This window comes from Panthera tigris, chromosome B1, assembly GCF_018350195.1.
Source record: "Panthera tigris isolate Pti1 chromosome B1, P.tigris_Pti1_mat1.1, whole genome shotgun sequence".
Taxonomy (NCBI): Eukaryota; Metazoa; Chordata; class Mammalia; order Carnivora; family Felidae; genus Panthera; species Panthera tigris.
In genome coordinates, this window is record NC_056663.1 from 26,083,844 (window position 1) to 26,227,493 (window position 143,650).

At 44.1% G+C, this 143,650-nt stretch overlaps 3 protein-coding genes, 1 long non-coding RNA gene, 2 other non-coding genes and 1 pseudogene across 9 annotated transcripts; 3 read left to right on the forward strand and 4 right to left on the reverse strand.

Annotated features, from left to right (window-relative positions):
* Window positions 1-21,357: 21,357 nt before the first annotated feature.
* TRNAM-CAU lies at window positions 21,358-21,430 on the reverse strand. The gene has a single exon. It is a non-coding gene; the product is annotated as a tRNA-Met (tRNA).
* A 16,923-nt stretch (window positions 21,431-38,353) lies between these two features.
* LOC102960112 lies at window positions 38,354-40,199 on the reverse strand (annotated as a pseudogene).
* A 94-nt stretch (window positions 40,200-40,293) lies between these two features.
* Window positions 40,294-47,910, forward strand: LOC122237857. 2 transcript variants are annotated; one of them, XR_006216550.1, is made up of 5 exons: window positions 40,294-40,328; window positions 41,430-41,668; window positions 45,016-45,127; window positions 47,571-47,689; window positions 47,787-47,910. It is a non-coding gene; the product is annotated as an uncharacterized LOC122237857 (long non-coding RNA). The 2 variants fall into 2 exon arrangements; XR_006216549.1 differs by lacking the exon at window positions 40,294-40,328 and adding an exon at window positions 41,094-41,260.
* Window positions 47,911-57,073: 9,163 nt separating this feature from the next.
* Window positions 57,074-58,550, forward strand: CLDN23 (claudin 23). Its single transcript, XM_042983108.1, has one exon. The coding sequence runs from the start codon at window positions 57,595-57,597 to the stop codon at window positions 58,468-58,470; it is 876 nt and encodes a 291-aa protein (XP_042839042.1). The 5' UTR covers window positions 57,074-57,594; the 3' UTR covers window positions 58,471-58,550.
* Window positions 58,551-66,486: 7,936 nt separating this feature from the next.
* LOC122238058 (prolow-density lipoprotein receptor-related protein 1-like) lies at window positions 66,487-82,700 on the reverse strand. Its single transcript, XM_042984717.1, has 15 exons — window positions 82,385-82,700; window positions 81,983-82,167; window positions 80,307-80,493; window positions 79,514-79,732; window positions 78,936-79,119; window positions 77,304-77,505; window positions 77,053-77,217; window positions 76,676-76,876; window positions 74,671-75,220; window positions 74,133-74,258; window positions 72,919-73,029; window positions 71,389-71,625; window positions 69,051-69,528; window positions 67,342-67,450; window positions 66,487-66,626 (listed from the first exon to the last, which is right to left on the reverse strand). Exons 1-15 carry the CDS (start codon window positions 82,548-82,550, stop codon window positions 66,600-66,602), a joined length of 3,147 nt encoding a protein of 1,048 aa, XP_042840651.1. The 5' UTR covers window positions 82,551-82,700; the 3' UTR covers window positions 66,487-66,599.
* A 3,483-nt stretch (window positions 82,701-86,183) lies between these two features.
* LOC102959817 (low-density lipoprotein receptor-related protein 8-like) lies at window positions 86,184-110,553 on the reverse strand. 3 transcript variants are annotated; one of them, XM_042983106.1, is made up of 16 exons: window positions 107,583-107,989; window positions 105,797-105,916; window positions 105,113-105,352; window positions 104,126-104,239; window positions 102,775-102,894; window positions 101,522-101,647; window positions 100,741-100,944; window positions 99,877-100,045; window positions 99,412-99,580; window positions 98,025-98,250; window positions 97,093-97,218; window positions 95,021-95,245; window positions 89,328-89,639; window positions 88,538-88,707; window positions 87,072-87,266; window positions 86,184-86,284 (listed from the first exon to the last, which is right to left on the reverse strand). In XM_042983106.1, exons 1-16 carry the CDS (start codon window positions 107,848-107,850, stop codon window positions 86,267-86,269), a joined length of 2,802 nt encoding a protein of 933 aa, XP_042839040.1. In that variant the 5' UTR covers window positions 107,851-107,989; the 3' UTR covers window positions 86,184-86,266. The 3 variants fall into 3 exon arrangements, with proteins under 3 accessions (XP_042839040.1, XP_042839041.1, XP_042839039.1); XM_042983107.1 differs by lacking the exon at window positions 86,184-86,284 and adding an exon at window positions 110,457-110,553 and having other exon boundaries at window positions 86,966-87,266; window positions 107,583-107,696; XM_042983105.1 differs by lacking the exon at window positions 86,184-86,284 and having other exon boundaries at window positions 86,966-87,266.
* A 10,409-nt stretch (window positions 110,554-120,962) lies between these two features.
* LOC122238183 lies at window positions 120,963-121,068 on the forward strand. The gene has a single exon (XR_006217145.1). It is a non-coding gene; the product is annotated as a U6 spliceosomal RNA (small nuclear RNA).
* The last annotated feature ends 22,582 nt before the right edge of the window (window positions 121,069-143,650 follow it).

Genomic DNA, 143,650 nt, shown 5'->3' on the forward strand with positions numbered 1-143,650 from the left:
AGGTACTGATTTCTGGAGACAGAGAAAGGGTGAACCTCGGCTTTGCTCAAGCTGCCCTTTTCCATATTTAATATGGCAAAATCTTGGTTTCACTTACGGGGAAAAAGTGGTTATGTTTCCATCATTCCTCCCTAAACCATCTTCAATGGCTTCTCCTCTGACATCCCTGGAATGTTAAGTTCTCCAAGTTCCCTCATCCAGACCTCTTTTCTTTTGACTGTCTCATTTTAGTTGGCCTTATCTGTTCCCAGGAAATCAGTTACCTCATGGACAGCTCATGTACCAATGTAGTTCCTCCCCAGAACAGGAGACCCATCTATTGACTTTGCCAAGTCACTCCTAGATCAGATGATCTACCAGAGTTTAGGTTGGTTTTATGGTATGCTAAAGGTTGTGTCATCTAGCCCCTGTCTTGTATAAGAGGAATAACCTTTCATTTATGAACTTTGGCACACAATGGAATGGGCCTTTCATAACTATTTATTGAATGAGCGAATGAGCTAGATAAGAAATGAGGGACCTAGGCTGATAGTGGTTAATGATCATGTCTTTATATGTATATCGTGCTTTGATATAGTGTAATTTGAAATGGACTGTCCTTCAGACACATAAATATCACTGCTCCAGTATTAAATGCATTTCTTTCCATCCCCATACTGGGGATGAATTTGTAGTGAGTGATCTACCATTACTCTTTTGTCTGGTCCTCCTTGTAAAACGAATGGTACATACTAGTGGACCAATAGTAGAAGCTTCTACCTCCATTCTTCCTCCTTCTCAAGGTCTCCTTACACCTCGTACCCTCACCGTCCTTACACACACCAATTCAGTGGGGGACAGCGTAGCCTGGTAACGAAGCCGAATGCAATTAACTGTGTCATAATGAGGGTTGAAATCAGGACCTCATGTGTATAACACTTGTAACCAGTTGAAGACATGATGAACCTTTGTGTTTATAAGAGTTAGCTAAATTTCCATCTTTACATTATCTACAATAGCCAAACTATGGTAACAGTCCAAGTGTCCAGCGACTAATGAATGGATAAAGAAAATGTGGAATATTACTCGGACATCAAAATGAATGAAAACTTGCCATTTGCAATGACGTGGATGGAGCTAGGGAGTGTATTGCTAAGTGAAGTAAGTCAGAGAAAGACAAATACCATATGATTTCACTCATACGTGGAATTTAAGAAACAAAACAGAGGACGGGGCACCTGGGTGGCTCACTCGGTTGAGCATCTGACTTGAGCTCAGGTCATGATCTCGTGGTTTGTTTTTGTGAGTTCGAGCCTGACATCAGTCTGTCAGCCTGTCAGTGCAGAGCCTGATTCAGATCCTCTGTCCCCCTCTCTCTGCCCCTCCTCTACTTGTGTTGTCCCCCCAAATAAGTAAATATTTAAAAAAATTTTAAATGAAATATAATTAAAAAAAATAAAACAAATGAGCAAAGGGAAAAAGAGGGGGGGGGAGAGGCAAACCAAGAAACAGACTCTTAACTATAGAGAACAAACTGATGGTTACAGAGGGGAGGCGGGTAAAGGAATGGAAAAATGGAGAATATTGGTGGCTCCCAGGGGCTGGGAGTGGGGGAAATCGGGAGATTTGGTCAAAGGTAAAAACTTTCAGTTGGAAGTTGACTAAATTCCGGAGATCTAATGTACAAAGTGATGACTATAGCTAACAATGCTTATTTTATACTTGAAAGTTGTTAAAGAGTTTTGATCTGAAATGTTTTCACCAATTAAATAATGGGAACAATGTGAAAAAAATGTTCAGCTTTAATGAGCATGCTTTGGGAAAGGGCCCTAAGAACTGACAGGTAAATACTCTTAACTTTTTACTTAGGGCCAAATTTCTGAGCTTTATACTCACTATCAGTTGTAAGGAAAATCTTAAAATATCACTGCAATCCCCTTAATTTCCTAAATGTATATATCGTATATCAGATGGGAGAGAAGAGAAGAGAACGTAACAGAACTGAAGCACGCATGCAATGTTTGCATCTTCTGCCTCAGAAGTCTGTGTCTCTTTTGGCCCAAATTACTTTTAGAAAATATTAGCTCCCTGTAGTCAGCTTAAAGCCTTCCTGGAATGTCACGGCTAAAAACGAATCAAATTCCTGGCTAATTTCCTCCAAGACAAGACAATACAAGATGATATTACACTGCTTGCTTCTGCCTGGAGCCCCTCCTATCTAAAAATAAATAAGCGCATTGAACATGAAAGAAATCCTAAGCCTTTAAAGAAATCTTGATTTTACTGGTTACATGAAACTCTTGTGTGCGTATGATCATTGGCTATATTTGTCCTCACTTTGTCCTGGTTGTAGGCGCTTCTAGGCATACCAAAGAGACGTCTCGCTTAAATTACCAAGGTTTGGTGCTTTTAGGAGACATGGGATTAGGAACAAGGCGCCTCCGCCAGACTCTCCCTGCTCCCTCCGAGCGTGCTCGCAACCTCCAGACAAGCCGTCTACTCCGAATGAATTTCAAGTATTTGAGAAACTAAGATGGGTGGATCGCCATCTCTTCACTGTTCTGTCGCTCAAGCCTTGATTGTGAGGCTTGCCTTTTTTTCCACTCTATTTTTCGCGATTTTATAAAAACAGAGAAAACATTTTCTGTGTGTTTATACACATTTCTGTAGTTATATTTATTATTCAATTAGTTGGTAACCCATTTTGGAAAGCAAGTTGGTAAATGTGTCAAAAGTCCTAAAGGGTTCATAGCTTTACTCCCCAGTGAATGAATTCATGCATGGGAATCTTTCCTAAAGAAAGCACGCTAAAATTGTAGGATTAAAGCATGCTACACAAAACTTTATCACAGCATTATACTGTTGAAAAGGACCCAAATGTTCAACAGGAGGGTGCTAATTAAATAAAGCATGATCATATTTACAAAGGGTTTTTAATAATATTGGCAAATGTCTGTTAGTCTATTAACTTGAAGCTGGATACAAAATTATATTTTCTAAATAATCATAATATACACAGTCCTGGCACATAATAAGCATTTCATAAATATTTATGAAATGAATAAAGGAATGAATCACAATTATGTTAAACAGAAAAGATTCTTGCGTAGAAAAAGAGACTGAAGCAATATTTATATGTTGATATGATTATCTCTAAATGATGGAGCTAGGCATGATTCTTTTTCTGTATTTTTTTTTTATGTTTATTTTTGAGACAGAGAGAGACAGAGCATGAGTAGGGGAGGGGCAGAGAGAGAGAGAGGGAGACACAGAATCCGAAGCAGGCTCCAGGCTCTGAGCTGTCAGCACATAGCCTGATGTGGGGCTCAAACCCACGAACTCTGAGATCATGACCTGAGCCGAAGTCAGACGCTTAACCAACTGAGCCACCCAGGTGCCCCTTTTTTTCTGTATTTTAAAGTTATTGCAATGTTTAAAAAAGTTATTGTAATTAATGCCTAATATTTCCATAACCAGGAAACATAAAATTTATTTTGTAAAAGAAATATGTTCAGGAGAGTTTAACACACAAGAGAAATTCAACTGTATATTCAGGCTTTCATTGTTTAGTAACTTTTTAAAAATATGGACTGTAACTTTTCCATCTAAGGTAGTATTTCAGATACTAGTTGAGAAATGTCATACATGATGTGACATCATTTGTTACCTATCATCATAATTAAACTACCCTTTATCGAGTACCTCGTTTATCTCAGGTGCCAAGATAACGTTTTGTACCATTGGTGTGTGGGTCTCAGCCTATTGATAGTGATGCTCTCAGCCTGACACACTGCCCTGGGCCCCTACCACTTGTAGCAGTCCCGACAGACCTTTCGGACCAGAGCCAGGGTTGTGACTGGATTGTCTCTGGTGGTTCTTACCGTGATCACAAGACAACCTTGGCAATAACCATCAGGGAACTTGGAAGAACAAGATTTGTTACACGCAGCTCCTGGAGGGCACATGGCACACCCAAGGGCCACAAAACGAGGTCATGGGTGGAAGGGAACGTAGACCGACACTCTGCCTTCAGCAGGGCCAGTGGTGAGGTGCCTAGGGTTTCACTCTTTATTTGTGAATTTAAAAAATAAGAGCCGGAATTAGGGAATGGGGAGAAGTGGAGGTCCCTCAGGTGGCCAGGTACCCAGGTCACCCAGGGCTTTCTAACAGGGGTTCTTCAGGGTTGAGGGGATGGTTCTGGTTAATTATCTACATGTTTTGCTAGTTGCCGGGTAGACAATATGTTTATTCAGGGTGGGTGTCTTGGAAATGGATGCCGGGGCAACCAAATTTGCACTACAGTCATTTAATTTAATTTTAGTTTTATTGTATTCATTTGACACGTTTTTTGAGCACCTGCTAAATACGGGACACTGGTTTAAGCACAGGAATATAAGGATGAATAGCAAAGAGTCTTTACCATGAAGGAAGCTATAAGGAGATTTGAACTTATGCAAGGACAGTAGTGTTATAGGTGCTGACAGACACTTGTGGGGGGCACAAAGGAGGGGTGATCACATCCAGGTCAGAGGTGAGGGTCACAGGAAGGGCTGACTGAACTGTAACTGTGGGATTAAAGCAAAGGCCCTTCTGCCTGACCCCCCAAGGCGGAGGGAGAGAAGGCAAGTCTGGGACACAGGTCAAGGCTAGCAGAGGAAGGGCCTGGCTCCCCCTCCAGAAACCACTGGTCAGGAAATGGGTTTCTCCAGCATCCCAAAGTTCCCTCATGCAGACATTCTAGACATTTTCCATTTTGTAATACATATGTTTTTGTATTTTCATGTCATCTCACCAGCAACATGCTTTTTTACAATCTTTGCTTCTCTTCTAGTAATCCTCTAAGTTTCATATTCTTTTTTATTATTAATGTTTGTTTATTTATTTGGGAGAGACAAGACAAGCTGGGGAGGAGCAGAGAGAGAGAGAGAGAGAGAGAGAGAAAGAGAAGGAGACACAGAATCTGAAGCGGGCTCCAGGCTCTGAACTGTCAGCACAGAGCCCGACATGGGGCTCGAACTCACTAACTGTGAGATCATGACCTGAGCCGAAGTCAGACGCTTAAGCCACTGAGCCACCCAGGTGTCTGCTTCAATGCATATTCTTAAATGGCTATAAAACACCTGATCTTTTTGAGGTAAAACTGGCCCACAGAAACTTCAGGCCCCTATTAGATATTTAATTAAACCAAATGGCTTCCTTAAGTTAAGGGCCTAGGAGAGAGAAGGGTGGAAGACAGTGTTTCTGCAGATTCTCTCCAACACTAGAGGTTAGCAGACTGTCACAGCTTCTTGAGACCAGAGTTTCTACTGACTACAAAATGTCTCTAGCACTCATCATAGACTCATGCTCACTTACTAGTGATGAAACAACACTACCTAACATTTTTTAAAGAATTATCTGAATGCCAGGCACTCTTCAAAATTCTTTACCCAAATTGCCTCCATTAACCATTATGCCAACCCCGCAAGGCAGAAAGGTCTTTCTAATCCTCATTTTACTGATGGCTAATTGTGAAAATTCCATTCGTGTTAACTGTTTTCATTAGCCGTTTGCTATCTGCAGTAAACAAAACCAGACATCCTATAACAGGCAGCTTCTAAAGAAGTGATTCCATTGCAAGTAAGCTCCAATCTTCTCTGTAAACATTATGGATTCTCCTCAGATTATCAGGATGCATTAGCACCTACACATGGCAAATATAACAGAGCTTAGACTAGGGACAAATTAATATTGCATCTTTATATACTTATAAGATATTCTGCCTCCAGTGCACTGTAATCAAAATACTGTTACAGTGATCTATCTTTAAAGGACATAGTTCTAAGGAAGTGACTTGAATTTGTTTAAATAAGTGAAAGAGGAGGTAGAGGGCTTTCCAGAGGGTTCCCACACTCCTGTGTACATGAATTTTACCTGGAGGCCATCCAGTAACTAACTCTGGGCTGTTTTCAGGAACTGCCAGGTACACAGAGTCCGGGGATCTCCTTCTCTTCCTATTAACTTGACTATAATGGTTTCCAGGATGAATAAACAAACTCAGAATTTAGCACAGGAAGCAGCTATCATATCATAAATTATTATACCCGCAACTTTATCATCTAAATAGATAATGTATCCAAGTCAAGTATTTCTATGGGATGGATTTTAATAGTTCTAGCAGAATGGAATTTTTACATTCTGTCCTTGTCTTCAGAGTATTATAAACCCTTGAGACCTCCTCCAGTTTTTCCTTCAGATAGATGAAAAAATAGTACAGCTCTAAGGATGAGTAAACCTTATCCAGTCAAGTGCAAGTTCAACAGCCAGATGGGAAACTGAGTTCCGGACTGTAAGAGTCAGGCTGCTATGGAATGAACGGCTGATCAGCTTTGCTTCTTCCTTTGCTTCTTCCTTCCTTCTTCCATGCTTCAAGGAAGAATGTCTCCAATGTCTCCTAATTGACAAAGGAGAATCAGAATCCCTTACTCCCAGAGCAGTGTCTCTCTGTGATACCACACAAACTCGTGGGAGACGGAACATGGAAAGGGGGTGTGGAGTCTTCAAACCTGGGCCTGAGAAGAGCTTCAAAACAGTTATCTATTCAAAACCAGAAGCCATTTTGATGGCCAAGTGGAAAACAAAAAGATACTGTTCTTATTTTTTTGTTTTTTACAAGGTATATGTTCTTTTTAAAAAATTTTTTTTAATGTTTTTATTTTATTTTTGAGAGAGAGAGAGAGCATGAGTAGGGGAACGGCAGAGAGAGAGGGAGACACAGAATCTGAAGCAGGCTCCAGGCTCTGAGCTGTCAGCACAGAGCCCAACGTGGGGCTCGAACCCACGAACCGTGAGATCATAACCTGAACTGAAGTCGGACACTTAACCGACTGAGCCACCCAGGTGCCCCCACAGGGTATGTGTTCTTGAAGAATGGATAAAGAATAATAAAACCCACATGTGTCAGTGAGGGCTTCTTCTCTCACCTTTATACACAAGAAAGTCTTTAAAAATGTGTCTACCATACCATATCAATAAAAACCAAAAATGTCCAATAAAATCTATTTGAGAAATCCTAATGGAACTTTGAAAACATCAGGGTACCTGCGTGGCTCAGTTGGTTAAACATGACTCTTGATTTCGGCTCACTTCTTGATCTCACAGTTCATGAGATGGAGCCCCGAGTAGGGCTCTGCGTTGACAGCGTGGATCCTGCCTGATATTCTTTCCCTCTCTCTCTCTCTCTCTCTGTGCCCCCCCCCACCGACTCTCACAATAAATAAACTTTAAAAAAAAAAGAATATTAAAAACATCTTTCTGATTATAATTCCATTTAGTAGGCCCACCTTGAATACCAGGCTGATACATTTGCTAGCCAGTAACTCATCAATAAAATAATGACCACAAAATTTAAGCTGTCCTTTGAAATAGGAGCTGGGTGCCTCTTCATATCCTAAAGGATTTGTTGGCTGATCAGTTAAGAAAATTGTAGTCAATTCTCCTCAGACTTTTTCACTAAACCAGTAAAATGAAGAAAAGTAAATTGAGATTAAAATAAGGCAGTTATTTTCTCATCTATTCACCTTGAGAAGGGATATTTGCCATGTATGTGCCCCTCACAGTGAACTTTTATTGAGTGACTATGGGCAGGAGATAGCTGGCCTAAGGCCATTAGATGAATCATGTCAAGGCCCAGTGTGGGAAAGAGCTGGCCAACCAAGTAGTGACGAGAGACAGAACAAAGACGCCATGATGGAGGCAAATGGCAGAGACAGTCTTGTTCCACAGTGAGCTATGGGGCTTCAGGGTTTCTCCATGAGGAAGTATAAAGTGGCTTGTGGGACTTACGTGGCCTGAGAGAGTTTAGGTCCGCTTCCTAGCACCACAGGAAGGGAAAACAAGATCCAAGTCTGGAACTCACTGTCCCACAATGGCTGTAACTTTTATGGCACCTACAGGTTGTGAATTTGAGAAAGGAAATGGCTAAACTCCCTCATCAGGAAATGTAAAGGGGCACTTGCTAGTATGTATTTTATAATAAAATAGGTAGCTATTAGAAGTGGAGGAGAGTCCTTAATATATCCTCCTGAGATGTACAATAATGTATCTCCAACTGAGAAGGCACTTTGAGGCCAAAAAATGAAGCAAGGCACTCCATACCATTAACAGAGTCTTATTCAGTATAACTTACTGTCAGGTGGACAGAAGATCTATGGCAGCTGCTTCTCCACCCCACCAGGACCTCAAGGCACAGCTTTTATGGAGCAAGGGGCATGGTGGTAAGGTCACGGCGTAGTTATCTAAAGTGGCACTGTCTGTGCATCAGTCCTCTCTGGTTACCTCAAGTGGGGCCTTCTGTGCACCACTTTCGGGAAAATCAGAAAAAGCCTTCCCATATTCCAGTCAGGGCATACACTAACCTCCTTGAGGCTTGGAATACGTGGCCCTGAGGGAGGTCACTGCACGGGCAAGAACAAGATGAGGGACCAAAGATGGAGTCAGTGTAGTCAGCACTCCTATGGTAGCGCTTAAGTGAGACTTTACCTTGTGCTATGTATAATCCTAAACTCTTTCTACGCATTATTTTATTTAGCCCCCATTGTAATCCTACAAGGTAGGTATTATTGTCATTTCCATTGCTGGGCCACAGAGATGTTAATTTACATATCACGATTGGTATGGTCTTCCTCAAAATCTGCTCTCTAGGCCCTCCTGCTGCTGTGCATATTATTAATAATAACGATTACCTAACACGATTAAAATTATAGTGTCACAAAGTATCTTATATAACCAAAAGGCTTCTAAGCCTCTGCATACCTCTATTTTAAGTAACATTAAATAAAAGGATATTCTAATATAATCAGAAAAGTCGGGTAATCTTCAGAGCTTCCTAATAATGGAATTTGAATGATGGTCAAACTACTAATAATATGTTAAACTATCCAGAGGAAGAAGTCAAAGATTGGGATGTGATTTACTCTTTCCTTGGACAGCCAAGGTAATCTGACAAAACAAAACCATCCAAACTACAAGTCAAGAGGCTTGACAAGCTCTTCCTGGCTTCTCTGAAATACAATTCTGGCAGCAACTTTTGAAAGGACATCAATTCAAATACATAAACAGAAGGACGTGGATTATTACAAAGAGGACAACCCTGAGCTCAGAGAGTTCCTATTTACATCTCAAATAACCAAAAAGTTGTGATCACTCTTTAAAAGTGTATGCACTGTGGGCCCTTCATTTCTCTTTTCAGGTCCCTCTTTGGGAGCAAATAGCAAGGGGACCGGACCTGGTGCAGAGTGTGCGAGAGGGATTCCTGGTGAAAGGGACAATGACATGAAGGCTGAAGGCAAGACCTTGCAGGTTAGAAGCTTCCATCCTGAGGTGTGACTGGAGGTTAGTGTTTGAGAAAGGGTGTGGAGAGTGGAGGGAGAGGTAGCTGTAGGGGAACTTTATCCCCAGGGCAAGAGGAAGCTATTGGAAGGTTTCAGCAAATGTTAAGTGTATCCATTATTTTTCTCAGGCTTGGTTCAAAGGAGTCATGAAATCATGTTTGAAAAGTACATTTGCAGCCTTTAAAAAGGAGTATGAAGGAGTGGTGCCTGGGTGGCTCAGTTGGTTGAGCGACCAACTTCAACTCAGGTCATGATCTCACAGCTTGTGAGTTCGAGCCCCACGTTAGGCTCTGTGCTGACGGCTCAGATCCTGGATTCTGTGTCTCCCTCTCTCTCTGCCTTAACCCACTCGCATTCTGTCTCTGTCTCTCTTCAAAAATAAATAAACATTAAAAAAAATTTTTTTTAAGGAGTATGAAGGCAATACAAGGTGTTTATATTTCTTACTTGAGATGGTAAGTGCAAAACATCATCCATAAAGTCTTCAGGAAAGACACCCATGATTTCCTTTTAATTGTGAAAGGGTTCCTAGACAATTTCCTCAGGGCAAATCCCAAGAAACCCTAGTCACAGATCAAAAATCCACATGGCAAATCTCTACACATTTATAAACGGCTCTGGTAGAACTACACTTCCAAACACGCTTTTGTCACTTTCTCTGTAAAGTGACAAAACCATCACCTGCCTGTGAATTAATTCTTCTGGAACACCTCGAGTCTACCCAGGTAACCACCGAGGGTTCACAAACCACCCTCAGTGACTGGCTTCCGAGGCACACAGCAAGCAAGGAACCACAGCCCTGATCCATGTAGCCCTGTAACCAGGTAAAGCTGTAGCAACGACAAAGCACTTGAGAGAAAAGTGGAAAATCCACGGTTGTTAAAGGCAGAAGACTAAAAACCCCAGTCCAGGACCCAATGGGTCATGCCACAACGTGCTTAGGTAATCACTACTCTGACAACAAGGACACACAATAGGTACACACGAATCTTCATCTTTCTTTATCCCTTCCTAGCCTCAGGACAATGATGGATGATTATGATCATCCCTCTCTGGAACTTATAATCATGATGCCTATTCATCCATTCACCAAATTTTATTGAGTTTCTGCTCTGTTCTGGGCACTGTGTTGGGCACCAGAAAAGAGAAATTAATAAAACCTAATCCCTGCCTTTGAGCTGCTCACAGTGAGACAGAAGAAGTAGGCAGGTTTAAAATACATAGGTATTTGTAATATAGAGTCAGGCCTAACATGCGTTGGAATATACAAGGTTTTATTTGAAACTATGAGATGTATGTTATCCCCAGAACCAGGGTCAGAATGGAAAATAAACAGGAATTCCCAGCTGCAAGTTCTTACCAAACAATCCCTTTTACCCAGGACAACAGTTAATCTCTAATAGGAAAACAGGAAGCATCCTATTCAAAATCCTGGCTGAAGGATGCAGGCTGAATATTCATTAGGATGGGGGGGGAGGGGAGGGGAGCAGGAGTGAAAACACAGCAGGAAGCCAGGAACACCCAGGGCAGGAGAATTTCTCCAACTGGTGAGATGTGTTTCCTAGACAGCCTCCCGGAGGAGGAGGGATGTTGAAATTTTCCTCTCGTGAAACTAAATACAACAATGTACCCAGTTTAGATAATAAAATGTTCTGTGGTTCTTGATATGGTCAGTTCACAGACTCTATATACATGTTCACATGGAGGCATGCGACAGTGAAAGCATCATTTGCTTTCTGTACTCTCACCTGAAGTGAGGTTAAAGGAGCACAGACGCCATAGGAAGTAATTACGATGTAGTCGGCCAGGGAAACTAACAAAAAAGAGTACGCTCTCTTCCAGCTCGTTCTGGTGCTGAAATTAATCTGCTGCTCTCCTGCTTCTGATAAATGCCATCCTTGGGCTCGGCTGAAAGGTTGGTGGACAAGGAAAGCTAGAAGGAGACTGCCAGAGAGGGGTCACGTATATACAGTAGTGCTGTAAACCCAGGACAATGACATAGCTCTAGAGGAGAAGGAATGGCTGTTTCTCTCTACTCTCCACAAAAGGAAGGAAGAAATGCATATCGGCAGCATAATTAAGAGTCAGCCGCCTTTTCTGAATTGAGACATCATCCCTGAATGCAGCTCCTCAAAGGGACAGCTAGGGAATTTAAAGGTGACCTAAAAAGAGGGTTTGATTATAAGACCTGAAAAATACTTGCTGGCAATATTTAAGTGGAAGCTGGATGCCTTTGGCTGCGCCGCATAAAGGAAATCAATGTTCTCTATTAGCTAAATTTGAGGTCATTTGCGTTTGCTTTCCCAGCCCCTGAGAATGTAGAAAATCAGACAGCCCAATTCTTTCGGAGTGAGTCACACGCAGCCTTCTCACCTTCCTTCTCCCCTCCCTCCCCCCCTCCCTCCCCTTGCCCACTCCACCTCCAGCCTGCACCCTCTAACTCTTAAAAACACACAAAGCCTGGCAGGATCAGCCCTTTGTGTTCAGGCTCTTTTTCCCACATCTTCCTTGGGGGAACGGGCTGGAGCAAGGGTAGCACGCTGACTCCCACACACTGCCACTCTGACACCAGAGGCTCTTCTGTGCGTGCAGAGAATACTCGGCTCCAGTAAGGGGGTGGGGGGTAGCTAGGGGGCAAATGGCACTACATACTCTAAAGTCACCTCCCCTTAAAACAGATGAAACCTTAAGGCGGTTAAAAAGGAGTCACTGGGAGAAAGGCAGCCTGCTGGAGAGAAGGACGTGGTGGGGTGTTCAGTAAGGTGGGCAAGGCTGGAAGACGGAGTCATTGATTCAGTTTGATTCCATTCGATTTGAATGGAGAATACATGTCTTCAGGTTTGTGGTCTGCATTTCTTTCAAGTTGCCCCAGCTCCTCTCCTCCCTACCATTCTTCCTGACTCCCCCCACCACACACACACACACACACACACACACACACACACACACACACACACACATCCTTCCTAAAGAGTGGAGGAAGTCTTTGGGAGGAAAGATCCAGTAGTCACCAACCCTTATAGCCAGGCGTTCTCTCCCCCAGAAAATGAACATAGGGGTGACATGTTTGCAAAACAACTTGAGATTTGGCTCTCCCCCAATCCTTCCCATGGTTTACTTCTTCAAGTCAGAACTCCACCTCAGAGCTCCCGAGAGGAGCTGCCATCTCTCCCCGTCTTTGCGTGACCTCGGCAGGAGACACCAGAATGTTCCCTGGGTACAGTGCTGCCTCAGAAATCTGAACTGCTCTCTCTCCATACCTCAGACACAGCCGTTTGCGCTGCTTGGTGACTTTGCCCTTTATGAAGCACTGCCATATACTTTATTCCCTTAGAACCCTCTGGAACATGGTGTGGTTTGTCATCCCATGTAGAGAGGAGACCCAGGGGCATGAATGCATCTTGCCGGAGGTTGTACCCCTCGTGAGAGAGAGCTGGAGCTCCCAACTGTGTCTATTACTTGCAGCTCATTTGTAGGGATGTGGATGTTTAATCCCTCATGACTGGGCACTGAAAAATGAGATTCTGATACAGATATTTGCCCAAGAATTTGGGAACCCAGGCAGTTCCCCAGTCAGAGTGAAAAATCCCCCCCACTTTTAATTTAAACGTTAAATTATTTATTCAGTTCGATTCCATTCGATTTGATTGGAAAATACATGTTTTTTAAATAATTTATTTTATTTTATTTTTTTTAATGTTTATTTATTTTTTAGACAGAGAGAGACAGAGCATGAACGGGGGAGGGTCAGAGAGAGGGAGACACAGAATCAGAAACAGGCTCCAGGCCCTGAGCTGTCAGCACAGAGCCCGATGCGGGGCTCGAACTCACAGACTGCGAGATCATGACCTGAGCCGAAGTCGGACGCTTAACCGCCTGAGCCACCCAGGCGCCCCTTAAATGATTTAAATAATTTAAAACATTTAAATAATTTAAAACATTCTTTGGCATTGCATAGCATGAAAACAAGTACTTTGGGGTCCACACCCTTCTCTATTGGCAGATTTTACATAAAGGGGTCCTTCAACATTCTTGTGAGACTTGGCTCAGCATTACTCTTCAACACTCCCGGATTTGCTACTCATTTGTACTCCATCGCCAAGAACAGGGCATCCCAAAGGCCCAAACCCTAAGGTGGCACGGAGCACTGAATGGGAGGTTAACAGTAGGCAGACAATTAGCATGTCGCCACAGTTAACTTTTCCCAGGTTCGTTGTTGTTTTTTTCCCCAAGGGTTTCACCAGAAAGCAATTTCAAATAAATCGTTTCATCTCTCTCGGATATAGTTTCTCCATCTATAAAATAGGCATGACCTGGCTGGCCTTTCTGTAAAAAGCAGAAGTGTAAGGAAGGCCAGGAGGTCTTCCAAGGTCAGAAGGCTCCTCAGTGGCGGTGAGTGCGTTTGTGTCCTAGAGCTGTCCCTATGAAAGACCACAAGCTGAGTGGCTTAAGCAATAGAAATGTATTGTTTTACAGTTCTCTAGGCTAGAATTAGAGACCCAGGTAGAGACCATGCTCCCTCTGACGGCACTAGGGAAGGATCTGTTCCAGGCTTCTCTAGTTCCTTGGCTTGTGGCAACATCACTCCAGTCTTCGCGCAGTGTTCCGTGTGTGTGTGTGTGTGTGTGTGTGTGTGTGTGTGTGTGTGTGTGTGCCTGTCTCTTCGCATGGCATCCTTTTTATAAGGACACGGGTCATCCTGGATGAGAAGCAGGCCCTACCCTAGGGGGACCTCATCTTAACCAATTACGTCTGCAAGGACCCTGTTTTCCAAATAAGGTCCCATTCTGAGGTGCTGGGGATCAGGACTTCCACGTATGAATTTGAGGGGGATACAATTCAATCCATAACCGTAAGCAATCGTATAGCTGACCGTGGAGGGCAGTCCTGTATTTACATGCCCACGTCTGTTATCAGTAATGCTGATCAGTAATTCACGTTCAGTATTCAGGGAAGAAAAAAACCGACAACTCGCACCGGCACATAGCTTGTACGTACGTGGAGTTCGAGAACTGCTGTCCAGTTGCAAGTAACCCGGGGAAGTGACCAAATGCCGTGTGTGGCCTTACATGACAGTCGGCTTTGCCGGCTGGTGGCCGCAGCAGTGGGAGGGCAGAGTGTGACACCACGAGGTTTGCAGGGTCACGACGAGAATGTTACACAAAGCTTCTGAGGACTCCGGCAGATGGCCTTAGCTCCCTGCCTTTGCCCTGCTCAGGGGCTGCCCCTCAGCCCGACGGTGCCCTTCAGACAGATTCCAGGAGGCTGACTCACCTAACACCCAAGCACGCACACTGAAATGCCAGTGTTTCATTTCTGCTGAAGGTTATTTCTTTCCAGTAACAAAAATGCTCCAATTCCTGTCAAAGGCCCAGAAGCTTAACATCCTAACATTAATCAGAAGGAGGCTGAATGAGCTTGGAGTGAAGGCAGGTGAGACCATGGAGTGAGGCATTATCCTCACCTGGCCCACCATGGTCAAGGCCTTTCCGGTGGGGGACCCAGGTTGGGGGGGCCTCTCTCCCCTGGACATTCTGGGGGAGCACTGCCACGCCCTGGTTCATGCCGTCCTTTCTCCGCACCCCAGGCTGGCGGCTCCCTTCTGTTCACATGGTCTGGCTCCACAGAGGCTGCAGGGGAGTCTTGTGAGGGTTCATCCAAATGTCCCCAAGGGAGCCGAGGGAGGGAAGGGGGAATGGTGGGCATTTCTAGTCTCCACGGATTAAATGGAGAAAACTCCCAAGCGCTCCCCACCTTCTCCAGCCCCCAGTAATCTCAGGTTCTTTCAGGAAATCTATGGGCCATGCTCCTGAGGATGAACACAGCTGCCTGGGAGCTGTGGATCCAGGATCCGGGCAGGTCAGAGGTCAGAGCAACTCTAGGGACCGCCTGAAATAAGGGTACAGCAGTTCAGATGCACTCTCTTCTCCCCTCCTAACACACACACACTTTCTCAATCTCTCTGTCTCTTTCTCTTCTGGACTCCAAAGAAGACCGGCAGTATGAGCTGCCCTCTGTTGCAAAGCTGAGCTGCTGGAGCCCCCTATGTGTAATGCAGCGCTAAGCCCATTCTCCTAGAATTTTCTGCCTGCCAGGATTTGGAAGAACATCAAGAATTAATGTGGTAATTCTACTCCTAAGAACATACTTAAAATAATTCCGCATACCCACACTACACGTGCGTGCGCGCGCGCACACACACACACACACACACACGTGTTCATTGGAGCCTTTCCTTTTTAAATTTTTTAACATTTATTTATTTTCAAGAGACAGAGAGTGAACACAAGCGGGGGAGGGGCAGAGACACAGGGAGACACAGAATCCGAAGCAGCCTCCAGGCTCTGAGCTGTCAGCACAGAGCCTGATGCGGGGCTCGAACCCACTAGCTGTGAGATGGTAACCTGAGCTGAAGTCGGATGCTTAACCGACTGAGCCACCCAGGTGCCCCAAGGAGCCTTTCTTTATAGTAGAAAAAATTAAAAAGCTAAGTGCTGGGGCACCTGGGTGGCTCAGTCGGTTGAGCGTCCGGCTTCAACTCAGGTCACCATCTCTCAGTCTGTGAGTTCCAGCCCCGCGTCGGGCTGTGTGCTGACAGCTCAGAGCCTGGATCTTGTTTCGGATTCTGTGTCTCCCTCTCTCTCTGCTCCTCCCCTGCTCATGCTCTCTCTCTCTCTCAAAAATAAATAAACATTAAAAAAAAAAGCCTCAGTGCTAGCATTAGGAAATGATTTTAAAATGTACGTTTTATCCATACAAGGAAATACAATTCAGCTGATTTTAAAACATATTCTTTTTTTTAATGTGTATTTATTTATTTTGAAAGAGAGAGAGGGAGAGAATCCCAAGCAGGCTCCTTGCTGTCAGTGCAGAGTTTGATGTGGGCCTCAGTCTCGTGAACCATGAGATCATGACCTGAGCTGAAATCAGGAGTCAGATGCTTAACCGATTGAGCCCCCCAGGCACCCCTTACAAACATATCCTTGCAGATGTTGCAATGTCTTTGGAAAATGCCCACAAAATAATTACTAAAAGAAAAAAAGTAGGCTATGAGTCTATATGAAAATAACATTCTCCAAAAAGTTGGTGGTATTTATCCTTCAGTTTTAGTAGATGAATATTTTAGTTTCCTTCTTTAGGCTTTTCTGTATTTTCTAGCTTTTCAATAATGCGAATGTGTTATATTTATAAACAGGGGAAAAAAAGTGCCAATAATGGAAAGTATAAGAAAGAGCCCACGTTTCATTCTTTTCCTTACATCTTCCGCCTGGACCCTAGGCCTCTTGTGCAGGAATTTCTGCATTTCTTCTACCTCTGGCCACCTAAGAAGTAAACGGTGCTGAATCTGATACCTAGCCCAGGCCAGCCCCGCTTGTCTTCACTAAGAGAAGTCTCTGGCTAAATTCCTCTCCTCATCTCTCCTCCCACTACCCTTGACTCCCAACACAGAGAATCCTCCCAAACGCGGCAAACAGCACCCTGGTCTTTTCACCATGGCCCTGCGTGGTTCAGTTTGTCCTAGCCAGAGTTAAGTTTCACCAGAGAGAACAAGCAAAGGAGGGAGACAGAGACAGGGAGAGACCGACAGACAGAGACAGAGAGAAAGGGGGTGGGGGACAGAAATAGACTGATCTGGCATTCTGCCTTCCCGGATGGAATTTGTCCAATCCAGGCAGGATGGATGAGGAACACAGACCCATTCCTTCCCACGTGTTTGGAACCCTGGCCCCGAGCCCTGAGCTGAGCATTCCATTTATCCTCTTTGTGGGCTGAACTGATGAAATTGCTTTAGCTGAAGGAAGTGGTATGGATTTACTGATGTATCAGATCTGCAGGATGCATCCATCATACAGACCTTCGGGTCGGCTCGAATCGTGAGACAGGTACGCATTCAGCAGGCAAACGCTAGCGTGGTGCTCATGCCTCCAGGCCAACAGGGTGAAGGGAGACCCCCATCGGTGCACGTGGGTCGGGTCAGCGGGCTGGTGGGCTGGGCCGCTCCCCTTCCTAGATGTATGGTGGGTGGGTTGACAATGCCCACGAGGTCCCCCAGTTGGAGAGAGGGAAGTCTGGTCACTGGGACCCATCTTCCCATCTGGCCACCACTGTGAGATGAGGTGGGGAGGGGGGGCAGCTGGGGACTGGAGGCTCTGGGGAGAGCTTCAGGGTCCTCAGGACAGTGTGAGACTGAGACTCGTTAAAGTGAACCAACCCAAAGGTAGTTCTTTGTACTCTTCTTCCCTTTCTCCCCAAACCCTGTGCTCCCCTCCCTGCCTTTCCTCCCACAGACAATAAACCATTTAACAGAGAAGGTGGCTTTGTTTCCTCTCTCGCCTGTTCTGATACATCTTAGGCTGAAATGCCACAGGGCCCATCTCTGATGAAAATTAATATTAAACTGCTCTCACTCCCAGCACCAGCCTCTCCTCCGGACCTGAGAAGTCAGCACCCCCCGCCCCTGCAGAGGCTCTCCAATTCCCCGTTCTCACGCCCCCACCATGGCTGCCTTCCTCCCTTGCCTACCTCCCTTCCCAGACAGACGCAATGTGTTAACGTGTCCCCACCTGAGACAAAGAAAGGAGGCTTTGTTATACCTGCGTGATCCTAAATATTATCATCATTTAATTACTGCCATTCTCCCAAGCCAACTTCTTGGCAGCGGGCGCTCCTTTAGTTAAGTAGGCTTTTCATTTTCCCAGGGAGGCCGCATCAGAGGTGATTTGTGAATGGAAACTAATTTGGGGTGTTGCTGCTGGTATAAAGAGGGGACTCCAGGGTAACGGAGCCTTAAAAGACAAATCAGGGAAAGGTTAAGCATTCCCTTCAGGCACAGATCATCTTTTGGAAAGGGCCGCCACATGCAGATTCAGTGTCCTGGGCACAAACCAGTGGACTGTGTTATTAACTGGCCCAGATTCAATTCTTCTTCTTTTTTCTTTCTTTCCTTCTTTCTTTCCTTCCTTTTTTTCCTTCTTTCCTTCTTTCTTTCCTTCTTTCTTTCTTTCCTTTTGTCTTTCTTCTTTCCTTCTTTCTTTCCTTCTTTTTCTTTCTTTCTTTCTTTCTTTCCTTTTGTCTTCCTTCCTTCCTTCCTTCCTTTCTTTCCTTCCTTCCTTCCTTCCTTTCTTTCCTTCTTTCCTTCTTTCTTTCTTTCCTTCTTTTTTTCTTCCTTCCTTTCTTTCCTACTTTCTTCTTTCTTTCTTTCTTTCTTTCTTTCTTTCTTTCTTTCTTTCTTTCTTTCCTTCCTTCCTTCCTTCCTTCCTTCCTTCCTTCCTTCCTTCCTTCAACACAAGGAGAGCTGGGTCACATTCATTATGCCTTCGGTTGCTCGGAATTGTTCTCCTGGTTGTGTGCTCAGGCAAAAAGGACAACTTGACTTCAGTCTTCTGGTATGTGAATCAGCCAGGAGTGTCTGCTTGACCCTAAAAGGTGTCAGAAGCTTTCAGATTCTAAAACGGGCGCTTGATCTGCAAAAAGTACAAAGTATTCCGTACCTGACTTGATGACCCTGGCCAGCTCCCAGCCTTTGGAAATGGGAACCCAGGTTTGCCGCAAGTGTTAATGTAACAGTAGGAACTCGGATTCCGCTCGCACTGCCTGGACATTCCTAACTTTATTTGGTTAGGTCATAATGCTGCTGTTTCCTCATGATGTTCTCCTAGAACATCTCTGATTATGGGTTGCTCTAATGCTCCCAGCTGGAGCCATTCTTGCCCTCATTTTTGGCCACCTAGGCTGGGAAGAAAACCAGCCCAATCAGGTCAGTGAGATCATTGACCATCCCTGATGTCGGAGGACTGGAGTTAACGCCCGAGTGCCCAGCTTTTCTTTCTCTGTCCTACTCCTTTTTTATTATTGCTATTATTGAGATATAAGTGACATATACCATTGTGGAAATTTAAGGTGTACAACATCCTGGCTTTACACATTTATATACTGCAATATGATTACCACCATAGCATTAACTATACCTCCATATATCACATTCTCTTTTGTGGTGAGAACAGTTAAGATCTAGTGTCTTAGCAACTTTGAAGTTTATAATATAGTACTGATTACTGTAACCTCCATGCCATGCATTAGATCTCCAGTAACTATTTATCTACTAAATGCGGGTTTATATCCTTAAGTGACATCCCTCCCAGCCCCAGCCCCTGCTGACCACCATTCTATTCTCTATTTTTACCAAGTTTACCTTTTGAAAATTCCACATATAAGTGATATAATCCAGTATTTGTCTTTCTCTGGCTGACTTATCTTAGCATGATACCCTCAGGGCCCATCCATGCTGGGGCAAATGGTAGCATTTCCTGCTCTCTCATGACTGAATAATATTCCGCTCTGTATATTCCAGTGGAATACTTACAAGCAGGGTCAGGGGAAAGTGGTCAAATTGAACTTGGGGAAAACTCTGTAGACAGAATGACAATGTGGCCCAAAAAGTTAAAAAAAAAAAAAAAGAGGGAAAAAGAAAGTGCGCATCACCTTGATGACAAAACATTTTTTTTTATTTTTTAAAAAGATGAGCAGCTCATCTGTTATCTCACTATTTCTATCTCCTTAAAAGATCTATATCAGGATCATCTGTCATATGCATTTTTTCTGTTTCCAGACTGAAAGTGACCATTCTTTGTAAATATCTGTGGAAATAACTATGGAAAAGTGTTCCTTTGGAACCTGTTCAGGTGGAGCTGTGGGGTGTAGGGTACACATGGAAAGAAATGTAGGACGAGTCAAGAAGAGGGTTTAGGAGCGTGTAGGGACATTACCAGAAACGGCACCCCAAGAGGCCCTGGGGAGGAAGGTGAAATGACAGGTTTTGGGGCTCGTGCTTAGAGAATTGCCCCCACTTGGAGTCCTTAATGTTTATTTATTTCACCTTGGCATTGCCTTCTTTGTTCTGGTACTGAAACCACCGTGTGGTGGAGGGGACTCTTCACACACTGCCTGGCAAGGGATCATGCACGTTTGTGTTCAGTGAAACCTTCTGATGCCAGTGTGCCTGTGTCAGTGAGCAGGTGCTTCGCAGGGATCCTACAGTGTCTGGGTCATCATTCTCTTTTTTTTTTTAATTAAAAAAATCTTTTTAATGTTTATTTTTGAGAGGCACAGAGTGCAAGTGGAGGAGGGGCAGAGACAGAGGGAGACACAGAATCTGAAGCAGGCTCCAGGCTCTGAGCTGTCAGCACAGAGAACCTGGTGCGGGGCTCCAACTCAAGAGCCCTGAGATCATGACGTGAGCCGAAGTCAGACGCTTAACTGACTGAGCCACGCAGGCACCCATCATTCTCTTTTGGAAGAGACTTGCAGCTCCTGGACAGCGATGCCACACCCTGTCATCTCTGGACAGTGCAGGTGATGCTTTTCTAAGAGAAAAATCCACCAGTGAGCACACACCTCTGTAGTCCCTCTCCTTACATTAAGAGCATCAATTATTGGACTGTTTACTCCTTGCCAAAATATGGGATAAGATTCTTCCATTTACTGTAATATATCAATATCTTTTAATATGTTCAATCAACCTTGCCAGTTAGGTGTTATTATTCCCATTTCACAAATAAGGAATGAGCCCTTAAAAGTTAAAAAAAAAACCCAAAACCAAACCTTTGTCCCAGGTCACTGGTAAGAAGTGGCAGACCTGAGATTTCGAGCTGTTCTTCTAAGCTCAAGGCTCCCACTTTTCTTTGTTTTCCCACTGCTGGGCTTGATCCCAGGACCCTGGCATCGTGATCTGAGCTGAAATCAAGAGTCGGACACTCAATTGACTGAACCGCCCCCATGCCCCTTCTTTCATTCTCAGGAAAGTGGACAACTTCCTTTTGGGGATGGCTTGTGTTCCTTTTATTATGAATGAGATTGAATGGTCTGCCTGTGGACATAGGCAGTTACCCTTCCCTCTGTGGGGGGCATCCCTGTATCTGCTTGGCCACGTACAGGGCCTCTAAGCACCTTTGCTGAAAGTTTTCATTATTTTCTTGAAATACCCCTTTATAGCACAGCAAAACAGCTGTGCCCTCTCTGAGGCTCGAACTCAGGACCTTCAGATTATGAGACTGACGCGCTGCCCACTGCGCTAAGAGGGCTACAGTGCAATTTCTCAGCATGAGTAATGATGCCTCCTGAAGTGGTAAGCTCCTTAAAGAGAAAGGTGTCAGCTCATCTTCGTAGGTCAAGCCAATGATCGAGTGGATTTGGAATAGCATCAAAAATGTTCTTTTCCCACATCTCCTCCCACAGCAGTAGATTCCTAAGTAATCTAGAAGGTAACTCAGCAAATGATACATGTACTTTGGAAAAATGAAAAGACCTCATTATGTTCATTGTAGCCCATAAGCAGAGGAACCAAAATGTATTAGGCTTGTCTAAAAGAAGGGGTGTATAAGCCTATAGATATTAACAAAAATTAAGTACTTGTCAACTTTGGCACCAGAATCCCTTCTTCCTTGGGTATCGAAAGCTTTTTCATTCTGTAAAAACCAGAGTCAAGGTGCTAGACAGTGGAGTTCAGAAATTATCAAACAAAACTTCTGACTGAAACTAGAGCAATGAGCATACCTACCTGTGGCCGCTCGTCCGAAGCCTCATGATATAACAGTGAAAGGATTTTGAAAGACATAAGTGCAGAGCCCCCGGGGGGCTTAGTTAAGCGTCCAGCTCTTAGTTTTAGCTTTCAGCTCAGGTCAAGGTCTCGTGGTTTCTTTCTTTTTTTTTTTTTTTATAATTTTTTTTTAATGTTTATTTATTTTTGAGACAGAGACAGAGCATGAATGGGGGAGGGTCAGAGAGAGAGGGAGACACAGAATCTGAAACAGGCTCCAGGCTCAGAGCCATCAGCACAGAGCCTGACGCGGGGCTTGAACTCACGAACCGCAAGATCATGACCTGAGCCAAAGTCGGATGCCTAACCGACTGAGCCACCCAGGCGCCCCAAGGTCTCGTGGTTTCATAGGTTCGAGCTCTGGGTCAGGCTCTGCTGCCAGCGCAGAGCCTGCTTGGGGTCCTGTCTCTCCCACTCTCTCTGCCCCTCCCCCACTCACGCTGTCTGTCTCTCCCAAAATAAATAAACTTAAAAAAAAAAATGACGTAAGTGCAAAAGACAAAGGGAGAGGAGAGAGGACAAATAGCAACAAATCTGGAAGCTGGAAAGCAATGTCATGGAAACCCTGTCTTTGTGGAACCTCCCAGAAACTCAAGAGCTGGTGGCTCCAGATACTTCTGAAAGTAGAGGTGAAGATGGAGCTAAAGACAGAAAATCGGTCTAGTTAGTTTGCTGAAAAATGAGTGAGACCCTTAGGTGGCCTCCCTAAATCCAAGCACCAGGCATATTCTCCTGCCCTCACCGGGAGATGCCTGGAGGTGTCTTCTCTAAAAGGTAAAACAGAAGAAGGTCTCTGGACAAGAAACATCATGTCCACTGAAGGTGGGGAGCCACACTGAAAATGGGGCCACATACCAATGTCCCATGTAAAGCTTCTCTAGCCTTTCCCCTAGTTGGCTCCCAAAATACTGGGAGTCGGGATTGGACCTCAGCCTGAAAGTTCACTGTGTGTGGAGTATGACCAGCTCCAGAGAAGGAGGGCAAAACTAAGGGTACTAGCATCAGGAGTCTCCTCCAAGAAAATAGTGCAGCAAGATCATCCTACAAGGAAGACCACCCGTGAACACAGTGCTCTAGCAAACAGCTGTTTAGTACCTCATGCATAAACATGAGCAGAATGCAGGGATCACTAGACATTTGAGGAAATCATATAAAATAAAATACAAAGACTTAAACAAATCTGTATTTTTTAAACTTTTTTAATGTTTATTTATTTTTGAGAGACAGAGCACAAGCTGGGAAGGGGCAGAGAGAGAGGGAGACACAGAATTCCAAGCAGGCTCCAGGTTCTGAGCTGTCAGCACAGAGCCTGACATGAGGCTCGAACTCACAAACCATGAGATCATGGCCTGAGCGGAAGTCAGACACTTAACCAACTGAGCCACCCAGGCATCCCACACACCTGTATTTTAATTTTTTTTTTAATGTTTATTTATTTTTGAGACCGAGAGAGACAGAGCATGAACAGGGGAGGGTCAGAGAGAGGGAGACACAGAATCTGAAACAGGCTCCAGGCTCTGAGCTGTCAGCACAGAGCCTGACGCGGGGCTCGAACTCATGGACCGCGAGATCATGACCTGAGCCGAAGTCGGCCGCTTAACCGACTGAACCACCCAGGCGCCCCTTAAAGGAACTTAGAGGAAGCAAAGTTTAGATGGGGGTAAGAAAAAAGTATTTAATTTATATGAATATTCTCAGAGAGATAAGACAATATATTGGATCCATAAAGAAAGAATGGATGATATACAAAATGAGCATTTGGGACACATAATTGATTTCATTCATATAATAGTTACATAAGGCAATGAGACTGAATAATTATTACTGTGTATTGTGATGAATCTCACAAACATGATGTTGAATAAAAGAATCCAGACACACAAAAAAGTATATATTCTGTGATTCCACCTATATAATGTTCACCAAAAAAGTCTACAGTGATAAAAGCCAGCATGATGGTTACTCTTTAGAGAGAAGGTGTGGAGAAAGTCTTTTCAGTTTCTAATACAAAAATAAAAATAAAACAGGTTTTATACAAAGGATGGGGAATCACATTGATACTGAATTTCTAAACAGCAACTGCAAGGTAGAAGATAATAAAGCGATGCCCTCAAATTTCTGAGGGAAAGTGACCTCCGTATCCTGCTAAGTTATCAATTAATTGTGAAGTCACACTAAAGATATTTTCGAACATACAAGGTCTTTAAAGATTTACCTTCCTTTTACCTTTTTTCAGACAAGCAACCAGAAGCTCTCAGAAGCTAGATACACCAGAAATATGCCCAGGAAAAGGGATACAAGAGATCCAGGAAATAGATGCACCAATGGAAGAAAGAAGCAATGGTAAGTCCCAAGATGGCAGCCAAGAAGAAGTTTAAGGTGACAGGTATGCAGCAAGCCTAGAGAGCTAGCATACAGTGATGTCCTCATGATTAACTGACAGAATATAGAGGGGGAAGATTTACACAATTAGGGAAAGTTTAAGATTAAATATATGTATGTTAGATATGTACTATTGTATATATATTTATTAATTGTTTATGTATATTGTAACTAATATATTATGCACATTATGGAACAAAGTATAAATCAGACCGGATGAAAGAAAAATGAATATACATAAGAATTCTCTTATTTTCTTACCTCACCCTAGTCAGGATCTGACACCACCCACTGCACCCTTCACAGGAGGGATAACTTTCTTGTATTGGTTGATCAGATTAGCTGGGGGAGATGGGACCTTGAAGAAATAGGTCACGAGAAAGGTCAACATTGACAACTGGGAGAGAAGATCAAACACTGGTAGAGTCTTGCCGGGCACCACAAGCGGGGTTCTGGGTGGCCCCCACCAGCAAAAGGAGATCACCGTCCTTCATTGCCTGATAGCCAGCGTCTTGGCTGGTTGCACCATATATTTGCTTTGTGTGTGTGTGTGTGTGTGTGTGTGTGTGTGTGTGTGTGTGTGTGTCTTTCAGGCAGCAGGCAAAATCTGTCCTTTTGACTCCATCTTGAGTGGAATTCCTCTCAAAAGGTGTGGCTTGAGCATCAGAGAATCATAAACTCTTGGAAAAAGCAATTGCCTTTAAGACCATCTCAGTTACAGATCTCAGTTTACTGGTGAGAATAATTTATACTTCAGAATCTTGCTTACGTCTAGTTCTAAATCCACTTAACATAGCTACATTTTATGAATGCCCAAATGAAGGTACGAAAAGCAAATAGAAAGAATTTTTTTTTAATTTTTAAGTAATCTCTACACCTAACGTGGGGCTGGAATTTACAATCCTGAGATTAAGAGTCACATGCTCTACCAACTGAGCCAGACAGGTGCCCCGCATATATGAAGAAATCTGCTGTGTGTTTAATTTCTTGTCCTAATTGTCTCTCACTGCCTACCCATGCCACCAACTCTCCTGTTTGCCACTGTCCAGGATACAAGATTTCTCCTATCCATGAGTCTGCAGTTCCTATATAGGCTCTGGGCCGGAGCTGGGTGGGTTCTTCAGAAAACATCCTCTGAAATATGTCTGAAGAGCTTCACAGAGTCTTTGTTATCTAGTAAATAGGCCAAAAATCTGACTGCAGGCACGTTTTCCTTTTTTGTTCCATCAAAGGAAAATAGAGATGAAGACTTTTTATAAGTGCTTATGTCTCATTAGGATATTTTTAAAGTAAATAGCTTTAGTTATAAATGTTACAGGCAATCTGCCTAAAACAGAGGTATATTTAAGTGGCTAGATTTAATAAATTCCAGTTTACAAATTGAACTCATTGACCATAATTGCTTGCAACAGTTGGCCCTAAACAAAGAGATTAGCATAATTGCGATTGCAACTCCTATTAGCATTTATAAATATGATTAGAGCCAAGCATTGGGCTGAGTTGGAAAGATTCCACTGAAATTTCTCTCATGAAGACATGAGAAGCACATGTTCTCCACCAGGAGGCAGCATCATGATTAGGGGATGGGTCGGTTTGTGACCTTTAACCTCTCCATTTCCCACTTTCTCATCAGCAAAACACTGTGATTATTCAGTATGCACTGGAAAAGAGTACTGGTTGAGAAATTCCACTCAAGATGGAGTCAAAAGGACAGATTTTTGCCTGCTGCCTGAAAGACACACACACACACACACACACACACATACACACACACACAGACAAAAAGCAAATATATGGCGCAACCAGCCAAGATGCTGGCTATCAGGCAATGGAGGACGGTGATCTCTGAAAGACAGGAAATGCATTCAGAGAGCTCTGCTATTGCCCCAGCTTACTACCTTGAGAGAGCTTCTAAGCTGCAGCCTAGGAGGGGGAGCCTAAAGGAAGGCAGAGCCTGATGGATTCCTGGAGATGAAAAGATGCAGACGAGAATCCAGGGAGACCAGGCAGCTAGAACATACAGAATACCAGACAGGAGACCGTGGCACCAAGAGAGAATGCTGGAGATCTGGAGGGGGTCCCCTCGAAGATTCAGCAGAGTTCTCACCATTACACACATGCGAACATACTACCCGATGCCAGAGGAAGAAAGAATATGATAGGATCAGGTAAAGGCACATGGCATCCCCAAAGGGCCAAGAACATAGCCTGTTCCCGCAGTCGGCCGAGAAAAAAATCAGACGTTTCAGGACACTGGGCAGAGTACCCCTGAAGGTTGTGCCTCAGTAGTGAGAAATATTTAGACCCCGACCAAACACTGACTCAGATCCACCTCATAAATCAGAAAGTAGATCTGAAGAGCTCAAACTGTTTCTAAGTAATTTAATGGCATCCCAGAACAAAGCTCAAGAAGGGCTATAGGAAAACAAAATATCTCGCATCCAAAGAAAGTAATAACACAATGGCTGGCATCCAATCAAAAACTGCCAGACATTCAAAGTATAAGGAAAATGTAACCCATAATGGGAATAATCCATCAAAACTGACACAGAACTGACATAGATATTAGATTAGCTATTAGACAAGAATATTAAAACAGTTATTATAACTGTGATTCAGATATTAACAAGGTTAAGTACAGACATAAAGAATGTTTTCAGAAAAGCACACCCAAATTGAACTACAGATGAAAACTGCAATATCTGAAATGACGAACTGATGGAATTAATAGATAAAACATTGCATAAGAAGACATTAGTAAGCTTGGAAACATGGCAATAGAAACTATGCAAAATAAAACCCAAAACGAAAAAAATCTGAAAAAAAAATTAAGGGTATCAAGTGGCTTAAGGTATGTGTAATTGGAGTTGCCAAAGGAAAGCAGAGAGAAAGAGAGATGATGGGACAAATATTTGAAGAAATAAGACCAAAAATATTCTCGATCAAATTAAACTTGTGAACCAATGTCTTTATTCCTATTTTTTGCCATCTTTTGGATTGATTTTTTGTATGTGTGCTTCCTGTATCTTGGTGTCTTGTCTTTTTTCATATGGGTAGAGGTTTTTGTAGTTCTTCATTTGTCAGGTAATTTTGTTTCTCATCCTGAACGTTTTAAGTATTATGCTATGAGGTGATCTTATTGATTGATATCTGCTAGTTTGACAATACTTAGAATTCCGGGCTCCTCCCCAATGTGCCTGCTGACTTATTTTTCAGAGTTCCCAAATAGCTGTTCTTGTATTCTGTCCAGGTTTTATAGTTGAGTTTAGTAGTAAATAAAGGGAGATGTGTGTTAATTTCACATGATCCATAGACTTCTATAATAGGCCCCAAGATTCCTAACCCAATGTAGATGCCCTTTATAATCTCCCCCGCCCCTTAACTATGAGCAGGATTCATAAATATGATGGAATATCACTCCCATGAGTAATATTTTATGATTTTTTGAATTTTGGTGTAGTCCCATAATTCTTTGTATTTCTTTTTTAAGTAAACTCTGGGCCCAACATGGGGCTTGAACTCACAACCCCAAGATCAAGAGTCACATGCTCTACTGACTGAGCTATCCAGGGTCTCAGATTATGTTACTTTATGGCAGTAGGGATCTTGCAAATGTAATTAAGGTCCCTAATCAGTTGACTTTAAATGAATCAAAAGAGACAATTAGATCAGGATGTTCCTGATCTAATTAGAAGAGCACTTAAAAGTTGTCAAAGAGATTCAAAGCCAGATAGATTCTCTGGCTAACCTTGAAGATGCAGGTAGAATGTGGCTGAATTCTGCAGCTGCAAGGATATGAATTCTGCCAACAGCCATATGAACTTGAAAGAAGACTTCAAGCCTCAGATGAGACCTCAACCCCAGCCGAAACTTTAAGTGCAGTCTTGTGAGACCCTGAACAGAGAACTCAGTTGAGCCCTGCTTGGATTTGTGACTTACAGAAACTGTGACACAGTCCATAGTTTGCTTTAAGCCTCTGTGTTTGCCATCATTGTTACACTGCAAATATCTAATATACTTTCTCTTACCGGGAACAGCATTGGAAACGAAGTGTAGGTACAAATGTTATTCTAAAAGTGCTGATTATTTCTCAATATGTTTGTTTGTTTGTTTGTTTTTTTTAACAAAGCTCTTTGTTGGATTTTCCTTCCTCTGAATTCCCGGTATAGTATTAGAGGGATATCTCTACATTTCAGCTCTTTCTGGCAGAGTTCTATGTAGCAACTCATCTCTGTGCAATCATAAGCTGCTTTATTACTTTTGTTTCCTTGGCACCTCTCGGTTCATCAAGTTCACTGAGTTTTAGGCAAGAAAAGTTAATCTTACTGTATGACTTTATTAATTATTACATGAATCACCCAACAGGGACAAATAGCGAACCTGGTATAATTAGTAACCTAGAAGAAGTAACCGTTTATAGCCACCCATCAGATAGGCCAAGTGAAAGTCACCATGAACTGACAGGTTCCCCCACTCCCCAAATTCGACAGTTGTCAAAAGAAAGCATGATCTCCTGGTGAGAGATGAGTCATGTCATACCCATCTAATCCACATATGGGGACATGGGACACATAGAAGCAAGAGAGCCTATCTTCTGAGAAAAACCAAAAAACGAAAAACCTCTACTCACATATTTGGAAAACACTAAATACAAACAAGCCCCTCTTAGAGATTCACAACACTTAATAAAGTCAATCCAGGTTTGTACAGTAAAGAAACCTATTTAAATTGGTTTATGCCAGAATTTCCCAAACTTATTAGCTATGTATCCTGTCCAGGTTTTATAGTTGAGTTCGCTGGGGGGCAAACGGGTGCGTGTTTAATTCCCATGGCAGACAGAATCATTTCTTTGGCACACCTATTAATCCCTAGAAATTCAAACTTTTTTGCACGGGAAATGTGGATCTACAGATTTAGTTTAATTGTGTGTTTATTTATCCTGTCCCCTCTTTCTGATGATATTCCACACTAGGCCAAGTGTTGATAACATGTGAATTGATGAGAAAAATTCCCAGCATAACTACTCTCAAATAGAAATTGCCGCCCCAACCTCACCTCAAGCTAATGTAAAGCACTAAATGCTCCTGAGATAAAACACATCCTCTGTGACTCAGAAATTTCAGGCATCACTGATCAGTTGTGACTTTCACACCAAATTCAACAGACATTGGTTCAGCACCTACTTTGTGCTAGGCTCAGTGCATTTACTGGCATGCCAGCAGCACGTTGGCTTTGCAAGTTCACAGAAGATGTAGCCATAACTCAGCCCCCAGAGGCTTTCCCCAGAGGGGAAAGAAAATGAGCAGCCAGGCTTGAAGGTGACATTCAGCCCCAGTACAGAGAACCTCAAGCAAGATAGTGGGGTGAGAGTTGCCCTGACTGCCCAAACAGGGCCCTGGATGGGACTGGATGGGATAGAGAACTCATGCCCAAAGAGCAAAGCCAACTTACGGCAGATACTAGGTTACACCAACCCCTGAAGGAAATTTCTTCAAATTAAGAGGGGGAAAAAAAAAGAATAGGAAAGAGAGAATGGAAAGAATAAATTACTTCCCATTTTGCATTGATTCCAAGATGCGCATTTTTTTCATACATTAACATCTCTACAGCTTGACATTGGAATGTATCTTCTGATCCAAAACATCTTACAATTGCTGTCCTCCGGTGTCAACGTGACTTGCATGTGCCAACTCGTTCACAGCTGTTGCTGTTGTCATCACGTCGGTGGGATTATGTGTATTGTTGGTACTACATGTGCAGGGCTTAATTGCCGTGTAAAATGTCTTCAGAAAGATTACACCACGATTCGGTCCCGAAAGGAAAACTTACGAGGCGACAGAGCAGTGAGGCATATGTTTGTTATTTGTGAAGTGAATGTTCATTACAGAAGAAATGCTTGCAGTTCCGTTATTTCTTACAAAACCAACCGAGTGCTTTACATTTGCTTCGGAGACTGTGGTCCACGATCGAGCAGCATCACCTGGGAGGTCGTTAGAAATGCCGAATCTTTGGCTCTACCCTAAACCTACTGAATCGGGAGCTGGGTTTTAGCAAAATCCCCAGGTGACTGCGCGTCAGAGTTTGAGAACTGCTTTAAAGGACATAATGTGAAGCTAAATTACACTGAATTATTGAGATGCATGCAAAGCAATGCTCGTCGAAAGCCAAGCAGCACAGCTGAAGACGGGGAGACTGTCAGGTGGTGCAGAATCGATGAAAGAAATTTCAACACGAGAGGCCCATGTGACCATTTCGCTCACAGGCAGGGCTGTCATGACACAGTGTCACAGCCTCGGCAGTTTTTTTTCTCTCTTTGGGGTACATAAAGGAATGATATGACTTAAAATGGAGGGCATTTTAGATTCGATTAAAGGTGGCAAAGAATGCTTTTCCAGGGCCATGCAAGAAATTAACATAAAGGGGCGGCTCAGTCAGTCAAGCCTCCGACTCTTGACTTCGGCTCAGGTCATGATCTTGCGGTTCGCAGACAGTGCAGAGCCTGCTTGGGATTCTCTCTCTCTCCTTCTCTTTCTGCCCCTCCCCCCTCTCAAAATAAATGAAAATAAACTTAAAAAAAATTTTTTTTAATTTAAAATAAAGGCATTGCCCTCAGTGAGGGGGAACTAGCAGTCAGCAGAACAGGGATAATGGAGCTGGAAATCTGAGAGAATTAAGGACACCAAGAAACTTTTAAGCCCCCTGAACCTGGCTCGGGGAAGGGAGGGCCTGAGGTCCCTGGGGTGCTGCTGGGCATGAGCCATCCTGTCTGCACGCGGCTGTAGCTGTGGGCTCCAGGGCTGCGAAGGACCCTCCAACCAATGACAAAAATGACATTTGACACCTTAGCCTTTCAAGTAATTTTTATATCCACTAGTTTGTATTTTTTCTTTAATAGCTGGTAGTGTGTTTTATCATCTCACCGAGTCTCACAGCAATCCCTGGGGAGATGTGGCATGAGCTGGAATTCTGAAGTTTGGGGTGATACTGTCCTTTCCATGGCAGAGATGAGGAAAATGGGTCCACAATTGCCCTGCTGGTAAATAGCAGAACTGGGATTAGAACCTCAGGCTTCTGACTATACTTTGAAAACTCTAACAGGTGGGGTGCCTGGGTGGCTCAGTTGGTTAAACCTCTGACTCTTGACTTTGGCTCAGGTCATGATCTCGTGGTTTGTGAGGTCGAGCCCTGCATCGGGCTCTGCTCTGACACCTCAGAGCCTGCATGGGCTTCTCTCTCTCTCTCTGCCCCTCCCCTGTTCGTGCTCTCAAAATAAAGAAATAAAACTTAAAAAAAAAATTCTAACAGGAAAACAGGTATTATTAGCATTTTGTGCAAGGAAAAAACAGGTCTCCAAAAGTTCAAGGGACTCGCCCACGCATGGCACTGTGACAGTGTGGGGACTACAGCCTAGTTATCCTGGCATCTAACTCGCTGCTCTTTCTTCTGTTCCTGACTCCTTGGCAAAAGCTGCTTAGTTATTAGTGATTTGAAGAGCTTTCTGTTATGGCTGTAAAGTAAATCGCTTAGCGGCTATGTTAACTTTACTGAAGACAATAGGTATGATTTGAAAATACTGAGGGTAGTCACCAGGGAGGTGTGTCACTCACGGGGACCTTTGAAAGCACTTAGTGCCAGGAGTGTTGTGGGTGCAGAGTCTGCACCTGCCACATCTTTGATCCCCTGCAGCTTCTATATGGTTTTTGTTTTTAATTTTTGAGAGAGAGAGCATGAGCAGGGTTGGAGCAGAGAGAGAGAGAGAGAGAGAGGGAGACAGACAGACAGAGGAGCCGAAGCAGGCTCTCTGCTGATAGCAGGGAGCCCAATGTGGGGCTTGAACTCACGAACTACGAGATAAGACGGGAGCCAAAGTCGGATGCTTAACTGACTAAGCCACCTGGCGTATGTATGTATGTATGTATGTATTTGCCTATGGAGGTCCAGTCGCTCTGGAGCCATCTTTTCAAAAGGCTACTTGTAGATCTTCTATTGATACTGCACTTTTGTTGAAAATCAGTGGGGTATATTCGTGTGTATCAGTTTCTGCATTCTCTCTCCTCTTGCAGTGATCTATACGTCTATCCACTGCCCTTACTACAGTTTTGCTTACTGTAGCTATCAAGCGTGTCTCAAATTTAGGTAGGTTGATTCCTCCCACTTTATCCTTTTTCAAAGTTGTTTTCAATATTTTCATTCCTTTTCTGTGTGAATTTTAGAATAATTTTGTCATCTACAAAAGTATCTTGCTAGGAGTTTGTTAGGAATTATGTCGAACCTGTAAGTCAATTTGGAGATATACACACCTTTACCAAATTCCATCTTCCAATTTGTGAACACAGTATATCTCTCCATTTATTTCTACCTTCTTTGCCTTTTTATTAGTACCTGTTGCTTTTCACATACAAGTCTTGTACATATTTTGCTAGATTTCTACCTGTTTTTCTGTCTCTCTCTCTCCCTCCCTTTTAGCAAATGGTAAAGTAGTGTGTACTTTAGCAAGTAGTGTGTTTTTAATGTCAGTGCCCCCTTGTCCATCTTTAGTACACAGAGATAAAATTGCTTTTTGTATTGTGATCTTATATCTTGTAGCCTTGCTAAGTACACTCATAAGTTTTAGGAGTATTTTTTAGATGTGGGGAGATTTTCTATGCGAGATGTTCTAGCACCACGTTGAGTAAGTCATGAAAGTGAACATTCTTGCTTCATTGTTTCTTTCCTTCTGATTTCCCAAGTTCTATCGTTTTGTCATTTCTTTCATGTTTGGAGAACTTCCTTCAGCCATTCTCTGAGGGTAAGTCTGAATTTATTTTACAAAAATCAAAGCAGAGGTATAGTCCTTTCTTTACGTATTGTCTGTAGCTCCTTCACCACTCTAGTGGCACAGTTGAGTAATTGGAGGCAATGTTTGTCGAACCCTCTTCCACTCCGTGCATTGGCCCAGATTGCAGACTTTGAGGGCCTCTGTGCAAGGCATTCCATTTCTTCACAGAAATACTCCATGCCCCTAACACTTCTTCCATTCCCACATTTGCCAAGCCGGAAAGTTTCTTGCAACTCCCCGAACACCCCCTATCTTGGAATGGAGGAAGAGAGAGATTACTGCACAATCTTTGCTCAGGTAACCTCACTTCCTGCATCCTGGGGGTCATGCCCGGGCCTCAAAGAGCGCACTCGCTAATCCCCTCTGCGGTGGGCTGACAACTGGTTTCCCAAAGATGTCAGGTCCTCATCTCTGGAACCCACAAAGGTCACCTTATTTGGCAAGTCTTTGCAGATGTGATTAAGGACCATGAGATGGAGAGATCTCATGGAGGGATTATCTGGGTGGGCCCTACATACAAACACACATTTCCGTATTAGAGAGAGGCAGAGAGAGAGTCTGCACACAGAGGAGAAAAAGGCAATGTGACCCTGAGGCAGAGTGGCCTGGAGTGGTGTTGCCACCAGCCAAAGAATGGAGAACAGCCCTGCCAGATTTCAGGCTTCCAGCTTTCAGACTGTAAGGCAATAAACCTCTGTGGTAATTGGTTGTGGCCGGTACAGGGGATTAATAAACCCTTCTATGACTTATCTATGCAGAGACTATAGATTACGTTTTTAATGTAAATTGATCTGTTGTCAGCTCAATGAATGAGAGGAGGCAGTCACTGATGTTTCTCCCCGCCATTTTTTTTTTTTTTTTTTTTTTTTTTTTTTTACCAACACTCTACTTCCAGGGTGCAATAGGGAAGTATAGGAAGCTAACACATTCTATGGCACCTTATCCTGAGAGGTTAGTAGGGTTTGTTCTCATTTTTACAGGCAGGGTAGTGGTGGCTCAGAGTTTAAGTCACTTAAGTAACAAAAGTGACGAGGCCCCTGAAAGACTTGCGCTGGTATTTAGACCCCGATCTCAAGCCATGTCTCAAGGACGACACTCTGTCCCTTTTAAGGAAGCGCACATCGATATAGGCACAATTGGTACATCACTGCCCATTTTCTTCATCCGTCTCCTCTCCTCCCCAATTTTGTGACAAAAGACTGCATCTTGGTACAGTGCGTTTTACTCCCTGAGATTTGCCGACACCTGCTGACAAATGGAAGAATAGCATAGGGTAAAGAAGGTTTTGTGAAAAGGCGACCGAGCAGCTGTGCAAAGCCAGAGGCCAGAGGTGGACGTAAACTTCACCGAAGAAGACAATGAAGATAAAAGCAGAGAGCACTAGAAAAGTCACCAGGAGCTCTGAGCCCGCCCACTGGTCTCAGGCCAAGCAGTTAGAGCCACAGGACTCCCAGTTGTGCCAGATAAACACTGTATTACCTGTGGGATGGTCTGACGCGAAGTCTCGGGGTTTCTGTGTCCTGGGCAGCATGGAATAGATGATTAGTTTCTTGCAAGACAAGTACTAAACTCACTGAGTAACCCTGGGCAAATTACTGCAGTCCCTTGCCTCTGCTTTCCTGTAGCACGCATATGAGACACATTCTAGAGTTATCCTAACTAAATTCTTAATGATACAAGGCACGTTTAGATTAAGAACAACCATAGACATAAACACACAAACACCACCCCATTTACATTTGGGTCTAAAGACAACCACTATGTCTGGCTTTTAAGACAATGAAATACCACTTCACTCCATTAGGTGGAGCCAAAAGATCAGTCGAAGCATATCTTGGGCCTTGACAAGTATTTTCCAGCAACAATCATATTTGGTGGGATCAGTGAACAAGGTTTTACGAAGCCCATATCCATCCTCATTTGTAGGCGCCCCACATCGATCATCCTTTTAGGCATAACTTTCGCCTCCACCAAGTCACCCCCTGTATATAGATGGGAGTGCGGACCACCCACGCCTTGCCTCCCTCCTGGTTATTCTCACCAAGTACATCTCTCTCTAATCTCATCCCTAAAATTGACAAATCATGGTATCAAAATACCAAAATATTCCACCTCGTAGATGCTACTTCTACCTCAACCGTGGTGACCTAACAGAGTCAGTCACTCAATCAAGGAAAGAAACTAATGTTTCTTGAGTACCTGCTGTATTTCAGGCATTTTCACATGCCATCCACAGATGAACGGATAAGCAAAATGAGCTATATGCATACAGTGGAATACTATTCATAAAAAGGAATGAAATTGTGATAAGTGCTACAGCATGGGTGAACCTTGCAAACGTTATGTTCCGTGAAATAAGCTAGACACAGAGAACGAATATTATACGACTTCACTTATAGGAGGTACCTGGAATAGGCAACCTCATAGAGACAGGAAGTAGAAGAGAGGTAACCTGGGATCGGGGTGGGGGGAATTATTGTTTAATTGGTACAGAGTTGTGGCAGGATGATGAGAACTCTGGAGAGAGAGCGGTTGAACAACACTGCGAATGTACTTAATGCCCCTGAATTGTACACTTATGAATGGTTAAAATGATCAATATCATATTATGTATATTAAACACATGTATATATTTACACAATTTTTAAAAATGTCTGTTTATGTGCCTACCTCACCTACTAGATTACACCTTCCCAAAGGACCAGATTTCACTCATTTTGAGATCCTCACCCCCTAGCCTAGACCCTAACACGTGGAGACCACAATAAAGGGCAGCAAAATAAAAATATACAAAGAGAAGTCAGAGGTTTTAAGTTTATTCCCCCAAAATAAAGGATAGGAGGAGACAAATCTACTGAATGCTTACTGTTTATCGGCATTTTAAAAGTTTCACTCATCCCACACAAGTGTCATGAGCATGTCCTCTGTGTGTCATGTAGAATATGGATTTCTCTGTCCGTTCTGTGGATTGGAAACATACCATCGTCACACTGTCACATAAAGAGAGAAGTGCCAGGTATAGTGTCAGATGGGGCTGTGTTCTGAGAAGAGGGTGAAATGAGGTAATGGAAAGCGTTGAAATGGGGTGGAAGGTCCTTCCTGCCAGGCACGTCAGGACAGTCTCTGAGCAGGAACCATCGAAGACCTACATCGTGAGGAGAGAGCACACGACAGTCTCGGGGAGAGAGTTCCTGGCAGAGAAGAGAAGTGCAGAGGTGCTAAGGAAGGAAGAAGCATGACATGCGAGGGAGACAGACAGGTGGCCACTGAAGCTGGGTCTGGATGGATGAGGAGGAAATGTTAAAGATTCAGGTGGAGACCAAGACGGGTGCCGGGTCGTGTCAGAACTACAGGCCAGGCCAAGGACTTCGTATTCCATTCTGGCGGCAGTAAGAGCTACTGGGAGGCTTCAAGCAGGAGAGTGACGTCATCTGATTCTCGCTTTCTGTGTGGATAATGGACTCTCGGGTGACCAGCCACCAGGCAGACACCAGGTGGAGTCATGATGGTGTTTGGCATTACAGTTTTAGCCACGGAGATGATGGGAAGTGGTTGGATTCAAGATACATTCTGGAAGCAACCCTGATACAACTTGGATGGGTCGGACATGGAAAGGGACAGAATGGAGTCCAGGATGGCTTCTAGGTTCTTTCCCCAGCAACTCGATGGAAGGGACACCAATGGAGTCAGAAGAGGAAGACTCGTGGAGGGCGATGAAGACTGGCAGAGGTTCAGTGGGGCTCTGGGTTATGTTAAGGTTGAAGTATCCTATTGACCTCCGGGTGGACGTGGCCACATGTAATTCCCAGGGTAAGGCGACGGACCAAGAGTCGTTGGCATATGCGTGAGATGACCTGATGGCCTAGGCAGGGAGGGGAGGACAGGAGAAGGCTGTCCCCGAGCGGGGGCCTGGAGTACTTCTCCCACTTAGAAGTCCACAAGGAGAAGAAAACTACAGAGACACGAAAAAGGACTGTGCAGTGAGGGGAATTCCAGACAACTGTGAAGTCCTAGAAGCCTGGAGAAACATGTTGTCAGAAGGGCAGAGCGCTCAGCTGGGAAATGTTGCTCTGAGGACAGAAGGCTGAGCATGAGGTAGCAGATGGAAGTCACTGGTGAACTTCATGGGGGCTGTGCCTGCAGAATTCCAGGGACAGAGAACTGACTGGAATAGGGTGGGAAAGGACCCGGGTGAGAGCGCAGGTGCGGTGGCAACTCTTTTGAGACTTACCCTGGTAGGAGGCCAAGTCCTGGGCCAGTCTCTGAAAGGAGAGGTGGGTGGGATCAGAGGACGAAAAAAAGATGGTGGTGTGTACCGGTCTAGCACAGTTGCCATCGTGTAGTGCATATATCCGTAATGCCGATGTCATTGTCTTCGTTTAATGCATGAGAAAACTCAAAGCAGGAAAGTTTATTTCCCACCCGCCAAAATTTTTTTTTAATTGTTTATTTTTGACACACACAGAGAGAGAAAGAGCATGAGCGGGCTCATGCCCCAGGAGGGGCAGAGAGACAGGGAGACACAGAATCAAAAGCAGGCTCCAGGCTCTGAGCTGTCAGCACAGAACCCAACGCGGGGCTCGAACTCACAGATCGTGAGATTATGACCTGAGCCGAAGTCAGACACTCAACCAACTGAGCCACCCAGGCGCCCCTACCCACCAAAATTTTTAAATGAACAAACAGCAAATGCTAGTATTATACAAGACCCAAATTATTTCCTCTAGATCCAGTCACCTCCCATCAAAATACAAAAAAAACAAAGGTTAAGTACCTTTGTTTTCCTGTTTAGCACAATGACACGGTTGAATGCCAAGCAGTGTAAATGGCTGTATTTTTTATATTCCTGTTATTTGTTGACGAGGAACCATTCATTAAATACAGAAAGGTTTTTGTCACATTTTAATCACTATCCCTTGTTTGGTTTACAAGCTGGCAGTCCCCCCCCCCCCCCCCCCCAGCTTTACCTCTCAAATCTTTTATAGGAAACAACACAAGTTTTTAAGGCATCAGAAATTTCTTGTTGAAGTCCACCTGGGTGGCTCAGCCGGTTACGCATCTGACTCTTGATCTCAGCTCAGGTCTTGATCTCAGGGTCATGGGTTCAAGCCCCACACTGGGCTCCATTGCTGTTTTAATTCGTAAAAGTAGTGATCTTCATTCCACTCAAGATTTCAAGGCTCACACAGTCAAATGTTGCCTTAAGAGTTATTTATTCGTGTGTTTATATAGCAGCCTCTGTATAGCAGGTAAGGTATTAGATGCAGCAGGAGGTAGACACAAGTTCACGGTGCTCCTGCAGAATTGGGAAGGAGGTGCCTCAGGAGCACCTCTGAGAACGAGCCAGAGAGTCTGCCAAGGCTTCAGTGGCACAGTTCGGAACACCTCCTTCCCAGAGAGCCGTGGATCACGTCCACCGCTCCCAAAGGCTAAGCCCAAAAACTTCCTGTTGGCATTTGCACCACATAAAGCACCCGGTACTTCTGGCATCATCTGCTTGCTGGGCTATGAGATCCAGCTGGCTTTCTAGGGGACTGGAAACTTTTATTTTACGATCCCCATTATAGATCTCAACTCTGCCAGCTATTTCCTCAGGCAGGGCAGCCGCCTGATCAATGTGGACATCAACATCTTTTTCTGGCAGTGATTTTGTACATAGGAATCGCTTTCTGCACCGCGGCCTTTACCGGAGGGAAATCCTGTTTCCTGCAGCGAACGATCATTCGGAGCGCCGACAATTGGTACAAACCTGGAGGACTGGGCCGTCCAGGATCACCCGGTGCCTGGTTGTATCCTTTACCACTTTGCCGAGTCTCTGTTTTGCTCCATTCAGCAGGTCTGTAATTAGGTCACCTCTCACTCTGAGGACTTTGAGCCTAGCTTGATTCATTAAATTAGACATTGGAATTTTCGTCTGCTGCTCAGTCTGCTTTTCTTTCTTCTCACAGTAGTCCATCCTTTTCAGTCTTTGGGTTTGCGCAAGACGACCTTTCTCAATGTTGAGCTCTTCCTTTGCATCAATTTCTTCTGCTTTCTCATCAGCTTCTTGTTCAATAAAAGCCATCACATGCTTAATCTGCTTCTGCACATCAGCATCACTGAGGGCCACTGGCTGGAGAAGAGGTTAGAAGGAGGCGGTGGAAGGAAGGGCTAAATGGTTTTAATTTTGGATAACAAACGTAATCGGTCCTTCTTGGGAAAACGCCACAAACTGTCAGTGCTGGAATGCCACCTGACCGTGGCTCCCAGATGGGGTCCCTCTCTGATGCTGTCCTCTGGTCGGTGCACAGCCCCGATTGCTCCATTCAACCTGCTAGCATGCGTCTCGGTCATATTCAGCAGAGATAGGGTGTGATTGCCAGGAGTCACTTTCCACAACTGCCACTCAGAGACCGATTTCAACCCACGTCCATTTTGCCAACTCCATCCAAAGCAGCATACAGAGGGCCGGGTTGGTTGGCAATGTGTTTCTGAGGCATTCCCGTGCTGCTCTGGCACCCTGGGGACTTTCTCACTCCCCTGCTCCTTTCTCTGCCTCTGCTCTATCCTGAAGTGTTTTTCTTCCAGCTCAAGTCAAATGGTTGACATTTATAAAGATTCTAGGAGGGATACCCTACATAATTCAGGGCCAACAATGGATGAAATAAATCCCTTGTGTCTTGGTGGGGGATCTGATGCCCAGCGGTAGAGCAGACAGAACGGGCCCCCACAAGAAGGCAGGCTTCAGAGGCAACCTTAGATTTCTTCGCAAACAAGAAATTCTGCTTCCAAGTGGACTGGAAACGTGATTGATTATTGCTATGGGTTGAATTGTGTCCCCCCCTCACCCGACAAAAAAAGATATGTTGAAGTCTTAACCCTCAGTATCTCAAAATGTGACCTTCTTTAAAAATGGGTCCTTGCAGGTGTAATTAACTGCGTTAAGATGAAGTCATACCAGAGAAGGATTGGCCCTTAATGCAATATGACCGGTGCCCTTATAAAAGGTGGGAAATTTGTGCACGTACACACAGGGAGAAAGCCACGTGATGATGGACGTAGAGACTGGAGTCATGCTGTCAGAAGCCGAGGAACACCTGGGGCCACCAGAAGCTGGAAGATGCAAGGAAGGATCCTTCCCTCTGCTTCAGAGAAGGCACAGCCCTGCCAACACATTGACTGCAGACTTCTGGCCTCCAGAACTGTGAGAGAATAGATTTCTGTTGTTTTAAGCCGCCCAGTTTGTGGTACTTTGTCACAGCAGCCATAGGAAACTAATGTAAGAGGTAACTGAAAATTAACAAATTCCAAATGCCAACATTACACAAGAGCACTACAAGAAATAAAAAAGCTGTGGGGACAGCAGGGAGACCTGCATGGCTCAGTAGATTAAGCATCCAGCTTCAGCTCAGGTCATGATTTCATGGCTCATGAGTTCGAGTCCCAGGGCTCTGTGCTGACAGCTCAGAGCCTCGAGCCTGTTTTAGATTCTGTGTCTCCCTCGCTCTCCGCTCCTCCCCCACTCACGCTGTGTCTCTCTCTGTCTCTGAAAAATGAATAAACCTTAAAAATAATTTTTTAAAAAATCTGGGGGGTAGGGGGTGTTCATAAGCTAGCGTCACGCTATCCTTGTATTTCTTATTCTAGGGAAATGTTAAGAATATACTACTTTGCCACTTTTCTTCACTGGGCCTATTTACCAATTCAGATGGGAAAATGGACTTTTGCAGTTGTGGGGTCACCTGAGCCTTTGCTCCAAACTCTGGGAACCAAAAAGGACTCGTGTAGAGTCTGAGGGGCTTTGGTTTTCCTAAGAAATAAAACTTGAGCTAAACCGAACCATACAACAGATCAAGTCTGACACGCTTATAAAGAACATGGCTCTCTATCACGGCATAAAATTGCTGAATGACAAACTCAAGCCGTGATTTTTCTCAGTGGATTTTTTCACTTTGTCTTGCAGGTGGGTGATGGGTGACGGTGGCAGAACAGGTTCTACAGAAATGTCTGGCATCCCTTGTTCCCAAGCTTTGAAGCCTCTGCCAAATACATAGAGACGTCACATTTAACATCCTGTTACAAAGGCGTAGAATGAGTGGGTGTGAGCTAAGGATTTTGCGCCGGACTGGCACACGGGTAGGCACCCGAAAATGGGAGCCATTGTTCTTTCTTCATGAAAGATATATAATCTCAATTTTATAAGAGGCAGAATCGTTGCCGAAATTCACCAAACTCTTTAACCGTGCCTATAATCTGCAATTCTACTGCCTGAATAATAAAGTTTTGGTGTATCTCTTTGTTTCAGGGATCAACGAATGGGGATGAAAATGCTATCAATCTGAGCTCCCAATGCTTCAAGGAGACACCTAAAGAAGAGGAGAGTTAAGTTTTTCTGTCCCACTGCCTCCCAGAGGTGGTAATTGACCAACCCTGCAGAACACAGATGGGAAAGATGTCCCATACTCTTACCCTCTAAATGGAAGATTGGAAAAGAATATCGAGAGAGGGAAAAGAAGTGGATACATACGAGCTATGGGTGTAAAGGTAAAAACAGAGCATGGGAGATAGGAAAACTGACAGCTCTATACTCTTCAAAATACATACATATATATATATATATATATATATATATATTAGCTTATATATATATAGCTTATATATATATATAGCTTATATATATATAGCTTATATATATATATATAGCTATATATATATATAGCTTATATATATATAGCTTATATATATATAGTTTATATATATATATTTATATATAGTTTATACATATATATAGCTTATATATATATAGTTTATATATTTATATATATATATATATATATATATATATATATATATATATATAGTTATGTTAGTCACTTTTATCTTCAAGTGAATTGACCTGATATTTTGTTCCATTTCACTTTAAATTTTAGGGGCGCCTGGGTGGCTCAGTCGGTTGAGCGACCGACTTCAGCTCAGGTCACGATCTCACAGCTCGTGAGTTCGAGCCCTGTGCCGGGCTCTGTGCTGACAGCTTAGAGCCCGGAGCCTGCTTCTGATTCTGTGTCTCCCTCTCTTTCTGCCCCTAACCCACTCACATTCTGTCTCTGTCTCTCTCAAAAATAAATAAACATTAAAAAAACTGTGTAATTTTATTGTTGTATACAGAAAGCAACACTAAAAATCTAGGGGACTATAAGTTGACAGCGAGATCACCCGAACGGGTGAAGGAAAGTCTGAAGAGGTTGGCAGACCTAAGGGGTACTGAGCTGGCTGGAACCAAAGGCATCACACCTCAGCCTGATCCCTGTCAGATCTCTGAGTCATCTATAGAATCTTTTTCTTTTTTAATTCATTTTTTAAAAATTTTAACTCCAATACACTTAACCTACAGTGTTATATTAGTTTCAGGTGTAAAATGCAGGCTCCAAGAATTCTCTACGTGACTCTCTGCTCATCTGGGAGGTGTACCCTGAATCCCTTTCACTTATTTCGTCTCTTTTTTCTTTGCTTGTTTTGTTTCTTAAATTCTGCCTGTGAGTGAAGTCATATGGTATTTGTCTTTCTCTGACTGATTATTTCACCTGGCATTTTACTCTCTGGCTCCATCCACGTTATTGCGAGTGGCAAGGTTTCATTCTTTCTTATGGTTGAATAATATTCCCTTACGTATATATGCCACCTCGTCTTTATCCATTCATTTATCAGTGGTCACTTGGGCTGCTTCCGTAATTTGGGTCTTGTAAATAATGTTGCTATAAACACAGGGGTGTGTGTAGTCTTTTGAATTAGTGTTGTTGTATTTTTTGCTCAATACCCAGCAATGCAATACTGGATTGTTGGGTACCTCTATTTTTTAACATTTTGAGAAATCTCCATACCATTTTCCACAGCGGCTGCACCAGTTTGCATTCCCAACAAGAGTGCAAGAGGGTTCTTTTTTCTCCACGTCCTCACCAACACTTGGTTTTTCTTTGTGTTTTTTATTTTATTATTTTTTTAATGTTTATTTTTGAGAGAGAGAGAGCGAGAGAACAGAGAAGGGGCAGAGAGAGAGGGAAACACAGAATCTGGAGCAGGCTCCGGGCTCTGAGCTGTCAGCACAGAGCCCAACACGGGGCTCGAACCCACCAACCTCGAGATCGTGACCTGAGTTGTAGTTGGACGCTTAACCGACTGAGCCACCCAGGCGCCTCCATATTTTTTTATTTTAGCCATTCTGACAGGTGTGAGGTAATAGCTCACTGTAGTTTGGCTTGCATTTCCCTAATGATGAATGATGTTGAGCACATAGAATCTTTTTTTTTTTAACCTCCAAAGTCTCCAAAGGCAAATTTACCCACACCCACATCTCGAGCCCTGACCGTCTTCCTTCACCAACACCCCAGCGTCGAGTCCCCATCTTAACTCTTGGACGTGGCTTTCACAATTCACCCAGACACCAGGCTAAGCACCACCCTCACCCTTCCCCCACCACGTTAATTTTGCTTTTCTCTTCTCCAGTACGATCACTTCTGTCCAAGTCTGACACCTATCACCTGCAGCATTACAAAATCAGCCTCCTAGCCAGTCTCCCTGCTGTGTTCCCTCGGTCCTGCTGGAGAGATGGCTCAAAACCAAGTCAGGCATTCCCTTTCCAGCCGCGGTACTTTTCTTGCCTGCAGAATGAAGACTACGCCCCTCAGATGGCACCTTCTTCCAGAACACACCTTAGCTGCTGCTGCTCATGAGATCACACGTGCACACATTTACACCAACACACATTCACTGATTCTCAAGAACCACTCCATGGTCTTGGGCCTGCCCGTTCCTCTGCCTGACACCCTTTCCCCTTTCCCTGCCCGAAGTCTCATCTTCCAAGGACCGGTTCACTGTGTGTCCTCTCACTGGCTTCCCTCAGGCCACCCCCTGCCCCCTCCCATCTAGGAAGGGGGCTCACGGCCCTGCGTGACAGGTAGGCATTGTTCCTCCTTAGGACCCCACGCGGTACCAGACAGATTCAGTGTGTGCGCCTTGGGATGGCGGTGGCCTGGGGTGGATTATGCCACTAAAGAAAGTCCAAGAAACAAGAGAACATCGTTTTCAAGTGACAAGCATGGAAGCAAACTAAATGAATAAGGAAAGAGTCACTGAAATGAGAAGAAAGAAGTATGTGGGACAATGGGCACATACGTTCAGCTCACCAAATGAGACGAGATGATGTCACGTCCTTCGTTGTTTTCAAGTGGCTTGACATGACATTCTGTCCAATTTGACTTTAAGCACTGGAATAGTACAACATATCCTTTAAAAAAAAAGAGAGAGAGAGCCATTTATTTCCATATTCGCCAGGAACTGGTAATTGGTCCGGTGCTCAGAAAAGAACCTGATTCCCTTGATACAGCCAACAGTTCAACTTCTGAATGAGGATGTGGGTTGAGTAAAAATAAAAACAATGTTTGATACATTTTTTCCTTTTTATCTGCAGGAATAAACAGATTAGCTAGACTATAGATTGGAATTTTAAAACTCCCGGGAAACACATTTCCTTAGTTACATATCTAGACAATGAGAAACCCTTGACACTGGGCCACATTCCAAACAGTGATGTTCAGATGCACTGCAAGGAAGTTCAAGGGCATGCTTTGATGACAAAGAGGAATGTGCTGAAGCAGATAGGGGGCGAATTTATAAGGTTCTCCTCTTCTGCCCGGAAGGAAATCCATCTGTTCATTTCCCAAGGGCACATCATCTCCAAAAGTCATGCTGGGAATTATGTTCACCTGTCCCTTAGGACAAAGTTAATCAGCAGTGAAATTTATGTCTTATTGAAGAGAGAACAGGAGAAAAGAGACCAAGTGTAAATCCTGAACCTCTAACAAAATATTACAAGAGTTGTCCTTTTAACTTTACAGGCCCTGGCTGGAACTTTTTGCCAAAAGGATGGTGGAGAGGTAGCTGCAAGTAGGATTCTTTGGGGGAAGTCAATCCAAAGTGGGTTGGAAGAACGAGGCCCGCAACAAGCAGGTAATAGCCCCAGTTTGTTCTCATCTCTCTCTATCCATGCCCTGGGCAATCCCTTCCCACACTCACTCTGGCCTTGGCCGTGTGACTTGACAAAAGCGAGCAGAGACTTGCAGAGTACTGGTGCATTAGAGCGGCCCCCTCTTGCTGCCGGAACCCCAGAACCACACACAAAGTGCCCCCCGCAGCCTCCCAGATGCCGAGAGACCCTAAGGACAGGCCAGGCTGTGTGGACACCTCAGCTGCCCCAACAGCCCCCAGCCCCCATGTCAGAGGGTAAGGCCAGCAGAAGCGTCACCCAGCCAAGCCACAGAATGAAGAGAAATAATAAGTTATTGTTGTAAGCCATGGATTCTTGATATACTCTTTATGCAGCCAAGGCCCACTGGTTCAGTACTTTCAGTCTTGAAGATAGAAATCATGCTGTACGTAAGTGCGGGTTAGTCATAATTCAATTATATGTGAATGGAAAACACATTGTCAAATTCTCTAAAGTCTACAAATGGATTTTAAAGTAGCCAAATCTCTCACCAGGATGTCGTTTCTTACCAATGTCCTCTCTTACTTTTTACCTGCCTTATCATACAGTTCAAAATTCAAATACTTTATAGGTCTCCCTTAAGGAACTTCCTCTTCTCCTAACCATTTATAGATAAGAACTCTTGCCTCCAGGAGGTGAGTTTTATTGTCCCCACGATAAGCAACGTTTTACAGGCGATGTGACTAACAAGTGGCCCAGCTGGGGCTTCCAAATCCTGTGTCATTGCTACCCCTGGGAATCTTCCATCTGACCAATCCCCCAGTCAGCCCCCTCTCAAAGGGATCAGCGCGTGTTCCCCCAGCCAAAGTGGGGGCACCTTTTCCAATTAATTAAGACTGTTATTTACCGCACAGCCAGAAGCCATTCGGAATATCGTGATGAGTATTGTTCATGAATTGCACTCTAGTAAAATCAAATGCCCAAGAAATTTTAAATACATTTAAATCAAAACACAAACAACATGTGGCTGGGGTTTGATAATAGCATAGGGCATCAACTGACCATCTTTCTAACGATCATGCAGAAAGATTCCAATTCTGATGGGGTCATTTTCTTTTGATTCACTGCCTTCTTCATTCTACCGACTGTATTTTATGTATCCGCAACAAAGTGCTATTCCAATTTAGAATTTACATTTGTAGTCTCCAATTATATAGCAACATTCTACTTTAGAAATGCTCAATTACATTTTCAGTGACCAAGAAAAAATATTTTTATTATTATTTTTAAATTAAAAAAAAAAACCATTTATTCATTTTAGAGAGATCTTGAGCAGGGAGAGGCAGAGACAGAAGGAGACACAGAATCTGAAGCAGGCTCTAGGCTCTGAGCTGTCAACACAGAGCCCAACGTGGGGCTCAAACCTTCGAGCCATGAGATTGTGACCTGAGCCAAAGTCAGACACTTAACCTACTGAGCCACCCAGGTGCCCTGAGAAAAAATATTTTTAATCAGCTTTAGAGTTCTGTATCAAAATTAGCCTGAACCAACTTCTAAGATTTTTTATGTAACTCCTTCTGCAAAACTAACTGAATTTTAAAAGTGTCTAGGTTTTCAACACTTGCATTTGACTTACAGAATGACTAACTCAAGTCTAAAGACAAATGGAGGAGGGGCTAAGGATTTGGGTTATTGTTAATGCTACATTGGTTTGTGGACTGGACACACTTTTTTTTAAATGTTTATTTTTGAGAGAGAGAGAGAGAGTGTGAGCAGGGGAGGGGCAGAGAGAGAAGGAGACACAGAATCCGAAGCAGGCTCCAGGCTCTGAGCTGTCAGCCCGGAGCCCGACACGGGGCTCGAACTCATGAGCGGCAAGATCATGACCCTAACTGAAGTCGGACGCTCAACCGACTGAGCCACCCAGGATCCCCTAAACACACTTGTTTTAATGCCACTGCCTCGTGTTGGCTCTTGACCTTATATTCCGTAGCTGGAATTAGAGAGATAGATATACCTAGAGAACTAGATGCACCTAAATACTGCCTTTTGTTTCGAGTCACTACCACGTCATCACTGTGAGCACACTACTTCCTCTCTGCTACGCTCTGGAGACTTACAGGTTCCCTTCTTTATTATATTTTCAAAATGCTAGGGAAGGAGTATCATGGGGTTCAATCTCTACGATCACCCAGATACAGATGAATCTAGTCTCATCGATGTTAATAAAAAATACTATTTTAAACTGCCTAGTATATGTTACATATATTATGAAGGTTCGTTAACTCATTCATCTTTATAACACTCTGGTTGAGTAGGAACTAATCGCTCCATTTTATACTTGGAGAAAAAAGTGAAGACCCTGAGAGCCGAATGTGCCCCAAGGTAAACAAAGCATGGCCAAGCCAGGCTTACACTCACGTCTGTTCAGTGTCAGAGCTGGCACTGACTGTCTTCACTCTATAGGTCTGAAAGTCGCTTCTCCTCTCCACACCTCTGAATCCACATCAGGAAAATAAGAAGATTGGAGCCCACCTTCTCATGGCCCTTCCAGCCCCAACAAGTGTTTCTTTGGACACACCATGGTAGGCTCGTCCATTTCCCCCTTGTTGGGTTTTGTCCGGGTCAAGAACCGAAGTGTACCTGCTCTGTTGTTAACATGATGTGTTGTTATTGATCCAGGTGAACCGAAAAGCTGATAAAATGCCTGACCGATGGCATCCAACTTCACAGACAACTGACAAGTTTTACAAGTTTAACAGGTTCTGTTTTGAATGGCTTCTACAAGATGGAGGTGGAGGAGAATGTTGGCCTGATGAGAAAATGAACTTTTTCTCAAAAGCTCATGCTCAGAAATTGTTCTATGTTACGGCGTTCATTTTCTAGCTCCTGGGCTGACCAAATCCCATGCAACCCAGAGGGGAGCAATACACATTTCTGCACCTTTCTCAACGATGTGCATGTGAAATCACTATCCACATGTCACTGATACATAACCTCTCTGTTCCTCATACTCAAGTTGCCTCAGTGGAATTCACCCCATCTCCGTCTGTTGATGTGAAACATAACTGTGAAAAGGAGCAAGATAGGACACAGAACTTTCCAGGGCGGTCTAGAGTGTTTTCTCCTTTTAGCAATGAGTGGCAGAGAACAGAAATACAGACGAGAGTTTGCCAAATTTATTAACTTTTACTTTATGCATATAAATTAAATCCTATGGAATGGGGCAACAGTTCCTTTTAAAGCACTATAGCTTTGATATCTTTAGGCTAAAACTTCCCCTTGAATCTAGGGGCGCCTGGGTGGCTCGGTCGGTTGAGCTTCCAACTTCGGCTTAGGTCATGATCTCACGGTTTGTGGGTCTAAGCCCCACGTCGGGCTCTGTGCTGACACTTCGGAGCCTGGAGCTTGCTTCAGATTCTGTGTCTCCTTCTCTCTCTGCCCCTCCCCTGCTCACACTCTGCCTCTCTGTCTCTCAAAAATGAATAAATGTTAAAAAAAAGATTTTTAAAAAAAATTTTTAAAAACTTCCCCTTTAATTTAAACTTCCTAATTGAAGCTTAATGCCTAGCAGTATACAGTTTTTGCCTGTTACTGGGTTTAAGGGATTTCCCACACGTATTTAGACATAAAATAATATGGTAAACAAAACATTGAGTCATTCATAGACTTGTACTATCTGCTTAGCAGCCATAAGAAAGTGTATTCAGACATCCAGGAAGAAAAAGAGAGAATGTGTTTCTTACTATTTGTAAGCATACAACATTGACTACAGTTACAGCCATGATATTATTAAAAATGACCTTCCAAAAGAAGAAATAATGTAAAAATAGGAAAATGGGATATAAGGTCATCTGTTTACCAATCTACACTATAGTTACCAAATATATTCTGGAAGTTCAAAGTGAAGTTCGAATGTAAATTTTGAGGCTCATGACTGATTTAAGTGTTGAATTTTGCCCTTGCTGTTTGTCACTATGTAAAGAGTGCTTCTATATCATGCATAAACATGAAAAACACTTGGAAATATAGAAAAATAGCACCCAATTCTCTTCCTGAAATAAGTGCATATCATTTCTTGTGTGTGCATTTCTGGGAACAACTGAACGTCACGTCACAATAGAATTCAGCTTTATTTTTCATCTAAGAGTAGGTCTAGTTGTGGCCATTTTAAAAGGTGGCGCATTCACAATTATGGAAGAGATGTTTGTGTCAGAAGAATGCGCAACTTGACTTTCAAAGTCTGAAAGATGGAGAAACTTAACTGACTGTAAACTTGTAAAAGTTGAGTTTTTCAAATTGGGTTGGGGTGACTGGGTGGCCCAGTTGGTTGAGCATCCAACTCTTGGTTTCTGCTTAGGTCATGACCTCATGGTTCATGGGTTCTAGCCTCTTGTTGGGCTTTGTGCTGGCAGTTGGAGCCTGCCTGGGGTCCTTTCTCTCCCTCGCTCTGCCTCTCTCCTGCTTGTGCCCTATCTCTCTCAAAATAAATAAGTAAACTTTTTTAAACTCTAAAAAATAAAATAAATAAAATAAATTCTACAGAAAGGAAAAATTGAAAATGTATAAAATCTCAAAGAAAATAAAAAGCAATAGTAAATCATACCTCTTCAAGAACAGTTAATATTTTAGTGTATCTCCTTCTGCTGTTTTCCAATACACGTATATATCTTTTTAACCTAATTGGTTTCATATTGCAATTTGATTTTATAATGTGTTTATTATAAAGGGTACTACAGTGGACATCCTTATAGCTAAATCTTCCCACATCCTTAGTTTATTTCCTTGAAGCAAATACCTAGAATGTTAATTGATAAATCATTGAGACAGCACATATCTAAGTCTTTAAAAAAACAAACTGCAACATCACCTCTGCAAAAATTCACTATTTACTTTCCCTCCGGTAATGACTTTTTCCCCAACTCTAGCCAAGATTGGGTAGTATTTTTCCCCTTAACATTTCCAGTTCAAGAAGAGAAAACTGGGGACACCTGGGTGGCTCAGTTGGTTAAGCATCTGACTTCAGCTCAGGTCATGGTCTCAAGGTTCTTGAGTTCGAGCCCCACGTCAGGCTCTGTGCCAACAGCTCAGAGCCTGGAGCCTGCTTCAGATCCTGTGTCTCCCTCTCTCTCTCTGCCCCTCTCCCGCTCATTCTCTGTCTCTCTCTCCTTCAAAATAAACATTAAATTTTTTTTTTTTTTTAAAAGAAGAGAAAACTGGCTTCCCCATGTTTGGTTTTGGATTTATGTGAATAAAAGAGTCATTTAATTGATCACTTTTTAATTCTTATTTTATTTTATTTTTTAGAGAGAGACGGAAAGTGTGAATGGGGGAGAGGGGCAGAGAGAGAGAATCCTGAGCACTCCACACTCAGCGCAAAGACTGATGCCACAACCATGAGATCATGACCTGGAGTCGAAATCAAGAGACAGACGCCCAAACGACTGAGCCATTCAGGTACCCCTAACTGAACACTTTTGACTATACTTATAGGTGTTTATTTACTTCTATGACTGTGCATTTTCTTTGCCCAGTTTTCACAGGGGTATTAAGTGTTCCTATTGACTTGCCATATAGACGTAAAATATCGACTACTCTTCTGCTACAAAAACTGAAAAAAAATTTGTCCAAATTTTGAGGCATTACTAAAGTTAAAATGTTAAGCTTCCATACAGTTAAGCCTGCCAAGCCTTTTCTCTACAATTGCCATCTTTGATGTTTTGCTTAGAAAGCCTTTGCACAGCCTATACATTTAACCCCCTCTCTACTTCCTTCCACTTCTTTCAGAATTCCTTTTTGTATGTAACAATATGGTCCACCTAAACTTGTTTTCCTTGGTTCTCTATGTATTTTGTGATGCAGACATATGTTTTTTTTCTTCTCCCAAAACTCAGGGGTTGCCACAACACAATTGAATTTTCATGCCTTTCTCTATAAGTTGAAATTCCACCTTATCAAATTATAACTTTATATATAAGTAGGATCTGTGTTTTTTACTATATTTTATACTTTATTTTAAAAAATTTTTAATGTTTCTTTATTTTGAGAGAGACATGGAGTGAGAGCGGGTGAGGGGCAGAGAGAGAAGGAGACACAGAATCCGAAGCAGGCTCTAGGCTCCGAGATGTCAGCACAGAGCCCGACGTGGGGCTCGAACTCACAGACTGTGAGATCATGACTGGAGCTAAAGTCAGATGCTTAACGGACTGAGCCACACAGGCACCCCTTGACTATTTTTATTAATCCGTCTTCCTATTCTAGTACTACATTCCCACTTGAATTATTAATTAGACCTTTATAGCACATTTAACAGCCAGCATGCATGCACTTTACATTTTGCTCTTTCAGAAATTTCTTAATGTATTTCATTCGTTTATATTTCAAAATGAGCTTTGCAATTACCTATTCAGTCTTAGCATGACTTTTTATTGGATTTGCACAGAATCTTTACATGAATTTGGAAAGCATTACTATCATTATAGTTCTCGGTTTTTCCATTTAGGAGTTTGCCATGGTTGTGATGCAGCATAAATTTTTGCACATGCACACACACACACGTGTGCACACATACATGAACTTGTAAATAAGAAAATACCCAATCTCAAAATGAAAACTATGCCAAAGACTTACAGGAATCTAGTCCACGGCATGGCAAATATGTTTGCTCTGCAGTAGACAGGAATGGACAGGGTTGAAGAGAAGCAGGCTGTGTAAGATAGCAAATGGCAACTGGGTCCTGGGAACACCCCACCCATACCATGCAGCCTTATCTTTGTAAAGCAGCATCCTAATGCTAAGCCAAGAAAGGTTTGGAGCCCTCAGAAGATAAAACTTAAGCAAGCTTTTTGTCCTATGTGGCATGATACCCCAGAATGCCTTCTGATACATATGAGAGGGATGGAAAATAGATTCATGCTTTTGTTTGTTTTTGTGAGAGAGAGCATGAGTAGGGGAGGGGCAGAGAGAGAGGGAGAGACAGAATCCCAAGCAGACTCCATGCCCAGCAGGGGTACAAATGTGGGGCTTGATCTCATGACCATGAGATCATGACCTGAGCCAAAATCAAGTCAGACACTTAACCAACTGAGCCACTTAGGGCCTCCAATTCTTGCTTTAGGTAGGCAGTCACCATACAGAGTGAAATAGGATAGATTAGAAGTGATATACCATCATAGGAGCCTTATTCACAAAAGCCAAAAGGTGGACACAACCCAAATGTCTATTGACAGGTGACTAGATACACAAAAGGTGGCATACACATACAATGAAATATTAACTCAGCTTTTAAAAAGAAAGAAAACTCTGGAGGCACCTGTGTGACTCCATCAGTTAAGCATCTGTCTCTTTATTTCCACTCTCCTTGTGATCTGGCGGTTCATGAGATCAAGCCCCAAATCAAGCCCTGCTTGGGATTCTCTCTCTCTGCCCCTCCCCCACTCACGCTCACTCACACTCACTCTTTCCCCCCCCCCCAAATAAATAAATAAAGTTTTAAAAATCAACAAAAAGAAAGAAAATCCTGATGGATGAACCTTGAGGACATTATGCTAAGAGAAATAAGTCAGTTATGAAAAGACAAATAGTGTAGAATTCCTAAGGTGCACAGAGTAGTCAAATTCACAGATTTTTTTTTAAGTGATGAATGCTGTAACCTCCAAATGTGTTATAGTGTGGGAATTTTATGAAACTTCTTTCATCTATGTAGTACACATTTATTGAGTACCTACTGTGAGCTAGGCAGTATCCTAGGTGCTGAGATACAGCCACGGACAAGTGTAGCGAGGTTCCTAGTGTTTGGATCCTCCAATGCGATGGGAGAAACACAGACTATAAACGGGTCAATACATAATTAATTTGAAAAGTTTTGGTAGTGATAAGTTCCACAAAGAAAACAAATCTGGGTGATGTGATACTGAGCTGACTGGGCACCACTTTAAATTAGACACCAAAAGTTATATATTTTTTACAACTTTGGGCACAAAGGCTAGAAAAAGCACTGTTGGGCTAGTTGCCAACAAGGTAAGCTGATGCTAATATCAAAGGGACCCAGTTCAGCTCAGGCTGTTTTAATGCTGTTTTACAATAGAGAATGATTATAATTTAATTTTTGATCAGTTATTTTTTATTCTATAACCTACTGAAGTGGATTGGCCGTTGAAAGACTAGTGACAGTGTTTAGGGCCTTCGTCTGTGGAGAGTAAAGTATAAGGACCTTGTATAGGGACTCTGAGGACACCTCTGGGAACCTCTTGGCCTGCTGAAGTCTGTAACGTGACTTCCAAGATAAGGCACTGCGGAAGACTGGGATTTTGTACTAGGTGTTATCTGTGAGCCACTCTGTGAAGGCCGACAGAACACCTAGCCTTAGTCCCTTTAGAATTAATGGCTGGGAACTCACTATTCATCTGGAAACCTAGGGCACTGTAAATAGAGTCTTGTCTTACCATAGGGCCCGTCTTCAGAAAAGAAAGCTATTATAGGGTCTGGGGATCAGCTTACACTGACAGGTACTAATCTTAGCAATAATTCATTCCATGCCACGATTCGTGCTTTGTGTCTCACTCAGCCTTACGGTGAACTTTGGAGCCCACAGAACAAAGAACTCAGGTCTATAATCAGATACTACACTAAGTGCTATCATTTCTTTCTCTTATTATCATAGAGAGTTACCCCCACAGGGCTCCACTTCATCGTCCTAAATATCTAGAGCTATCCTATATTTCCTTGTTTTCTATGCTGAGGATTAGTAAGCATTCAAGCAACAAACAAGCAAATTTCTTTACGGAGATGCGTTGACAACCTGTTTTGGCCAGACAGTCATCTGTAAGAGCAGTCTGTGGATACGATGTCTAAGAATGCAGGACAGAAGGAGATACAATTGATTTGTGAAGTGGATACGGTAGCCAGGCTCTAAGATGGATTTCAGGGCAGAACAGAACAAGAGGAAAATGACCCCTGCCCTCAAAGAATTTACAACCTAGCTAGACAACCAGGTGATTCAAGTAATGAGGAATTGTGGCAGGTGCTATAATAGAAAAGGGTGTATGGCAGGACCCAATAGGAAAAGTTAACTCAATCCGGGAGACTGAGAAGCCCTCCCAGGAAAAATAGCATTTAAGCAAAGGTCTGAAGGGTACCTTGGGGTTGGGAAAGGGCAGGCAGGACTCTAGGAAAAGAAGACAGAAGAGGTAAAGATCTTGGGACAAAAGGGAACACAATGCTTTGGAAAAGAATGGGGTAAAAATCCAGTTTTGGGGGGTAATGGTGTGAGAAGGAGATAGGGAGAAGGGAGATGGGTAGGAGTGGGTAGCTGGGGCTGCATTGTAGATGGCATTAAAAGGGGTTAATTTAGGCACAAGATTCAGCCTTGAAGGCCGGTGTGGCTAAGAGAAAGGGAGAGAGGAAGCACGGGTGTAGGAAACGAGTTAGAAGCCAGTTTAAGGGAAGACGGGAGAACGTCACAGGCTTAGGTAGAGGCAGTGGGGAAGGCGGAGGAATGGAAGGGCAGGAGACAGATATAGGAGGCAGAACATACTGACTCTGGCCCTCCCAGGTCACACAGCCTGGACTTCATTCAATCCACACAGGAATCTACATGAGAAGGTGATTCAGATCCCGTAAAGTCTTTATGAAGTCTCTTTGCTGTCCTATACAACAAAAAGTTAGGTTCCAAGGTAAAGGCAAACTGTGAAATGCATTCAAAAGAAAAAATATCCTCTCAGAGCTGAAAAGGATTTCAATTGTGGTTTTGTTTTTTGTTTTCTTTTTGGCTGCACTGGCTTTGTGCCCTATACTTCCCTAAGCCTAAGAACTCCGTGGGGCTTGTAAACACAAATGTCATCACATTACCCAGAGGAGTCCCATTCAGTGGGAATCTGTGTTTTCCCTAAGTGATGGCCCCAGGTGATCTTTAGTTCAGACAAATTAGGGAGCTGCTGGGCCATGGGAGACATGCTGATATTCTCTTGTATGTGGTCTTTATTATTGGACTCCACTTACACAAAACTCTAGAAAATGCAAACCAATCTATAGAGACAGAAAGCAGATCAGTGGTTGCCTGGAAATAGGGGTGGCAGGCGGAGATGAGAGGGAGGAGTACCAAGGGCAGAAAGAAACTTCTGTAGGTAGTGGATAGGTTTGCCATCTTGATTAGGGTGATGGTTTCACAGGTGTGTGTACATGTTGAAATCAAGGCTGGGGCAATATTCTTGCAGGTATTGGGTGTCCTGATTCCAACACCTGTATCTGGAGGGGCAAGGATGCCTTGTTGGTATATCTAGCTGACCCACAAATCTCAGACAGGAATGACTTTACCAGTGAAAGAGTATTAGTAACAGGAACTATGTTCATCATCAAAGTCTCTGATTGGAGACTGGAGACAAACACAGGTAAATAGCTGAAGACAGCTGAAGTGTGTATATTCTGGAGTGTGACTTTGACTCAAGGCTCTCTAATGTCATCTGATCACCGTTAGAGCAACTTAGAAGGTGGGAGCAATCAAACTGTGCATCAAAGGATGAATGGATAAACCAAATGGGGCATATGGATACAGTGCGATACTATTTAGCCACACAAAGGAAGGAAATTCTGGTACGCGCTACGACATGGATGAATCGTAAGGACATTATCCTAAGTGAAATGGGCCAATCATAAATACTATGTGATTTCACTCCTATGAAGTGTCTCTCGTACTCAAATTCACAGGGACAGAAAGTGGGATGGTGGTTGCCGGGGCTGGAAGCCTGAGGACCGGTGGTGGGATGGGGAGTTTTCGGCCGATGGGTAGAGTTTCAGTGTGGGAAGATGAAAAAGTTCAAGAGATGGTTGGTGGTGAGAGCAACATAACAGTCTGAATGAGCTTAATGCCGACGGGCCGTGTACTTAAAAATGGTTAAGATGGTAAATTCCATGCCATGTGTATTTTACCACAACTTAAAAAATACTTTAAGTTTATTTATTTTGAGAGAGAGAGATCAGAGGGGAGCAAAGAGAGAGGGAGACAGAGAACCCCACGCAGGCTCCTTGCTGTCAGTGCAGAGCCTGATGCGGGGCTCAATCTCATGAACCAGGAGATCACGACCTGAGCCAAACCAAGCATCAGCTGCTTAACCGACAGAGCCATCCAGGTGCCCCTAAAAACATTTTTAAGACATGAGACGTGATTCCTTTCCCTGGTATTATCCACTCTAGAATGCTCAAAATTGTTTCAAATCAACACTTAACTTTGATTTTTAGAAGTATGTGGTTTTAATTTTAACCAAGTATAAAGGTAGTGCACTTCCATTGTAAGAAATAGGGGAACTGAGAAAAATATTAAGAATTTTTAGTAAAATATAAGATCATGACTGTCACACAAATATAAAATGAACAGGTGTCAAAGATGTTGTTTACTTTATTATTAGTAAGAGAAGAAGTATGTTACATTGACAGGTAAACAGCTAATATGAATTTACAAATTGGTCAGTATCGACTAGGCAATAATAACTTAGGTTCTACTGACACAAACTTATTTGCATTAGGACCCTGTGGTAGATACAACTGAAAAGTGTGCTAGACAGGACACCCAGTAGCACCCTTCCCTTGTTTGGTCTCTTCAAAATCTTCCACGGGGCTAAAACAACAACAACAACAACATCATCATCATCCTTTGGAAACCCTCATCCCAGGAAAACACTCCCTTTGATTCTTTTGAGTCAAACTTAAACCGGAGCATGAAGCTTTTACGAAGCACACTGAACAAGTGTTATTAAGCAAATGAAGCGCCTTCCCGGACGCCCTACTCGACGGGACCCTCCGTGCGCACCTGCCGGCGCATCTCCCGAAGGGCAGGGAGCGATGGCGCCGCCCACTCGGCCTCGAGCGCCCGAAAGGCAACGGCTCAAAACTTGGAGCTGACACCGGACCCCGCCGGGAGCGGAGCGGGGAGAGGCTGGCTGCGCAGGGCCCTCGGGCGGGAACGGGAGAGACTCTGGCGAACCCAGATCGGCCGCGAAGGAGGGCAGCGGTCCGGCCAACGAGCCTGGTGGGGCCGTCCGGGCGGCGCCGCCTCTTCCCTCCCCCGCGCTAGGCCGGCGGGGCCGCGGAGCCGCGCGAGGAGCAGGGGCGGGGCGACCTTTGCTCCGTCCCCGGAGACTGCGGGGCGGGGTGTCGGCGCCGCCCGGAGCCGGCCGCGCGCGAGGTTCCCCGCCGCCTCCCGCTCGCACCCCCTCCGCCCCTCCCACCGGGACCTGCTTGGCCGCGGCGGCCGCCTCCGGGCGTCCGCACCTCGGCCCTCGGTTTCGGTCAGACCCGCCCGCCAGCTGGTTTCGATTGGGGACGGGAGGCCGGAGCGGCCGGGACGCGCGGAGGGAAGCAGAAGCGAGCCGCGGAGTGGGGACGGTCCGGCGCCGGAGACAAAGGGCGCACGGGAAGGAGCGGGGCGCCCGCGCTCACTTCGGGGGCCGGAGCCGGGGGCGCAGGGGCGGCCAAGGAGGCAGGTGCGGGCCCCGGGATGCGGACGCCGGTGGTGATGACGCTGGGCATGGTGCTCGCGCCCTGCGGACTACTGCTCAACCTGACGGCCACGCTGGCGCCCGGCTGGAGGCTGGTGAAGGGCTTCCTCAACCAGCCCGTGGACTTGGAGCTGTACCAGGGCCTGTGGGACATATGCCGCGAGCAGACCAGCCAAGAGCGCCAGTGCGGCCAGCCCGACGTGTGGGGCTACTTCGAGGCGGAGGTCGTGCTCGTGGCGCGGGGACTCATGGTCACGTCGCTGGCCGCCACGGCCCTGGGGCTGCTGCTGGCGTCGCTCGGCGTGCGCTGCTGGCAGGAGCGGCCGCGCTTCGCGCTGGCCGGCCTCTCGGGCGTGGTGCTCTTCGCCGCCGGCCTCCTCAGCCTCATCCCGGTGTCCTGGTACAACCACTTCTTGGAGGACCGCGCCGTCCTGCCCGCCGACGCCAGCCCGGTCACGGTGCACGTCAGCTACAGCCTGGTGCTGGGCTACCTGGGCAGCTGCCTGCTGCTGCTGGGCGGCTTCTCGCTGGCGCTCAGCTTCGCGCCCTGGTGCGAGGAGCGCTGCCGCGGCTGCCGCAAGGCGCCCCCTGGCAGCCCGCGCCGCGTCAGCATCAGCACCGTGCACGTCGACTGGCCCGAGCCCGCGCTCGCGCCCGCCATCAAGTACTACAGCGACGGCCAGCACCTGCCGCGGCCCGCCGACCTCGGCGCCGCCCGCAAGCCCAGGGTCGGCTTCCCCATGCCGCGGCCTCGGCCCAGCGCCTACAGCAACCCGGTGGACGTGCTCCGCGGGGAGAGGGCCGACACCCCCGACGCCTCCTTGCCCAGCACCGGGTGCTGCCAAGGCTCGCTGCCCTGCGACTCCGACCTGTAGACGGCGGCCCCCCTACTTGCTCTGGCCAGGCTCTGCCTGGACAGAGGACTCGCTCCACCACGTCCAGCCTTGAACTTGTCTGTTACCTTGTAGCCGGAAACACCTGGCTCAGAGTCTGAACCCGGACACGTTCCTGTAACCGGTTTGGAGGGTGATGTTCCTTTCTTGTGGCCAAACTAGACTCCTTGGACAATTAGTTCAGGGTTTGTTTGGTTTTCTTTTTGTAGAGTTTAGTCTTCCTCTCCGAGGGATCAAGGTCCTCATATGGAGTGACGCGTTTTTCATACTTTAAGCTGAAGGAGATACAGCAAGGGTGCTTTTGCCTCGTGTTGACGTGGGACAATAACAAAACGTCAAAATCAGCAAACAGAGGCCCCAAAACCCTGTTTTAACACCTCGAAGCAGTATCCGGAAATACCAGTGAACCTTACATCAATATAATTTTTTTTTCTGCTGTATATAATTTATTCTTATGCAAACTCTCAAGAGACCAATATACTGGCTATGTTTGAACGAAGCTCTTAAAATAAATGTAGAGCCATGCAAATACCGGCAGTTTTTGTGGCTTTCATGGAATAACTTGTTTAACTCATATTTACATTTCTTCAAGTATGCATAGGATTTGTCTTTATTACTTTTTTTTTGGTGGTCACTGCAGAGTTTCTGTATTAGAAGCCAGGTGGGATTGAACAGACTAACCTTATGTTGCTCTGTTCCTTGGCTACCTCACCCTGGACTTAGAGGACCATAAATTAAATATTTGGTACCAAGTGGAACCTGTTAATCACATCGGATTAAGGAACATGGGCATACATCTCTTACTTATGAATAAAAGCTGAAAACAAGAGTTTCAGTATATTCCCTCAAGCTGTTTTGTTTCCAGTACAACCTTTAGGAGTTTAATCATTCATTGCTAACAATTTCCTGGCTGCTTAAGCACTGTTTCTGAAATCTAGCACTCAGATCTTTGCCCCTCTTAGCATAGGATTACTAAAAGGAGCCAACCCCCCCCCCCCCACACACACACACACTAAATCCCTGATTGCTTTATTTTCAGGTTCGGGCTGGTTTCTGGGCAAAGCCAGGTCTATTGTTGAAAAAACTAGAAGCACCAGTTTCCGACACAAAGTGAGCCTAGAAATCTTTTCCTCTTGTTAACAGCGGTGCCTAAAATCACAGGTAGGCTGCTAAGTGTTCCATGAGGGAGACTAAATCTCCAACAGGGCCGGCTCTCATTTCAAGCTGTTGATTTAAGGGTGCCTTTTACTGAGCCGAATCTCATCTTTAAAACTTATCCTTGGCATCCAATTCAGAGGTAGGAATGTTCAGTTCAGTAGTGAACTGGTAACAGAGAGCTGTACCGTAAGTAACTAAACGGCACCTGCTGCTTATTAGCAGTGGAAAGGATAATATAAATTTGCTTCCTTTGCCATTTTGTACCAGAATCACCTGTTTTTTGAGACCAAACCTTAAAGTGCAGGCGTATCATTTGGTGACCTCTTTCAAATGCTAATTCTCATTGAGTAGGTCTGGAGTGAGGCCTGGAACTGATTTCCTAAGGAGCTCCCAGGAGGTGCCAGAGCTGATGGGAGGCCCCCACTTGGGGCTGCAAAGGCTTTCGTTGGGACTGTGCCTGGCTCAAATTGCAGTCCTTCCCAACTGGCAGCACAGAATCAGACCTTTGAGAGCTTGCCCCCTAGGAGAGCTAGGGCACTTGCTCCAGGGAACGGGGCCCAGATGGAGAAAAGGCAACACTGCTTTCTCAGCTAACACCTCAAAAGGCAGGGATTAGGGGCCTGGGAAATCAGGACCTAGCAGACAGCAAACATAAAGATACTGGGTTTCTAGCAAGTATTGAATTCACTGAATCCTGCCTGCATAATAATTCCAAATATTTCTTAGAGAAGCCTGAGTAGAAACAAAACTAGTGTTTTGTATGTTTTCACTTTTCCTCCCTGCCCAATTATTCTCCTGTGGCTTATATTCAAAACAGTTCCCTTCTGGTGATTAAGACTTTGTTTTCAAGAATTAGAGCTCCATTTTTGCCCTAGCACAGAAATGAAACCAAAACTCCTTTTAAAAATGCAAACTGGCTTTTGCTATAAAAATATTCAAGAAAGACTGGAAAGGCACTCCTGCATCAGGCTGGGATCTGTTTGGAGACACACGGGTCATTCTGTGCCACAGCAGCATAAACGGACAATGGCTTTGACACACAAGACACTGGACCAGGCTGGAGCCTCAGGAGTGGCTGTTGTGGGCCTGAACTTCTCCTGAACTTCCTAGGGACTAGCCAGGCGATCTCCCCGCAGGGAAGACACTAATGGGGAACAGCACAGCCACTCTGCCTCAAGCCTCCCCCTCCCCCACCACCATGTACCAACACAGCTTGTTCTGAATAATCCCAATCACATACAAAGTATGTGTCCCCAGTTACTGGCTGAAGTCTTCTCAAGATTACTCCAATTATGCCTGGAGGGCGGGGAAACACGTGGAAGTGGAGGAGATACTGCATTAACAGGCTTCCGGCTCTACCTGTTCTGCAGTGAGGCTCTTCTGGGAGCATGCCCTCACTAAGGAAGGGTGAGGTTTTAGCACACAAGCTGTCGAGCCTTTGTGGAGGCTGTAGGAGGGCTGTCAGCGATGCTTTGCAAACCACTCTCCACTGTGTAGATCGCCCAACTGATAGATTTGGGGATGCCTGTCATCTCGTCAGCACCTTTGTGGACACTTTGGAAAACCACCGTTCCAGGCTCTGCGTTTGTGGAACTTATACACTCTAGCAGGAGAGCTGTGTACAAGGACAATGAATAACAGACCAGAGCCAAGGGCTGGGGGAAAAAAAGAGTGGGATTTTAGGAAAGGCAGCCAGGAAGGGGGTGATGGCTTGACCGGAGACTGGAAAGAAGGGAGAGGGGAACGCTGCAGGCCAAGAGAACAGTGATGGCGCAGCAGTCCAGGCACCAGGGTGGTTTGCTTCTGTCTCACTCTAGAACAATCTGCTAAGGACAGGAAGAAGCAGGAGGTACCTTTGAGCAAGCCTTGGGAAATCCTGCCCTCTCCCTGTTGTCAGGTTAACCGCTTCTCTAGGAGGGAATACAGTCTGGAACAAATGCAGTCTTTTACAGAACGTTGTCCAAATCAAGGGGTGCCTGGGGGGGCTCCGTCGGTTAAGCGGCTCACTTGGTTTCAGCTCAAATCAAGAACTCATGTTTTGTGAGCTCAAGCCCTGCGTCGGGCTCTGCACTCACAGAATGTGTTCAGAATCGAATACGATTCAGTTTGTGACTAACTGGTGAGAAACATCCTGTTCTGTTGATGTATATAGATAGCCCACAACGCAGCAGGCATAGAAAGACATTCGAATCTCAGAGCCACATCACATCCCCAGGGTTCTGGATCTTACCCCCGTATTTTCAGTCCCACCTTCTTAAAATGAAGACCTGTCAATCATGTCTTTAAAAGCCTCAGGATGTTCCTTATGTGTCATCCACTCTTAGCTTAAATGCCATTCATGGCTTGGCCAGGGCCTGTGTTTTTTCATAGTTTTCCCCTGTCCCATTGCACCCTAAATGGCTGCTCTCCCCCATCAGCTTCAAGGTGTCCTATTTGAACACATCATCCACATGTTCAAGTGTGCCGTTTTCTTGGGGTACTTTCCTGTTTCACCTCTAAATTGAAGGTAAGGGCGTGGTTTCTATGCATTTTTATAGTCCCAGAATGGGTACTAACACTTGTTCAGGGCCCGTTAGCAATTTATTAAGTTAGGGGCGTCTGGGTGGCTCAGTTGGTTGAGCGTCTCACTTCAGCTCAGGTCATTATCTTACGGTGCATGAGTTTGAGCCCTGCATTGGGCTCTGTCCTGACAGCTCAGAGCCTGGAGCCTGCTTTGGATTCTGTTTCTCCCTCTCTGTTCCTCCCCTGCTCACAGTCTCGCCATCATTATTCCAAATAAAAGCTTGTGTGAGGGGCCAGGGAGGAAAAAACAAAAACAAAAACACAACTTGTGTGCAATTCTCATCCAGTCTTCCCAATGACCTCCACCCACATTCCTCTCTCCCCACACTGCAAGCAGTGAAATGAGCCCCTCCAGTAAATCTCCATTACACAGGACTGAACACAGGAAAACAAGGGCTTTAGTCCAAATCAAGGAAAATACAGACAAGGCATTTTGGAGTGGGGGTGGGCATAGGGCCTGGGAGAGGCAGCGCTGACTAGGGGGTTTATTCTCCCGTGTTGGTGTGTGGAGAGGAGGGCTTAAACCTTGAGGTAGACACAGTTCTACAGCACTCTTGTCCCACCGGCCTGCCCAACACGTCTGACAGGGAGGCGGGCGCCGCTGGGGGGTTTTGGGGTAACGGTGGGGTTTGGAGCTGATGGCCAAGAAAGAATTCTTGAACATGTCTTTGGTGCAAAAAGGTGATTTTATTAAAGCACGGGGACAGGGCCTGTGACAGAGCTGCATGGGGGTTGTGAAGAGTGACTGGTTATATGCTATGGAGTTGGGAGGTAAAGTCAAGAAGAAGTTTCTTAGAGGGATCTCCATATGCTAAAGACTCACATTACTGGAGACCTTGCTATTGTCAAGCTAAGGTCAGTTTTTTTTTTTTCCCCTCTAGCAAAGCATTATGATTAAGACCTAGGAAATGGTATAGTCTGTATTTCCCTCAAGTATTTGTCAATGGGCTGCAGGTTATGAGGAAATTTAACTTAACCTTCCAGTTCCTTCTTGCCTTTTTTCCCCCCATCACTATGGAGGGGAGGGTGATGTTGGGGCTCCAGGAAGCTGAGTCTGTAGGTTTCTGAAGATTAGGCTATGGATAAGATTGCCTTTTTCTTATAATTTACTAAGATATTTGTGAACTGATGGAGACTCAGATCCTGCACGACTATGATCTCTATCAGGTAACCATTGGCTTTCTTTCCTTTCCTTTGTTCTTGGGCAGGCAGGGGTCCCTGAGGAATATCCCATGTAACCCACCTGGGGGACGGGTGTGCTAGCTTGTGCTTGGCCCTCCGCTTGTCTTATGCTCCCTCATCACAGCCACATTCGTAAACCAGCGTGAGGTCCAGGCACAGAGCCAGGCAGGGCAGGCCAGCTCACCGGTGAGGAGCACCTCTGCCATTCAACATGGCCACCACCACTCTCCCCCAACCACCTTGGCTCCCAATCGTGCCAGTGCCCCCCAAAGAGCTGCCACTTATCACAGGGCTGAGGGTCCCCGCAGTTTTACTAGAATTTGGGGGCGGGGGGCTGGCATATGCTTCCTAATAACGTAAGACCTGCCCTTGCTGGACTTTGGCTTTCTTGTCTGTACAACAGGGAAGAATGGATTCGATGGATCAGAGGGCCTTTCTAAATTTAGTATCTTGAGAGTGAAAGGTAAGAGTTAGGTGCAGTGAAGAGGAGAAAAATAAGTAAACAGTGAAGGCTTAGGAAGCTCATTGGCCTGTAAATTGCCTGATGGCAACTAACTCCATGTTCTGGCTCTTGGTTTCTCTTGAATTTCAGAAGGCTTTCAGCAGTTAAAATAGTAGGAACTTGATGGATCCCTCCCATTATCAATGATCCCCTATTTATTTCCTAAAGAGAGTATACAGTGTTTAACTGCTGGCTATAAACATAAAAGGTCAAGTTTTGCATAGGGCTCCTTGACTCTAAAGCATGAACCAGTTAACTTTGGTAAAGCTCCTTGGTCTCTCCAGAAGAGAACCCAAACCTCCCAACAGATGATAGATGTTGAATTCCTATAAGGAAATTCAAATTTTATATCTGCCATGGGGTTTACTGCTCCAGCTCTATGTGGAGAAAAAATTAAGAAATTAACACCTAATACAGAGACCATCACAAAAGGCGGCTCTTAGAGTTAATATGCCATTGCTCCAAACAGGTAAGATTATGAAACTGGTATAATTAAACCCAGTTCTGGGGATAGGGATGGTTAGGAATTGTTCACCTTATGAATGGGTACTTAACATTTATACTTAAGTCTTTCCGGTGAAAAGGACATTCAGATGTGTCTTGTAAACTCTTAACTATAGGGAAAGCGTAACAGGATGTGTTGAACTAGATTCAAGTGGCATAATACTTAGACACACATTCATAGGGGAACAAAGAGAAAAGACATAACTGAGCCAGGGCAGAAGGTGGAGGGAAGAGGTGCATCCACGGACACACAGATTTGGCTGCTGTCAGCAACCCTTTTCCCCAGGAAGAGGAAATGGAGGTCCTATCTGGGGTCTAACCTGGACGTGAGGCCCACAGGTTAGAAGGTGCGGCCAGGAGTTGCACTCTAGTGGACAGCTTGCAGAAGTAGGAAGTAGACGGAGCTGGCCAGAACACGAGCCTTGGAAGTCCCATGGAGGTTTGAGGTCCACAGGAGGTGAAGGCGACGGCTGAAGTGTGTCCAGGCAAAGTGTTAATACTGCCACATGTCATCCGTGCATGGTTTCAAGCCAGATTCTTGTGTGGCATTTTTACTCACTTTTGCACAGAGAGGCAGAGCCTTGCCAATGGCCAACTTGGCAGTGAGATGGTTCTTGGGAGAGGTAGCAAGAGAAATCTAAGATTCCCTCTGTGGATGAGAGAGATCTCAGGCACTTTGGTGCTGAAATGGTTTTTGCCAAATACAGCTAAGCACCCGATCAACTTAATGCTGCTCTGTGCGTCTCCCAGGATCAGGAAAGGTGGAACCCACAGTGGTTATTTATTTGGCCAAGTACTTGGGAATTTTTATACTTGACTGCAAAGCACAGTCTGTTTTACGTACCACACTCACAGTAAGAAGCCCAGGACTTCTCTTTATGCTCGGTGGCCTATACAAACCCATTTTGTAAGAAACTAAACTAAACATGTTCTCAGTCTCTAGTGTGCAGGCATTTTTGTATTTTCATAGGATGTTCGATTGGCCTGAGATAGGTTCTGTTAACCCCCTTGTTATCACTGGGGAAACAGTTTCATGATTAAGTGATTTGCCCAAGGTTGCTATTGAATTTTAGATAATACTGCAGTTACCCGTCTCCCATCACTGATACAGTGCCCTTGATTCCTTACATAAGTGTGAAGGAAGATGTCATCTCGAAGGCAAGCGGAAATATTAGTGGTCAAAGGGACTTTGGGATCTAAGTAGCATCTACATGTTTCCCCGGCAGGCAAGAGCTGTTTGAAATGCATCCTGGTCCACACCTGTAACTCTGTGTTGAGAACAGTGTCCACCCACTTTACTTCAGGAAGCCTTAGACAAATCGTCTGGTCGAGTTTCTACATCTGTGAAGTAGATTCACCTGTACGGTTGATCCTTGAGCAAACAGAGGTTGGGGTGCCCTCCCCCGGCAGTAGAGAATCCACATATAACTGGGCTCCCTCAAGACTTAACAGCCTCTTGTTGACCAGAAGCCTTACCCATAACAGTCAATTAACATATTTTGTACATTGTATGTTTTATATGCTGTAACCTGACAAAATAAGCTAGAAAAAAAGAGTTACTAAGAAAATCATAAAACACCTTCACAATATTGTACTTATTGGAAAAATCTGCACCTAAGTGGACGCATAAGTGCAGTTCAAACCTGTGTTGTTCAAGAGTCAACTGTACTTGGTTTTAGAGTCAAATGAGAGCATTAACGGTTTTTATAAATTTTCAACAAAAGCGAGTGCTAAGTTTGTAGGTATCAGAGAGTGGTAAAGAACTAATACTTGAACACTTGCTACACTGCAGAAACTTGACCTTTACCTGAAAGGTAAAGATTCGAGAGAGATCATTCCCGTTTGCAAGACTGAGAAACCGGTTCAGAGCAATTACACCTCAAAGTTAGTGACAGAGAGAAGATTCAAATGCAGAACCTCTGACTAGAACTGGGGCCAGGCACGCGGGGATTAGATAGCTTCTGTGAACAAGCCACGACCTAAATCACTTGGGGCCTGTACTGACGTCCACCCCTGCTGGTGATGAGTCTGCCAATACCCACTAACAAAACCAGATGAACTCTCCCAATTTTAAAGAGCAGTTATTTTAATAAATTACCATTTTAGCACATGCAGTTACAGTAAGTTGCAGATGTTAAAACAGCACACAATACAATGTATAAACCATTTTTATTGAGATGTTCCAGCTCCTGTATTCATCAGGTTAGTCAGTTTGTAAAGTTAACAGTTCCTGTTGGAAAAGAGACTTGAAGTTAGAGAATACCCACTATAGTAGTTTTGTGGCAGGGGTTGGGGGGGAGAGGGGGTTAAAATTTTATTTGTAAGTAATCTCTGCACCCAACATGGGACTCAAACTCACATCCCCGAGATCAAGAGTCATATGCCCCACTGATTGAGCCATCCAGGTGTCCCTTAATATATATATATTTTTTTAATTAATTATTTTTAAGTAAGTTCTACACCCAATGTGGGGCTTGAACTCATGACCTTGAGATTAGGAGTCACGTGCTTTACTGACTGAGCCAGCCAGGCACCCAAGAATACTCACTATGTTAAAACAAAGCAAAACACAGAGGTGGTCAAACAACAAAGATGTTAGCACAGCTCACAGAGGGATGTAAATTGTAGGGGTAACTCCAGCTAACTCTAATGACATCCTACCCCACCGTATGACTGAGCTCCTTGTGGAAGTTCACCAAAAGCTGAACGTCTAGATTACTATTTCATGCATATTTCACTTCAGTTTGAACTAGAGATTGAACAGAGTCTAAACATAAACAAGGGACTGGACATCCATTTGACACACATAATGGCATCATTCACCAATTACAAAAAGCTCTGAAACTTACCACTGCCTAGTTTTGCCCAGCTAGGATTTTTCAGAAGGGACCTTCTTTCACTGTACCCCACAATCTGTTTTCCCCAAAGACAGTTCCCAGGCATACCTGCTCGTCATAGGCTTCATTGACAAAAGTCTCACTATTCATTAGATTTTCCTCTTCTTGGCCATTTTCATTTTGGTGGGTCATATTTCTTGATGCTGCTGTACTATTTCTAAAAATCAAAGAAACAGTCATCAGAGTTGTTCCTGGAGATTGAAGCTGGGATTGGGCTATGATTAGAAAGGGCCAACTCATCCCCTATCAAACAAAGGCTATCATTATGGAAATGATGTTCTATTTTGTCTTTTGAATGAATCAAATGATCTAGAATGGGCAATACTTGAGTCAATTATGATTTGTTACCAGGCATTCACTTAATTTCCAAAATAATACATCTTCTCAACTGGGGGAAACTAGGTAATTGAGGTCAATGAGACATCAGACATAGGTGACTTAAGAAAGCATATTAATGGAGCACCTGGGTAGCTCAGTGGGTTAAGCATCCAACTTTGGCTCAGGTCATGATCTCACAGCTTGTGGGTTCAAAACCTGTGGCTCTGCACTGGGCTCTGTGCTGATGGCTCAGAGCCTGGAGCCTGCTTCAGATTCTGTCTCCCTCTCTCTCTGACCCTCCCCCACTCATGCCCTATCTCTCTCAAAAATAAACATTAAAAAAAATTTTTTTAAGTAAACATTTTTTTAAAAAAGCCAATTAATGTGGTAGAAAGACCTCCCAAGGGTAGAATTTCAGTCTGTTTTAATATTAGTAAGCTATTAGCCAGTGTTACCTTGGGCAAAGATACACCATTTCTCCTGGCCTTCTCTTCATTGTGTGAACACTGGACAGAGACATAACTTTTAAAACTTTCCTTCTCTCCATATTTCTTGATACACAGGCTGCTTAATGTCTTGGCCCAGTATGTGTAACCTAATCAGTTTCTTCAGTTTCTATAACTTCCTATACTTAAGCCAATTTTGTCATCCTTTCTACCCTTAGCCAGCAATTTGTTATCCTCATTTGTTTCTTTAATCCTGTGACTCTCTTGCTTTTACGCAAAACTTTTTGTTTGCTTTAAATCTTTCCGGAGTTGATTTCACCTCCCGTTAGGGGCTGAGTTGCATCCTGTCTAAATTCAAATGTTGAAGTCCTAATCCCCAAGCACCCCAAGAGAGTCTTTAAAGAGGTAATTATGCTAAAGTGAGGTCATTAGTTTCGGCCCCAATGCAATATGACTGGTGTCCTAATAAGAAGAGATTAGGACACAGACATGTAGAGGGAAGACCATGTGAAGACACAGGGAGAAGTCTGCATCCATAATTCAGGGAGAAACCAACTCCACGGACACATGGATCTCACACTTCCAGCCTCCAGAACTGAGAAAGTAAATTTGTTAAGGCACCCAGTCTGGCAAACTAACACACCTCTGAATTTGCCTCCAAACAATCATTGGCACTAACTCTGCCTTGTTGGTAAAGAATCTCATCACTTCATCCCTGAGATTATTATGCCACTAATGGCTGTTGAGGGCAATCTTACCTCCATCAATGCCTCATATATCCCTTACAATCTCATTTGCCCCAGGTCTGACTCAAAGACGTCGCCTCTGTTGTTTTTCTGTAGGTCATCTAACAGGTGAGGGCTGCTTCATCGCCCAAATCCTTTCTCAGAGGACAGGCTTCTAGTATGGAGCCATACCTCCGACCCCATTAATCTTATTTTATAAGCCTTCTTGGGAATAAACTCTCCCGTGAGGACATTAATAACTGCTCACCTTTTTAATTTGTGTTCTCTTCTGAAATAGACAAATGCTCCCAGAGCTACCAGGACAACTGATAAGGCAATGGTTATGCCAAGGGTGATGTGGCCAGGGGCAGGTCCACGTGCTGGCTCTTCACAGAACTCTCCACCATATTCCATCAGACAGCTGCACTTTCTCAGCTCTCCTACCACCGTACAGACTCCCCGCCCGTTACAGTAGTCGGTGCTACACGGCAGATGTTTTGCCCTCTGTGAGTCCTTGGGATGAACAGGCTCGCCTTTTCCCTTGGTCTCTGAGGTCTTGCTTTCTCTAGCAGAAATTGGAGGGATGGGTGTTTTTCTGAGAGGATAATTCATCCCTTCTGGCCCCGGATATCTAGCCTTGGGAGACTCAGTAGCTTGGAGAGGTAGCTCGGCTTTTAGGGTCCACCTTTTACCGGCCTCTGCATTTTTCGATGTTGGTGCTGAATGGGTTTTATCTGGATAGGTACCTACAAAAACAGGTAGGAGTGTGGGTATATACACATATGTGTCAGTTGAGAACTATTTCAGAAGAGCAAGAATTCCAGAAGACTTAACCAGAGAAGTCTGAACTTATCATTACCATAACCTTTGGACAGAAAATTAAAAACATACAAAAACCTGCATATGGTAAGGCACTTAAAATGTTTGGTTCCAGGAGCAGCCTATCATACCAATCTATTTATAAATGACGGTGTGCCCATTTTTAGCCAAGGTAGACCACCTCCATTACCAAAATGTTTTATTCTATAAGGAATAGTGTGGGGGATCTAAATGGTAAATCTCTAGAAAGATTTTTAAGATGTAAGTTTATCTGTAAACATGATTTTTTTTTTTTTGAGCCCAAGTAAACTGTTGGCTTAGCGAGATCTACTAGCTGCAAATATTGGACTGGACTTGGTGGCAGTGGTGGGCGCGAGAGGGTGGGCAACAGGGCGCTTCTCACCAACAGTCTGAAAGTTGGGTTTGCGTTGAAGACGTTTCACCATATTCTCCATCCCTGTTGGCACAAGCATTATTCCACACGAAACTGCTAAAGACCAGACTCCTGGGAGGGAAGACAGCAGCACCTGCCGTCTCTGCCTTAGCTGGTGTTACAGGCGTGTTTCCGCTCCTGGGCAGTTTAGGGTCTTTGACAGTTGGGTATATCCAGAGGAAGCCAGTCTAGCTTTATGTGCCCAATACCATCCCCTCCAAAGAAGCTTCATGTGAAAGTCAGGGTGAAATACTGATTGAGGAGTAGAGCCAACGCTTTGTCATCAGGACGGGAGACAGGAGAGTGTATGTTAGGTTTCTGGTTTAGTTTTAAAACCAGATGGTGAGGGCGATGCATTTCTCACTCACTGACGTGTGTGCTTGAGTCACTGTAACACAAGGCGTTTTGTAAAACCACTCTCATTCACTAGACCATAGCATCAACTCTGGGAGTCAAAACCTATTAACTTTCCAATTTAAGATGAATTGATTAGGGATAACAACTGGTATTCCATCTAGTCAGCTTTCAGGAAGATGAAGGTTTAAATTGAGCAATAAGAATCCTTGGCTATAAGACTCCTTTTCCAGTTTGTCTTCTTACTAGTTATGACGGGTTTCAGTGCTGAGCCCACTGTTTCTTCAATTCTACAGCTCACGTGGCTTGAATACCATTGGAGCCAAAGCTGTAGATTTGAGGATAGTGACTGCCACAGAATTAGATATCACAGTCGCTTAGCTGACTGGCCAGGACAACAACTTTCCATGAAGGCCCTATGTGGCAGCAGCATTTCTGTAACAACCATCTACCAGCTAGCATTTAAGAACTAACATGACAACAGTATGTACTAAGATGGCAGCTTTATTTGCATGCTCTTGTATTCCTTAACTCTTTGACATAGAAAGTGCTTTTTCCACATTAACAGCGGGGAGCTGAACCAAGACAGGTCAAATCGTTTGCCCAACCTCCTCCTCCTGGGCTATGCTCACTATGTGATCAATTTAAATGCACAGAATCAAATCTAGATTGAATGAATGTTCTTTCAGACAACATACAAACTGTTGGACTCCTTGCAGCTACCATAATGCCTGTTCTAAAACTGAATGGGAGGACACATTAGCTTTCCAGAAGGTGTCTATATAATTTGATATCCAATTTCCCATAGAAGTTTTATGTTGTTGTTCAGTTTAAAAGTGCCTGTAATAACAAGGCTATGGTCTAGAGGATAAAAGCTTGAGGGATACTACAGAATTAGATATTAAGAATTAGATTGAGATATTAAGAATTACTTTATTAAATATTGAAAGTATGTCATGCATGGTGATGAACAGTGGGGTCCTGGATAGGAATTACTCACAGCCCATTTCATCAGATCCATCCAGACAGTCAGCATGACCATCACAAACTTGCTTCATGGAAATGCACTTCTGACCATCCTGACAGGATTGTGATGGCTCAGAGCACTGGACAGCTTTAATACATCTGCTTATGTTAGCCAAGTAGTACCCACTGGGACATTTACAAGTCGGTCCTTCAGGGTTTGGCAAACAGATATGGCTGCACCCTCCGTTGTCCTTTGAGCAGCTGTTACTACCTGTAGATCCCCCCCCCCAAAAAAAAACATTGATTTAGATGGTTTCAGAAGGGTCTTCTGCAGACGTTCTACAAACAGACTATCAGAGTTATGGGACCCAGATGTTTTTTTCCAGAGTAGATAGCTTTTTAGTTTAACTCCTTTTGGTCAACCAGGTGCTGAATGTTTGGTGATTCTTCTTCATGGATAATGATGACTTCAGAAGGCTAAGAGTTCAGACAAGTGAGAAGCTTAAGAAAAATCGCGCTGAACTCTGGCCCATCCAAGACCCCCTTGTGAGTTCTCCTTTTTCCCTCACATCAAGCACCCAACAATAACACTAGAAGGGCCTTAGAAATAAAGCTGTCTTTAGATGAAAACATGAAGGCTGTGGTGTCTATTCTCCCTCCGTAAGATTCTGAGTAGAAGTCAGCCATTTATAGCTGATCATGGTTTTGCAAGGCTTAGATCTTAAGCTTTAACCTCTAGTAAGGTTTTATTTTGAGATATTCCAGGAATAGTAGACTAGGTATGTATATAGTGCAGATAAAACTTGCCTCAGGAGTGACAGGGACCCTTCTGCTGCTTCTCAGACCTAAGCCACAGATTATTATCACTTGGGTGACCATTGATCCACACTGAAGAATTCTGAAAAGGTTCTCTCTGGAAAGCCTTCAGAAGTTTAAGCATGACTAACACCAGTTTTAGTCATGTTTAGCTTTCCAAAGCAAAGCAATGGGGCAGCAATCACTTAAGACCAAAATACTCAATATACACGGCAGTGGTAGATGTGGTTAACTATTCGAGCTCACATTGTTGGTGTTAATCTCAACTAGGAAAAGACTTTTATCTATTAACTATTTTAACTAAGCCCATTATCACTCTACCCAAACACTGGAGGAAAGAAAACATCTGGGCGCCCCCAGGTTGGAATTCCAAGGATTAGTTAACACCACAAGTAGATACAAGTGACAACAAGTAGAATAAAGACCAGTTCCACTGCAGAGATAAAAGACAATTCCCATTATACCACAGATGTAATTCCATCCACAATAGAACCCAAGTATACCAAACCCCAGCCCAATATACTTACCACTGTGTTCTATCTCCTCAATAAGTAACAGTACTAGTTATATACCAAAACTGTACTGCATAGAACTTCATAAAGACAAGAGAGTTATGCAGATCCACAAGAATTTGCCAAAGTAATTTAATGGGAAACACAGAGTTATTTCAAGGAGATATTGTGGGATGGAAGGTCCCCTTCGTGGGGGAAGTGCAGCAGGCTTCAGTGTTGTCATAATTTTTGCTTACCCTGTTGACTAAGTTTGCCGGAAACTTTTAAATCCACAATCTTCTGGTCTGTTTGGAACCACCGGTTTTCAGAAAGTTCTGCCTTGCTGTACCAAACCTTAGTGATTTGGGCTGAAACAAAAGCCAGTGAAATATCATGAAGAAAAGCAAATTAAAAAAATTTTTTTTTAAGAAAAGCACTTTCTACTTCTAAGACAACTTCCTGTGCAAAAGAAATTGCTCAGTATGGAAACTGTCACCCATCTGCATCAACTCCAGTTGAGTAACAAGAGTTTTACCAGAGAGACAGGTGTTTTTCTAAATCTTGTTTCTGGGAAGAAATTTAAGATAAATAAAAACAGTTCTATGCCTTCCTCCAAAATAAAGTCAGGTGTAAGTTATGTTGAGCACATTCGTACACATCCCGATATACAAAGACAGAAAATTAGGACATGAGACATTTAAATATAGCCCATGCAAATAATGGGTAATGATTTTAAACATTGTTCTAAAACATTTCTGAAAATGGTTTTCTGCGATAAGCATCACCAGGGGATCTTACAACAGAAAGCAAAGATCTCACTACATACCTAATAAATTAGCATCTCTGGGGTAGGATCTGAAAACTTGTTTTTGCAGTTGTGATGTGGCCAGCCCAAGTGGTCAATGGACCAGCATTTGGAAATTATAAAAGAGACAGCTTTTAAATAGCGTTTTCCAGTTTTACCAAATCTGGATGCTAGCCAGAAACGACATACTAGAACACTGTGGTTTAGGACAATCGCTTTAAATTCTAGAAATTCCCTGCAAGTACAGAATGTTCTGTAATTCGCTTAGTACCTCCATGCATATTTAGTCAAGTGAGTCATGTACTGTCCTCATTTTATAGGTAAGGTGTTATAGCTACCAAGCAGCATAGCAGTTATACTACCTGGTTCTAATTCCTGGCCCAGTTCTCTCTGTACCATATCACAATGTCCTCTAAGGCAGAGAGCTTTTAATGAAAGCCAGAAATTTCAGGTAGAACAGGATTAAGCCTGTTCGTATATAAAGAATAATATTTTTTCACATAAAAGCTTCCCCAAGTCATAGAATCTCTGTTACATATACATGTTAGATTAGAGAAATTGCTTAACTATTCTTCCAGAAGAAAGACCCTACCAAAGATCAATGCTAAGCATTAACAGATTTGCTTTAGAGATCCAGGAGTAAATTCAGATCACAAAGACACGCACCATCATCAACTGTTGTCCAGAACATCATGCCTTGGCCATATGTAAAGAGGTTAAGGCCCTCAATTCCTCTGCGGTCTACTCTGTATCTAGAGCCATCTTGTTGAATACTTTCTATGAGTCCTCTCCCTAGAAAGAGAGGCTTAGTTAATCTCACTTAGCCTAAACAACCATACTCTATCCTGTAGCTCTTTGGGTCTTGTCCTGCCTCCCCTCCAGGAGGATATGATCTACCATGCATTTTCTGAAGGACCGCTCTCCTTCATTCACCCCAACAGAGATACACCACGATTTGCTCGTGCACATTTGTTAAGTTCTTGATTTTATTCCTTCACAAAGGGGCAACTGGGGCCTATTACTTTCTACTCAGAATGGGGAATCATTGTGTTTGTTTGGAAGGTGGTACAGAATATATAAACTCAGACCTAAATGCTATTTGAAGGTCTTCATGGCTGAAGACCAGAAAGCAGGACATCACTATTTCACTCTGGCCAAAGAGTCCTTTGGACTCACATTTAGGGCATAGGTTATAATTGCTTACCAGTGTCGGCCCAGTACACTCGGGCCCCCGAATCCGAAAAGGTCAGGCCTGCAGGGACCTGGGATTTCTGCCACAGCACCTTCCTCCTGCTGCCGTCCATGGAGGCACATTCAATGCTGGACCCATGCCCACCATCCTCCTGGGAACCCAGGTCCACAAAGCACATGACTGCAGAGGGTGGGTGGAGCACAACAGAGGCAGGATGGTAGAGGTTTTCACTGAACAGGACAGTGGGACACTGACCTTCTGAGGAAGCCACATTGATGTGGGGATTCTCACTGTCAATCCAATATATGTTTCCACTCAACCAGTCCACAGCAAAGTCGATCACGGTCCCCTCCACGGATAGGATTTTCCTCCAAGAGAGTTTTCCAGATTCTTTGAGCCTCAGTAGCCTGATATCACCATTATCCAACTCTGAAAGGTAGAGAGCCTTTTCTTGGACTAGGTAGTCCAAGGATGCAAGCTGGTTCACAGTGGCAAAGGGAAGTATCCTATGTTCTGGTAAAGTTGGCTGTCCTAGTAACGCTTCTAGATTTTTCAGATAAATCTGTGGGGAAAAAATTAGGTGGATGGCACCAGCTGAATCTAGTGTCATTCTTCACCTTGATTTTGCATTAACGTCACGCTGCTTGGAACATATGAGAGTTTGAACTTATCTTCTAAAAACCGATAGCAGTTATTTTTCGCCCTTCATGGAGCTTTAAGCACTTAAAAGTCCTTGAATCCATGGGTTTTAAAGAGGTACTCCTTCATTAAATGCCCTCCCCTTTATTTTGTAAATTTTTGAACTATAATTGACCTATGACATTTGTGTAAGTTTAAGGTGTCCAAGGTGTTGATTTGATACATTTATATATGAAAGGCCCTCTCCGTTAAATGAGACTCCACTATTAATATCTTACTGAAACTGAAGTCAATCTTTCACCCCAACATTTTTCATTTTCATCAGCTTCTTTGAGAGAGAGACAAAGAGTATGTGTGTGCACACACACAAGGGGCAGAGAGAGACAGAGAGAATCCCAAGCAGGCTCCACGCTACCAGTGTAGAGCTTCTTGTGGGGCTCGATCTTGTTACAAACCGTGAGATCATGACCTGAGTCAAAATCAAGAATCCGATGCTTAACCAACTGAGCCACTCAGGCACCCCTCAACATTTGTCACTTTAAAGTACCAAAGCTGACAAATCGTCTCTATAGGACAGAAGTTAGAAGTGACTTGTTTGTTGGTACCTCCTATGATTTAAGAAAAGTTCCCTCACAAAATGTACTCCCCCACCTACTCACCCTCCCCCACCAGGCTAGAACCCAGCTGAGCTGCTTGTATTTAGAATTATTCCACACCACCAGTGAGATGCTTGGACAACTAAACGAGATTAATCCCACTCTCAGATCCCTCACCTGTGTTCTGATGTGCTATTTCTTAAGAAGTGGTCTTCATTTTATAGCCTCTTTATTTTGGTCTTTATTTTGGTCATGATAGCTCCCAACACACAGTGAATGCTAGAATTTAAATTGTATTTGAAGAATATCCCAAGGTGGTGGGGGTCGTGCCTGACTGGCTTGGTTGGTAGAGCATGTGACTCTTGATCTCAGGGTTGTGAGTTTGAGCCCCAGATGAAGTGCAGAGACTAAAGAATAAAAAATTTAGGAGAGCCTGGATGATTCAGTCGGTTAAGCATCCAAGTTTGGCTCAGGACATGATCTCGCAGTTTATGAGTTCGAGTCCCACAATGGGGCTCTGTGCTGACAGCTCAGAGCCTGGAGCCTGCTTCGATTCTGTGTCTCCCTCTCTCTCTCCCCCTCCCCTGCTTGTGCTCTCTCTCTCTTTCTCTCTCTCAGAAATAAACAAACCCTAAATAAAAAAAGAAAAAAATTAGAAAAAAAAAAGAACATTCCAAGGGCAAGGGCCCCTACTATGTATAACTGTGCGTGGGGAATGCAAATTACTCAGTCTGAAATGGACTGCGGCCCAGGCCCAGACACGTAAGGCTGTGGAACAGTACCTGCATGATAACTGTGGGCAACACAAGGAACATAAATGCAGACTCCTCGAGTGGAACGCAGGTGGTGCCATCGTCTGCGAGCAGGAGTCCAACTGGGCAACGACAGCTTCCCTTGGGGCGTGGGCTCAGAAGGCACAAGTGAGAACATCCAGCGTCCAGACAAGGATTGGTAGACTTGGGCTGGAGCACTTCATGCATGATCTGGAAGAAAGCAGCCAGATGTTACTACGCATCACCGAATCCTTACAAATAGCTAATGAGTAAATCTTGCTTTCTAATCATGACAGAAGGATGTCACTAGTTTGCACTTGGGAAGTTCATACATATGGCCTTTTTAGGGAGACTGAGGGGCAAACTTTGAAGAGTACACTGTAGACCTTGAGTCCGTACGGCTGTTCAGAACGCTTGATGAGGACAGCCCTGTCCTTGCCTGTTGTCTTCTTCATGCGTTGTACGGTTCTCGTCTTCATCTCAGACCAGAAGACTTCATCTTCAAACACAGCGACTGAAAAGGGGCTCTTGATTCGAGTTAGCTGCAGCATCTAAAATGGTGGCGATGAGGTTTCTGGGATGAGTTTTATACAAGGCATAAGACATTACACACAGCCTAATACCAAGGGACACTTACAGTAATACCAGTGCCATCTAGATTAGCAGAGCCAATACAGTGAAATTTGTCATCAGACCAGAATATCTTCCAGCTAAACTGGTCAAGCGCTATGCTGGTTGGCGAGCCAAGACCTTGATTGATGAGTACTTTTCTGCTGCTACCATCCATCCCGGCTTGTTCTATTTGAGGTTCTCCTCCAATTTCAGACCAGTACATTAACCTGTGCAGATGAAAGTCAGCTTTAAAGTATTACCTCACAGAAAATATTGATTCATTCCTTAAAATACTGATCTCTAGCCCAATTATTTTTTTTCCTCAAACTTGGTCTATTCCTTATGTGAAATTGTGAAGTGGTTGGGGCGCCTGGGTGGCTCAGTCGGTTGAGCGTCCGGCTTCGGCTCAGGTCACGATCTCACAGTTTGTGGGTTCGAGCCCCGCATCGGGTTCTGTGCTGACAGTTCAGAGCCTGGAGCCTGCTTCGGATTCTGTCTCCCTCTCTCTCTGCCCCTCCCCAGTTCACGCTCTGTCTCTCTCTGTCTCTCAAAAATGAATAAATGTTGGGGTGCCTGGGTGGCTCAGTCGATTAAGTGTCCAACTTCAGCTCAGGTCATGATCTCACAGTTTGTGGGTTTGAGCCCCGCATCAGGCTCTGTGCTGACAGTTCAGAGCCTGGAGGCTGCTTTGGATTCTGTGTCTCCCTCTCTCTCTGCTCCTCCCCTGCTCATGCTCTGTCTCTTTCTCCTTCAAAAATAAATTAAAACATTTAAAAAATTAAAAAAAAAGAAATTATGAAGTGGTAAAAGAAAGTTTCCCTTGAAATTTTACAGTGCTTACTCATTACTTGGAGATAAAATATCATGACAGCTATAGAAGCAGCCAAGGAATACCTTAGTTCTGGGCCTGGAAAACAGCCAGGGAACCTGCCGATCTTCTCTGGCCGAGAAAGTAGGCTAGTTCTATGGGAAGATGTGTGCCTTAGACCTTATTCTTAGTCACAATTAAAGCCATTAGATGCATCAGGAACTATTGCCAATTTCCTGAGGACCATGTTAACAGATTCCTGATTGAAGGTGTTGAAAGGGTGAGAAAAGCAGAGGGTCCCCGATATGGGTCACCTTTGGATCCTAAGTTTTGCTCTATCTTGTTCTTACATTTGATACACACATGGCCATCCCAGTGAAGGCTTGTCTCTGACAGATACAAAACATGGTCTCTAAGTTCTTGGCCCTTTCCACAGAGAAAGGACTCTGGATGGAAGAACCTAGATTCAAGCCCAACACATAATTATTTCCTCCACTAATATCAAGCACATCAGTATAAATTAAACACTATCCCTAGTTCCATTCTCCTTCCTCCTGCCATTTAAAGCCATAAAAAAATATACCTCTGAATGGAGCATTATTTTAGCAGAAGAAAGTGTAGGTGGGCCAGCAAGTGAGCATACCTATATCTCACTTCACTGAAATAAAGGACTTTTACCAGAAACTTTTACGATTACCATGTGTATGGTTGACCCACATCACCATAAGATCTAAAGTCAAGTCAAGTTTTTACTCACTCATTCTGTGTTGGGTGAACACAACCAAGGTAGAACTAAGGAGGAATGACAAACCTAAAGGACCTCACTGGCGTTGTGATCCCCGGACTCACCCGTTTAGGGGATCTAAAGCCAAAGACCGTGGTTGAGTCACGTCATCATCCAGGACAATCGTGTGCTCAGATTTTCCTCTCCAGACAGCAGTCAGCCGAATTGCCAAAATCTGGCCAGCTGTCCCATCCACCCAGTACAGATTCCTCCCGATCCAGTCGACCACTATACAGTCTGACCTTATCCCTGAAGAGAGGAAGCCATTCAACATGTGAATTGAGGTTAAATTACAGCCTTTACTGGGTTTTGGCTCCTAGGCTTCAGGCTTGAATGTCATGTTAATTCATTTTCCTACGAGTACCTGCATCCCCATCAGAGCAATCTTTAAAATACTCCCAAGTTCTACTCCTAGAGGAAGACGGTCATTAGAAATAATGGCCTCTGGCTGACAGTTTCGCCCCCACTGTCTTCTGGGGTGACAACACATCTTTCCATATCCAGCCAATTAGCAGGCTTTGATCTCTTTTAGTGAAGAAGATTTAATGAAATCAGTGTTTAGAATGTTAATGGCCACTCATTTTATTTTTCACGCTATATGTAATTCACAAGGGCAGCATGAAGTCTGCGCAAAGGGACATACCTTTCACCACGGTCCCTTTCTTCTTGGTGTCCATACTTATCCACTTAATACTTTCCGTACCGACATCCGTCCAGAAGACCTTCTGCCCCACTAAGTCATAGTCAATAGAGAAAATCATCATGTTCTTGTCTACGGTTGCCAGAATATCTTCCTTCAAGCTCCTCAAGCCATAGAGGAGTAGGCTGAACTGAATTGCCACAAGCAGGATTGGTTCGGTACCTGCCAAATTAGAACGGCTTTCAGCACAGCCTTAAGGAGTTTGATTGCTGAACCCAGCATGGGCTAAGGAATAAGAGAACAAAGCCGTCTTTGCCTTCTCACTGCCAGGCTGGGACACTAGCCAGCTGGTATGTAAGTAGTTCTCCCCTCGATGTTATTAAACTTGAGCTAATACCCACAGTTCAAAGATACTCAGAAGAAAGGCATGGCTAGCATAAACTGAAAACAATATTTCTAACTAAGGATTTGTGCATAGTGGGCAGGAACGAAGTGCCTATTGGAACTTTTGACACTCATTCTAACTTCAGGTAGGGCTGACCGGTGGCGACAGAAGCCGGAGTTGTGGTTCTGTTACAAGGATGCCTTATCTGTAGACACCTTCAGACTCTAACCCAACCTAAATGGCTACATATAAAAAGGGGGCTTGGGGACCGTGCTAGTCCTGCTCTGCAGACAGAAAGCAGGCAGGGGCATTTAGAACTTGAGAAAGGAGATTTGCACTCGTATTCCTGGAAAATTTAGAAGCTCAAAGCTCCTGATCCGGGGCTGAGGAGACGTCCAGGCTCCAGTTTACCTGCTGCTTTACAGGTATGGCCATCAGGCTCCAGGGAGTAGCCAGGGTGACAGATGCAGCCATAGGAGCCCTCGGTGTTGACACAGGTCTGACTGCAAGGCTGACCACCTGGCTTCTGGCACTCATCCACGTCCTTGCAGACTTGGCCGCTGCTCTCCAGCTCAAAGCCTCGCTCACAAGCACACACCTGAATGAGTTTCAAAAACATAAAGACTTCCTGAAGACATCGATACATAACATTGATGAAAAGGCCTCACCTTGCTATTAAAAGCACATGGTGATACACTCAATTTCAACAGCTGAAAACAAAAAAGTTCTTAGAACCAGCTTCATTTAAAATTTTAATGTTTATGTATTTATTCTTGAGAGAGAGAGAGGGAGGGAGAGGGAGAATATGAGCTGGGGAGGGGCAGAGAGAGAGGGAATCTCAAGCAGGCTCCACACTATCAGCACAGAGCCCAGAGCAGGGCTCGATCTTACAAACTGTGAGATCGTGACCAGAGCCGAGATGGAGTCCGACGCTTAATTAACTGAGCCACCCAGGTGCCCCAGAATCAACTTCATTTTAAATATAGTCATTCTCTGGGGCGCCTGGGTGGCGCCGTCGGTTAAGCGTCCGACTTCAGCCAGGTCACGATCTCACGGTCCGTGAGTTCGAGCCCCGCGTCAGGCTCTGGGCTGATGGCTCGGAGCCTGGAGCGTGTTTCCGATTCTGTGTCTCCCTCTCTCTCTGCCCCTCCCCCGTTCATGCTCTGTCTCTCTCTGTCCCAAAAATAAATAAAAAACGTTGAAAAAAAAAATTAAAAAAAATATATATATAGTCATTCTCAGGGCGCCTGGGTGGCTCAGTTGGTTGAGCATCCGACTTCTGCTCAGGTCATGATCTCACGGTTTGTGAGTTCGAGCCCTGCATCAGGCTCTGTGCTGACAGCTCGGAGCCTGGAGCCTGCTTCGGATTCTGTGTCTCCTTCTCTCTCTGCCCCTCCCCAACTTGTGTTCTGTCTCTCTGTCTCTCAAAAAATAAGTGTAAAAAAATTTTTTTTTAATATAGTCATTCTCTGTCTTATCAACCTTGCTGCACACCTCACACCCTTGCCACCACCATGGTTCCTGAATCAACAAAGGGATCCAAGTTCAGTCCATGACACCCTAGAACCCCAGTAGAATCAGTAAGAGGCATGGAGACTTAACTGGCAGTCTGCCAACAGAGAGAGACATTACTATGATGGGACATCAGAATACCGTTTTCTTCTACTTGCCCATCAGAGTCAGGCAAGTTCATGATGTTCGGCCAACTACTAATGCCAGACCAGAGCACAGGCTGTGGCTCTCCTCAGTTTAATGGCAGGCCACATCCAGATACACACATGGAAGGGACTTCCTTCAAAACTTCTGCCTCAGTCCCACGTGTCCCCCTGAGCTCACAGCTCGCAGGCAGTGGAGTTTCTGCAGGCTGGGTGTTATGGTTCCAGGAGACACGACATGGGGAAGGAGCTCAACGGGATTCCCTAGGAGCTGGGAAGGACTCAGAGGACATCAGAGGAGGGGTCGGGGCGGCTCTGCCACATGAGTCTTAGAGCCTCCGGAGCAGTCAGGGACAGCCTGAGTGAGGACGTCACCCCCTTTCGCTAAACCAAGTCTATGGCTGCTGGAGAAGAGTAGCTGGACGAACTCACAGGCCCGTGCGGGGACTGGTAGCAGGCGTGGGAACACCGCGCTCGGCTGCATGCTGGCCACGCGCACTGTCCGCCTTCGTCGGAGCCGTCGGGACAGTGCTCCTTCCCGTCACACACCAGGCGGAGGTCGAGGCAGGCACGGGAGCCGCACTGGAACTCAGAACTCTGGCACTTCTCGGGGGGGCCTGGAGAGGAGGACTTTCTACTTTTATAGTCCGCCCCCGACCCCCGAACACCCCTCCTGCAGCAACGACGTGCCATCAAGACGCCCCCATTCTGGAAAGGGGGTGGATGTCAGCGCCCGCACTGTTTGCTTGTGGAGCTGGCTTCTCACGCCAAGAGGAGGCCGGCAGCCGGCACCCCTGAGGCCTCCCCCCGCTCAACCGGAGCCCCTGCACTTACACCCGGCCTCGTCACTGCCGTCCCCGCAGTCTCTCTGCCCGTCACAGCGCCACGCGTCAGGCACGCACCGCTCCCCGCTGGCACAGGACCACTGCCTGGAGCCACAGCGAAGCTCCTTGGGGTCACAGTCCTGCGGAGACAGTGGCTCCATCAGCGACACCTGCATTCAGAGCCCAGGAAGCTGTTCTCGGAGGGAGAACAGGCCTGGGTTACGAGGCAACGCTCAGGTCCCCTCAGCAATGAGGCCAGAGAAAGCCCCAAAACTCAGAGAGAAATGCTCTCAGTAGCCAGAGTTTAGGCGAGGAGTTCTAGGTAAACTGAACCTGGGTGGAAGTGGGAAGGAAGGTCTTCGTTTAAGAAACATAAGAATGGGAACGCCTGGGTGGCTCAGCCGGTCAAGTGTCCGACTTCAGCTCAAGTCAAGATCTCTTGGTTCATGAATCTGAGCCCCTCGTCGGGCTCTGTGCTGACAGCTAAGAGCCCGGAGCCCGCTTCGGATTCTGTGTCTCCCACTCTCTCTGCCCCTCCCCTGCTCATGCTCTGTCTCTCTCTCTCAAATATAAACATCAAAAAATTTTTTAAGTAAAAGAAAGAAACATAAGAATGTGCTCTAGAAACTTTCTTTAGATTGTTTTACCATATCAAACCCACACCCTAGCATGTTAAAAGTTATAGCACCAATTTGCACCTAATCTGACTTGGACACTCAGATCTGGGACAAGAGGGGAGGGGACATCTGTATGCCTGCTGTAGCCCCGAACCTTCAGATGCATTCTCAGCCCCTCGGGTACCAGCAGCCACATCTTCCACACATTTGACAGATGAGGGAAAAAACACTCAGGAGTAAGTACTTTCTTAAGGTCCAACACGAGCCGTAGGATTCTAGCCAGGCTGCACCTCGCATACAACGTGGCAGCCTCAGTGCCCCTCATGGTGACACGTGAGCAGAGCTTCTGAGTGGGACCCTTAAGCCACAGCCATTAAGACCGAACATTTGAAAACCTACAATAAAAACCTCTTAAACATTTTTGTTTCAACAGGAGATCTTCTCACTTTGGACACTTCAATGTAGTTACGAGTAACTTTCTGAGCAGTAAGGAGGAGAGCCTTCTCTGTTCTTGTATTTTCTCAACTTTTCTAGAGGGAAGCATGTATTCCTGTTGTGAGGAGAAATCTGTTCTTCTAAGCTGCTTTTTTTTTTTAAATATTTTTTAATGTTTATTTATTTTTGAGAGAGAGAAAGACAGAGCATGAGCAGGGGAGGGGCAGTGAGAGAGGAAGACACAGAATGTGAGGCAGGCTCCAGGCTCTGAGCTGTCAGCACAGAGTCCGACGAGGGGCTCAGATTCATGAACCAAGAGATCTTGACTTGAGCCAAAGTCAGACACTTAACCAATTGAGCTACCCAGGCACCCCTAAGTTTTTTTTAATGTTTGTTTATTTGGGGTGGGTGAGGGGCAGACAGAAAGTGGCAGGGTGTGGGGGGGGGGGTGGGGAGAAAGAGAGAGTCAATCCAAAGCAGGCTCCACGCTGTCAGCACAGAGCCCAACATGGGGCTCAAACTCACTAATGGTGAGATCATGATCTGAGCCAAAATTAAGAGTCTGACGCTTAACCGACTGAGCCACACAGGTGCCCCGAGGAGTCTGTTTTTTCTGAAGAAGGGTACACTACCTTCTCGTCGGTTCCATCTTCACAGTCTACGTCACGGTCACATAGCCACTCTGCCGACACACACTCTCCACTCCTCCGGCACCTCACCTCCCCTGACGGGCACCGCGGAGGCAAAGCAACAGGACAGCCCTCTTCGTCGGAGTGGTCCAGGCAGTCTTGATTGCCATCACAGCGCAGAAAATTAGATATGCACTGGCCGCTCTTGCATCGAAATTCAGGTGTGCCGCATTTTGCATGAACTGGAAAAGAGAACTTTAGGTAAGAACTCAGCCAGAGGTGGAAGCAGTTTGATGGCAAAAGAAATGGTCTGAAGACTCTTCAGTCTCCTGCTGTCACCTTGGGAACTAAACCCTGGCCCTCAAAGGTGGTTCGAGCAGTGTTAGGTCAGAAAAGGCCTACTAAGGTTGCCCGGAGAAATCCTATCTTGGAGAACAAGGGCTAGAGGACACGGATGGAGACATGTGGAAGGACACTGGGATAGGCTGGGGAGGAAGACTCTCCTGCAGGACCTTAATGTCATCCACGAAAAGAGAAAGTCTCTTACAACATCCAACATACCCTACATGTTCTGTTCATGGGCTCCATTCCTACAGACAGAAGTTGCTTGGTTCAAGAAAAAAGGTCAGATCCCAGGCAAAACCACAAATATGTATTGAAAAGTAAATGATACCTTGGGTTCTTCCTCCTAATGTTCTTCTCATACGCACGAATACAGTCATATCATCTGGCTACCCAGTCACCTCCACATTCAAATCCATCATGGTACCTCGACCAGCTCCCTCTTCTGCCCACTTCAATTTCTCCAAAATCTCTCTTCTACCCTATTCCCACAAAATGATCAAGGTCTTTGGAACAAGTCATTGGGAAGACTAAAAAGAAAGATCATGTACCCCACAAAAAAGAGGGGAAGTGGTAACACCTATAGATGAGGATAGCCCACCACATGAGAAGATCAAATTTAAAATCTAGGATCAAAATTAAAATCTTCAAGGAGGGAGATTCTAGCTCAAGAAATGTGCTGTCAAGTAGACTGGTTTCCCACTAATGGGAATCTTGTCCCTCCAACTTGGAACCTTCCGTCCTAGTCTGTTCACTTTGTGGTAAGTACAGTCCATCTTTGTTATTTGCAGATTATTTGCACATTCGCCTACTTGCCAAAATTTGTAACACCCTTCCTAAATCTGTGCTCCCACACTTTTTTGGTCATCTGAGGATACACATACACAGGGCACCTGGACGGTTCAGCCGGTTAGATGTCCGACTCTTGGTTTCGACTCAGGTCACGATCTCACGGTTTCACGGGCTCAAGACCAGCATCGGGCTCTGCACTGACAGCTCAGAGCCTGTTTGGGATTTTCTCTCTCCCTCTTCTCCGCCCCTCCCCCACTCACACAGTCTCTGTTTTTCTCAAAATAAATGAATAAACTTAAGGAAAAAAAGATGCACATATATAGCAGCAAAACATTTGTGTTGGCTAACGCACATTTCCAGTTGCGATCAAACAAGGCGGTGCTCTGCCTGCTTGTTTTGGTCCTTACACTGGAAACAAGTGTCCTTTCTGAAGTCTGTTTAGGGCCATACTTCCCACATTTTTGTACTTTTGGTGATTTTGCTGTTTAAATAGGCCCCCAAGTATAGTGCAGAAAGGCTGTCTAGCATTCATGAGTGCAAGAAGCCTTACAGAGAAAATATATGTATGAGATAAGCTTTGCTCAGGCATGAGTTAAAATGCTGTTGGCTCTGACTTCAGTGTTAATGAGTCAACAATATATTATCAAGTGGTCTCTAAACAGCAATACTCCTAAAACAAGGTTACACATGGATTGGTTGACAAAAATATTATCGCGATAGATTCTCTGAAACCTCACCCTGCATTTTTTTCTACGAGCAATGATGTGACACCTGCTTATTCAGTGTTTGTGGCAACTTTATAGAATATAACTATCACAGATAAGGAGAATCAACCGTAATGCATTTTCAAACACTCCAAGGGAGCCATATGGCACTTACTACATCCTTGTTCGTCTTTCCTGTCAGAACAGTCTGGGTTGCCATCACACAGCCAGCTCTTAGGGATACAGCGGGTCTTGTTGTCACAACGCAAAGAACAGTCTTCAGTGGGCTCCCAGCAGTCCAGCTCATCGGACCCATCAGAGCACTGCTGAGCTCCGTCGCAGTGGTACTTCCCCTCAATGCACTGGTTTCTGTTCAGACACTGGAAGACTCCTAAAATGGAAAGGACCGGAGGCTCTCATCATATACTCAGTCATACTGAAGACTTAAAATTAGATTAACTCGGGGTGCCTGGGTGGCTCAGTCGGTTAAGCGCCAGACTCTCAATTTCGGCTCCTATCATCATCTCACGGTTTACGGGTTCGAGCAGGGCATCAGTCTCTGCGCTGACAGCATGGAGCCTGCTTGCGGTTCTCTCTGTCCTTTTCTCTCTGCCCCTCCCTTGCTCTTGTTCTTTCTCTCTCTCAAAATAAGTAAACATTTAAAAAAAAAAATAATATAAAATTAGATGAACTCCCCCTCATCCTGGAGTTTGCATCCTATTTGTGTGAGCTTTAGAGCTTATCTAATCCATGAGCAAGCTTTAGTAAAGTACTCAGGCCAATTATATTAACAAGCTGAACTAAGTTGTTTCATAAGCGTTCATATTGGTTTGGTTACTTTAAAAACTTGTTGGGACACTCCAAATCTGTTACAAGTGGTCTATTTAGCTCACTTTATGGCTCAGCCTTTCTAAAGGCAAATCCTGGAACACTTATGCAAATATGAGGAAGCAAGGAAGCACCAGTTAAATTACAGCCAGTAGAACATTTGCCTTCAATGTGATAAAACGGATACTGGTAGAATCCACATTCTGACAGACTCTGACCTTTATTGATGACAATTTATCTAAGAAAGCAAAGCGTGATTAGAATATAAACATGGTACCTCATAGCATGTGCCCGGCCAGAGTGGCGTCATATGCCTGGCACAAAGGACTAGACAGGAGACCGTGACAAACCTGGTCTGTTGCAGAAGTGGGAACAGTTCCCTTCATCCGAGCCATCCTGACAGTCCCGTTTGCCATCGCAGAGGTACTCCTGAGAGACGCATTCCTCTCCGTTCTGACAGGGGACAGAGGATTGGGGGCAAAGCAGAGGGGGTGCCGGAAGAAGGGCGGGGGGGCCGTTTGTGGCTGCCCCTTCCAACTCAGGATCTAGAATAAACAGTTGCTTCAGGAAATCAGTCCCTAAGGTTTCAGCAACAGAGATGCGCTCCCATTGTCCCCCTCCTGCAAAACCACGTCACGGCGGGGTAGTGCCATTTCTCCACCTCATCGGGACAAGCAGGGAGATGGACTCAAAGCCTAGATCCTTAGATTAGATGCGCTGCGTTGGCCCATCGTCTAATGGCTTCAAATTTCGGCCAACTGTTTTCTCCTTTCAGGCCTACCGACTTTTTTTCACTGCCTGACGCCATATGCTAGGAATAAAAAATCAAGTTTCAGCCAGACTTGTTCTGTCTGGCTCCCTGCTATAGCGTCTTGTGATCTGGGACAGGGAGCAGCATAATGTGGACACTCCCTTGTTGTGATGTTTCAGTTTCACTTCTAAAAGTTACCAGTTAGTACGTTCAACAACTAGCACAGCAACCCAACAGATCAGTTTGTAGGATAATCAAAGTTGGATTTTTACCAAAACGTTCACCTTGTCTTGGCACACTTTATTCCCTAAGAGATAGGTTCCTATGCCTCATGTTTCTCAGCCTTGAAAATCAGGCTAAACCAACCAATGAATCAAAAGGTAAGGCAGTTCAGACAGAAGAGGGAGAGGAGAGATCTCTATGGAGTGGGCACATCGAGGACAGAATGCCTCTGCCCTCCTTGTTTCTACCCTTCCTTTGGACTTCTGGCCACTCTTGCTGACAAAGCCCCCTGAATCCTGTGACAGGATTTCTTCTTTTTCTGCTGCAAGATCCAGGATCAGATTTTTGGGCTCCAGGCCAAAGGCATAGGTGAAGAGAGAAAGGTAAGCCAGCCTTAAGCAGGGCAATCTGAACTACAAGTACAGCTTCAACAGCAGGAAAGAACCGCTTCTCCTGGTACCCACAGCCCCAGAGCAGCTTTGCACAGGATGCTCCGCAAGATGTTGCTGCCTGGAGGAAGGGGGTTCCTTGGTAAAACCTGTCTGGGAAAGTGGTTTAGAACAAATTAAATGGATCTCTTTACGGCCAGAGGTTTATTACGCATTTGCTCGGGGTCTTGGGTCATTTAGCAAATTTTAAGAAACGTGTCAGCTTCTTACTCTTCCAGGATAGGGAAGTTAGGAGAAGGCCTGCTGACCTGTGGGTCGGGACAACTGCCAATATAAGATTCCTCTGAAAACACACTGACAAGAGGCAGGTAAAGTGGATTTCGGAGAATGACCCCACACAGGAAGACTCGCCTGAAACCTGCTGATTCTCTGCCAGGATGATCATTTTCCTTACATCTGGCTCTTTTGACACGGAGAAGGGCTCCGGCATCCTCCTGTTCCACAGCAGGAGAGCTCCTCTGTGCACGGTCACCAGGTAGGGCTCGTGGGCCGCTATAATGCCGTCACTCCAGGCCTTGTTCAAAGCGTATGTTCTATTTTTTAGGAGGCTCAGACTTTGCAACCCTAAGGAAGAGTCAAGTTCTTACAAGCTGACGGAGAACATGCAACCTGTGACGGCAGGGGCAAGGGGGGTCATGGGCACCACTCAACTGAGGTTCAATGACCCCAACTGAAAATAAGTCCAAGGAAAGTGTTCAAAGCTCCAGGAAAGTGAGATCTGCCACATGGAAGCATCAGGTGTGATTTTACTGCCTCACATGCGGTCTGTGAACACGCTCAGGCGCCAGCTGCTAGAGATGGCTTCTGGGTGAGAGGACCGTCAACAGCCGCGAGGCAGAGGCCCTATCTGGTGTCAAGTGTAGCTGAAGCATCTCTGCTCCATTTGCAATGGAAGTTGGGTTCTGTTACTTCCACTCACGGGAACAGAAACAGATTCTGGACAAAAAGCTATTAAGCATATTAGCTCTGAAGCTTACTACCTTTCAAGTCAAGAATCCAGACTTACAAATGGAACCAAGTGTGAGGTAAGTGACACGGGTCCCAGCTTTGCCTACGAGAGTCAGAATCTGAGCCTGGGTCTAGCTAGTTCTAAAAATGGCCGGAATCCTTGTGCTGAGACAAGATTCTCCCGCCACCTCCCGTCCCAAGCTTCTTCCAACTGTGCTGCTTGGTGTTGCACTTACCTGACCCTTTGGTAGTCCAGAGGATGCTAGATGAGCCAAGGTCTAAGGCCATATGGGTGTCGGCCGTCCAGGTGCCCATCCAGACTTCCTGTCTGCTTTTGCCATCAAGGGTCATACTTTGCAAATGTTTCCCACTCTCTACCCAGTAGATCACCCTCTTTGGCCAGTTGAGAAGAAGATGCAGTATAATGCTGCCTGTCCTGTAAAGGGTATGTGTGTCTGGGCCAGTAATGTTGGTCTTCTGAATAGCACTTCTGTCACAGGGCAGCCAGTACAAGTCCCCAGTGGATACGTCCACATTTGCTGAGCAGACTGTAAGGAGGAGAAGGAACTTCCATTACAAAGGACACTCAAATACACTCATGCATGGTCTTAAGTTTCGAGTTAAGGATGGACTCAACTGGAAACAATTAGGATGCAAAGACTGGTTCCTAACAAGCCTACATGGCTCATTCATCTGAGTCCCATCATACCTATCCTGGATCCAGCACCTTGTCTGTAGCACCAGCTCATGTGACCCTTACAACCAGCTGCTAAGGGAGAGATTCACCACCTTTCAGGAGTTAGAGATCTACGTGGCAACGCTGACACTTGAATGCAGGTCTGCAACTTTGGATTCACATCCCTCTTCATCGGTTAAGTATGAAAATCAATCAATTACATGTCAAGTGCCTAGGACTGAGATTGCTGCGGGAAAGCAGAGACTAAAGGGAAACCACAACGGTGGTATCAAAGGTCATTCGTGGGATGGACACATAGGGACGTGACCCACAGCCAGAAGACACAGACATGATAGGCACCAAGTATATGAAAGCCACAAAGCGTTCGCTTCTAAGCGTGACCGCTGGGCACGACCCTACGAAGCACTCCCTGCTCCCATTCCGTTCACCATAGCCGGACAATTGGTCCGGGTCTAAGCTACATAGTACCTACTACTGGGCTGCAGTATAGCATAAAAGTTAGCAGTGTCAGGCTAGCGAGTCAGATCGCCTTGTTTGAAACACGTTCCAAAATAAGGTGCCCGTTAATTTTTGTGCCTCAGTTTCCACAAATGCATGGTAGGGACACTGCTTCTCTCAGTGTTGAGGATTAGAGTTAGTATGCATAAAGCTTAGGACAGTGTCCAGTATTTTATTATTTTTTTAAGGTATTTATTTTTGGGAGAGGGCAAGCAGGTGAGGGGCAGAGAGAGGAAGACAGAGGATCAGAAGCGGGCTCTGCACTGACAGGCTGACAGCAGCAAGCCAGATGTGGGGCTCGAACCGAAGAACAGTGAGATCATGACCTGAGTTGAAGTCAGACACTCAACCAACCGGACCACGCAGGTGCCCCACTGTGTCGGGTATTTTCTAGCGCTGTGCCAGAGCTAGTTTGCACGAGCCTGTAACCGCCAGTTGTTAAATTCAGGGATGCTGCAAATTTGCTGTCCGGTAAGGTCATTATTGAAACTAAATTACATAAACCTGCTTGTATTTGAAACAAAACTAAAATACTCATCACTTATTTTCCCGCGTTTTGTTACTGCACACCGGCACCGGCGTTAAGAGACATCACATTGGTAGCTTGAAATCTGGCACCGTGGGAGTATTTTCAAGCAGAGAAATTGGCAAACGCTGCACATCAGGGCTTTGTGTTAGGTTTTGTTTTCTAGTCCAGGGACTGACAAACAACGGCCCTTGGGCGGATTCCAGCCTGCAGTCTGTTTTCATAAAATTTGGTGGAGCACACCATGGTCATTCTACAGTACATGTTTTCGGCTGGTTGGGCATTCTACTGTTGTATCTTTTCAGATACAACTGGCCTTTCAGAGGAAGAGGTTGAAAACCCCTGGTCTGGGCTGAAGTAGCGGAGAAAGATGCTAATATTGCAAATTAAACTTACATGTGTCACATCTACAGCCATTACCTTTTAAATACCACAAAAATTGGGAAGATATTTTTCTAGTCCTTGAAAACTATTATCCAATTCCATACATAAGTCCTTTGTGTCAATAAACTAATTCCAATTAGTCTCCATTGCTACACTTTTCACTTGTTTATAGAAACACGTAGCAAACAACACTGCAGTAGGACTATATTCACTCAACGATGGCATGGACATCTTTGCCAAATCAGATAGCAATCAAGCATTTATTCACAGTTGGATTGTGTTAAATCTTGATTGAATTGCAACTATAAACTGCTTTTTTTATTCTGAGTTCTTGAATCTGTAGCCAATCTGAAAATCGTGTGGCTATATGAAATTTACAGTAAAGAATGTCGTCTATTTTATTATTTGTAAATAATGTCACATCCTTTATGCCAGTCAGCTTTATTAGAAACATATATAATATATATATGAACATATCCCCCAACCTCCAGAAAGCTGGTTCTTAATATAATATCCGGTGGTGTGCTGGGATATATATAAGAACTCAATTGTTAGGACTCCTGGGTGGCTCAGTCAGTTAAGCGTCCAACTTTGGCTCTGGTCATGATCTCAAGGTTCGTGAGTACAAGCCCCACGTCAGGCTCTGTGCTGACAGTTCAGAGCCTGGAACCTGCTTCAGATGCTGTGTCTCCCTCTCTCTCTCCCCCTCCCTGCTCACCCACTGTCTCTCAAAAATGAATAAACGTTAAAAAAAATTTTTAAAAAAAGAACTCAAATGTTAACTACCAGGAAGGTTGAGAAACCGACAAGGCATGGAACTGGGGCGTGGTACCAGAATGGGGAAGCCAGTACCCACAGGCTTAACGTGTGTTAGTTTTTCCCACTTCCTGGGTGTTAGGGTAGGAGCATATCTTAATATTCCTCACGTTTTCTTTTCTTAAGTTTATTTATTTATATTTAGAGGGGGGAAGGAGAGGGGGCAGAGAGAGAGAGAGAGAGAGAATATCCCAAGGAGGCTCTGTGCTGTCGGCACAGAGTCTGACGCAGGGCTCCCAGTCACAAACTGTGAGATCATGACCTGAGCCAAAATCAAGAGTTGGACACTGAACTGACTAAGCTACCCAGGCACCCTTATTCCTCATGTTTTCATGAGGAGAAACTGGCATAGAATTGTCCCCATGTTCCTTAAGTCTCACTCCAGGAAAGAAGGGACTTAAGGTTGGCCAGTTAGCAAGAACAGACTGGCCACACCCGGTCCAGCTTCGCTCTTCTCTGTCGGGCTCTGACGTCTGCACAGGAGATGCGCTCTCTCTGGCATGAGTTTCAAGTGGTGCCGTGCAGATTCAAGGTTGAGTGTCCAGTTGCCAGGACCATGGAATGTTCTTTGAGTGATTCTACATAGGTTCTTAAAGACACACACTCTTTCCTGAAAGAGGATTTGAAGCCCTCCCATTTTTTTTATTAGCAATCTCAACTGTATTTACCAGCTTTGCTTCTCAGTAGGACAGGATTAACGCATTCAAGAGAAAATACTGATGTTAGTATACTTTGATGTGAGGATAAGCTGGAAGCTGGGTTGTGAGGCATCCTGGAGGTAACCAGCCCTTTCCCTGCTGTGAATGGCCTGCCTGGCTTTGTCAAGCTTTCAGCCATCATACACGAAAAACATACCCCTGTTCTCCAGATACATGTGGGGTTTCCCGACGCCAAGCAATTCTGCAACACGAGAACGTCCTACAATTCAGGGGCGCTTGGGGGTGTCTCAGTCGGTTGAGTGTCCGACTCTTGGTTTCGGCTCAGGTCACGATCTCACAGTTTTGTGGAATCGGGTCCCGCATCGGGCTCTGTGCTGACAGTGTTGAGGAGCCTGCTTGAGATTCTCTTTCTCTCCCTCTCTCTCTGCCTCTCCCCCACCCACATTCTCTCAAAATATAAATAAACTTAAATTGTAGGACATTCTTAAAAAATGTTTTTAATTCAGTTCTGACACCATCTACCTGCAGTTGGCATCAGACCCCGCAGGGTAAGGGCTCCGTCCCAATACTGCCCCCACTTCTGATGCCAACCATAAGTACAGGTTGTCCCCGGACTCTGAGCCAATGGCCTTAAATCAGGGTTCCCACAACCCCCTCAAATTTGATCATTTGCCAAATGGCTCACAGAACTGAGGGAAACACACTTACTGGTTTAGCGCATACAGGATACAAATGAACAGCCAGGTGAAGAGATTCACAGGGCCACATCCGAAGGGCCCACAAGCAGGAGCTTCTGTTCCCGTGGACCTGAGGTTTGCCTCCCTTCCGGCACACAGGTGGAGGCTTCATCACATAGACATGACTGAGCACTGATTCCATTTCCAGACCCCCCTCCCCTCTCCGGAGAATGGGGAGTAGGGCTGAGAGGTCTAAGCTTCTGGTCATGGCTTGGTCTTTCTGGTTAACAGCCTCCCAGGGTCAGTGATAAGGGTTTTAAAGTTTTTCTGGCCCTAAGTTGTGGAAATGGACCTTAAATTCAATTTTGCATTGTTGGCTCATTCAAGCCAAAGCTATTCCTCTCGCCCAGGAAACCCCAAAGGACCTAGGAGCTCTGTGTCAGAGCTATCACTCAGGAAGTTACAAAGCTCTGTGCCAGTAACCAGGGTCAGATATGTGTATTTTTTTCCTATTATTTCAGAGCCACCTACCCCAAGGACTCAGTATTCCACACGAGAACCCAGCTCAAGTAAAACTGCCAGTCTCCTAAAATTCCTTGATATAATCATTGTAACACTGAAACCTATTAGCTAAGATTAGCCAGTGGAGCAAAGGTGGCATTTTTAATTAAATGGGAAGAAATTTAAGGCCACAAGTTTCCTCAGACAGCCATCAGCTGTATTGCAAGATCACTGCCCGCTTCACTTTTTCCTGAAAGTTCTCCAGGGCAGGTACCGGAAGTTGCAAGGCACCAGGCACTGTGCTTGCCCTCAGGACTCAGCAGAGTCCACTGCTCTGAAGGACGTCCCGGGAGCACGTCTTTCAGGACAGCACTGCTTGTAGTAAAGCTTATTATTGGTACTTACAGTACGCAGGGAACATCCGGAAATCAAATTACTCACCCTAGAGCTCTAGCCTCAGTTCCTTTTTATAAAGTAGATGTTTGCCATTAGGCAGAGCACAGGGCACTAAGCTTGGGGTGTAGCACCCAGGAGTGGGAGAGAAGAGAAAGTATATATTACCATGGTAAGAAAATATCTTGCTAGTTCTCTCAGAAATCTGCATTGCAAATCACTTCTAAATTAGTGCAAGAAAAAAATCTGCATTGCAAAACTGAAGGATTTGAGGTCTATTTCTGTCCTACCCAAACTTAAGGCCAGGAAAATAGAATCTCAAAAAACCACTGACCCCCGGATTTGCCAAATCATGGTAGCCTTTTAACAGTCTGCACAGCTCTCCTAAGCATAAGGGTAACTCTGATACTTCATATGTAAGTTAGTTTAAAACCATTCTTTTGGAGGTGCCTGGGTGGCTCAGTTGGTTGAGCGTTGACTTGCTCAGGTCATGATCTCACGGTTCGTGGGTTCGAGCCCCGCGTCGGGCTCTGTGCTGACAGCTCAGAGACTGGAGGCTGCTTCAGATTCTGTGTCTCCCTCTCTCTCTCTCTCTCTGCCCCTCCCCTGCTCTCACTCTGTCTGTCTCTCAAAAACAAACACTAAAAATAAAAAAAATTCTTTGGCATTAAGATGGATTCAGATCAGGAATAGGTACCTTTTTTTTTTTTTTTTTGGCTCTACTTAATTTTAGAGCCAGAAAATAAAGGGAAAAAGCCAAAATAGCCACCCAACTTACCTGTATGCTCTGTCCAAATCTCTCGCTTTTCTCCCGAATAGCCAGTTGAGAAGAACAGACGTCCCTGGGCATTTGTCCAGTAGATGAGGTTTCTTTTCCAGTCAATATCCAGTAAATAGATGTTCCTAGGATGCTCTTGAACCAGGGTTCGCTCTATAGCAGTTCCCATAAAACCAACTTTCAACAAGTAGAGACGTTTGCCAGAAGAAAACACCACCTTTAACTCTACCAAGGGAAAGAGGAGATTTACTGTTTGGCCATTTGCTAGGTATGCCCAAATGCTCCCTTCTTGAGCAATCCCTCCAGCTGAGGTACACCTAGAAAGGGGTCTTATCAAGTTAGCTTCTGAGGCACACATACAACCCAAATGCCCTAGCTTTCTTAGAGAAGGGAGCCATTTGGGCAAATGAAGTGCTGATCAGCTTTCCCAAGGCACAAACCCTTTGGATTTTCTGCTGAAAGGTTCACACAGAAGCAGGAGGATTAGGGTTGGGGTGGTGCCCCATTTCATTCAGTAATGTCCTCGAATCATTGCTCGTGGCACTCAAGTCTCAGTAGAAAGGATTTTAAATTCAATTGCCCACTTAAAGAAAAGTTACTTGGGAACTTAACTGGATATATAATGTTCAAGGTACGATTTAAGCTCAAGTCCTGAGTCTGGCACAATAGTGTATTATATACACCATGAGTGCATTCAGTGGCTACCCCTGAGAATTGTGTTCTTTAAAGGTAGTTAGAACGTGAACATACTTATAGCATTTTTTTAAATTTTTATTAGTTTTCTTTATTTTTGAGAGGCAGAGAGAGAGATCGCAAGTGGGGGAAGGGCAGGGAGAGAGGGAGACAGAGAATCCGAAGCAGGCTCCAGGCTCTGAGCTGTCAGCACAGACCCCGATGCAGGGCCTGAGCTCACGGACCATGAGATCATGACCTGGAGCTGAAGTCGGATGCTCAACCGATTGAGCCACCCAGGTGCCCCCACCATGTCTTCTTCTTAAAGCCTCAATGTTCTTTAGGAAAAAGTAACTTGGATAGAGGGGTTCAATGGAGCATGTAGCCTTAATATTTCAAAGACAAAACCAGCAGGAAGACTTTACGTTAACAATATTGACATAGACTCTCTGCTCACAAACAGAAGCCAGAACATATAATAGTTATAAGACTATGGAGGACTACTTTTCTTATACAACTTAAATTTTCTGGTAAAACTGAATGGTGTAAACTATGTTTTTCTAGTTTAAAAATCAATCAAACCCAAATGTCCACAGATTGATGAATGGATAAACCAAATGTAGTACAGATAAAATGGATTGTTATCCAGCCTTAAAAAGAAATTCTGGGGGCACCTGGGTGGCTAAGCGTCTGACTTCAGTTCGGGTCATGATCTCATGGCTCGTGAGTTCGAGCCCTGCATCAGGCTTTGTGCTAACAGCTCCGAGCCTGGAGCCCGCTTGGGATTTTGTGTCTCCCTCTCTCACGCTCTCTCTCTCTCTCTCTCTCTCTCTCTGCCCCTACCCTGCTCACGCTTTCTCCTTCAAAAATAAACAAACACTAAAAAAAATTTTTTTTTAAATTCTAACACCTATTACAACATGTATGAACCTCAAAGGTATTATGCTAAGTGAAATAAGCCAGCAACGAAAGGGAAAATACTGTATGATTCCACTTAATGAGGTTCCTCAAATAGTCAAATTCATACGGACCGAAGGTAGAATGGTCGTCCAGGGGCAGGCAGAGGAGGAGAGGAAGGGGGAGTTATTAAATGGGTACAAAATTTCAGTATAGGAAGATGAAAACGTTCTGGAGATGGATGGTAGTGATGGCTGCAGAAAAATATGAACGTACCTAATGCTACTGAACTGTACACTTAGAAGTGGTTAAAATAGGAAGTTCTAGGTTATGGACTTTTAACACAACTTAAAAAACTAATCAAGATCTTTGAGAGTGAAACTTAACCAAAGTAAGGTTGTCAGTGCAAAAGTGATTGGTCCCAAAATGGAAGCCACGTTATTTCCAGGCCTACCATGGAATGTGACTCCCAGAGCCAAACCCATTTCACCCAGCATACTTACCACTACATGTACCAGAAGGTAAAAGAAACATTCCCTCTGGACAAACACACTTATAGCCCTTGGGATGGATGGGGGACAGGAGACATAAGTGGCTACAAGAGCCTGGAGCACATTCTGGGTATCTGCCTGTTATAAAAGAGAAATAGATTAGATACAATTTCAGAATTCTCCATATACTAGTTCAAAACTGAAGACTCAAGGGGAATTAAATTAGTTTTGCCTTAAGAGGAATCCCAGTATCCTTGTTTCCTTCTAGGTTAGGCATGCTGACCTTTAAACTCCCACAATCCCCTTTCAGATACTGGCAATTACTTATCCATGTTAAGCTCAAGCCAATAAAGCTTCAACCACCAGCATCTTCTCCCCCCAGAGTTAAGGCAAAATGCTGCCTAGCTCGCTTATAGGAACACTCCTTTAGAAGTAAATAGTAGTCTCAGTTCTCTACTTTGGTTAGTCTCTCAGACACAGTAAGAACCATTATCTGAGTTGAATCTGACACATAATTACTGATTGACAAAAGTTTTTAACTCCTACTCTTCTATAAATGGGATACTGGGCTTTCTTCAACTTTCTATCAAGAGCATAAAACTTTAAGGTCAACGACAATTAACGTGTCTGTGAGTAAGCTATTGTAGCCCTTATGTGAATAGCTTATTACCCCGTTTCATGTATTTCAGACTTCAAGAATCTGGTTACTACATTGGACTTGGACAAACCACAAGGTACATGCTTGGAAGGAGTTTCCCAGAAAAGTATTTTTCTCATTTTCTCTTATTTAGAAGTCCTATAGAATTCTGGAATAATACCCAGAACATTTTCCCTGCCTAAAAAAGTAGCAAGTTCCAAGAGCAGACCAAGGTAGTAATTTAGGCCATTTCTGTTTAGTGTACATTCTGATGCATTAGCATTTCAAAAGCAAGTCCTTGACATACCCTTGGGCTGCTGGGATTTGTGCAGGACAGAGAAAGCAGATATGGAAGCATTCAGCAGCACCACTCTCTCCTTTGGGGTGTGGGGTGAAGTGCGAAACAGCCGTATTTTATTTGCCCAGAAGAAAGAGTTCTCAAATACAGCTAGTCCTATTGGATTGTCACCTTCCAAGAAGATCTCAGGAAAGGTGTGCCTCCCACTGCCGTCCACGTTTACCGTCTCTATGGACTAAAGGGTTAGAGTCATGAGAGCAGTGTACCGTTAGCAAGAGATGCCGAGGTCAGTGCACCTCTTTCATGCACACTGATTAACATCTTCATGAGCTATCAACTTGACAGAGATGAAATCATCTTAGGATTCACGGAAGGTAATGCCAAACCCAGTGGTGCAACTGCATCTTGCACAAACCGGGTCACAGATAAGTTACAATAGTTACTTGTACAACACGTTGTCTGCATCCAGACTTTGTGCCAAGTTCTTTCCCTACATTTTCCGATTGTCTTTTGAAGAAAAACATTTTAGCTGTTTTCAGAGAGGGCAACGGGAGCCCAAAGAGGTGCCATAAATTGCCAAAATCACAGCTGATGTGATAGGCTTAAAAATATGATTCCCCAGGGCACCTGGCTGGCTCGGTTGGTACAGCATGAAACTCTTGATCTCAGGATTGGGCCACACACTGGGTGTTGAGATTACTTAAAAAAAAAAAAAAATTGACGTCTAAAAAAAAATGACTCCTAAGCCTATGCTTTTGGCCACCGTGTCATATTGGTCTGTCAGTTTGATGCTTCCAAAAATGACATTACACAAACTGTAATATTAAGACCTCGAAATAGGAATATAAGTAAGTACTAAGTACTTAACTATGTTATTTCAAGGAGGTGGTCTGCCATCTTAAAAGGTTTTACATCCTAGGCATGACACAGAATATGCCCTGTACTACCAGTGCCAAGTTTGACTGCAGTATTTAAGAAAGTCACAATAGGGGCACCTGGGTGGCTCAGTTGGTTAAGTGACTCTTGATTTCAGCTCAGATCGTGATCTCACGGTCATGGGACCAAGCCCTGCATCAGACACCGCACTGAGCATGGAGCCTGCTTGGGATTCTCTCTCCGCCACTCTCTCTGCCCCTCCCCATTCCCTCTCTCTCTTTTCAATAAACCTAAGGAAAAAAAAAAAAAAGGAAGTCACGCCAAGTCTCCCAACCTATGTTGATATCATCAGACTCTACCTAAAGATACTGTGCAATCCTAGCTCGCTTCTCTCCGTTTTCACAGCCAGAAGTATTTCACAGTGTCGATGCAAGACCAAAGAGAACTTCGCAGTTACCCACAGTCATACCAAGACCCAGGTTTAACGGTTTATCTTCTCTCCCGGACCTATTTCCAGTACCTCTTTATAGTCACTGATCCAGTAGAGCCTGCCGGTCACGTGGTCGAGTGTCAGTCCTACAGGCTCCTCCATGTTTACAGCTGCGAGCACCTTCCTATCCGAGCCATCCATCCCTGCAGTCTCAATAGTTCTCATGCCTTTCTCACCACGATTTACCCAATACAAGGACCTGAGAAAAGTAAAAGGGGCAAGATGTTAACAGTCCCCTCCACTGAACAGCCAGGTCCCCTTAGCTCTCTTGTACAGGTCCCAGATCACCACACTGCTAAGAATGCAGGAGATTTCTGCCCTCAGACTCAATAGACTGAAAAGTTGGGCCTCATAACATTCGATTTAGGCTTTAAACTCAAGATTTTTTTTTTTTTTGGAGCAAATAGGTTGAAAAAGTTGAAGTGTTCTCTTATCAACTTAAACTTCTAAGATAACCAATGATTTGGGATATAGTCTCAAAGAAACACTACTTACTTCTTTGTGGGAAACACGATGAGCTGCTCTGGCACCAGATCCTTTTCCAAGATTTTGACGTAGCCTCTGCCATCACTTAAACCAGCACAGATGACCCTTGCGAAGCTGCTCGCCCAATACAACTGTCCCGTGAACCAGTCCAAAGAGACACTGTTCACCGTTTTAAGTTCTGGGGATACAGGAGACAGTGTTCTGTTCCCACAGGTTTGGACCGAACTTGTCTACATGTTCTGATTTCAAGCTACACAATGAGGCAAATAGGACACAGGGAAGGAGGGCCAGAGATGTGCTATGTCCAATATGCAGTGTGCAGCAGGGAAAGAGAAAGATCTTAGCAGAAACCTAACCAAGAAATCAAAGAGAATGCAACCTCAGTTTGGGGCACTATCTATTACAGAAGTCTCAGGTGCATTGTTAGGAACTGTACCTCTTAACCACTCGCAGAGGATTTCTGGGCACCCAGGACAATGCTAAGCACTTCCGCACATGTACCAACTCTGGTTTAACCCCCACACTTAACCCAATGAAGCAAGTGCTATTCCCTTCATCTTACAGACGGTGGTTCAAAGGAGTTAGCAACTTGCTCAAAGTCACATACCTAGTAATAGAGTGGAGACAAACCTTGGCCTGAGCCCACATCCCCAAACTTTCTGGACTACTTAATAGTGACTTCATCCTCCAGTTGGACTCTACCAAAGCTCCCATGGAGCCAAATTAGATAGTCTTATCTCAAATCGGGACTGTACAAACTCTCATGATTCCCAAGGAAGTCACAGAAGATGTCCAGATGAGTAACACAGGCTGCTTATACTCTGTTGATGTGGCTTTAAGAAGCTATAGGGTTCTTCACGTCAAGAAATATACCTGGATAGAGAAGAACCGAGTTTGGCTTCCCAAGGACAAACACATTTAAGATTCCGTCCACCCAAAAGTACATGCTTCTCTCAAGATCATATGCAACGGAAGTAGGCCTCGATTTTATAGGTACAAGAGGTTCGTAGATGCCTGTTCTTCGATCCAGGACACCAAGTTCTCGATCTGCTGCTATAAGAATTTTAACAGCATCATCTGTAATAGAATTGGAAAAGGAGTAGTGACACATTCCTTTGAAACTTTCTTTCATGCCATTCTCTTTAACCAAAGAAGCTGTCCCTGCTGAAATGCACTTACCCTGAAGTCTGGACTCAGGAGTGTCCAGAGGAGATCTAGGGGACCACCTTAAGTCTTAATTCCTCCTCTAAACTCCAACACATTCAAACTAATCTTTGGAATCTCTTGGCCCATTTGATTTCAGATTCAGCCCTTCCCCCAACCCTAAACGGACGTCCTCTCTATGCCTCATACACAGAAGCCAAATAAATGAACTGTCCCATCCTTAAAGAAACACAGGCCCAGTTAAGATTTTATCAGTGGGGTCTCTGGAGCCCCTAGGTGTATAGCCTAGAGAATACGTCATTTTAAAGACACTTAATAGCAACTGAAACTCAAATTGGCCAAGGAATGTTGTCATAGCAGCTTCTTTATGGAAAGAATAAAGTCTTCTCTAATACTAGACCCTAAAGGGAATCACCCATAGTATTTCTATCTATAATTACTGCTAAAGGCACAGCAAGAGCTAGGCTTTACTTAGGGTCTCAGAGCTCACCTGTAACTCGACAACTGGTACCATTGTAGAGCTGGTGACCTTGAATACATTCACAGGAGTAAGAGCCTGGTGTGTTGTGACACAGCTGGCCACAAGGACTGTAGGCCTTGGAGCACTCATCTAGATCTAATGAGAGACAGTCGTAAGTCAGAGATGACCAAGGAGCAATCCCTTGAGTATTTTTGTTCCTTTGAGCTACTTTTCAGACGCTCACTAGACACGTATTATGTGGAAACCACTGCACTGGGTGCTGGGAGAGACCGTCCCTGCCTCTGTTGAACTGCCATCCACATAAGTGTAATTCAGCAGAAACATCAATATAGAGACCCCAGAAGATGGATCTAGGTTGCCCTAACAACATTCTTGGGGGTGTTGCTGATTCAGAATGAATGGTAAGATGTGGAAAAACAAAGACTTGTGCACTGCTGGTGGGAAAAATCAAATGGGCCGCCCCTGTGGAAAATAGTTGGATGGTTCCTCAAGTTAAACAGACTTGACCACATGATACAACGATTCCACTTCTGACATATACCCAAGAGTATTGAAAGCAGGGATTCAGACATCTGCACACCAATGTTCGTAGCATTGTCCACAATCGCCAAAAGGTAGAAACCGTGGAAGTGTCCATCAACAGATGGATAAACAAAATGAGACATATACACACAATGAAATATTATTTGGACTTAAGATTTTGGGGGGCCTGGGTGGCTCAGTTAAGTGCCCGACTCTTGGTTTTAGCTCATGTCATGATCTCACCATTTGTGAGATCAGGCCCCACATCGGGCTCTGCATGGACAGCACAGAGCCTGCTTGGGATTCTCTCTCTCCCCTACTCTCTCTCTCTCGCTCTCTACCCCTCCCCCACTCGTGTTCGCTCTCAAAATAAACTTAAAAAAAAAAAGATTCTGACACATGCTAGGACATGGATGAACCTTAACAACATGCTAAGTGAAATAAGCCAGACACACAAGGACATTTACCACATGATTGTATTTAGATGCAGGACTAGAACAGGCCAATTCATAGAGACAGGAAGTCGATAGAGGTTTCCAGGGATTGGAGACAGAGTTATTATGTCACAGGTATGGAGAGTTGCTGTTGGGAGGATGACAAAGTTCTGGAGATGGACAGTGGTAATGTTTGCACATGCTGAGGCCACTGGAGTATACACTTAATGATTAAGTTGGTGTATTTTATATCATATCCATCATCCTGCAGTAAAAACTTTGAAGATGAGCCAAATGAACGCTGACCTGCACAGCTCTGAGCGTCCGGCTGTAATTGCCACCCGGCTCCACACGAACACTGGACTCCCCAGTATGTGTCCCTGCACTGCCCCTCACAGCCCCCGTTGGCCAGAGAGCAGTTTTTACCTAGTAGAGACAGGGCAGCGGTCAGGACGGCTTAACACGGTACAGATCAAACATTTCATAAACCGTTGTGTTACAAAGACCCACACTGTGTAAGGGCCATATGACTGTTTTGACCCTGCTCCCTGACCTAGGAATGTGGAGGCTTTGGGAAAAGACCAGAAGACAGGGAAAGTTAGGAAACTTGGAGCAGGGGAAAGGAATTTTTAGGTGGACAGTCCAGACAATTTCACATGTTGGCATATTGTTCCGCCCACAGAGGGGCCAGCAACCTCTTCCTTAATTTCTCCAGAAATGTGGGTGGTCAGGACCCTTGCCTCAGGAAGCTTTATAGCAGTTTATTAATTTCAGTGAATTATCTACACAGGACAAAGCCTGTGCTTTGTCCCACTGTTTATGCTTTTACAATCTTACTTGTTCCTTTAGTAGAAAGCTGCTTTCACAGCCTTTAGCAGCACTAAAGAGGTTTCATTATACACATCTAATACCAGATTTGAGGAGGAAATAAGACAGATGACAAAGTGCCTGGGGTCAGGTGCCCCCTCTCCCTCCACAACAACTTGAATCAACAGTGATTTTTATAGTGAGAACTGCAAGGTATTAAAGTTTGAGAGGCTCCTGAATCGCTCAGTTAGTTAAGCGTCTGACTTCAGGTCATGATCTCACAGTTCATGAGTCTGAGCCCCACATCAGGTTCTCTGCTGTCAGAGTGGAGCCCGTTTTGATCCTCTGTCCCCCTCTCTTTGTCCCTGCCCCGCTCTTGCTCTTTCAAAAACAAGTAAACATTCAAAAAAAAAAAAGTTTGAGTTGCTTCCCTCAGTAGTTTCCATCCTCACCAGGAAAGTCTTCCTAAGTCTTTCTTCAGTTAAATCCTTAGAGAATTCACCATATGGTCTTGAACACACGATGTGCTTCTCAGTAGCAAAGTATGCGTTACTCCAGAATTTTAGGAGCCATGTGGTTTGGGGTATTTAGCTAGTCTATTTCCCTAAAGCCATAACAGGAGAAGAACTCTCAAAGTTTCATGGCGCGAGTAACATTGGCTCAAACTCGGGAGACCAAAACCAGGGCTTGGAACCTGTAACCTGGGATGGAGCCGTCACTGAAGGATTAATAGGTGTTTTAGTCCACGCGTTCCCAGAGTGTAGACCCTATGATTACCAAGCAGCACTGGCTTACTTGGTCCGATTCTCCCCACCCCTGCATCGGGCCAACCCAGCAACGGGGTCCTCACCGCATGTGGTGGGCTCATCGGTACCATCTGCGCAGTCTGCTTCCCCATCACACATCAGGGATTCCAGGATGCATTTCCCTTCGTCACACCTCACAGTGCCTTCTGGACAGGAAGCTGTGGAGGCAGGAAAGCATTCTTTTCTGACAGCACTTGGGGGAAGGGGTGATAGAAACACTTATTACAGTAAGGTGGCCGCAGTATTTCTAGAACCCAAAGCAAGTCTAGGTAGGGAAGGACGTTGTGTCATTTGAAGCAGGGTTTTCAGGGAACTGGGACTTAAGACTTGATAACAAGGATGTTATGCCACTTGGGCACTGGACTGAAAGAATATTGAATTTGAATTCAATTAGCATTAAGTAGTTCCAATTGAAATGGTGTTACAGTGAGTTAACACGCGCCCTAAAGGAAGACTCTTCTTAAGCCAGTTTAAACATTACAAAAATGTTAGAATCTGAATATATTCACTACTGCAGATTTAATTCTGGAAAGATTGAAGTAGGATTGGGATTTACTGAGAATGTGGAGTTTCTACCACATTGTTGGGGGCGGGGGGGGGGGAGGGTGTAGAGAAAAGGAACGTAATACTCATCAAGTGCTTTGTAAGGCAGGGCAGTGGGGGGGAATCCTCTTTTAATGAGAAATTTTCCTCTCCCGTCTTCACTACACCAGGACGGGAGGCACCTGTTAGGAGACTGCCTTCATAAGCCGGTGCTCGGGTGTTCTGTGCATTGGCCACGTTGAGTAGTGGAAACATTCGAGGCAACGCTCAGAGCGTCCACCACAGAGCTATTATTTGAGCACTGCTTTAGGTTTCCATGGATAACTAAATCTCGAGTTATTGCTAGGAAACATCCTGTTTTTAGATATAGGATGGAAGTCTCGGTCACAGGAATGAAACGCAGCTTGCAGAAAGCGGTCCACATAGTACAGCCTTCCCCTTTAAACGAAAGGCCAAGGCCCGGGAGGTGGGCGGGGCGGGGGACTCACCACAGGCTTCCTCATCAGAGGAGTCACCGCAGTCATTGACGCCGTTGCACTTCCAGCTATCCATGACACACACCTTGTTCCTGCACTGCCACTGCCCGGCCAGGCAACGGTTCGGGGAGCACGGTGCTTCGTCAAGCCTGTCGCCGCAGTCCTTATGCACGTCACAGAGCTCCCAAGCATCACGACACCGAGAATTTCCCGGACACTGGATTTTTCGGCCAGGACATGCTGTTGGTATCTCTGTCAAAGGCAGGAGTGGGCTCAGGGGGGCAGCGCCCCTGAACTTGCTTGTTCATTCAGGTTTACTCAGGTATTTATGGTCTGCTTACAGACCATAGGTATTGCTCGTTTATTCAGGTATTTATGGTCTGCTCGTGGATTTGGTCTATAGAAAACCCAGAACTGAAAGGGATGGTAGCGATTAGCGGTGTGGCCCCAACTTTGTATACTCAAGTTCATCCCAGAGGAGTTTAAAAAGGCAACGGAGGCAAGAATCTTTTAGGTCATTTTGCAAAAATACAGAAGTGGATAAAACGTCCCCTATAATAACAGAGACCATATCTGGAGTGAGCCCGTGTGGCATAAGGCTGTTTAGTGACTTGTGTGTTACGCTCAATCCTGTGGAGGCTCCTCGATGCCGCAGACACAGAGAATACGTGTGAAGATACACGAAGTTGTACGTACCACAGTTAACCTCATCGGAGCCATCCAAGCAGTCTCCGGTACCGTCACAGAGCCAGCTAATAGAAATACATTTCCCGTCATCACACTGCCAGGCCTGAGGATGTCCACCGCATACTTCCTCTGCAGGCCAGGGGTGGTATTCGGGGGGCAGAAAGGAAGAGGTGTTTGTCAGGGCACACGCAGCTTTTAAATTTGGGTTTCATATTAAGTCTTGTCATTGGCAAAAGAATAATTAATTCCTGATTCGCCACTGAGTCAATCCTGAACTTGCCTGTCCTTTTCAGGTTATCCTTAAGAACACATTGTACCCCGGCCTCAGGGGTAATCACCTAGCAGCCCGATAAAGCTTATGCTCCCCAACATGCTTCTAGAACACAGTTGTCCGGTAAAGCCTGTTGTGACTACAGAAGAGCGTTTTGGACCTATGCTGCCCAAAATGGTAGTCACCAGTCTCCTGTAGCTGTGGAGCAACTGTAATGTGACTTGTATGATAAAGGAACTGTATTTATTTAAATAAATTTAAATCTTCACATGTGGGGGACACCTGGGTGGCTCAGTCAGTTAAGCATCCGACTCTTGATTTTGGCTCAGGTCCTGATCTTGTAGTTCGTGAGTTCAAGCCCTGCATCGGGCTCCACACTGACAGTGTGGAACCTGCTTGGGATTCTCTCTCCCTCTTTCTCTCTCTCTCTCTCTCTCTCTCTCTCTCTCTCTCCCTTTTCCCCTCCCGCACTCACTCACTCTCTCATGCTCTCTCTCACTCTCAAAATAAACTTAAAAAAAATCTTCACGTGTGGCTAATGGCCACTGGAGTGGACAGTACAGTTTTACAAGTTCGCTTCTTCAAACCCCTTTGGTGTTTGAGACTATATCAAGAACTCAGACAACCTGGAGACTGTTAGTTTGGGGTTTAATTAGGTCTTCAAATACTTCGAAGTATGCCTTTGGGCAAGTAAACCTGGAGAAGTGGGGTGAAGTATATGGGGGAGCAGAGCACAAGGCATTGATGCAAGTATGAAATGTAATTCTAACCTGCCCTATTACAGGTTTTCACACCAAAGGTTTCACATTAAATTAGTTACAGTAAGTGACCAGTCCAGGAATGTGCATGTGGGGTACAGAAAAGGAACACAGCGCTCTCCAAGTTCTTTGCGGGGTGGGGGGGGAGTTCCTCTTTTAATGAGGAATTTTTTCCCTCCATATTTACCGCACAAGGATGAGAGGCATCTGTTAAGAGGCTCTCCTCATCTATAGGTGTTCAGGTGTCCCTTCTGGGGCTGGGAGCACTCTTAGCACAGAGCCGTTTGAGCTTTATTTCAGGAAGACATTTACCAAGTAGCTAACTTGGCTTCTATTGGTTTTGTAGTTTTCTTTATACTCAATTTGTAAAGATATCTTTTAGTTGAACAAAATCCCTAAGCAAAGCTGAACTAACTTACTGTATATATTTACAAGTAATTGTGTGCGCTGAGGTCTGCCAAGGTTTCCTATACAGGAATCTGTATGATTGCAGTTTCAGGAACTGCCACATGCTTCAGCCAGAATTTAAGGAGAGAAGCCAGACTTTTGCTGGGTTTTCTATCCCAACCAGCCCTCCACACTCATTTTGATAATAATGCTACCAACACCTACATCCCTAGGCTTACCGACTGAAAGCCTGCAACAATCCAGAAGGCCCAACATTTCCGGATACCCCCTAAGAGGGAAAACCACCAAACCTGGCACCGTCAGCCAGGCAACAGCCCAAGGGCCCATCTAGGAGTCCAGACACGGGGAGGCCGCTCACCACACTGCTCATCAGTTCCGTCGGGGCACTCTCGCTCTCCGTTGCAGAGCCAGGCCACGGGAATGCACCTTTCCCCACAGGCAGCTTGCCTCGTCATGTTGCACCTCACTTGGTCTACGTTGGATGAAAAAAAGCAAATCCGTGAGAGTTCCTGGCTACGTTGGCTACAAGGGAGCACCTTTTCGTGGTAAGCTGCCGTCAAGAGGTCATTCAGAAGGCCTTCCGTCAACTCATACTCAGGAAGACACTTGGGGGGATTCAGTATCATAAAATCGCATATGACTTCTGCAGTCGTTACTACATCGGAAATAGTTCTTCAGGTGGTATAAAGTTGGGGAACTGCCATCGCCTGTCCCCATTAGAATAAGGGGCTGGCGTGCGCTCTGCTCAAAGAGACACAGGCACTGCTTTCGCTCCGGTTCCGTCTTAAACAATCAGTATGAATAGTTGCACATTTAGAAGTCCAAGTTCAAAGACGGCACTCTAGTTTACTTTTAAGCATGTGCAGACACATCCGAAAATTAGATTAGCATTGCAGGTCCCTACATACTATCTTGATAAGAATGCCTCTCATAGGCTGGTTATAAGCATTTGTTAAGTCTTCAGTTATCTGCAGGAGATTGATTTACACTCTCAGTTTTGTTCAAGTTATGAACTTGTGTTTGTCAACCTTGAATGATTAATGGTCAAAAATCAGCCTGTTATAGAATGTGGTCCCCAGAGGGAGGCTCCAGGAAGGCCTGATTATACTTAGTTTATTATGCTGTCATAACTTTGAAAAAGAAAGAGCCAGCCTTTGGTTCCTAGAAAAGATGAGCCACATGGCCCATACGAGAAGCCTCTGCAAGATGCACTGAAAACCCTGTGCAGTCCTACTCCCTGGGACAATTTCAATATGGAATGGAAAGTGGTGCAAAGTTGTGTAATGGAAGTTGACAACAGAAGGTCGTTGTGTAGACCACAGCTTCTTTGTTAAGGGACCATTTCATAGTCTTACTTGTATCCCTCTAACATAGCGATTTTAGCATAGCTGCTCAAGGTACGGTTTTTTTCTAAAGCTGACTGGCAAAAAATATTTTAATGAAATATTTAGAAAGTATTGGTTACTAATGGGTAGCTAACAACTTTGCCGATGATTCACATACCATCCAGGCAATCTTACTTAGCTTAACCCAAACCACTGAGAGCAAGTGATGTTACCAACCGCTAATATGGGAGCACAGACTCAGCTGTCAGACTACATAGGTTGGCATTTCAGTGAAACCGCTTACTAACAATAGGACCTTGGGAGAGTCACTTCCTCTCTTTGGATCTCGGTTTTCTGGTCTATAGAAGGAGACTACTAAATAAGTGATCAGAAGAGGAAGAGTCAGAGATGAAACGACCACAAAGCCACTTGGCACAGTATACCCACCATATAAATCGTCATAAAGTGTTAACTCTTTTGCTGCCTCTTCCAGCAGATCCTTCCAGAAGGATCCCAGTTAGGGGTTCAGTCAGCCCTCAGAGACTCATACTGCCAGGTGAGTCACACCTTGAACAATACGGTGCTCTGGTGCTTCTCAGTTTTGAGACCATGTGTGCATCGAGATTCTACACATCTACAGATGCATCTCAAAACATTACTTTTCACTTATGTAGACGATTGCTGTGAATGAATACGACACTTATTAATATTTTTACTTCTATATTAATTTTAGGGTAGCTTTCTCATAGTCTGTCAATACACAAAGTACAATGATCCCATGCTATTCTAAAACGGACATCCTAAAGAGGTCTTCATGCCAGAGGGCCTTGGTAACCACTGCTTAGTAAAAAACCCAAGTAACTTAAAACGTTCTCCAGGAGTGGTACAAAAAGACCACCCAGAGCAAAGGCTTCTCATCCCTGCAGAGATGCTCTGCCAGGTTAGGCAAAAATCTTGTGGGTGAGAATCCCTCCTGGAAGACAGAGAACTCAGTTAAGTGGTACCTCCTCCGAACTAGTTAACAGCACCTTGACTAGGAGTCTGCGCGAGTTAAAATGACCAGCCTTCAATCTATGAGGGCCAGTAACCAGGACCTGTCAAGAGATCAGCATGCCGGCAGGCCGGGCGGTTTGACAAACGCTGGGCACCTCCTACACCTGGCTAAGCCACCAACCAGTCGCCCAGCCAGCCACCATCTGGGAACTGTGGGTGTCTCAGTCACCCTGGGACACGGATTCAGCTCTCCTCTGCCTTGGGGTCTGCCTAAACCCGAGAGGTATCAACAAGTGTTGCGGGAAGTCGCTTCCTAACCACACCTCCGGCCCAAGCCCGGTCCCCCTACTCCACCCCCGCCCCCGGCGCGGGGGGGGGGGGGGTGCTGTTTCCGGAGGGACTTACCTCTTCCCCAGGCCCCGGGCCTCCACCAGGCTAAATCTGCTGCATGGGGAACCCTGAGCGAGGGTCCCATCAGAGACCAGGGCTGCAAAGCGGATCCCACTTGGCCACCACACGGCGAGGGTGGGGGGGAATTGGAGGGGGGGAGAAGAAGGTGCGCCCTGCACTCAGTGTGCAGAGAGCTCGCTCCCACACGCTTGGGGTGGGATGAAGGAAAGACGCCGAGTTTGACCGCTGTGCCCACCTCTTCCACCCACTGGGCAGGCGGGGAAGGAGGAAAGGGCAGAGAAGCAGGGGGCCCCGCGACTCAGCCGGCGGCCCCTCCAGAATGCCGGACTTCACCCTCCTCTGTGGAAGGTCACTGCAGGAGCGGGGGGCTGAGGGGGGGGGGGCTTCGCGCACACCAGCGAGGGTGCCCCAAGCTCTCCTCCCGCCCCTGCAGCGCCTCGCAGCCCGCCACCCCTGCACGCTGCCGTCCCTTCCAGGACGCCCTGCCGCGCGACCCCACTCACCAGTCCCGGAGCCCGCGAGGCCGCCCAGCGCGGCCAGCACCGGCGGCAGGAGCATAAGGAGCGCCCGGAGCCCCATGGCGGGGAGGGGACAGGGCGCCTCGGGGCCGGAGTCGCGCTCGCCGGAGGAGACCGCTGGCGGGAGGAACGCAGGCTGCGCCCGGGGCGGGCTTTCTTCCGCTCGCGCCGCTCATTGGGGATGACGGCGGCGGGGGCGTGGGGAGCACCACCGCGGCCGGCCCCCGGGGAGGCGCTGCCCGGGACCCGGCCGGGCTGCGGGCAGGACGGCGCCCGCCTCTCCGCGGGGTCTCCTCTCCGGCAGCGGGACAGCGGCCACTCCGCTACCTCGGGCCCTGGCCTCCGCCACGCTCGGGGGCCAAGTGGGACTGCTCAGCCGCGCTTAACTACGGGGTTCGAGAACTCTTATGGGCACAGGAATCACCTAGAAATCTTACTCGGCAGACTCTGATCCCGGAGGTGTGGGGCGGGGGCCTGAGAGCCTCTAACAGAATGATCGTCAGGTGACGCCTTGGCTGCTGGTCCTCAGACCTCACTTTGAAACAGCAAACTGAGGACAGCACGGCAGCCGCGGGGCTCGGGAGCCCTTCTCTGCGAGGACTCCCCCCTCTGTGTCTCCTGTCTTCCCAGCGCCCCCCGGCCAGAGCCGGGCCCTCCTGCGAGGGGTCTGTACTGACAGCGCGGAGGGGTCAGTCGTCCTGGCCGGCGGTCAGAGTCACAGCACAAAAGCCCCGAGAAACATCATACCGCTTTCCGTGTGTGTCCCCGCAGGGGTGGAATTACTTTCCTAAACAATGGGACGGGGACGTGGATCTGGTGGCACCAAGCCAGAGTCCAACATAATCTCTGTAGGGTCATAGACTTACAGGACTGGGAGAATTTGGAGGTCGTTTTATCCAAATGCTGCCATCGGGGATGAGATGATGGATAAAAAAATAATGAGAGCTGATGACACATTAGCAAAGCCATAGAGCACCCTCCCTTCCCCTTACTAAGCTGTGGCATTCCTTCTTTCCAGTACACCAGGGGACGTGAGTGTCAGATTCTTGGAGAGAACACGCCAGCGGAGTTAGAATTTAGAATGTAAAACCGGCAAGGAACATTTATAGCGTTGGGAAGGGCAAGGCAGCAATAAAACACCAGGAAAAAAAAAAAAATAGAAACAGAAAACTGAATTGCAAAGTGCCTTCTTAGATTTTATTTGCAACACAGTACTCCAACAGCTTTCTTTTAAATCATACCTCTCTTCATGTTCACTGCTGGCCCCATCAAATCACACTTGGAAGATATCGGAATGCCATATGCTCTTGAAGTTTTCTTTAAATTCGTTGTGTGCTCTGATTGCATAAGCCGCTTAAAAGGACCCTTCCGCGCTTAACAAAAACCTCCTAAGATATCATAACGATTTCTGCTGAAATGTTGTTGCTTTGGAACCAGAATCTATCGGATGCTTAATGGCATTCGGAGACACAATAGAGCAGCTCGGAGTTTTAAGAATATAGACGCGTTTCCCCCCCAGAGAGGCACCGAAGCCGGTGGTCAGAAGCTGGAATTGCAGTGTGGTAGACCTGGGTTCGAATCTCAGCTAAATGAGGCTATACGTGGATGTAAATGGCAGCTGTATTGTTAGGCAACAGTCAGCGTCGGCTCTGAATAACCCATACAGGCTGAGAAAGCCATAGACATGGGTGACAGAAGTAAGAATTTCGGTAGCATTTATATTTGGCTTTAAATCCTTGTATTCTGACTCATTCTTGCTTGGTGACATGTGTGGTCCCACGGTCCTCTGTCTCTCCCCACATTTCACGTCTTCAATCTGTTCTGTCAGCCTGTGGGTGAGCAGAATGATGCCCCCTCCCACACACACACCACCTGAAAAAGGTAAATTCGAATTCCCAGAACCTGTAAATTGTGATTTACTGTTGTTTTGGTTGCAGGGTATGAAGAAAATCTGGCCTCACACAGATATGTGTTGCCTGCAAAAGAAGTAACAGTCTTTTCAAAGGATATCTAAATGTAGACGTTCTTCTCTGGGTTGTTTTTTTTTTGTTTTTTTTTTTTTTTAATGTTTATTTTTTATTTTTGAAAGAGAGAGGGAGAGAGAGAATCCCAAGCAGGCTCCACACTGACAGCAGGGAGCTCGTTGGCGGGGCTTGAACTCATGAACCGAACCGCAAGATCATGACCTGAGCTGAAGTCGGACGCTCAACCGAGCCACCCAGGCGCCCCAATATTCTTCTTTGATATTGTAATTTTCTTCCTCCTACAAAATATAGGTCCTGGCTCCCAGTACCTCAGAATGTGACCTTATTTGGAAATAGGGTCTATGCAGATTTACTCAAGTCCAGGTGAGGGCATTAGAGTGGGCCCTAATCCGATATGACTGGAATCCTCGTAAGACAGAACTGTGGACACAGACATTAGAGAAGAAGACGGTGTGAAGAGACACAGGGAGAAGGCCATGTGATGATGGCAGCAGAAATAGGAATTATGCTACTCAAGCCAAGGAGCACCTGAAGCTACCAGAAGCTGGAAGAGGAATGGACCTTTCTGCTACAGCTTTCGGAGCGAGCGTGGACCCCTTGATCGCAAACTCCTGGCCTCCAGAACTGTGAGGCAATAAATCTCTGTTCTTCCAAGCAACCCAGTTGCTGGTAGTTTGCCATGTCAGCCCTAGGAAATTGGTGTAGATACGAAGACCAAAATGGTCTTAAGCATCGTCATTTCTTAAAGGGTAATTGCAGTGTGGAATCTGAAACCGTGTGAGTGACCGTTTCATACTGTTCTTATTAAAATCCACCAGCCTATTTTATACTTTGAATGGATCTTTCACCCATGCATGACTTTGTAACACCGTGCACTAATCATTAGGAAAATATGGGCTCGTTGAGTTATGCTGATAGTCCAAATGTTGACAGTTCCTATCATACAGTAGTTTAAAACTCACATTTGTCGCGGCGCCTGGGTGGCTCAGTCGGTTGAGCGTCCGACTTCGGCTCAGGTCATGATCTCGAAGTCCGTGAGTGCAAGCCCCATGTCGGGCTCTGTGCTGACAGCTCAGAGCCTGGAGCCTGTTTCGGATTCTGTGTCTCCCTCTCCCTCTGCCCCTCCCCTGCTCGTGCTCTATGTCTCTCTCAAAAATAAAATAAACATTTAAAAAAATCACATTTGTTAACATCACTACTGATATCACCCGGAAAGATTTTGACTATTGAGAAGATAGTAAGCTCCCGCTGGTGGACTCACGTTTTCAAATATTGTAATTCTCCCTTGAAAGCTCAAATTATATCATTGGCGACAAATACAGTCAGTTGTTTTCCTTGAAGTGACACAAATGCACCATTCGTTTCTGAGGAACATGTTGCCAAGTACCCAAGTCTGAATAAACAGATGTTTATCATCACAAAATGGCGTTTAGTGAGAAGCGTGACTGGTTACGCTTGCAACTCAGGCAACTGCACAGGTGCTTGCCTCTTCTAAGTCGGGTGGGCAGCAGAAGGGCCTCGTGCAAACTTGCCATTTAGTAACAGAATATTTAAAAGCCATATACTACAAGGCTAAAATAATAAAATTAATAATTTTTACTGCACAAAGTACATTTTTAAGTGTTTCTTTAAGGCATATTTTTAAACTACAACTATGTGGCAATGAGGAATAACTGACTACTAGTATGGTTTGGTGCCACCACCCTGATTCACGGTAAGGAGCCAGGGGTTTTACCACCACTGGTTTTTGTTTGTCTATTTACCCTCAGGGCAAATGTCAACACAACAAAAAAAGCAAATATTCTTTTAAAAATAGTTTTGACCTTGGAGGCCCACTGGTATCCATAGACCATCTTAGAAAGGAAAGGTCTCATATCCACCATATGTAAAGAGCTTTTACAACTCAATAATAAGACGCAAAATGACCAGATTTTTTAACTGGTCAAATGTTTGAACAGTCACCTCACAAAAGTAGATATATGGCTGGCCGATAATACCTAAGGAGATTTCTCTCTCTTTTTTTTTTTTTCTTATAGAGATTTGTATACTTGAAATTGTCAGAGGAATACAAATGAGAACAAATTAGGTAGACCCAGCTTTACAAGCTAAAATTTAAAAACAACAACTCGATAATACCAAGTCAGGATGCGGAGCAACCAGAACTTTCTTTCATTGCTGGGAAGTGTGTAAAATACAACAACCGGTTTAGGAAAACCATTTGGCAGTTTCTTATAAAATTAAACATCTACTTAATATATGACCCAGTGATCCCTCTCCTAGTTGTTTAACAAAGAGAAGTGAAAACATGTGTTCGTACAAAGACTTTTACATGAATTTTATAGCAGCTTTATTTCCTCTAGCCCCAAGTTATACTAATGCAGATATTTATCAACAGTGCATCAACAGTGTGTGAAGTATGTCCACACAGTGGAAAACTATTCAACAACAAAAAAGAACAAACTATGGTAGGTCCAACAACATGGATAATTCTCACACCATTGTATTAAGGAAAAAAGACTGGCGCAGAAGAGTACATATTGTATGATTCCATTTATATGAAGGTCTGGAGCAGGAAAACTAAGCAATAGAATTCAGACCACTGGTTGGCTGGGGCTGGTGACAGGGACTGAAAAGGCATAAAAGGAAACTTTTGGAGGTGATCGTGTGTGGGACGGCCATTGTACAGGTGTGTTCATTTGTTAGACCTCATTAGACCGTCCTCTTAAAATGAGGACATTTTATTGTAAACTATAGCTCAATAGATGCTTTTTTTTTCTTTTTAAGTGTTAGGCTCAGGCATTTCTTTTTTTTTTACTGAGATCTAGTTTGCTTTTAAAGGAAAACTAATTTAGGCGCTATTAAAACTATTACTGATCAAAGAAAAATATGGAAATAGCTCCAATTTATCTTATGAAGTTTGTGTAATTTTAACACTTCACAACAGACATATTGCATATGAAAGTGGAGGTTAAAAGTCTAAACACATTAAGGTAAATTATATCAAGTAGTTCAAAAAACATAATACTGAATAACAAGTACAGTTTATTTTGGTAAGGCAAAGTTCATTTATCATTAGGAAATCTTTAATATAATTAATTACCTCAACAATTAAAGGATTAATATTATATTATCCATATGATTTGGAAATATATGCTCAAAACCTTCGGTGAAATTCAGCAGCCATTCCTATAAGACAGGAAAGCAATGTACAATAAAATGTATCATAAAAGAAAGAAAAAATTTTGTATACCAATGCTGCTATATCCAGAAAACTTAATAATCACTAAGTTAAACTAAAATTAGTAAGAAAATTTGCTAGCATGGGTGGAAAAATACAACAGTATCTTCTCTTTAGGAAAGCAAAAAAGCAACTGAAATGTAAATATAAAAAAATTTTAATAATAAAATCTATAAAATACTTAGAATAAAAAAGGCATAGGACATATGTTGGATTATACAAACTTACCAGATTTTATTAATATTAAATACAATATATACTAAGGGTTGCTGGGTGGCTCAGTCGGTTAAGCATCTGACTTCGGCTCACGTCACAATCTCAAGGTTCTACGTGTCACATTTGAGATACTAAGAGAAGCCCAGATAGCTGATAAAACAGTATTTCTAGGTGTGTCCGTGAGGATGTTTCTGGAAGAGACTCACATTTGAAGCGGTAGACTGAGTAAAGACCACCCTCGTCAATGTGGCCTGATGTCGTCCAATCCATGGAGGACTCTGATAAGAACAAAAATATAGAGCAAGTTGTGAATTCTCTTCCTTCCTTCCACATATCTATATCAATATCTCCATTTGTACATCCTATTGGTTCTGTTCCTTTGGAGAACCTTGACTAATCCATCAGTGTCATGAAACGAATAGATGTCATCCTGAAGTTGAAACTTATACGTGAAACTGAAATCTGGACTTCAGCTCCTGGGCCTCTAGAGTTCTATCGGGTAATTTTTTGGCATCTGCAAGATTCTGCCTAGAAAAATCTTATATTTTTATACATACCTTACCAGGAGATTTGCATTTATGGTTATACCCCCAAATTTCAACCCATGTAAAGAAAACAAGACAGAAGAATTATGTGATATAATTTACAATGCTGAACTCTTACGATTGGGATCTATTCTGCAGTCATTCTGAAACTTCATATTTTCACTGGTTTTTTTTGAAATTCAACATGTAGTGACAATGAACCAGTATCTTAGTAACCAGTATCTTGCATATAGGAGATACACAATAAATATTGAATCACGTTGAGCAGCTGTTAATGATTGCTCTGCTGTTAAGGTTTTTTTTCTTATTTTTGACTTTCTAAATTAATGCCTCAGCCTTCTGATCAGATCTAGAAAATAAAGGTTGTTTTATGAAAGGTAACGTGCTTTATGAATTTAGTTGGCTAATATTAATACTGCACTCATTCTCAGCTCTGATTGATTTGAAGAAAAGAACTGTTAAGAAATGAAACACAGTTCCCCATGCAGTAAGCTCCATAATTTGATGGGACATCAAGCACTGAAGATTCAAAATAATGTAAGAGGTATATCCTACAATTTACAGCAGTGGTAACAGACCCACAAACCAACGATTATAATACAGTATGATAAATGCAATAGAGGAACTCACAAGTATGTCTTAGACACAAAGAGGAGACAGGGGTTGGCCAGGGATAGACACAATCAGGGCAGGCTTCAGAGAGGTCATGATGTTGAGTTAATTTTTTTTTTAATGTTTATTTATTTTTGAGAGAGAGAGAGAGAGAGAGACAGAGAGCAAGGGCGAATGGGGGAGGGGCAGAGAAAGAGGGAGACACAGAATCCGAAGCAGGCTCTAGGCTCTGAGCTGTCAGCACAGAGCCTGATGCGGGGCTCAAACCTACGAGTCATGAGATCATGACCTGAACCAAAGTCAGACGCTTAACTGACTGAGCTACCCAGGCACCATAATATTGAGCTAATTTTTAAAAGACGTGCTATCTGTGTGTAGGACATTCCAGCCAGACAGAGTAGACCATATGAAGGTGCCAAGGTGTGTTTTAAGAAATTCCCGTTAATCCAGAGTTGCTGGAGTGAAGGCTTCTCCCGAGGCGGTGGCTGGCTAGGAAGCTGGACAGATAGGCAGGTCCCAATCATGAGGCGCCTGGTGAGCTACACTGAAGAAAGTTCTGGGGAACTTTTGGACATCCAAGTAGGCGTATGAAGATTCAAACTAGGCCCAGGCTGAGCCATCAAGAGGTAAAGAGGAGATTGGGCTGGGTGTAAGGGACCTGTAGGTATGGCCCTTCTAGGAGTTCTAACTAGTTGGAGCAGTGGTTCAGCAATGGGAAGTAAGAAACCAGACACACCTGCTCCCCTCTCACTAACCCCAGGAGTAGGGTAGAGCCGCCATAAACAGAATCTGCCAGGAAAGGAATGGTCTGGAGGCAAGGATGGGCAACAACCTTTATTTCAAAATCCGTTGGCCATAGGTTCTTCAGTAACATTCATGTTCATAATTAGGATCTCAAAGAACCTTTTGAATTCTCCAAGATATATAGAAATGTAGTGACAAGGCAAAGGACTTGGAGTGAGCAGACCTGAATATTACTATAAAGCAACATTTTGTTGATTTTTTTTGTGTGCCACTTACGACCTGAGCCCCTTCTTAAGAGCACCTGAATCTCCTTGTAGAGAATCACGTCATTCCTGCTGTGGGGGCATCTTGGTAGGAGCCCAGCCCCTGCCTCCCACTAATTTCCGGTGTCAGATTCATTCTCTGTCCTCCCCAGTAAGGGAGCTGGCATGTAACGCAAGCTTGGCTGATTCATCTCCCGTGGGACTTTGAATTTGGAGCCAGCAACATTCCCAATCTCGAGGGAAAGCATTTAGGCTTTCTCCATTATATAAGATGTTCGCTATGGGTTTTTTTTTTTTATAGATGCCCTTTAACAGGTTGAGAAAGTTCCTTCTATTCCTGTTTTGTTCAGTATTTTTTTTTTATCATGAAAGGGAGTTGAATTTTGTCAAGTGCTTTTTTTTAAGTCTATCGAGATGATCATGTGGTTTTTATCCTATTTTCTACTAATATGATATATCATATTGATCTATTTTTAGATGTTAAACCAATGGTTTGGGTTGATCTCAGCCCATTAGCAGGGATGCTATCAGGTAGGAATGCCTGGGACACTCACCTGGGCCTGTACTACGCCCTGCAGCCTCCCACAGAAACTTCCAGATGAATGCTGTGCCTGGATTGGTCCTTGTGGTTCTTATTATGATTACAATGGGGTAAATTGCTACAAGGCTTTATGCCAATGATTGATATTAAAATTTATTTGGTGCCACATGTATTTTATTTTCTAACTGCGGGATTTGCTAATTTACGTATGTTTAAGCATCGTGAATCGGCATCCGTGAGCTGATTCACCAATACCTTATTTTCTGCCAAGCTGGGTAGCAGAGAACTGTGTGGGTGTCCATGCGTGTCTCAAACACTTAAAAGGAATAAATGTTGAACGATGACGTGCCAAGAGATATTATCCTGGAAAGATTTCATGAAAGAGGTGGAATTTAAGCAGCCATTTGAAAGAAAAAAAGAAACACACTACAGAGGATCACTTATGTAGCAAGTGAGATCTATGTTAATTTCCCTAACTGTTGATTTGGCGCTTTTGCAAGCTGAACCGCTTTGGAGGCACCCATCTGTCTGAGTCTAAATACCAGAGAATCACCTTTCCCGAAGAACCTCCCTCGCTGGTGTCCATCTGGGCCATCTGAGTAACAGATTGCTAATACAACCTGGTTTGACAGGAGCTATTTTGAAAATGGCTGTGCTTGTCTCATCCAAGGTGACGACCTACTTCTCCACCAATGACTGTAACCATGTTTCTTGGGTTCTTCACCCCTTGCCCAAATCTGTGTCATTTATTATTTCAATTTAAAATGTTGCACTCTTCCAGGGCACCTGGGTAGCTCAGTCGGTTGAGCGGCTGACTCTTGATTTCGGCTCAGGCCATGATCCCAGCAGGGTCATGGGACTGAGCCCCATGAGCCCGCTTAAGAGTCTTTCTCACCCCTCTATCCCTCTCCCCCATTCACTTTCTTTCCTTCTGTCTCTAAAAAAGGTAAAAATAAAACAATAAAATGTTGCATTTTCCATTTCTCAAGAGTCATTATAATGTTATCGTCACTGGTAAAAATGAGTCATCTTAACTCCTTTTGCTGTGTCTCTCCAAAGAGCATATCCCGGGGACTCAACCTGGAGACACAGGGTGTCAAAGATCTTGAAGTTACAGAGAAGGAGAAAATAGTAACTACCTTACTGGCATTTCATTTATAGCATTATTAGTCTTTATTTTAAAAATAGTGGCAAATGACAGCATGAAATCATCACAAGCAGGGACCACAAAAGGTACAGATATAGCAGGACTTCAGAGCCACAGTCGAATATTTGGGGACAGTGTCTATTCCAGTATGTTCTGTTTACATATTAAGTTTCTAACAAGAAAAGCATTCGTTAGTGAATTTCCTCTGTACCGTACTAACAGTTTCCTTGTTGGTTCAATCAGGTGTTCACCAGGTCAAGTAAGTCCTCCTATTCTACCTGCTTGTCCCTCTCACATCGCACCCCCCCCATATGCCCCCTGTCTGCACCCTGGCTCCAGCCCCTGGCCCTCTCACATGCCCTTCTCAGCAGCTTGTGCTCAATGTCTGTGCTCAGCACCAGCGTGTTGGAAGCCGGTTATGTCTCCGCAGAGGCTGCTTTCCGACGTGGCCATGAGCAGTCTGGTGTTCCACGCAATTACAAACAGATCTTTATGTATCAGAGATTTTCTTTCTCTGTTTTTTTTTTACCAAATATTGCAAGAGCATGACTAAGAGAAAGCTAAAGCGATCTGATTTTGCTAGACTTTTGAAAAGTGTGTGGCTTGATATTTCATTTACTGGATTTTTTTTCTTCCCTGCTCCCTCCCTTTCTTTCCTTCTTTCCTTTTTTATCTTTTGTGGCAGTGGTGGTTTTTGTTATCTTGATTTGGTTCTGGTTTAGGTTTGTCCTGGCAACATTTGAAGATCACACTCATTTGTTGATAGAACAACAATAAAATTTACTGTCCAGGAAGATCTGGGCAGTGAACTGGGGAAAGAAAGCAGCGGTCTAGAGATGAAGGGATCGAATTCTTCCCTTGGCCATGCTACGGATTCGCTCTATGACATGTATTAAGCTTTGGAGCCCCTCTGGACTTCGTGTACAATATCAGATGGTGGAAACTGATTCTCTTCCAGATCTTTCTTGACTTCAGCATTCTATGAATTGAAAACCAGATTGTCACAAACATCTAAAAACACTCCCGAAAACCTGTAAGAAAGGGATTTTGAGAAAATGGCAGGTTAACTGTACATTTCCAGACCCTCCAATCTCCCACCTCCTCGCTAAGGCCGCCCAACAACTGAGAAAAGTATGACATGACAGCAGGTGTCCATGGCTGGGACATCATCTTTTTAATGCTTTAAAATACAGACAGATTGTGCTCACTTCGGCAGCACATATCCTAAAATTGGACCGACACAGAGAAGATTAGCGTGGCCCCTGCACAAGATGACACACAAGTTTGTGAAGCCTTTCATATTTTTTACGTATATACAGTGGAATACTGCCCAGCGATGAAAAATAACGAAATCTTGTCATTTGCAACAACGTGGATGGAACTAGAGTGTATTCTGCTAAGCAAAATAAGTCAGAGGAAGACAGATATCATATGATTTCACTCCTATATGGAATTTGAGAAACAGAACAGATGAACACAGGGGAAGGGAAGGAGAAGTAAGATAAACACAGAGAGGAAGGCAAACCATAAGAGACTTAAATACAGAGAACAAACTGAGGGTTGATGGGGGTGGGAGGTGGGTTAAATGGGTGATGGGCATTAAGGAGGGCACTTGTTGGGATGAGTACTGGGTGTCATATGTAAGAGATAAATCACTGAGTTCTACTCCTGAAGCCAATACCATACTGTACATTAACTAACTTGCACATAAAATAAAATAAAATAAAATAAAAGACAGGGATCTTCCCACCGCAAAAACAGCAAAATCCCCCCTCCACTGTCAGACTAATTCACCAACTCATTCACAATTTCCTGCCAGTTCACCACTTGCCATGGTTTTCAACAGCCTGACTTTGGTCCTGCCCACGAGTGGGCAGGAAGTGAGGCGGGGCGGGCAGGCTGCCTAAGAACAGGTGGTTTCTTTTGAAGTAGAACCAGCAGACAAGACCGGGGAAAATTTTAATAAGTACATAAAAATAACTTTGGAGATGTAATTGGAGCCAAAGAAGACTTTCAGAAGTTCAAATTCTGATTTACAAATTTAAATGTATTTAAATATATTTTTATTTTGGAGGGAGAGCCAGAGAGGGGCAGAGAGAGAGGGAGACAGAGAATCCCAAGCAGGCTCCCTGCTTTCCATCCAATCTCTGCGCAAAGTGTGAGAGAGGGAGACAGAGATTGGATGCGGGCCTGGATAGGAAGACCCTGAGGTCATGACCTAAAGTGAAATCAAGAGTCGGACACTCAACCAACTGAGCCACCCGGGTGCCCCTGGTTTATAAACTTAGAAATTCAGCAGACATGGGGCATCCAGGTGGCTCAGTTAAGCATCCAACTCCTGATTCGGCTCAGGTCATGATCTCAGGTCCAGGGGTTCGAGCCCCACATGTGGCTCTGAGCTGACAGTGCGGAGCTTGCTTAGGATTTTCTCTCTCTCCTTCTCTCTTTGTCCCTTCCCTACTCATACTCTGTCTGTTTCTCTCTCTCTCTCTCAAAATAAATAAATAAACATGAAAAAAATATATAAACAGCAGACATGAGAAGTATAGTGGTCAATGCTGAGAGCTGAACTGGGATTTGGGGAGAAGAAAGGGAAAAAGTAGCTGAGTACACTGAACAAAATACAAAGAAACAGAAAATATGAACGAAGAGATAAGAATGAACCTGGCCTAGAGATTTATTATGTGAATAATAGAGTTTCCGAGGGAGAAAAAGCCCTGGATGGAGAAAAAGTAATGCTTGTATAAGCATATAAGAAAACTTCCCTAAGCCAAAGAGAGGCTATTTTCTGTTACAAGGTGCTCGCCAATTCCCAGGCAAAATGAGAACAGACATATATCTGGCCATACATCATTGAAATTTCTGAACCCCGAGAATGGAGAAAACACATTTCAGACAGACAAAACGGTACTTGCATAAAAAGAGAATCTAGGCTAGCACCAAATGTCTCATTTGCAGGCTTGGGGTAGAAAAGGGCTGTGATCTGGGAACTGTGCACAGAGGCATACATTCAGATGTGAGGGCAAAAGAGGGGTATTTTGGGTTGTTCAAGAATTCAGAAATATATCACCCTCATTCCATTACCAAGGAAACTACACGACACTCCAATAAAAGGAAAAATTAATTCAATTCTAAGACTTCACAACAGGGGGGAAAAAGCAAAAACACCAAAAAATTGTGACAAGCATATATTTACCTACAAAATGTATAATTTAAATTGATAAGGCATAATGCAAATGAGTCCATCAATATATATTGTTGTGCCCTCTCTCTCTCTTCCTTCCTTCTTTTTTCTTCAAGCATGTATTTATATCAATATGAACTGATAGACTCTTACTTTACCCTTTTTGTTATAATCCAACACTACTTTAAAAAAATCTTCTTGGGGCGCCTGGGTGGCGCAGTCGGTTAAGCGTCCGACTTCAGCCAGGTCACGATCTCGCGGTCCGTGAGTTCGAGCCCCGCGTCGGGCTCTGGGCTGATGGCTCGGAGCCTGGAGCCTGTTTCCGATTCTGTGTCTCCCTCTCTCTCTGCCCCTCCCCCGTTCATGCTCTGTCTCTCTCTGTCCCAAAAATAAATAAAAACGTTGAAAAAAAATTAAAAATAAATAAATAAATAAATAAATAAATAAATAAATAAAAATAAAAATAAATAAAAAAATCTTCTTGCTCAAATTGTTCTTATGTGTGTACAGGAAGGAAGGAGGGAGGGAGGAAGGGAGAAAGGAAGGAAGGGAGAACCAAGAAAGAATCCAAGTACCTTACAGTAACACAGTATTTGCCTATATTGCCTCATTTGGGGGCATTGGTGGGGGGTCAACAATTGAAAATAAATCTTGAGGGGCACCTGGGTGGCTTAGTCAGTTAAGCCTCCAATTTAGGCTCAGGTCATGATCTCACGGTCTGTGAGTTCCAGCCCCACATCGGGCTCTGTGCCGACAGCTCACAGAATCCTGCTTCGGATTCTGTGTCTCCCTCTCGCTCTGACCCTCCCCCACTCACGCTCTGTCTCTCACTCCTTCACAAATAAATAAACATTAAAAAATAAATTAATTTAAAAAAGAAAAGAAATCCTGAACGCTTTTTAGCGATTTGCCTACTTTAGCAGCATGGACAAAGTAATTCTGAAACTACTGTAGCTGAATGGGAACTGAGGAAATGACTACACCTGCTGATATTGTTGGAAGCCTAGTTCTCACGGTGGAGGAAGGACACACAAATCTGACTCCCGCTGCCAAATCTGAGACGATTCAAGCATCAAAATAATTAAGTACAGTTCTGAATTACAAGCCATTGAAAACCTAGGGATTAACCAGTCTGTGTCCATAGATTAGGTAGATAGATAGATAGATAGATTAGATAGATAGAATTAGGGCTCTCCTTCCAGGTGAATGTCAAGTGCTCACTTGTAAATGTGTAGGGCATGATAGAGCTGGAAAAATCGCTACTTTGCAAACAGCATGAGGAATGACTGGATCAGGCAAGAATCACCAGTGGATGATAAATCTAGGGGGGAGTTTCGATCGGCAGCAGGAGGGCCGCATGACAAAAAGGTATATCACTCCAGACTGCTTATTAGTTGCAAGGGAGAGAAAGGAAAACCATAATGATAGAGTGGAGAATCAGTCAACAGCCTGCGTAGGTGATCAAAATTCACATCAGCAGTGGAGGGCAGGTAGATGTTGTGTGAGGGCACACGAGGTAAACTGAGGAAGACACAGCTCACTTGTCGAGAATGAGATGAGGGGGGCGCCTGGGTGGCGCAGTCGGTTAAGCGTCCGACTTCAGCCAGGTCACGATCTCGCGGTCTGTGAGTTCGAGCCCCGCGTCAGGCTCTGGGCTGATGGCTCGGAGCCTGGAGCCTGTTTCAGATTCTGTGTCTCCCTCTCTCTCTGCCCATCCCCCGTTCATGCTCTGTCTGTCTCTCTCTGTCCCAAAAATAAATAAAAAACGTTGAAAAAAAAATTAAAAAAAAAAAAAAAAAAAAAAAGATGAGGGCGCGTGACCTGAATCAATCATGACTGAATAATCAGAAAAGCACAAAACAACATGATAAAAATAGAAACAACGTCATATACTTTTAAATGTCAGGGGAAACTGTACTCTTATAAAACGTGAATCTCTTCCAAAGAAGACACCCAGATGGCCAACAGACACATGAAAAGATGCTGAACATCACTCGTCGTCAAGGAAATACAAATCAAAACCACAGTGAGGTGTCACCTCACACCTGTCAGAATGGTTAAAACCAAAAACACAAGAAACAAGTGTTGGCTAGGATGTGGAGCAAAGGGAACCTTCGTGCCCTGTTGGTGGGAATGCAAACCAGTGCAGCCACTGTGGAAAACAGTATGGAGGATTCCTCAAAAAATTAAAAATAGAATTACAATATAATCCCATAATCCATTATTGGGTGTTTACCCAAAGAAAATGAAAACACGAATCCCAAAAGACATATGCACCCCTATGTTTACTGCAGAATTATTTGCAATAACCAAGGCATGAAAGCAACCCAAGTGCCCATCTGTAAGTAAATGGATAAGGAAGAGGCTGTGTGTGTGTGTGTGTGTGTGTATGTATACATACACACACACACACACACATATATATACACACACACACACACACATATACATATACACACACATATATATATAGACATACATACATATAGGAATATTACTCAGCCATGAAAAAGAATGGCATCTTGCCATTTGCAACAACAGGGATGGACCTAGAAGGTATATAGTTGAGTGAAATAAGTCAGACAGAGAAAGACAAATATCATAAAATTTCACGCATGTGTGGAATTTAAGAAGTAAAACAAATGAACAAAGGTAAAACAACATAAACCAAAAAACCCCAGACTCAAATACAAAGAACAAACTGGTCGTTACCAGAGGGGAGGTGGGTGGGGGGATGGATAAAATAGGTGAAGGGAATTAAGAGCACATTTATCATGATGAGCACTGAGTAATGTATACAATTGTTGAAATTGATATAACCCTGAACGTTAATTACCCTTCAATTTAAAAAAATGTGAATGCCATAAAATACCAAGAAAGGCTGTAGAGATTTCCAGACCAAAGGAGGCTAAAGAGGCACACCCAAAAGTGACACTTAGCCTCAGACATGGCCTTTCCCTGGAGGGTGGGACTGCCATAAAAAGCATTATTAGGTCAACGGACAAAAATATTAACTCTACATTAAATTAAATTATTATAACAAAATGTCTGAAATTATAATTATACTATGGAAATTGTGAGAGAATATCACTCTTCTTAGGAAGTACACACATAGTGTTTAAGGATAAGAGTAGCTATTCCGGGGGGGGGGGGGGGCGGGGGCACTGGGTGGCTCAGTCAGTTAAGCGTCTGACTTTGGCTCAGGTCGTGATCTCATGGTTCATGAGTTTGAGCCCCACATCAGGCTCTGTGCTGACAGCTCGGAGCCTGGAGCCTGCTTTGGATTCTGTGTCTCCCTCTCTCTCTGCCCCTCCCACACTTGCACTCTGTCTCTCTCTGACTCTCAAAAATAAATAAATGTAAAAATAATTTTTTAAGAGTAGATATAAGGGTATATATGTAACTTACCCTGAAAAGATAGGATTACATCTGTGTGTGTGTGTGTGTGTGTGTGTGTGTGTGTGTGTGTATAGAAAGTAAATAGAGGTTAGAGGAAATTGGAGTAAAATGTTAATAGGTAAGTCTGACAAAGAGCATTGTAGATGTTCTTTGTACTAGTTTTGTTTTTCTAATCGTATAATTGTTTTCAAACAAAGTCAGCGTAAAGAATCCACAACGACAAATTCTAATTTTATGAACAAGATATAAGGGTCAGGAATGGGAGAATGAATACATAAGAAAGCAAAAGTATTCCTAATGTCCCAGTTAGGTTGGTAGGGAGGACAAGAATGATGTTAAATCTTTAGAGGGTCAAGGGGACTCTGTGATTCCAGCACACTGATGGAGATTTCCAACTTTAAGGAGGAGGCAAAACATAAGAGCTATATAGTAAAAGTGTATCGCTTGAGACAAAGCAGGGCGGGGAAAAGAACTTAAAAAATGAATGTCTTGATTAACCCAGAAGAAATGTGAAAAGAGGAAAAGCATGAACAACAATATATTTAATAAATGGTTAAATATAAAGTAAGAAGGAAGGTAGGAAATCATACAATCAGAATGGATGTGAAGGGGTTGAAATCCAGTATCAGATGATAGGACTCTCAGACTGGGTTAAGAAATAATATCAAGCCATATGCTCTTTACAAAACACATATTTTAAATTCTACCTGGAAAATTTGAAAATTAAGGGACAGGTAAATATAAATCAGGCATATGCAAACCAAATAGTATCCAGTGAAAGGAAATTCAAAAGCAATCATTTTGATATTGGCTGTAGGAGAGCCACACGGGTTTGCAAATGATGAGGGGTCATTTTAACCCTCTCCATCTTCTGTCTACACTTTGGAAGGATGGCATTGTTTCCTTAGCAACCCACTTGAAAGGGAGAGCTTGCTCCCCCATGAATAACATTAATGATGGCTGTCACAGGCCATAATTTGGAAGCTCTCTCTTTAAATGTTGAACTTAACCTAATGAGGTCCTATTCCTGAAGACATTCGGATTTTTTTTTTTTTAACAGAAAGAAATACAAATGCCTGATTTAGGGGGAGTTTGTACTAGTGAACTCATATCTTCATTCACGCTGAAGAACAGATAAGATGGCGTCAAATGATGTTGAATCCACTAACATTACGGATGCTAAAAACTTCCAGGTATTCTTTAAGTCGCTACAAAGTGAGTAGTGGACCCCCTACCGGACAGTCCCAGGAAAGGCTTTGTGGACGAACTTCTTTCTCCACGCCTGAGTTTCTGCTGCCACCTACAGTCCAGTCTGGGCACAGCACTTTGCCCTTCGTGCTATTTTTCACAGTTGCCACAAGATCCCTTAAACATTGTATTTGCTGACTCTTGCACAATGGGTATGGTCTGTATCCAGGCCAGGACCTGCAGACATACATCTACATGTCAGGGAGAAAAATGATACAATTAATTCGTACCAGGAACAGCTTCCCTTGCGAGGCCCTGAGATGATCTCTGAGTCACACATCCCAGCATTAACATTCTCACCCAGGAAATTCCACTTGGTCAACGCTCACCCCTGCTTCCCCCCTCCTGGATTAGCGGGAGGTTGAGATGAGGCCCCACCCAGCCCACACTGTCACTCCAGTGGAAATAAGAATGATAATATTCACAAGAAACACCAGCATTTCTTTCACGCTTCCTGTGTGCCAAGGCACCTTGCCTGTGTATGGCCCCATTTATTCTTCATGATACGATAAGAGAGTCATTCTTATCCACCACCCCTCCCCCTTTTTTATGGACGGGGAAACAAATCAAGGCTCAGAAAAATCAAGTTGCTTGTCCAAAAAACTAATAGAACTAACAAGTGGTAAGCCCCAGGTTTAAACCCAAATCTGTGGTTCGAAGTCAACAATTCTCAGGGTTCCTGGGTGGCTCAGTCGGTTAAGCGTCCGACTCTTGATTTTGGCTCAGGTTATGATCTCAGGGTCTTTAATTCGAGTCCCACGTTGAGCTCTGTGCTGGCAGCGTGGAGCCTGCTTGGGATTCTCTCTCTCTCCTCTCTCTGCCCCTCCCCACCTCCCTCTCTCTCTCTCAAAATAAATAAATAAACTTTAAAAACAACTCTTTACACTATGACATTCTTGATCTGCTCAAGTATATGGGAAGATCACCCCCACAGGTATCTTTTGGGAGTGTCCCATTCCCCAAAACTCTAGAGCAACTGAGCACATGAAATTGCTAAGTTCTTGAAAAGTCAAATGAGTAAAATGGCCATACTAGGTGAGCACGCTAGCTTCAGTGAGCTGTTCACCTGGTAAAAGAGATTGCCGCACCTCCCTTCCTTCCTCCTTTCCTTCCTTCCTTCCTTCCTTCCTTCCTTCCTTCCTTCCCCCATTCATTCATGTCAACAGGTCCCTGGAGCTGTGTGGGCCACACAAACAAACCAAACCACTATACAATGTAGTAGTTTCACCAACAGGGGTGCTCGGGGCACACGGGGCACAGTATGATGCACCCATCATCTGCCCACGTCCATCTCGAGTCAATTACTGCTTTTCCTTCTGCACATACCTTCTTCATGAAAACTGAGACTTCCTCAAACTACAAACAATGTGTCCAAGGATAAGGCAAACCTTTCTTTCCATTGCTATTGGTTTTCAGTTTACATTTTTCTTAACTTTTTCCACGTAAATTCTCTAACTTGAAACGTGTTCATTGGATCACATCACACATCATCAAGGGATTTTTCAGGGCAGTTTTTCCTCTGCTTGGCTTTTACCCTATCTTCTCCCTCCCCTGTGCTCCTCAGGACGGTCCCCATTTGTCAGGGTAACACATATTACAAATATTACATTTCTGCTCCGTGTTTATGTTCATGTGTGGACATATAAATACCTATGCATTGGGGGGAAGAAAAGCCAAGAAAAAAAAGCTTTTTTCTGTGCATACCTATAACATGTTCAAAGCTATTGTTTGGTTGTTACCTTTCACCCGTTCGGTATCCGTACACTCTTTCAGCTGGAAGGTTCCAGAACCCACCTGATTCAACTCCTGCCTGATGAGTGACTCTACCTCAGATTATTCTCCCCTTAAAGATCTTCCAGACCAAAGGCTCAGTTGTGACCCTGGGCAGGTGAAAAAATATTTCTGTTTTGTCTTCTGGGGGCAGATACAATGTTCTCTTACATGTAAGTAACACCTTTCCCCACTTGATTTAAAACCATTTTACAGAGTACGTATTTGTTGGATACTCTGTTTCTCAAATCCTTAAAAGTATGTGAGAAAACAAAACCTGCCCTAAAGGAGTAAGTACTGATGATACCAGGGGGAATTTAAGGAATGGTAAGAAAACAGGCTCTAAAGTCTCACCAAGGGCTCTCAAGCCCCAGCCCAGCAGCCGCAGGCTGTGTGGCATTGGGCAAGCCAGTTCCCCTCTCTGCGCCTCTGTGCAAACATTACAAACTTTTTGTTTTAATTATTGAGATGATACATGCAAAGCATTTAGCAAAAGCCAAGACTTTGGCATTAGTGATAGATTTTTTTGATTAATTAATTTATTTATTGGGTGGGGGTTGGTAGAATTGTACTTTAATGTGTCTCTGTTCACTAGCAGAACAGGAATTTTCCAATGGCACTTATATTTTCCTGAATGAAATGATTTATTTGTTTATTAAAGTTATAATTCTGTAAGCCTCATAAGATTCCAAGATTAAAGTCCTAAGGATATACCACACATTGATAAACTATAGGTTTATTTAATTTATTTTTTCTAATTTTATTTTTTATTTTTTAAAACTTACATCCAAATTAGTTAGCATATAGTGCAACAATGATTTCAGGAGTAGATTCCTTAGTGCCCCTTACCCATTTAGCCCATCCCCCCTCCTACAACCTCTCCAGTAACCCTCTGTTCTCCATATTTATGAGTCTCTTCTGTTTTGTCCCCCTGCCTATTTTTATATTATTTTTGTTTCCTTTCCCTTATGATCGTCTGTTTTGTCTCTTAAAGTCCTCATATGAATGGACTCATATGATTTTTGCCTTTCTCTGACTAATTTCACTTAGCATAATACCCTCTAGTTCCATCCACATAGTTGCAAATGGCAAGATTTCATTCTTTTTGATTGCCAAGTAATACTCCATTGTATATATACACCACATCTTCTTTATCCATTCATCTGTCAATGGACATTTGGGCTCTTTCCATTCTTTGGCTATTGCTGATAGTGCTGCTATAAACATGGGGGTATATGTGTCCCTTCAAAACAGCATACCTGCATCCTTTGGATAAATACCTAGTAGTGCAATTGCTGGGTCATAGGGTAGTTCTATTTTTAGTTTTTTGAGGAACCTCCATACTGTCTTCCAGAGTGGCTGCACCAGCTTGCATTCCCACCAACAATGCAAAAGAGATCCTCTTTCTCCGCATCCTCACCAACATCTGTTGTTGCCTGAGTTGTTCATGTTAGCCATTCTGACAGGGGTAAGGTGATATCTCATGGTGGTTTTGATTTGTATTTCCCTAATGATGAGTGATGTTGAGTATTTTTTCATGTGTCAGTTGGCCATCTGGATGTCTTCTTTGAAGAAGTGTCTATTCATGTATTTTGCCCATTTCTTCACTGGATTATTGGTTTTTTGGGTGTTGAGTTTGATGAGTTCTTTATAGATTTTGGATACTAACCCTTTATCTGATATGTCATTTGCAAATATCTCCTCCCATTCTGTCGGTTGCCTTTTAGTTTTGCTGATTGTTTCCTTCGCTGTGCAGAAGCTTTTTATTTTGATGAGGTCCCAGTAGTTCATTTTTGCTTTTGTTTCCCTTGCCTCCAGAGACGTGTTGAGTAAGAAGTTGCTGTGGCCAAGATCAAAGTGGTTTTTGCCTGCTTTCTCCTTGAGGATTTTGATGGCTTCCTGTCTTACATTGAGGTCTTTCATCCATTTTGAGTTTATTTTTGTGTATGGGGTAAGCAAGTGGTCCAGGTTCATTCTTCGGCAGGTTGCTGTCCAGTTTTCCCAGCACCACTTGCTGAAGAGACTGTCTTTATTCCATTGGATATTCTTTCCTGTTTGGTCAAAGATTAGTTGGCCATAGGTTTGTGGGTCCATTTCTGGGTTCTCTATTCTGTTCCATTGATCTGAGTGCCTGTTCTTTTGCCAGTACCATACTGTCTTGATGATTCTTTGTAGTATAGCTTGAAGTCCGGGATTGTGATGCCTCCTGCTTTGGTTTTCTTTTTCAAGATTGCTTTGGCTATTTGGGGTCTTTTCGGGTTCCATACGAATTTTAGGATTATTTGTTCTAGCTCTGTGAAGAATGCTGGTGTTATTTTGATAGGGATCGCGTTGAATATGTAGATTGCTTTGGGTAGTACCGACATTTTAACAATATTTGTTCTTCCTATGCAGGAGCATGGAATCATTTTCCATTTTTTTGTGTCTTCTTCAATTACTTTCATAAGCTTTCTATAGTTTTCAGTGTATAGATTTTTCACCTCTTTGGTTAGATTTATTCCTAGGTATTTTAAGTTTTTTTTGTGCAACTGTGAATGGGATTGATTCCCTGATTTCTCTTTGTCATTTCATTGTTGGTGTATAGGAATGCAACCGATTTCTGTGCGTTGACTTTATACCCTGAAAATTTGCTGAATTCATGAATCAATTCTAGCAGTTTTTTGGTGGAATCCTTTGGGTTTTCCTTATAGAGTATCATGTCATCTTCGAAGAGTGAAAGTTTGACCTCCTCCTGGCCAATTTGGATGCCTTTTATTTCTTTGTGTTGTCTGATTGCAGAGGCTAAGACTTCCAATACTGTTGAATAACAGTGGCGAGAGTGGACATCCCTGTCTCGTTCCTGACCTTAGGGGGAAAGCTCTCAGTTTTTCCCCGTTGAAGATGATATTAGTGCGGGGTCGTTCATATATGGCTTTTATGATCTCGAGGTATGCTCCTTCTATCCCTACTTTCTTGAGGGTTTTTATCAAGAAAGGATGCTGTATTTTGTCAAATGCTTTCTCTGCTTCTGTTGAGAGGATCATGTGGTTCTTGTCCTTTATTTTATGATGAATCACATTAATTATTTTGCAGATATTGAACCAGCCCTGCATCCCAGGTATAAATCCTGCTTGGTCGTGGTGAATAATTTTTTTAATGTATTGTTGGATCTGGTTGGCTAATATCTTGTTGAGGATTTTTGCATCCATGTTCATCAGGGAAATTGGTCTATAGTTCTCCTTTTTAGTGGGGTCTCTGTCTGGTTTTGGAATCAAGGTAATGCTGGCTTCATAGAAAGAGTTTGGAAGTTTTCCTTCCGTTTCTATTTTTTGGAACAGTTTCAAGAGAGTAGGTGTTAACTCTTTCTTAAATGTTTGGTAGAATTCCCCTGGAAAGCCATCTGGCCCTGGACTCTTGTTTTTTGGCAGATTTTTGATTACTAATTTGATTTCCTTACTGGTTATGGGTCTGTTCAAATTTTCTGTTTCTTCCTGTTTCAGTTTTTGTAGTGTATATGTTTCCAGGAATTTGTCCATTTCTTCCAGATTACCCATTTTATTGGCATATAATTGCTCATAATATTCTCTTATTGTTTTTATTTCTGCTGTGTTGGTTCTGATCTCTCCTCTTTCATTCTTGATTTTATTTATTTGGGTCCTTTCCTTTTTCTTTTTGATCAAACTGGCTAGTGGTTTATCAATTTTGTTAATTCTTTCAAAGAACCAGCTTCTGGTTTCATTAATCTGTTCTACTGTTTGTTTTTTTTCGTTTCGAAAGCATTAATTTCTGCTCTAATCCTTATCATTTCCTGTCTTCTGCTGGTTTGGGGTTTTATTTACTGTTCTTTTTCTGGCTCCTTAAGGCGTAAGGTTAGGTTGTGTATCTGAGATCTTTCTTCCTTCTTTAGAAAGGCCTGGGTTGCTATATACTTTCCTGTTATGACCGCCTTTGCTGCGTCCCAGAGGTTTTGGGTTGTGGTGTTATCATTTTCATTGACTTTCATATACTTTTTATTTTCCTCTTTAATTGCTTGGTTAGCCCATTCATTCTTTAGTAGGATGTGCTTCAGTCTCCAAGTATTTTTTACCTTTCCAAATTTTTTCTTTTGGTTGATTTCGAGTTTCATAGCATTGTGGTCTGAAAATATGCACGGTATGATCTCAATCTTTTTGAACTTGCTGAGGGCTGATTTGTGTCCCAGTATATGGCCTATTCTGGAGAACGTTCCATGTGCACTGGAGAAGAATGTATATTCTGCTGCTTCAGGATGAAATGTTCTGAATATATCTGTGAAGTCATCTAGTCCAGTGTGTCATTCAAAGCCATTGTTTCTTTGCTGATTTTTTGATTAGATGATCTGTCCATTGCTGTGAATGGGGTGTTGAAGTCTCCTACTTTTATGGTATTACGATTGATGAGTTTCTTCATGTTTGTGATTAATTGATTTATATGTTTGGGTGCTTCCACATTTGGCGCATAAATATTTACAATTGTTAGGTCTTCTTGGTGGATAGACCCTTGATTATGATATAATGCCCTTCTGCATCTCTTGATACAGTCTTTATTTTAAAGTCTAGATTGTCTGATGTAAGTATGGCTACTCCAGCTTTCCTCTGTTGACCATTAGCATGATAGATGTTTCTCCATCCCCTTATTTTCAATCTGAAGGTGTCTTTAGGTCTAAAGTGGGTCTCTTGTAAACAGCATATAGATGCATCTTGTTTTCTTATCCATTCTCTTACCCCATGTCTTTTGATTGTAGCATTGAGTCCATTGACATTTAGAGTGAGTACTGAAAGATATGAATTTATTGCCATTATGATGCTTGTAGAGTTGGAGTTCTGGTGGTGTTCTCTGGTCCTTTCTAATCTTTGTTTGTTTTTGGTATTTATATATGTATATTCATCTTTTCTCCCCTCAGAAAGTCCCCCTTAAAATTTCTTGCAGGGCTGGTTTAGTAGTCACAACCTCCTTTAATTTTTGTTTTTCTGGGGAACTTTTTACCTCTCCTATTTTGAATGACAGGCTTGCTGGATAAAGAATTCTTGGCTGCATATTTTTCTGATTCAGCACATTGAATATATCCTGCCACCCCTTTCTGGCCTGCCCAGTTTCTGTGGATAGGTCTGCTGCAAACCTGATCTGCCTTCCCTTGTAGGTTAAGGACTTTTTTTCCCTTGCTGCTTTCATGATTCTCTCCTTGCCTGAGTATTTTGTGAATCTGACTATGATATATATGCCTTGTTGATGGTCGGTTTTTGTTGAATCTAATGGGGGTCCTCTGTGTTTCCTGGATTTTGATGTCTGTGTCTTTCCCCAGGTTAGGAAAGTTTTCTGCTATGATTTGCTCATATAACCCTTCTACCCTTATTTCTCTCTCTTCCTCTTCTGGGACCTCTATGATTCTGATGTTGTTCCTTTTTAGAGTCACTGATTTCTCTTAGTCTTAAATCGTGCTTTTTTGCCTTAATCTCCCTCTTTTTTTCTGCTTCATTATTGTCTATAAGTTTGTCCTCTATATCACTGATTCTCTGTTCTGCCTCATCTATCCTTGATGCTGCAGCATATATCTGTGATTGCAGCTCAGTTATAGCATTTTTTATTTCATGATGGCTATTTTTTTTACTTCTTTTGTCTCTGCAGAAAGGGATTCTAATCTATTTTTGACTCCAGCTAGTATTCTTATTGTCGGGATTTTAAATTCTGGTTCAGACATCTTGCTTGTATCTGTGTTGGTTAAATCCCTGGCTGTCATTTCTTCATGCTCTTTCTTTTGGGGTGAATTGCTTTGTTTTGTCATTTTGAAGAGAGAAAGGAATTAATGAGGTAGAAAAATTGAAATTAATTTTTTAACGTTTATTTATTATTGAGAGACAGAAAGACACAGAGTGTGAGCAGGGCAGGGGGCAGAGAGAGGAGGAGACACAGAATTGGAAGCAGGCTCCAGGCTCTGAGCTGTCAGCACAGAGCCCGACATGGGGCTCAAACTCACAAACTGTGAGATCATGACCTGAGCTGAAGCTTGTCGCCTAACCAACTGAGTCACCCAGGTGCCCCGAAAAATTGAAATAAAAAAAATTGAAATGAAAAAATATTAAAATTAAGAATTAAAAACACACCCACATACAAAAACTCAATAGATGATGCTAGAATCTAGGTATGTTTTGGTCTGGGTGTTGAAAGTGGTTTGACAGATTAGAGGGAAAAAAAGTGAGGGGGGGGAGAAAAAAAAAGATATTGTTTGAGAATTTGAAAAAATGAATACACTGAAGTAGACTAAAATGAGATGATGGGTAAAATAGAATTTGAAAAAATATACACAAAAGTAAAGAATATAGTAGAGAAAAATTAAAGACAAATATTTTTAATGAAAAGTAAAAACAAATATGATTTTTTCTTTTTCTGTATTTAAGGAAAAAGAAAAGAAACGAAAAAGAAAAAAAAGAAATCATTTGAAAATTTGAAAAAGTGAATACACTGTAGTAGACTAAAATAAAATGATGGAAGTAAAATAGAATTTGAAAAAATTTACATAAAAGCAAAAAATATAGTAAACATTAAATAAAAATATTTTAAATAGAAATTGAAATAAAAATGAAGTTTTTCTCTTTCTGCATTCAAAAAAAAGAAAAAGAAAGAGAAAGAAAAAAGGAAATTGTTTGAAAAATTGAAAAGGTGAATACACTGAAGTAGACTAAAAGAAAATGATGGAAGTAAAATAGAATTTGAAAAAATTTACACAGAAGTAAAAAATATAGTGATAAAAATTAAAGAAAACTATTTTTAATAAAAATGAATTTTTTCTCTTTCTGTATTTAAGAAAAAGAAAAGTGTAAAAGAGAAAAAGAAAAAAAGAAAGAAAGTTGAATAGATGGACCTGCTAACAGATTGAAGTAGGACTGAAATTGCTTGCTTTTCCCCTAGAAGCAGGTGGTGAGACTTGTGTTCTTGAAGAGGGAAGTTGGCCCAGTTGGGCGGGGCTCAGTGTAATGGCTCTGGTCTCCACTAGATGGCGCTGCTAGCCTAACTGGGGTGGAGTGTTTCCATGCTCGTAGGTGCGTATGCGCATGCGCGGGAGCGGTGGAAAATGGCACCACCCAGCTATGCAGTCTGTTCTCCAGGGTCAGCATTCGCGCACCCATCCTCTGTCTTCAGCTTTCGTCCACTCCCCGCTTTTCCACTCTCCGTGACCAGGCCCCAGGCAGTACCTCTCTCCCGAGTTTTGCCTCAGATGCGGCTGTTTTCCCCGGCCCCTTACTTCCGAAGGACTGCGGCTTTGACCCGGTCCGCCCCTCTGCGGGAGGGTCTCACTGAGCAATGGCCGAATGAGCGATGGCCGAATATCAGCCGCACCCAGGAACGCTTGCTGGACCCTGCTGCTGCCGGTGTCCCGAGACTGGCCAGGTGCCAGCCCATCCCAGAAAAAGTTCGTGAGACAGTGTAGCTGCAGCGTTTCAGGGATGATGGAAAATCACAACACACACCTGGCACCAGGCTTCACCCTTAAAGACCTTGTTCCAGCACCAGCGAATGTGGCCGCCTTCCGGGGTCTGCTGGGACCCGGTGGCTTCAACGGTCTTTACCAAGTGTCCTTCCAGCAGTGGAACCGCTTTTCCCCGTGTGGCCCGAGAACCTCCTGGACCCCACTCTGTTCCTGGGGATTCGCCCTTCCCACCAGAGCACCACCAGGTATCAAGCTGCAGAGTTGCAGCCTTTGCCCTCCCCTTGTTTACAGTCTTAATGGAATTTAAATCCTCTCCTTTCTCCTTTCTCCCTTTTTAGTTTAGTCTCTGCGGCTGTTTCCAATTTTCTATGTTTTCTCCAGCTGCTTTTGGGAAGGGGTGCTTTTCCCGTATTCCTGCCCCCCACCCAGTCTCTGTCCTCTCTCTCTCTCTGCTTGCAAAAGCACCTCCCTTCCTGCTCCTTCTCTCTCCCCAAGTTCACCTCTCTGCGCCGCATACCTGCTAAATTTTGTGGTTCAGGTTGTGCAGATTGTTGTGTTAATCCTCCAATCAGTTTTCTAGGTGTGTCTATAGGTTTATTTTTATTTTCATTTTTTTCTAAATATGGAATACTTTATTTTCTTTAATTTTTTAGTTTTTAATTTTTTTTTTAATTTAAATCCAAGTCAGTTAACATATGGTGTAATAATAATTTTAGGAATAAAATTTAGTGATGCATCTATTACATATAACACCCAGTGCTCATTCTACAAAGTGCCCTCCTTAATGCCCATCACCCCTTTAGCCCTTCTCCCCCACCCAACACCCCTCCAGCAGCCCTCAGTTTGTTCTCTTGTACTTAAGAGTCTCTTATGGTTTGCCTCCCTCTCTGTTTTTATCTTATTTTTCCTTCTCTTCCCTATATTCATCTGTTGAGTTTCTCAAATTCCACATATGAGTGAAATCACATGATATTTGTCTTTCTCTGACTGATTTCGCTGAGCAGAACACACTCTAGTTCCATGCATGTTGTTGCAAATGGCAAGATTTCATTCTTTTTGATCGCCGAGTAATACTCCATTGTATATACACACCACATCTTCTTTATCCATTCATCAATGGACATTTGGGCTCTTTCCAAACTTGGGCTGTTGTCAATAGTGCTGCTATAAACATGGGGGTGCATGTGCCCCTTTGAATCAGCATGCCTGTACCCTTTGGATAAATACCTAGTAGTGCAATTGCTGGGTTGTAGGGTAGTTCTATTTTTAATTTTTTGAGGAACCTCCATATTGTTTTCCAGAGCAGCTGCACCAGTTTGCTTTCCCACCAGAAGTGAAAAAGGGTCCCCCTTTCTCCGTATCCTCACCAACATCTGTTGTCGCCTGAGTTGTTCATGTTAGCCATTCTGATGGGTGTGAGGTGGTATCTCATTGTGGTTTTGATTTGTATTTCTCTGATGATGAGTGATGTTGAGCAGTTTTTCATGTGTCGGTTGGCCATCTGGATGCCTTCTTTGGAGAAGTGTCTATTCATGTCTTTTGCCCACTTCTTCACTGAATTATTGGTTTTTTGGGTGTGGAGTTTGATAAGTTTTTTATAGATCTTGGATACTAACCCTTTATTCCATTTGCAAATATCTTGTCCCATTCTGTAGTGATAGATTTTAGAAGAATACTGCTGACCCAATTTTCTACCCCAGAAGAGATGATCCCCTTAGTTAGAGAGAAGCAGAATGGAGGCAAACATGAAAATGTTGCACGGTGACCCAGAGAATGAGGTTCTAGGTCCACCTCCCACGTCCCCACCTGACCTGTGGGGCATGGGATAACGAAACCTCCAGAGGAGCTAACAGCAGAAGTTGCCTGTATCTTTCCTCCTGGATGGATCCTGGGAAACACCAGGACCCCGGGATTCCTTCCCCCAGATGAGGAGAGGCTGCAGCCAGCATGCAGTCACCATGAGGGCAGCTGAGACAGCTCCCCCGGGGTCCCCCTGCCCCATGGTGGCACTGATGGGCATCACAGCGGCCCAGAGAGGCCTTGAGGCAGAGAAAGGCTGAAGTAAGATCAGCTGCGGATCTTTCCATGAGAAACCAGATGGATATGGCTATGTTCCAGGCGCTGGGAAGCACAGAAGTTCAGAGGCCAGTCACAATGAGACTCAGCAGAAGGTGCTAATGTGGACACCAGCACTGCCACCTTGACTCTGGTCCCAGAGTCAGGGCCTCTGGTCTGCAGGCTCCCGGCCTGGTCCCCGTGCTTCTGGTCTGCCCCTCACAGTGTACCCCCAGTAAATCCCTTGCTCACAGAATCCTATTTTGGTGTCTACTCCTCAGAGGAGCCCAACTAAACAAGAGTCCTGACCCCACCATCCCCGAGGGCCAAAAAGGACTTAGGTAGCTTCGTGAAGAACTCAGTCTTGGGGACCAGGAAATAGATGTGGCTGGGCTTAGGGTCAGAGAGTGAGCGCTCAGACCCGCATGACCAGCGGAGCAAGTATGGCCTGGGCTCTGATTCGGCTGCTCAAGTCAGGGTCCGACTGCTGACCGGGTTAAAGAGGCGGGGCTTTCTGGAACCATCAGCAGGGAGCTTGTTGAAGGGCTATTGTCCCGAGGACAGAGGACGAAGGAGCCGACAGCAGCTCAGGAATTTTGCTCATCAGGCTTTAGCTGTTATTGTGGGATGCAAAACCTGATCTACCATCAGATGAATTCCACGCTTTAGCAAGGACTTGAGGAAAGGTATCTCATCGCCGCACAAGCTAAGGCTGATCCTAGAAACACAAAAGACTTGGTGTAATTGCTGCAGAAATACCCAACTTGAAAAATCATCTGTATTATAAAAAGGATGCAAGGTTTGGGGCACCTGGGTGACTCAGTCGGTTGAGTGTCCGACTTTGGTTCAAGTCATGATTTGACAGTAGCTCATGAGTTCGAGCTCCGCGTCGGGCTCTGTGCTGACAGCCCAGAGTCTGGAGCCTGTTTCAGATTCTATGTCTCCCTCTCTCTCTGCCCCTCCCCTGCTCAAGCTCTGTCTCTGTCTCAGAAATAAATAAACATTAAAAACTTTTTTAAAAAGGGGGGGTTATCCAGCCATGAGTGGTGGCATCATTGCAGACTTTCATTTCAATAGCCAGGAAACGCTAGGCTAGTTATATCTGCCAGTGCTGGATATTATGTCGCTGAAAAAGATTTCTAAACAAATGTGTCTTTCTTGTGACGTGAGACTTTTCAGTTTCATCCATTACATGAATAATTGCTGTTGACAGTTTATACTGACACGTGTTTGAACACTTGTCGGTCGGTAAGATGTTCATTTATTTATTGCCTCTTTTTCTTACTTGTATCTCATGACTAAAATATCTGTAGCTCTGAGTGTAAATAGTAATTGAGCAGGAACCGCTTCCTGATGTAGAGCCGTGGAATCAGCAGCTTTCCCTCTGATGCTCACCTGTACTGGAAATAAACAGGATTGAGGAAATAAAGTCCAGCATGACAGTCAAGCTTAGATTGGTATCTGAATAAGTTATCAAGAAACCCTAAGAACAGCTGCAAGTTTTTTTTTAGAGATGATAATCAAGGTCCCTCCGATGGGTGGAATGAGATGCCAGATTAAAAACAGGAGTAAGTGAAAGTCTGCAAGTTGAGCCAGGAGCCACCCCACCTGACCCCTTTCTCTTCCCTGCTCCGTAACATCGGCTCCCAGACTTGCACCCTCCTGGCAGGAAGTGGGGGACATGCATCCTCCTCGGGGAGGTGTGAGCATTGAGATGTCACCCAGTAAAGCAGTACAGCAGTGAGGTCCCTTTCCAGCCAAGCTACAGTAAAGCCCAGCAGACACTAAGCTCAGAAGACACACAACTTCTAATCAGCTCGGACATATGCCCCTCTCATTAATGGCCAGGCACCACTTGCCAGGTATTTGAGGAAAAGAACTAAAACAAATGTAAAAGTAAAGTGAAAAAGACCAAAATAAACAAATGGAAACCAGAAATTTAGAAGAAACAGAGACAGTGTGTATGAAATAGGTTCTACTTACATAAATGGGGTAGAAAAAAGCTTAGGGTGGAAAGCCACCACAGCGGGGAAGTGCCCGAGGTTAGCAAGATATTGTAATGGGATCACAAGTGACTTGTTATATCACCTGCAGGAAATTACTTTCCACTGACGCTGATACCCTATTGTACTCTGATCACAAACTCCACTTGCCCCCTAGACCCTTTGCTTCTTACACATTCAAGTTGATCATTACTGTCTGATTGTTTTCTCCCTGTTCATGTGTGTAGATCTTGTTTTCTTCATGTTCGCCACATGGGTAATATCTTGTGAGCTCAATAAATAAGGAGACAAGGGGCGCCTGGGGGCTCAGTTGGTTAAGCATCTGACTTCAGCTCAGGTCATGATCTTGCGGTTCATGGGTTTGAGACTTGCGTCCAGCTCTGTGCTGACAGCTCAGAGCCTGGAGTCTGCTTCAGATTCTGTGTCTCCCTCTCTCTCTGCCCTTCCCCTATTCATGCTCTGTCTCTCTCTGTCTCAAAAATAAATATAAATACATACATACATACAGAGATGAAAACCCTGTTCAAGGCTCTTTTCTCCTTACGGATATTAGACTCTCTCATATTCAATTCTGCATCTGCTCTCTTGCTGGATAAGAGAGAACTCTAGACTCAGAGTCTAAAGAACATTCCATGGAAATGAATATGCTCAGAGAAATAAGTCAATGTGGCATCTATGAAACAGGGTGAATATAAATCTTTGAAAAGCACAAAGAACAAGAAAAGCCTTGGAAATTAAAAATCTGATAGCCAGTATTTTTAAAGAATTGGTAAACATGTCAAAAATAAATCTCTCAGATGGTTCTTTTAAAAGACAAGAGGAGGTGAGAAGTAAATGAATCAGAGGATCATCACAAGAGGAACAATGGCCAAATAATCAGAATTCCACGAGGGAAGGGAGAAAATAGTGCAGAGAGTGTTGTCAAAGACAAACGGAAGAAAACTTCCCCATGCTAAAGACACAGTTATCCAGATTCTAGACCCACCGAGTGCCTATGACTATAAATAAAGACTCACAACATATGACACATAGTCCATCAACTTCAGAAAGGGAGATGAAAAGAAAAATCTAAACATTTCTAGAACTATATACAATAAAAAACAGGAATCCAGATGGTGTCAGACTTCTGAATGGCAACCCTGACAGTAAGAAAATAATGGAACAAAGACTTTGAAATTCTAAATGAAAGGGGGTGCCTGGGTGGCTCAGTCAGTTAAGTGTCCAACTCTTGATTTTAGCTCAGGTCATGATCTCACGGTTTGAGAGTTCAAGCCCCATGTCGGGCTCTGTACTGATGGTGTGGAGCCGACTTGGGATTCTGTCTCTCTCTCCCTCTCTCTCTGCCTCCTTCTTTCTCTCTTTCTCTCTCAAAATCAATAACTAAACTTAAAAAAAAAAAATTCTGAATGAAAGTGATTCTTTCAATGCAGAAATCAAGACCCAGCCAAACAATCAAGTTTGAGGCTAAAGGCACCTTCTGTGTTACCTCAGGGAACCTCTTTGAAGGTTCCCACCTACCAAAACAATGGAGAAGTGACATCTGCCTTGCCCAACTCACAGCGTCCTTGTGAAGCCATGAAATCAAAGAAGTTGATTCCATCCACGGAGTACTCATTCTTCTGTAAATCATAAATTCTGGGCCAGTGTCTAGTCATGTTTGGATCCTCTAAATTACCCAGGCTGGTGACTTATACATAGTAGATATCAATAAAGAACAAATGAATGAGATCTGTAGAAATACTTTCTAAATGTTGAAACATGGGGCACTATATAATAATAATAATAATAATAATAATAATAATAAGATAGAAACTTAATATATATAATACTATATTGGAGAAAGGATGGCATAACCATGAAATAGAATATTGTGTATTCATGTGACCTGGGAGAGTGTTCATGCTATAATGCTGTAGTGTTAGAGGACAGTTAGAGGTCTGTAGGATGTGACATCTTATACACACACACACAGCCATGCACCTGCTGTATGTCCCAATTTAATTAACCCAAAAGAAAGAAATTAGCATAAATGTGGTTACTCCCCGAGGGAGCAGGTAAGAGGTCTTGAGAGGTCTGTCCTGGCCCTTGACTTCCAGCTGAAAGGACTGGCGTCACTCTGCCAGGCGACTCTGTGAGGGTTGAGAAAATAACTAAGTCTTTGCAGAATCCCTTCCGTCTCATACACAGGTTAGCATCACCAATCTGTCATAAATACTCACTGGTAATCTATGTGCTTCCATTTGAAGAAATGCGTATCAACATTGATCTTCCCTTGTTCCTGACCCTGGCTCCATAGCCACAAGGCTGCATCCTGTTCCAGGCCGCAGGTAGAGGCCGTCCCTAGAGGGCCCTCAGTAACGTCTCCACCTGCTTCTCTCCATTGCCCCAGGAGGCCTATCTGCCCACCATCTGCCCCTGCTCTGATTCCAGCCGTTCCCCGGCTGGTTCTCAAACGGTGTTGACTTGAGACCACCATCACACACCCATATAGTTCACGGTCTCAGATAGTCAAAACTATGGAAGAATAGACTAGAAGAAAATAGGATTAAGTTTTCACGGGGACTGCCTTTGAGTCGTGGAAGTTCCAGATAAGTTTTTCTTGTGGTTCCTCCATTTTGTGCTCTTCTGATTTGGCTCTATTGCTTTTTCAGTACTGGCTGAAGGCTCTGCAGCCCACGGGCATCAGGCAGAGCGAAGGAAGCCCTTGGCACTGTGGCTCTCACACACTGCTGGGCACAATCAGAAATCATTTGTCCTGTAATCATGACTTTCACTGTCCACAAAGCAAGCTATTTTTTTTTTAGTG

What these genes read in the sequence shown, in the direction of transcription:
- LOC122238058 (XM_042984717.1), bottom strand. Translation starts at nt 82,550, where the DNA reads ATGCAGGTGTCGCTGATGGAGCCACTGTCTCCGCAGGACTGTGACCCC. An exon ending in AGTGTACTGGGCCGACACTG is followed by an intron (nt 74,259 to 74,670) that starts GTAAGCAATTAT and finishes CTCTCTTTCTAG; the next exon opens with GGAGAGGACTCATAGAAAGT. An exon ending in AGAGAACACAAATTAAAAAG is followed by an intron (nt 67,451 to 69,050) that starts GTGAGCAGTTAT and finishes TTTGATTTTTAG; the next exon opens with AAATAGTACAGCAGCATCAA.
- CLDN23 (XM_042983108.1), top strand. Translation starts at nt 57,595, where the DNA reads ATGCGGACGCCGGTGGTGATGACGCTGGGCATGGTGCTCGCGCCCTGC.
- LOC102959817 (XM_042983105.1), bottom strand. Translation starts at nt 107,850, where the DNA reads ATGATACTGAATCCCCCCAAGTGTCTTCCTGAGTATGAGTTGACGGAA. An exon ending in ATCGTGTTTCCCACAAAGAA is followed by an intron (nt 99,581 to 99,876) that starts GTAAGTAGTGTT and finishes TACTTTTCTCAG; the next exon opens with GTCCTTGTATTGGGTAAATC. An exon ending in CTGGACTACCAAAGGGTCAG is followed by an intron (nt 88,708 to 89,327) that starts GTAAGTGCAACA and finishes ACTCTTCCTTAG; the next exon opens with GGTTGCAAAGTCTGAGCCTC.